The sequence below is a fragment of the Copidosoma floridanum genome, unplaced genomic scaffold (genome assembly GCF_036245765.1).
Source record: "Copidosoma floridanum isolate Cflo_tuat_1 unplaced genomic scaffold, Cflo_Japanese_pri ptg000026l, whole genome shotgun sequence".
Classification (NCBI taxonomy): Eukaryota; Metazoa; Arthropoda; class Insecta; order Hymenoptera; family Encyrtidae; genus Copidosoma; species Copidosoma floridanum.
Window position 1 is genome coordinate 12,187,608 of NW_028321903.1, and position 141,718 is coordinate 12,329,325.

General features: G+C 37.8%; 1 protein-coding gene across 1 annotated transcript; it reads right to left on the bottom strand.

Annotated features, from left to right (window-relative positions):
- Positions 1-44,077: 44,077 nt before the first annotated feature.
- Positions 44,078-121,671, bottom strand: conv (insulin like growth factor binding protein acid labile subunit convoluted). Its single transcript, XM_014362832.2, has 11 exons — positions 121,422-121,671; positions 120,760-121,047; positions 120,445-120,682; positions 120,058-120,304; positions 119,726-119,980; positions 119,264-119,580; positions 118,812-119,109; positions 45,482-45,962; positions 45,157-45,420; positions 44,695-44,923; positions 44,078-44,420 (listed from the first exon to the last, which is right to left on the bottom strand). Exons 1-11 carry the CDS (start codon positions 121,669-121,671, stop codon positions 44,078-44,080), a joined length of 3,210 nt encoding a protein of 1,069 aa, XP_014218318.2.
- Between the last annotated feature and the right edge of the window lie 20,047 nt (positions 121,672-141,718).

A 141,718-nucleotide genomic window follows, 5' to 3' on the forward strand; every position in this document is an offset into this window, starting at 1 on the left:
GGTACATTAAGGCTTTGAGTAGCCGAGCACTCGAGTGGTATAAATCGTAGTGAAGGTCGCACAAGATGTCCAGATGCGGTTTTTAATTTGGCCACTCGCACAACACCATCATGACCTGGAATTAACTCGACTACACGTCCCATGGGCCAGTCTATGCGTTTGTGTATATCGTTTCCGATCAATACCACGTCTCCTACCTTGACAGTGATATGCGAGTGGCAAGGCCTGTTGTGTCTTTCCAATTGCCCGAGATATTCTGATCTGAACCATTGACGAAGCTCAAGTTTCAGTCGTTGTAGATATTTAAGTCGTTTATTCAAAGACATTTGCCCCAACTTATCCAAGTCAGGGACTCCATCTTCGCGTATTACTTTTAGAAACATTTCTGGGGTGAGGGCTATTAAATTTTCTTTTTCTTTGCTCAGCTGTACTATAGGTTTTGCGTTGATGGCAGCTTCGCATTCGCAAAGAATGGTACGCATTTCTTCTTCATTTAGCGACGCCTTTCCTAATGTTCTTTTTAACAGATTTTTGAGTAAGCTCACCATTCTCTCCCACCATCCGCCCCACCATGCCACGGAAGGAAGGATGAAATGCCATTGAATTTTCTTCGTTGCACAGAATCCATGAACCTTAGCTCTTGCAGTAGGAGTTTAGGCTGTAACATGGATGGACACGCCCAACCCATAGGATCAAAAACCCTGTGGGTAGCCGACAAGATCTTTCTTTTAGTATACGGTTGATCCGAAACTTCTATGGAATCAACCGCCAGGAAAAGCGTATCCTCTACTCGATCCCACATAATGACAAGCACCGAGCTCGTCTCGGGCTCACTCAGTTGACCTGTAAAATCCCAGCCTCTGAGTCTTAAACCAGCTTGATCCATGACTTCCACCTCATGTTTTTGAAAACACAGTGCATCCTCTCTTGTAGGCACGCTGGTGACGCAGTTATCCACGTAGAAGGATCTCTTGAGTCTGGTAACGTCTTTTTCCATTAACGGTGAGCAATGAGATTTCAGCGCTGAATCAATATGATATTCTATGATGGCCGCAAACACGAAAGGACTACTATTCATACCAAAAACAACCCGGCAATGTCGTTGGACCATCATCAGATCAGCTTAATTTTCATCCCACCATAGAAAACCGGAAAAACTCACGGTCGTCGGGTGCGATGCTGATCTGCAGAAAAGCCTTCTTGATATCCGCCACGGCACCTATCTCATTTCCTCTAAACCTGAGAAATATGCTGGGGATGAGCTCTATGAGGTTAGGACCTGTCTCCAGACACTGGTTCCAGGATGGCCCGTTCCCACTACTCGCCGACGCATCGAACACTGGCCTTAAGGGCGTTGTACTGTTATCTTTGATAGCATGCCGGTGAGGTAAAGAATAGCCTTCGGCTTTATTCAGTGGTGCCTTCTCGACGATGCCAAACCAGCGCCAGTTGTTCAAAACCTGTTCATAATCCTTGAATCGTCACTCTGCGTGTAGACGCTTACTCAACCCAGAAAGACGCTTCTCAGTAGCGAGACGGTTACTACTCAACTTTGGGTGGTTATCTTTCTACAACAAATTAACCTCGTAGCGTCCTTTGTCATTTATCTTAATAGTATCTACAAAACGTTTTTTGATTTCAACTAGACAGGTCTTCGTCTTACCACTGCGTCCCATCAACGTCCAGCCAAGCTTTGTTTTAATAGCAGTAGGTCCCTGGGGTATTTGAAGTATTTTGCCAGTTAGTAATCAACGTCGACACAGTTTCACAACCACTGCCATTCATATCCGTAAGGCAGATTCCTTTTCTTTCTATCGATTGGAGCGGTTCCGTACTCTCGCCACCAAACAGTAAATGCACCATCATTTGTTGCGACACAGCTTTTAACCAAAGCTTCTCTGCAACACTTCCGAGCAAATAACTCTGATATGACCCCGAGTCTAATAAGGCTCTAATGATGCACTCACCCTTCGGTCCTCTGACTTGGACGCGTAGAGTCTGTAAATATACTTCCGGATTACTCGACGCGTTGCTGCAATTTAGAGTTAGGTTTTCCGTCTTCTTGTTTACATCATCGACTTTACTATCAGCTGCGTTTGTTACTCTTCTGCACATAAGTAAAACGTGTTTACCATCACATCAAGGGCATTTTCCTTTGTATTTACCACTTGACGCTGTGACCAATTTTAAGACAAGCAAAACAGGCTTTTTTTCTTTTACAATTTCCTGTTGAGCACACAGTGTCATCCTCTTTGCGTTGCCACAGTTGGTGCTCTCATGGTTATCTTGACAAAAAATGCACGTCACAATAGTGCCTTCGTTCGCGTTGATTAGACCAGCCACGCTAGGAACGCCACCAACAGGAGTTACATTAACTTTATTCTCTTTACCTGTTTTATCAATAGATGGTTGCTCATTTGCCAAACCGAAGCCCTTTGCCATCGAGATTCGTTCCTCGTTTTAAACTTCTTCTTCGAGAAATTTCATTAAGCTATCGAGACGACTTAGACTGTTAATACCAGCGCTTCCTTTTCTTTGCTACGCACGAAGGACCTCTTCGGGCAATAAGGATTCCACCAACGGAAAAAGCATTGCCACGCACATGTCTTTTTTAACACCAAGAGACTCAAGCGCACGTAGCTGTGTCTCGAGTTTATCGTGTATACTGGTCAATGTTTCTTTAGCTTTACCCAAAACCAACCTTAGTAATTCGCGCATATACACTTCCACTAACAAATCATCACGCCCGAATCGACTTTTCAGACTGTCGATGGCTTTGTCGTAGTTTTCCGTGGAAGGGGGGGGGTAGCTGTTTACGAGTTCGCCAGCTCTCGAACCGTCTACCATTGCCTGCATGAGGTACTGGAACTTTTTCTCTTTGGTGAGAGCAGCGTCCTCGTGTATTCCTTTAAACACACTCCGAAACTGCAGCCACTCCTTGGGATCACCATTAAACTTTTTTAAATCGATCTTGGGCAACCTTGTCTTTTTGTCTCTTCCGATCATTGAATTCCCAGAAGGCGGTGGCAGCGGCGGGTTCGGAGGATAGAGCATCTTGACTCTCACTCGCATAGCCTCCATTTTGCTTTTGTAGTCGTCCGCTGTTTCTATCTCTCTTTTTAATTCTTCTTCCGTTACTTGATCTTTATCCACCATAGCATCAAGTATCGTTTTGTTTAATACTTCTAATTCCTTGGCCTTTTCTTCCAACATTCTCATGTTGGCTCGAAAATTCAATTCGTCTGGCTCCTGGTTACTTACTTCAACATTGAGTCCGTTGAGAAGTTTGGTGAATGTGGTACGTTGGCTCGTATGGGTCTTCTTTGATTTTTCCATTATGGCTGTCTTTGTCTTTTCACTTTTCTCAATCAACGGCCTTTTCCCAGCACACGACAATCACACAAAAGTCCTGTCACGGTCGCCAGTATATCGCGTGCAAAGGATGGGACACACAAAAGCGTTGAAATAAAAACAAAGAATTTATATTTGTAGAAATAAAGAAGACAAAAAACTTTAATTGTTAAGAGCCAAGTACATGCGTTCGCCGAAGTGGGCGAACGCATACTTGCGAGCATAAGCTTTCGGACAAGTATGTCACAATTTACGTTACATGAGGGCGCTACAATCTCAAACTTAAAATCGCGGTTTATTTTAAAGTTATAATTACAAATCAAATCAATCCAACAAAAAATACGTTAAATAAGAAAAATAAAAGAATATAATCTTCCACACAATCAAAACGTACGATTTTAACCAGTAGTATACGTAAACTTGTAAAAAAAATGTTTGTAAAATTTTATTTGATTGTAGAAACTCTTCATGTACGAGAAGTAAATTGCAAGTTATTGTTTGATTCCAAGAACAGCTAATAATACAATAAATAATGACAAGTACTAAGGGCTATGCTGTTCAAATTGACTTTATTTGAAAAACGACGTTTCGACTACTCCAAGGCAGTCCTTATCAAGTCAAATATTAAACAATAAACGCAGAGTGTCGTCAATGTAAAATGTTTATCCTGGCCTAACATGGGACGCAATGTTAAAATTTACGAATATGAGTAATATGTGCAAAGTATTAGGATCATTTTATATAAACTGCAACGGTCCACTTTTGTTGAGGGTGGCTCATGGGGTAAAGTGCTAAAGCACGAAGTAATGTAATAAGCTCTCTCCATGTTTCTCCGGTGGCAGGCACGATGAACACTCCTGGACCCTTTCCAGTTAAACTTTGAGCCGCCCCTTAAGAAAGAACTCCTTGAGACTCACTTCTCGAGCCCTTTGCTTCGAGCTCTCTCAAGTGAGTCCCCTCTTCCGGTCAACCACTGGAAGCCGCCGTAGCTGATGCGTGCCCATCGCCATACCAAAGCCTCACACATTTTTCAAACCAACTCGTCCCCAACGCTCTCGTGCACACACATACACATAATGCACCCCTTATACGTGTACTCTTAAAACATACATACATATATGAAAAAAATTACAGGTATAATTACTAGTAGTAGTGGTAGAACTGTTGACCAACATTGACACGGTTATGTTTATCAAGCGCTAAATTCGTGGTAGTATAATCCAATGTTTCAATCGGTATGCCAAGGCCAATAATCCATATTTGAAAGAAAGTTATGAAGCCGATCAAAGTGAGAAATATTTGATGTATCATAATGTTAATAATTTGTATGACTAAATTATGACTAAACCATTGCCTTGTGCAGGATTTTAAATGGATTCAAAATATTAGTCCAGTTGGTATTTTGAACGTAGCAGATGATGCAAAAATAGGTTACATACTTGAAGTGAATCTTGACTATCCTATCCTAAGACTGTTCACGACACCCATAAGGATTAACCTTTCTGTGCCAAGCACATCGCACCTCCACCGTCTAAGCAAAAAAAATTGATGACTACACTATACGATAAACAACGATATGTGTTTTCAAATAAAAAAAGTTCAGAGAGTTTTATAGTTCAATCAAAGTCCATGGTTAAAGGGATATATAGACTTTAACATCAAAAAGCGTAAAATGCAAAAAATGACTTTAAGAAGATGTTGTATAAGTTACTTAATAATGCTGTATATAAAAAAAACGATGAAGAATGAGCGTATACGTATCGATGTTAAACTTATTAATAGATGGAAAAGGCGTTACGGTGCTGAGAGTTGTATCGCTCGACCAAATTTTCACAGCTGTGACATATTTGATGAGCAGTTGGTGGCTATACAATTATACCGTACTAAAATCTGCATCAAGAAGCCAATATATGCTGGATTAGGTATCTTGGACTTTTATAATACACTCGCATATCGATTTCATTATAATTTCATGAAAAGTCAAATGGCAGATCAATGCAAACTTTCATATACAGACATTGGCAGTCTTCTATATAAAATAACAAATGATAATATTTACGATGAGATGGCTGAAAATATTACAGAACTCGACACATGGGACTATCCTATCAATAATGATTTTGAAATTCCTCGTAGTAATAAAAAAATTGTTGGCCTTATCAAGGATGAGTGCAATGGAAAAGTCATGTTGAAATTCGTAGAATTAAGGAGAAAAATGTATACTGTGAAGATTCAAAACTAAAAGCCGTTAAAGAAAGCCAAGACTATCAAGAGCTCAGTAGTTAAGACCATGATAAACTTTGATGATTACATCAAGTGCTTATGCGAAAATACTAGTGCCACTTAAGAGAAAAAAACTATTTGACCACATCATCATCAGATCTTTAGCGAAAAACAAACAAAAATTGCGCTAAGTGCGCATGATGACAAACGCTATTTTTAATCTGGTTTTACAGATGGAGTCGTTACAGCATAGTTAGGAGAGGATTAGTAAACCAAGGTAAAGAGCTAGAAGGGGCAAGCCAATCTAATCGAAAACAAAGAAGTAGGGGTCAAAACATTAAATCAAAATAAAGAAACTGGAAGGCTAGCTAATGGCTTGCTCCATATAAGGAAGTGTCACAGTCAGCAGAGCTCATTATAATCTCAGCCAGAGCTTCAAATATGACTGGACTAAAAAGACAATAGGAACCTATAACGTCATCAGTAGCCGTTTCTCACAGCGTTATACCGAGTAAAAATCCTCGAGTTTACACAGGTTAGCATGTTTTTTATTTTTTCTTCAATGAAAAAGTTGACAAGCTAAAAGAATAATTATTTATGAAGAAATTTACAGATGGATCTAGTAGAACTCGAAAAAAGAACTCCATTCCTGGCAGTATATTGAGAGGAGAATTTTTAGAGCCTTTTTTTCTTCCTCTCATTGCTTGCTTCGCTGTAGTAGTGGGTTCGAAATTACTTGAACTTTGATTTTGTATATCACTGGCCGTATTAGAATGTGCAAAAAATGTTTTTGTTTGTCGAAGAATTTTTCAAATAGGTTTTAAATGTAACACACGGGATTGTTATATTTTATTATTACTAGACTCACTGTCAGAGCTCAAACTGTTAGAGTAACTACTGCTTCTGTTACTGCTGGATGTTGAAATTTTTCTGACTTTTTTACGCCTTCCTTATCAATCTATATCATCTTTTACGGTATTTTTTTCATAAGAATCTGCAGGGTTGTGCTATTAAGCGTCAGCATTTAAATTCAAACGTCCAGATTTGTACTTATAAGTGTAGCTGTACCTGCTGAGTTTTGCTCTCTATCGATTACGGTGACTCATGGGGTCGTATATCGATTCGATCCCTGTCATAGTTTCATGGTATCCGTAAACTGTAAATTTTCGTCCGTATAAATAGTGTCGAAAACGTTGTATGGCGACTATTACTTCTAAACACTCTTTTTCAGTAGTGGAGTAGTTTTTTTTTCGCATTTATTAAAAGTGGGAGACATGTAGGCTACAGGATGATTTTTCCCTGGTTTTCCTTAATTTAAAACAGCACTGAGAGCTAAGTTGGATGCGTTGGAAGTTGATATAAATGGTTTGTCGAAATCGACACATGTGTTACGTCTGAACTTCTATAAGTGAAAAGCAAACCCGTAGATTCGTTCTACAAACCAATAAATTTGATTTTTGATCGTCAGGAACCAGCCGTCGGCCCAAAGGCCTTGTTTGCTTTTACTTATGGTATAGTTTTCTTTGAAATCGTTGACTCGGTGTTGTGGTGTTGGGTTTCACCGAGCAATATGTATGGTGTGGTGTACGCTAAGCTGGCGTTGATTTACTGTTAGAGTTTATGTCTTATGTCATACGGTAGTACCGTATCTTATTTGTCTTTTTATCTCACGTCCTTGTAAAGGTCTTTGCTTGTAGTATCTATTTTATTTTTCCTCGATGTTTAATTCATTCTTTAAGGTAAGAATTACGTGTCAATCAATTAGAATTACAAAATCTTAAAATGTTTCATATAATTTAGCAATTAAAATGTTTAAAAAAAAAGAAAATTAGTTTAATTAACAACCAAGTTATGTGTAATCTGTTGATTTAATAAATCTAGAAAAGCCAGAAATAGTTAATTTAACAAATAGTATGAATAATAAAGTTTAAGATTCGCATTTACAATGTTTTACAATTTACAGTTTTCTTATCTTTACTTACTTTTGTTTGTTGGTAAGCTGCTGCTTGCGCGTACGCACTCGCAAGATCTTACAAGGTTAACCGCAACGAAGTTCTTAATCCTACACGAGAGCACTCGTGGCGATGACGATAATGAGGCTTCTGCTTTTAACGTTGGAACCCAAGTCGACGGTTCTTTCTTTCTTGTTCCTCCTTTATTCACTTTCTAGGTGAGTTTACAGTGGCCTGGTTTGCTTGAGCTTTTCTCACACAGCTTAGTCACCAAACTAATTCTGACATTTTCTTGAAATGCACGCTTTTAACACGTAGCTTAATCACCGAATGAAGTCTTACATCCACTTAAAAGACGCAACAGAACTCACTCTCCAACCTTTGTAGTAACTTTGGAGCACTTGATGAAAGAGAAAAGGTGAATATTTCTGTGTGCGAGGAGTTTTTATACTCTTGCATTCAAGGATGACATGTTAAGTTGTAGATCCGAATGACCAATCAAAGCGTAACCTAATTGCCCTTGACTGACACAAATACAGTCGTGGTACAACAATTCCGTAGTAATTGATGGTTGAAACTGCTGATTGCTCGGATTTCACATTAAATACAAGTTGCTGTCATTATTGTGTACGATATTTCTTGTGTACATCCACAGTAAGAAATGTGGAAGTTGTTGACTCATCACATTATTTGGTGTACTCGTGCGAATTGATTTTGTAAGATGAGCGTTTTATAAGATTGTTTGAGGTTGCACGCGTAGTTCTAATTTAGTGGTGGTAGCTTGTTTCGCTGAGCCTTTGCTTTTTTATAATTTAAAAACGAAACTCTGTGTTTCGAAGTAATAAATATTAAGTATGTCATATGGGATGTCACACATGCAAGTACTGAGGCCTTACACAGGGCTGATTTTAATCTTTTAAAGCTTTCTGTTTTAGTCTTAGTCAAATCGAATTTTCAATTTTTCCATAATAATAGGGTTAAAGGCTCTGCATTTTTAGCATAATATTTAATAAATTGTCTGTAATATCCTGTGAGTCCTAAGAATTCTCGAATTTTCGTACAATGTGTTGGTGTTAGGAAGTTTTTAACTGATTCAAGTTTCTTGGGATCAGGTTTTACTCTATAACCACCTATTTTCTGTCCCAAATATGTTACTTCAGGAGTTAAAAATTCGCATTTATCTAGCTGTAATTTGAAACCAGCATCTGATAGTTTGGTGAATATTTTTTTTACTTTTATTTTGTGTTCTTTTAAAGTTTTGGCACATATCATAATATCATCCTAAAATATAAATAGTTCTGTGCCTTGCAATCGCAATAATACAGAATCCATGAGTCTTCGGAATGTATCTGGTGCATTGCATAATCTAAGCGGCATACTGGTATACTCGTAATGTCCGTACGCAGAACTCAAAGCTGTCCTATGGCGATTTTCTAAAAATACTTTAATTTGATCAAATAATTTAGCAGGTCAAGCACTAAAAAAAATTTTGACCCGCCAATTTGCTCTAATATCTTCGTAATAAGTAAGCATTAGGGATAGTTTCAGCGTTTAACTTTCTGTAATCTATTACGAGAAGATGTCTCTTTTCTTTGTTGGATTCTGGCTTTTTGGGAACAATCCACAGCGGATTATTGTACGGGCTAGAAGAATAGCTAATGGCTACTTCTTGTAATAATTTATCGATCTGATTTTTAACTTCCTGGTGTAGAGCAGGAGGGTATCTATATTGTTTAGTTGTTGGTATGTTATTTCTTACATACGACGTACGTGGAGTGGCATCACCATTGATGTAAAATAGATGTGAATACTCTTTAACTATTCAGTAAAGTTGTTTACAGATTATCTTATCATGGTGATGCTGGCAAAGTTTTTCTGTAATACATTTAATTCTCTATTGTTATGTTGGGAATATCATCACTCAAATCTGAGTCAAGAAATTTCTCTGAATCATCTAGATCAAAAGGTACGAGATTTTTTGGAGGGATCTCGATTTCTACTGGCTCTTCTCTAGTGTTTACAGCCATCGTGAAACAGCGGCCTTTATTGAATGTTACTGCTGTTTTGCCTATAAATGTACCAGGAGCAGTTTTTGTCAAGCGCAAGTATGCTTGCCCGTGGCTGTTAGCTTGTGTCACAGGAATCTCTAAGGAAACTCTTATTTGACTGGTATTTTGTATACATAACTTTGACCAAGGGTTACTCCTATAGGTCTAAAATATTGCGAAGTTGGAAGAGATTCCAAGTTTTTTTCATTTCTGTTGATATTATCTATAATTTTGTGAAACATATTTTCATTACTCATACATTCTGCCGTTGTATCAAGCAATTCAAGTCTACGTTCTTCGTTACTTATTGTTACAATTCTTCCTAAAAATGGAATGGGACGTATAGGTCTTCTTTTAAGTATTAAGGCTCTCACATCATAACAAAGTCTGACCTGTTTTTCGGCTAAAAATAAATTTCCTCACTGAAGGGTGTTTCTTGTGCTAAGACGTAAGAAACGGGTTCTTATTAAGTATGTTTAACGTTACTGTTCCTAATGTTTTGATATTTTGAGAAGTTAATCCAATAAGAGCAATTTTTGTATCAGTATTTATTATAACATTTGGTAGTAATGAAGATATTTTAATAGCATTGACGCCCGCTCCTGTATTTATGACAAAAATGTATTCACTAACATTTAATTGTGAAATTTCAAGTCTTACTGTCAGTGCATTGCCAATGTTTCTTGTGACGGACACTCGGGCAATTGTACAAATTGATTCGTCAGTAGACGCTGATTCAGGTCTTTGCTCACCCCTGCGTCTGGGCGACGCGCGACGCTCACCGTTCCCGTTTAAAGAATGGCCTGGTTTATGAGAACTGGGTCTAAAATTTTGCTGATTATTAAAAGAGTTCGACCTTGAGCGAAAGCATGTGTTGTTTCGCGATTCACGTGGTATCAGAATGTTTTTACAAGTGTAGGGGTAATTTCCTATTTGAGAAGAAGACGAGTTACCAAATGCACACTGCAGTAAGCTTGTGTAGAAGGGGCAATTCAAATGGGCTAATAATTGGTTTTGGTATTGCGTTGGTTGTGTGGGGCCAAAATTTCAATGATTTTTCCACGAATCGTTCAAAGGCTGGTAAAATTGCGTTTCTACGACAAATCATCATCTTATTTAAAAGAATCATAAATATTGGAAATAGTATTTTTAAATAATGATCATTACACTATGTATCAAATAAACTAATTAAAAAAAAGGTATGTACCCTTATGATATGCGTCTTCTTTTGAAAAACTTAAGGAACGCAAACTTCCATCAAAAGAAAGCTTCTATAGCAGCTTACTCAAAGCCTATATCAGTGATGAAGAATATGAACATGCTATTAATATTTGGAATACTTTCAACATACAACCGCCTGGGCAGTATTCCGACTTATACTTAAAGACAGATGTATTGCTACTAGTTGAAATATTTGAAAATTTTTGAAATAATCTTCTTGAGGCACACCAACTAGATCCAGCTCATTATTACACAAAGCCTGGCCTAACATGGGACGCAATGTTAAAATTTACGAATATGAGTAATATGTGCAAAGTATTAGGATCATTTTATATAAACTGCAACGGTCCACTTTTGTTGAGGGTGGCTCATGGGGTAAAGTGCTAAAGCACGAAGTAATGTAATAAGCTCTCTCCATGTTTCTCCGGTGGCAGGCACGATGAACACTCCTGGACCCTTTCCAGTTAAACTTTGAGCCGCCCCTTAAGAAAGAACTCCTTGAGACTCACTTCTCGAGCCCTTTGCTTGAGCCGCTGCTCAAAGGTTACTTAAGCGCCAAGCTCAAGAAAAATGAAGTTCACCTTTTCCTAACGCATCCACGACTACTTTAGACTCTGATGATACAGAAATTCTAGATACATCGGAAGATGAAGAGAATCAGCAACCACCGATACTCCAAAGAGATAAATCTCTACTTTCTAGTCTCTTGAACACTAAACCAGATTAATCATCCATTACAACCACAACAGATAGTGAGTCACAACAAGAAGCTATTAGTAGAGCCAGTGACTTAAAAGAAATATTTAACTCTTTAGCACAACTGTCTACTTCTACGACTTCTACAAATGAAAAAATCAAAACTGCACCTTGAAAATCAGTGAAATTTAAGTATAACACTGACTCATTAAGTAAATCAGGAAATAAAACAGTTGCTGAAATAAAGCAAAATCTAAAGCGGCAATCTACCGCTCGCAGATCAATGCATAAAGATGTTTTGGAAAGCAGTTTGGATGAAAATAATGATAAACAATATCTTTTAACTAATAGTTTGCAAAATACAAATTTCGCAGTATGTTTCGGTGAATGTGCTTATTTATCAAACGAAATGAGACAACAAAAATTATTAGAATGCTACAACAGTCTCTTCGGTGGACACAGAGGCATAAATAAAACTTATAGGAGAATACGAGAATTGTAGAACAGGAAAGGTATAAGAAAAGATATTGAAAATTTTGTACGAAAATGCGAAATTTTCCAAGAACAGAAACTGACACAAATAAAAACAAAAGAACCTATGATAATAACTTATACTCCAGCTAAAGTTTTCTAAAAAAACAGCCATCGTTACTGTAGGACCATAAGCAGCAACAACATTTGGTAATTAACATATATTAACTATACAATGTTAATTTTTAAAATACTGTGTAGCAGTAGATATACCCGACATCCGAGCTATCACAGTCACAGACGCTCTGGCAAGACACTCCGCAGCGTTGTACGAAGTGCCACAAATAGTACTCAGCGATAATGGAAAAAGTTTTTGAAGTAATATATTAACAAATTTAGCCCAAATTTTCGGTTTTAACCTTAAGACCACTACACCTTACTATCCTCAATCTAACGGTTCACTAGAACATAGTCATACCATGCTTGCAAGCTTTTTAAGAACAAAAGCTACAACTAAACAAGATTGGAACAAAGTTTTAACATTTGCTAAACATAAATACAATACATTACTGTATATAGCTATAGCATTTACACCGTATAAATTAGCATATGTCAGTAAAGCACGTCCACAAAATCCATATCCAACCAAAAATCAAATACAGTTTTATAATACTTATCTTATTGATTTGATCCGTTGTTTAAGAGACATGCATTAAAAAACTTATGATGAGCTCATCGAATGTAAACATAAAAGTCAACAAAATTATGATAAGCATGCTAGACATCAAAATTTAGAAGGTGGTATGAAAGTTAACGCAACAAAAGAACCTTGGAGAGGAAAATTAGATGAATGTTACGACTAAATTTTTTAAATTACCAACATAAATATTTATAATAACCACTTAACACTTAAAGCAGAGAATGGAAAAATGATTATCGAACAGTTAGATAAAGTAAAGCACTGTTAGGAATAAGGCTTTCCCAACCAGACTTACTCCAATTTAAGTACGCATAAAACGAAAATAAAAATTTCTTTCTTTCAACACTTGCAATTTAATAAATAATGACAAGTACTAAGGGCTATGCTATTCAAATTGACTTTATTTGAAAAACGACGTTTTGACTACTCTAAGGCAGTCCTTATCAAGTCAAATATTAAACAATAATCGCAGAGTGTCGTCAATGTAAAATGTTTATTCTGAATAAACATTTTACATTGACGACACTCTGCGATTATTGTTTAATATTTGACTTGATAAGGACTGCCTTGGAGTAGTCGAAACGTCGTTTTTCAAATAAAGTCAATTTGAACAGCATAGCCCTTAGTACTTGTCATTATTTATTGTATTATTAGCTGTTCTTGGAATCAAACAATAACTTGCAATTTACTTCTCGTACATGAAGAGTTTCTACAATCAAATAAAATTTTACAAACATTTTTTTTACAAGTTTACGTATACTACTGGTTAAAATCGTACGTTTTGATTGTGTGGAAGATTATGTTCTTTTATTTTTCTTATTTAACGTATTTTTTGTTGGATTGATTTGATTTGTAATTATAACTTTAAAATAAACCGCGATTTTAAGTTTAAGATTGTAGCGCCCTCATGTAACGTAAATTGTGACATACTTGTCCGAAAGCTTATGCTCGCAAGTATGCGTTCGCCCACTTCGGCGAACGCATGTACTTGGCTCTTAACAATTAAAGTTTTTTGTCTTCTTTATTTCTACAAATATAAATTCTTTGTTTTTATTTCAACGCTTTTGTGTGTCCCATCCTTTGCACGCGATATACTGGCGACCGTGACAGGACTTTTGTGTGATTGTCGTGTGCTGGGAAAAGGCCGTTGATTGAGAAAAGTGAAAAGACAAAGACAGCCATAATGGAAAAATCAAAGAAGACCCATACGAGCCAACGTACCACATTCACCAAACTTCTCAACGGACTCAATGTTGAAGTAAGTAACCAGGAGCCAGACGAATTGAATTTTCGAGCCAACATGAGAATGTTGGAAGAAAAGGCCAAGGAATTAGAAGTATTAAACAAAACGATACTTGATGCTATGGTGGATAAAGATCAAGTAACGGAAGAAGAATTAAAAAGAGAGATAGAAACAGCGGACGACTACAAAAGCAAAATGGAGGCTATGCGAGTGAGAGTCAAGATGCTCTATCCTCCGAACCCGCCGCTGCCACCGCCTTCTGGGAATTCAATGATCGGAAGAGACAAAAAGACAAGGTTGCCCAAGATCGATTTAAAAAAGTTTAATGGTGATCCCAAGGAGTGGCTGCAGTTTCGGAGTGTGTTTAAAGGAATACACGAGGACGCTGCTCTCACCAAAGAGAAAAGTTCCAGTACCTCATGCAGGCAATGGTAGACGGTTCGAGAGCTGGCGAACTCGTAAACAGCTACCCCCCCCCCCTTCCACGGAAAACTACGACAAAGCCATCGACAGTCTGAAAAGTCGATTCGGGCGTGATGATTTGTTAGTGGAAGTGTATATGCGCGAATTACTAAGGTTGGTTTTGGGTAAAGCTAAAGAAACATTGACCAGTATACACGATAAACTCGAGACACAGCTACGTGCGCTTGAGTCTCTTGGTGTTAAAAAAGACATGTGCGCGGCAATGCTTTTTCCGTTGGTGGAATCCTTATTGCCCGAAGAGGTCCTTCGTGCGTAGCAAAGAAAAGGAAGCGCTGGTATTAACAGTCTAAGTCGTCTCGATAGCTTAATGAAATTTCTCGAAGAAGAAGTTCAATACGAGGAAGATGATGACGACTTACTAGATGATGCCTCACCAAATTCTATTATGATTTTCGATGGTATAGTTTGTAAAAAACAAGATAATGTTAGGGCTTTTTTCTGTATGGAAAGATATAAACATGTAAACTGTTTTTATCTTTGTCAGTCATATGTTCAAGTACCAAAACATCATGTGAGAGACAACGTAAATTTTTGAGCTTTATTTCGGTACGAGGAAGTTAACTTGAGACATGTGTATAATGATCATGTAAATTTAAATATGTCACATACTGAATTCAAAGAGTTGTGTTCTAGTTATTGGAATGATGACCGGTATGGATTTTTTGTTATAAACAAGGATGTACGGATAAATAACAGTTTATATAAAAAAGGTTTTGATGAATTTGCTTTAAATATAGGGATTTAGGGATTGACACATAGAAAAAATTTGTAGTCCGACGAAAGATTTTGATAATTTTGCTATAAATACATTTCACACATAGCAAAAAATTTGTAGTCTAACGAAAGATACTTTAGCATCAACATGCATGAAGGAGAAAGAGACGTACTTATTTAATTTGTTAAGGTAAGGGAAGCCGTAAAAAAAAAGTATCGACAGTTAACGTTTAGGAAGAATGAAGTTAAAAAAGTACTGAGTGAAACGTTCAAAGTCATAACAGATCCTTTAATGGAAATCGTTACCATAACAAAGTAAAATTAAAGAAATTTACCTGTAATCATTGAATACTTAAATAATGATAACCATAAGGATGTTCTAAAAGAAGAAGCTATAGAACCACCCAACGATGATTCTTTTTCTTTTTTTTTTGTTTTTTTTTTTGTTTGAAGGACAGAGGAGGAGAAAATCTTCATAGACACTCTGGCTACTCCGGCGGTAGTGTCGGATTCACCCGGTGTGCCTACTGACTAAAAACTAACCTCCCCGCATGGGACAGGCCTGTTAGGACCACTCTCCTAGAAGTCTAAAGGGCATAAGAGGAGAGAAAAAAGGAAAATAACGGAGAATTTCAGAGGCCAACTTGCTCTGGAAAAGGTGAGAGGAGGGGCACTTACGCATCTGGGTGAAGCTCGACCCAACGATGATAATAACATGCTGTTTTAGTCTGCTGTCAGTGAAAGTGATGACAGTACGAATGAATAGACTGATAGAATAAATAAAAAAATTCAATATATGACTAAGAATGTTCAAATCGATGAAAAAGGTATCTTTTGGTATCTCGATGGTACAAAGTCAGATTCATTTTTACCATATAAGTGACTTTAAGTTATTCTTTAGATAAATTAAAGGATAACCATTTTTAAATGCTTCTTACATTCATCTTATGCGTACTTCATCACTAACTTTGAATTTTGGTTTTGGTTTGCCGCTAAGTTCGAAATTTTTTTTTTTAATTTTGTCACGACTTGAATTTCGTTTTCAACAGTAACATCTTTCGGTTTCGTACCAAATTTTCGATGTTTTCTATTATTATATGATTTAATCCACGTTTGTAAAACATGAAACTACTTGTGATGGCCCTGTAAGCTAAATTTTTTTCACATCAGGTCTTTTAAATTACGATTGAATCGTTCTTATATAGATGCTGTGAGATTGCTGTAAGTTAAGTATAAGTTTATTCTATATTTTTGAATTAAATGTTGAATTTTTAAATTGTAGTATTCCTTGCCATGGTCAGTTTGCAAGTTTACTGGCACCCTTCCATCCTTTAATATAGACTGCATCGCTGCTGCCACTATTCCACCTTTTTTTATTAATTGGTAGAGCCCATACATACTTGGAAAAAAATATCTATAATAGTAAGTATGTACCTATTACCATTGTTTTTACTAGCGTAAGGTTGCATCTCAACAAGGTCTGCTTGCCAAGTCTCATCTTAACTACGCACGTCAAATTTTCGACGAGAATAATTATTATGTTTTTTTGTAAATTGTACAAAAAAATTTTGATACTATCTATTCCTTTTTCAATAATTTTAATTGTTTTAGTTAAGTAAGCATGATTTACAGCATCTTGGGGTTGCTTTGGTGCTGCAAAATGGCACAATCTTCTATCATGTAAGTCGTTCCGTCCATCTGCAGTAAGTTTGTATTCAACACCAGGTGGACCTCGACTATCGCCTTTACTTCTACATAACTTACATCTAAATATATTAACACTCATTGTGATACTGAAACAAATGTCTGCTCACGTTAATATATATACTCTGTCTCTAGTAGCTCTTCAATAGTTAATATTATTTCATTGTCATGACGTGGATTTCCCGCTGATTTTTTAGCGGTGAGTAATCGTGAGCGATCCACAAGTTCGTTGGGATTTTTCCAGTGTACGTAATCTACATGCTGCATTTTTCAAGCGATTATGTACTGTGCTAATAATAATCCTCCTGTTTAACTTAAATCATTCCTGAACATTTAAGCAATAGTTTGATTAAATTTATGACTATAACGTTGCCTAATAGGTTCAGTTTTATCCAATTCTCTTCTACAAACACTCGATGTTTTTAAAATCAAGTAATATTTTTGCAAATCGTCCTAATTGTAAGAGGTGTATCCAGGTATTTTTTTACTTGTAGCTTCATCAATCCGTCAATTATTGGAAATCTTGATTTGTCTATTATAATTTTATTGTGAGCAAAATGTATTGGTGAATTGCTGAGTTTGTATGTTCTATTTTCTTTTCGTACCCCATACATCAAATCCAATAACTTTTTCGATTATTATCAAGCATTTTTGATTGTAATTTCCTATATAAGTTTTCATCGATTTGAACATTCTGAGTCATATATTGAATTGTTTTATTTATTCTATCAGTCTATTCATTCGCACTGTCATCACTTTCACTGACAGCAGACTAAAACAGCATGTTATTATCATCGTTGGGTCGAGCTTCACCCAGATGCGTAAGTGCCCCTCCTCTCACCTTTTCCAGAGCAAGTTGGCCTCTGAAATTCTCCGTTATTTTCCTTTTTTCTCTCCTCTTATGCCCTTTAGACTTCTAGGAGAGTGATCCTAACAGGCCTGTCCCATGCGGGGAGGTTAGTTTTTAGTCAGTAGACACACCGGGTGAATCCGACACTACCACCGGAGTAGCCAGAGTGTCTATGAAGATTTTCTCCTCCTCTGTCCTTCAAACAAAAAAAAAAAAAAAAAAAAAGAAAAAGAATCATCGTTGGGTGGTTCTATAGCTTCTTCTTTTAGAACATCCTTATGTTTATCGTTATTTAAGTATTCAACGATTACAGGTGAATTTCTTTGATTTTTCTTTGTTATGGTAACGATTTCCTTTGAAGGATCTGTTATAACTTTAAACGTTTCACTCAGTACTTTTTTAACTTCATCCTTCCTAAACTTTAACTGTCGATACTTTTTTTTACGGCTTCCCTTACTTTAACAAATTAAATAAGTACGTCTCTTTCTCCGTCATGCATGTTGATGCTTAAGTATCTTTCGTTGGACTACAAATTTTTTGCTATGTGTGAAATGTATTTATAGCAAAATTATCAAAATCTTTCGTCGGACTACAAATTTTTTCTATGTGTAAATCCCTAAATCCCTTTATTTAAAGCAAATTCATCAAAACCTTTTTTATATAAACTGTTATTTATCTGTACATCCTTGTTTATAACAACAAATCCATACCGGTCATCATTCCAATAACTAGAGCACAACTCTTTGAATTCAGTATGTGACATATTTAAATTTACATGATCATTATACACATGTCTCAAGTTAACTTCCTCGTACCGAAATAAAGCTCAAAAATTTACGTTGTCTCTCACATGATGTTTTGGTACTTGAACATATGACTGACAAAGATAAAAACAGTTTACATATTTATATCTTTCCATACAGAAAAAAGCCCTTACATTATCTTGTTTTTTACAAACAATACCATCGAAAATCATAATAGAATTTGGTGAGGCATCATCTAGTGAGACTACTGGTTTATATTCACTGAATGGTAAGTACTGCACACCATATATAGGTTCTGATAGCTCTTTTAAAAATTTAAACTTTGGTTGATTTAGTGACTTTAAATATACGTATAAATTTAAAAATTTCAGTTTGTTAGGACGAGCTATCAATGCTTATAAACTATTGATCTTACCACAATTAGATGGACTGCAAAATACAGCTCGAATATCATCTGGAAGGAACTCACCATGTCGATTTACCCGCTTTTCTTGTTTTACAATAGAATCAAAATTTTGAACTTGTAATGTTATGGACTGTTCTCTAAATTTTATGTTGGGGTTGATAGTATATTTAAAACCATTTGGTCAAAGTCTCAAAAAAAAAAAAAAAAAAATGTCTAAAAAAGAAGAATAACCTTAATGAACTTTAACAAATGTAGATTTAATAATTTTTCTAAGATTTTAGAAATTTTTTTTTGTTCCATGGTATTGTGGAACTGCTATAGTAAATCTTGAATATTAGAATAGGCCTGGAAATCATTGGGTGGCATATCAAAAATATAGCCAGAATGTTGTTTATTATGACAATTTTGGAGATTTGTAACCACCTTTTAATTTAATGTTATATTGGGGTGTTAATAAAGTTCAGTAGAACCACAAACAATGTAAAAAATTAAACTCTTACAACTATGGTCATGTGTGATTAAAGATTTTTTTTCAAAAAATAAATAAGCACTTAAAACAATAAAAAAGCTCAGTTTTACATTGACGGTCATGGAAGAAACACTAACACTTAGTTTGTCTGGTACTTCTTCTACCCTAGAGGTAAGATATTTTCACCTATTGAATTATCACCAAAACACAAATATGTTTTTGGCTTAGTAGAACACCTAACAGGTTTAATTTAATTCCTAATATTGACGTAAATAACAAAAAATTCTACGCAGGTGATCATGTGATAGTTATTCCAGCTGGCAGTTATGAAATTCAAGATATTGTGTCATTTTTAGTCGATGTGTTACAACCAAAAGATGTAAGTATCAGTATCAAGCCAAATAATAATACGCTCCATAATGTAATTAGGTGTGATTTCAGACCAAAAGATTCTATAGGGCTATTACTGAGTTTTACTGAAAAAGTACTGCAAGATAACTTGACTTATGATTCTGACTTACCTGTATCCATTCTCAAGATTAATGAATTACGAGTTAAGTCTAGTATCACTAGTGGAGCTTATATAAATGGAAAAAAAGCTTATACAATTCATGAATTTTTTTCTGCAGTAACACCAGGATTAAAAATTATTGAAGTTCTATCACAAGTAATCTACTTACCTGTCTTTGGAAAAGTTATAGATCACTTAGAACTACACGTAGTTGATTAACATAGTAATTTAATCAATTTTCGTGGAAAAGTCATAACAATAAAATTACTTATTAAACCTTTATCATAATGGGTATCATCTATAATCAGAAAAAAAATGTAAACAGGTTAACACGTAATTCTGCGCTCAGCCAGCGGCAAGATTTTAAATCGTCAAGACTTTAGAAAGGACAATGAAAGCGTAAAAAATTGACAAATCAAAACATACAGTTACTTAAAAGTCTTGGCTTGAAAATAAAAGGTGTGAACGAACGTTCAAATTTGTTATCTTAAAGATGGATGACATTCTAAACATTCAATCTCTTATGTTTGATAGGTCTATCGCGCACTATGAAATTCATGCTCATTAACCATATGCATCATGAACATATAATTATAGTGATGGAATTCGTATATCAATTCAATGTCAAGACCTATGCCTGCTACCATACCGTATTTCTTTACATATTCACGGAAGATTAGTCAAAGCAGACGGCAATACAACGGTTGCAAATACTAAATTAGTGAATAATGCTATTTTTTATTTATTTGAAGAAATAAGACATGAGATAAACGCTACAGAGATAGATAAGTGTAAAAACGTAGGTTCGATAACTCTTATTAAAAACTGGCTGACGCTCGATCCTAATCAAGACGTATCAACTGAAAATGCTGGGTAGCTTGGTCCTTCAAATAAACTAAATCTAATGAATAATAGCTACTTTGATCTCTTGATTCCTCTCAAAATAATTTTTGGTTTTGCTGAAAACTATCGTAAACTATTTGTTAATGTAAAGCATGAACTTATACTCTCAAGATCTAGAAACGATTTAAATTCAGTTGTACAAATTGGAATTTCTGCTGCAGAACCTCATTGAGTGGGAACTTGGGAAGACTTCAAGATATCAGTATTAAAACTAGAATAGCTCATGCTCTACGTTGTAATGCCAGATACGCATAAAATTCTTCTACCTAATTATTAGCAGAAAAATAAATTAAATTAGTATACATAAGCTATTGAACTTAGGAATTTTATGAATATCCACTTTTAAATACTACATCAAAACATATTTAGACGGTCAAGACGTTCAATCAGTTGGAAAAGCCGTGCTATGTAATATTAGCCTTTGTTCAGATGTATGAGAAAGAGAGAGAGAGAGCTGTAAGAGTAGAGAGTAAATTTGTTATTTGAGTAGTAGGTATGCTCTCTCCATGTAAGTCTGTGTGTTGTTAGGTATTAACTAGACAAGGATAGCTCGCTTTTCCTTATGCGTGGGGAAAAATTTCTTGAGGTAGTCGATAGTGCGAGGCGTATTCGAGTCCAGTTTTTCGTTCTGTTCGGCCCGGAGCAAGCGACTGGGAAGCCACGGAGTCAACTCTTCTTCAAACTTGGAGATTCGAGAGAGCGACAAGACTACAACTTATCAATTGCCGTGGACTTCATCAGCAACGAGCAGCCTTTTGGAGGCACCAACAAAACACATCGTTTTTTTTCTTCGTCAAATCGAGGCCTTCGCCTCACCTCAACATCTGCAAGCGAGATTAGTCACACAGTGCAGGTATTTTGTAAATTTACTAAGAAGAGATAATAGGTGTGTGTTTTGATAGCGGCCAGGCAACTACATTATTCGAGGCCTTTCGAAAGGTAAAACAAATAAAGTCAATTTCGTTTTATAAGTTAAGAAAATTATTCTTGTTGTTTATTTTGTTTTCCTTTCCTTTACTATAAACCATGGAAAAATTTGTGGCAGTTGCTCCGCGTATGAAAGTCAATAATTCGATTGACTTGAAGCGTCAACAGCCTTTCAGACGAATCGTAAAAATCAGAGAGGTGTAAATGCTAGAAAAGATCGTGCATCTTTGTTAAGCAAATATTAATTTTAACTTGCCGGACCTTTGATTGTCCTTGACTGCTCTAAGCAAAACGAGTCGTTAAAGAATGCTCCTATAGATGTGCGATGAGAATTTGAATCTCACAACAATCTTTCTGATAATACATTAGCTTACTGCTTAATTTTACATAATCGTATCGCACGGTACAGTTCGAAGAGTGGGGATGTCAAGAAACGTATGTAAGGCTATAAAACTAAACGCATCACACTACATACATCATTTATCTGTTAACCACCATGGAGAAAGGTCAGAAAAGTGGGACCTGAGAAAAAGAAGAGAATAAGTGAAGACAAGCAGAGTGGAAAAAATTTGAGAAGAGACACGCTGAAGAATGGAAAGAAAAATAATCCAAGCCAAAATCAAAAGATCATAAATGTTGTAAAATCCTCTAAAGTAAAGAAAAAACAACTTGCTGAAAAAGATATTCATTGATAAACATGTCTCCTAAGCCTACCTTTAGTGAATTTACTACTGATGTTAAATATCAGAAAGTCTTAAGCAAGGATGATAATGACAGAAATAAAAAATCTTTGTTAAAAAATTGATCAGAAAAGTTCTCACTTAACAAATCATCATTTTCTAAATGGAAAAGTTATGAAAGATTTAAACAGTAGCTTAAGATTTTTATATAAAAAAAGGATAAAATAAAATATATGGTAAAAATCCATGACTTAACATCGGCTGGAAATAATTACGTACTTCAAAAATTAGCTATTCTTTCGCTTCATCCAAACCATACTAAAGCACAAATACATCTTTTTGAAGCACCCTTTGCTTGGCGTAAATTATCATAGAAGTACAAAGTTCAAAACTTATATTTTAAACTTAGCTATTATGGACTAGCCTGGGATTCAAAAAATACAAAGTACCTTGAGATTGGAAATATTTGACAAGAAAACCTCAAAGATGCTACTAAAATTTTTGTAAATAGAGGACTAAAATAAAAGTGGGCTTGAAAGATTCGGATTTAAACTCACTAATATGACATATTATCCTTCGTTTGAGCTTCTAACAGGTTACCACTTGTCCTCTTGACAATGGTGCTCACAAATCCATGTGCGCTCTTCATAATGTTAAACGCATAAAAAAGTTCTACTTACTTACAAAATTGGAAGATGATAGCGATAATAATGAGGAGCTATACGTATATCAATTTATGAATAATGTACAATTAATGTATGAATAAGATATAAATAATTTACGAATAATGTAACCTGTACTTTGTAAATATCATTTTTTAATTGTAATTGAAAATAAATATTTTTAGACTAATAAGAACAAAAATTTTCTAAGATGTATTATTTTCCTAAAAAAAAAATTACTCCTTATATAATTTACCAATTCTAAAGAAAATCTATGTACATATGATATCGTCTTTTGGAAATGTAAAAAAATTAATAATTGTACCTAATCAAAAAAAGCGTATAGTTCAAGCCTTTATCTTAATTTTTCTTGTCTGTTATTTAAAAAATAAAAAAAATAGATACATACAGATATCGTACGTAATATATAAATAAGCATGTAGATGGGTGCATATATAACCTTGGAAAGTTAGAAAGGTAACACTTATTCGTCATACCTCACAGATATAAGGGTACGGTTAAGACTTTTATTCAGATATACAAAACAACACTTTCTTTTACAAACTCACCAGAGATAAGGAAGCTGTGCACAACTCCTACCGCTTCGTGAAGAGTCGCGGCTGTCCACGAACGGTCGCCCTTATAAACAGGAGGGGGATGAATTCTGAATTCGGCTTGTGCTCATATCGTCTTAGTTTACCTACAATAGGCATTAAACTGCTGGTGCCTGGAGAGGAACTGGGTGAGATAGTTACTTAACTTTCTATATATTCACTCCATCCACAGCCACAGGTGTGGTATCTACGGCTGCATCCACCTAACCATACCAAACTGATTTCACTCCTGTTGCCACCTCATCAACGTTTTCTCCCACCTGTTGCTATTGCTTTCATCGCTGGAGCCCAAGAACTTTCTTCATCGCTCCAGCACAAGCAACACAACGAGTATTGTTCATGCTATCACTATAGCGGCAGCGGAGGAGATCGTGCAATAAGCGCACGCGATCCTTAAGAATCCAAAGCACTGCACCGAAGTAAGGCGCTGTTGGATGTCTGGTCTTGCAAGTGCGTCCACCTACACTTCCGTGCCGTACATCAGGATCGAGTTGGAGACCAACGCAAGAAGCCGTATTTTGGCTTCCCGTGGACCCCTAACGTTTAGAATTAACCGTGAAAGCACCCCAGAGACTCAAGAAGTTTTCTCGGCTGCTTTTTTGATGTGCTTCCAGAAGGTGAGCTGTGAATCAATTTATACTCCTAGGTAGCGCACCACCAAACTCGCGCAGATTTCGTCACCCACAACATTCAGGTAGAAGTGCTTCCTGAAGCATCTCTGCCTGGTGAGAACGACCATCTCCATCTTTCCTATTGCCAGTTTAAAACCATGACTCTGAAACCCCTCTGACATTATAGTGACCACCCACCGTATTTTGTGCTAGGTCTCCTCTCGGGATCTTGCTATGACGTGCAGTGCCATGTCATCAGCAAAGCCCGTCAACTTGATCCCCGGAGGCATTTCAAGGAGCAAAAGTTCATCATAGACTTGGTTCCAAAGGTCAGGTCCAAGAGCAGATCCCTGCGCGACCCCTGACGTCAGACGCCTCTCTCTTGGTCCATCTTTGTTTCGTATCGGAGTACTCGGTTCTGGAGATAACTGTCCAGGATCTTTTTCAGATAGTCTAGTATATTTCGGCGCTTTAAGGCCATCATTATGTTGGACCATTTGGCCAAGTTAAAAGCATTTTTTATGTCAAGAGTCACCAGGACGTAAACGCTTCTCGTCTTATGAGAGGGTTTCCATGCCTCTCTAACCGACTCAAGAACCTCAGCCACAGCCATGATCGTCGAACGCTCCTTTCGAAATCCGTACTGAATGTCCGAGAGGCTGACTTCTCCTCTTAATTAAGCTCTTATCAGCCTCTCGAGCATTCTACCACAGTCGTCCAACATACCTAAGGGTTAGAATAACGACCGTACCAGGGGGGGGGGTGGTTTTCCCTTGTCCAAAAGAACAAACCTTCGGATCTTTCAATGCTCACTCAGCAGTCCCACGCGTAGGCACGCATTGAACATGTCCAGCAAAACATATGGCTTCTCCATAGCTATGACTTTAAGGACTTCAGATGGCACTCTGTCTGGACCAAGGACCTTTCACCCCAGCGTCTCCGATGCCACCAACCTCAATTCATCGAAAGTGCAGAGAGTCACTTTGTCTGTTCTTGTGTCCTCCTGCCTTCTATCGGGATGCTTTGGAAAGAGGCAGGAGACCACCCTCTCCAAGACGGAAGGTTACATCGGCGGCCTTGGGTCCCAGCCACGAAGTCTTTTTTACGCGATCGGGTAGCTCAGGCCCCACGTATCTTTATCCACCTTAGCGATGAGATCAATCCGGTACCGGTTCCTAATCACCTTGATCGCTCTCACCATGGCCTTTTTCGCTTTCCTGTTTGTAGCCACAACTATCTCGGTGTCTTCGCGAGTTCTGTATCGCTGTGCAAGACGCCGTAGGTGCTGCACCTTTCAGCGCAGGTCAGCAATTTTTTCGGTCCACCAGTAGCACGAACGTCAACTCTTTCTGGCAGACCTTTTGAGCATACACGCCTGGCACAGTTCCTTGACACGTCTCATAGTTTTGCCCACGAGTACCTTAACCTCCACTGGATTTGTTATCTTACTCAAATCAGCAAGAAAGAGCGTGTTTACCATGGCTCCCTGCAGCAAATCTCGATTGAGTTTTGCCACTTTTCACCTGGTAACGCGCCTTCGGATTACTTCTCGTGAGCTTGCATCATGATCCTTGTTTGACAGGAAAATGACGTACTCCTCCGGGACTTGCCAGTCAGACACCCGTGCCACCATTTGAGACGAAACCAGCGTTAAATCGATGATTGTGCCGCGACTACCAGGCCGTCTGAGCGTTGCTGAACCACCAGAGTTCATGACGATCATACCTTGCCTGGTGGCTACCTCTAGCATCGCCCACCCTCTGGAGCCGGCTCTTGGCTTTCCTTTAGCGATGGCCTTGGAGTTGAAGTCACTGGCCAGGACTATGTTGCTACTCTTTCCGCACACACAAACAACGTCTCCAAGTTCGGCAAGCCACCCTCTGAAGACGCCAATCGTTATGTTGAAGGATAAGTAGCAACTTGTGTAGATCACGCATCCACATTTGATCAACACGAATCTCTCTCCACCTCTGGTATCGAAAACAGAGACTCCATTGCTGTGGATTAGGTTGGCTGTACAATCGGTCCTATCACTGTACCAGCCGTGACCTGATGACGTACGGGACGGCTTATTTATAAAGAGCAAGTCCACACTCTTGGCATGTGCAAGCTGGTCCAACAGATTGTGCAGAGATACGGTCCTATCAAGATTTACCTGCAGGATTTATGCCATTTCTTTTTGGGAGCAGTTTTGCTAAAAACAGCGCTCAGCTCTGGACCTTGATCTCATCCTGCATACCCAGCCCAGCCGTATATGATCCCTCTCTTGAGGACACTGTCCGCCGACACAGGTGCCTCAACGTAGGTGATTCTATTTTCTCTGAATGTACTCGCCAGTGACCGCACGACTACATTGGAGGACTCTCTCTCGTCAAAACAGATCTTGAGTGCAGCTTCAATGTCCTGCTTTGTCACCGTATGGTCAACATCCCTTATTTTCCAGTTCATGTGCGAGGTGAGGTCCGACTCTATGGCTCGACTATAGTGCCTTTCAGCTCGACGAGAATGCTTTCTGCTCTCGTCTCCATGATTGATCTCACGTTTGCCTCAAGCCTGGCCACATCACTCCTTTTCATCAGGGCCAGGACTCTAGCATAATTTTTCCCTCCGTGGGTTTTTCCAAAATTGCTTCGGACCTGGCATACCTAGACATTATCGTCGATTTAACTATGAAGGATAAGAAACTGAAGTAGATTGGCGAGACCACCCCTAAATGTTAATATGTATCCAAGGCTTGCGAATGTATAAATGATTTACATTATCATTTGGTCGAAAAAAGTAATTCTGAAGATTTCAAAGGCATTGCTATAAATTGTTTGATCATGGCCCATTGAAGGTATTTTTTAGATCTACTCAAAATTTTATTGTTTAAGACTTATGAAATTTTTTGTATAATGCCGTGCAGAGGTAGAGTGACTTTGAAATCGATGACAATTTTTTTATTAATTGTGCCATTATAAGTGGTGTTAGTGAAAGAGAACGTGTAGCTTTGACTGAGAAGAACGTACGGAAAAAATGAATATTAACCATTAATAATAATGATAATCTTTGTCTACCAAGAGCTCTAGCAGCAGTTTATGCTTATGCCATCCGGGCAAATACGTACAGGTATGCTACATAATTATTGGAATCTTACAACACGCGATTACGGACCCACTCAAAAGGGAGCTGATGAAGAGCTTTTGCAATTAACAAAAATTTGTGTGCCCAATACAGCGTTTGGTCTCCTAGAAGTTTACAAGTTTCAAAAATTTTTTCTTACCCACAAGACAGAAATTGTTGTTCATTCGTTTCAAAATTTCAGCGATATTCATAGGCCCCTATACGATGATCCGCATTTAGCTTTAGAGACTTCAGAATCAATCGTTCCTACGTTACAATAAGTACACTACAAAAATAACTAATAAGTACACTACAAAAACTGAGCATAACGAGCCTATACTGAATAACGAGATGTGACGGGTCCACTAAAAAAGTGTGATTTATGCCACAGATTATTTTTGAACTCAGCTTGTTTTAAAAATTATTAAAAAAAAAGTTTTTTGTAAAACATCTTTCACGTTTGCGAAAAAATAAAAATTTGCCCGTTAAGTTGCAAAACTATGCGAATATCGAACAAGAATCATACACATCAATGCGTTATTTTTTGTTGTTGCAATTTTCAAAAGTATTTACTCGTAAATCATTTATGTTGTATTCAACCGTTAAAACTGAACAGCAAAAAACCTAATTTTCCAACATTATTCTACGATTTTAAAGAAACAGATAATACCCATCGTGGGTGGTGAGGAAAAAGAATTCACGAAGTAAATCTGTATTATTTATAAGTAAAATTATATTATTCACAAAATGATTTTAAATTAGAAAATTTTTTTTACCAATGTAACTGATTACATATGGAATCTCTAATTTACACTTGATGGATTTTCAATGAAATAATGATTTTTCAGATTATCGTATTTACAGAGTAACTTTATTATTAAATAATTATTTTTAAATTCACAACTAATGGTGTATGCAGTAAGTAAGCAAAAATCTTAATACTTTATTCCAATTGTGTTTATTTCATAAATTAAGATTTTTGTATTTGTCCGTAGAACATTCAACATTGTTCAAGATATTTATCCCCACTTTGAACTTCTTAAACCGTCAAATTGTAATCAACAAAGCTTTGATTCTGTTTGTGGGAATATTGTCAACATTCTCGTGTCATATGATATGGGATGAAGTAAAAGGGGAAATGGACAATCATACGATAACTCAAATGGTTATGCTGCTTTCGTTGGTATTCTCAGTCATAAAGTATTAGATCCAACAACTCAAAATATAGATATTTACGTAACAAGTGCGGAAAAGACGATTTCCCGCACGAGTCGTGATTGACGAGTGGCTGGAGTTAACGGGAACAAGTGCCAGTTGAGCACACGAGTGCGAAGCACGAGTATGATCGCTTGGCACGAGTTACCGTCACCAGCCACGAGTGCGAGTCTATCACACGAGTGCGGGAAATGTCCCGCACAAGTTGCATACAAGTTTTTCCGCACACTATGTGGGAAAATCGATTTTCCACACTAATATTAGTGCGGAAAACACCTATTTTCTGCACACTATTGCGAAATAGTAGTTTTCCTACGAGTTTGAAAAGTCTCTGTTTGCGAACCGAGAGGTTTGCGGCCCGAGCCGAGGGCGAGGGACGTAACGAGGTTCGTAAAGGAGACTTTTCGAACGAGTTCCGGAAAACTGCTTTTTCGCCCGAGGAAGTACCGGCCTCCCAAAACTATCCAAGTGCGGAAAAATAATTTTATCGATGTGATAAGGGGCATGAGAAGCATGATCACGATTGTCGAAAAAATTTTGAAGGCAGTGCAAAGGCCATGGAGGTCAGTCCTGGAGCTCATTTAGTATACAAAAGCCAAGTTTTGCGAGAAGTAAATTTATATGTGTGAGTCGTCATTGGCGATGAATATAGTAGCACAACTGTTGCAATTGCTGGACTGTCGTATTATATGATATGGGATGGAGTAAAAGGAGAAATGGACGATCATACAATAGCTTAAATGATTATGCTGCCATCATTGGCCTTCTCCGTCATTAAGTATTAGATCTAACAACTCAAAATAGATAATGTTACCAATGTTATAAGGAACATGAAAAACAAGATCACGATTGTCGGAAAATTTTGAAGGCAGTGCAAAGGCAATAGAGGCCAGTCCTAGAGCCCAACTAGTTAATGAAAGCCAAATTTGGCAAGAAGTAAATTTAAATGTGTGAGTCGTCATTGGTGACGAATATAGTAGCACAATTGCTGCAATTAGAAAAGGAACAAAAAATACAGTTCACAAAGTAGATGATAATAATTATTTAGTCAAAAACTTGAGAAACGAGATTTATGATATTGCTAAATCTTTTAAGGAATTCAATCAATCTGGAGTTTCTAGCACACTTAATACAAAGCTTTTTTTCTTGCTATTTCACGAAGTAAAAATAGCACTGAAAATTGTTTTTGAACACTTAAAAACATTCCCGATCACATGTTTTACAGACACAGAAATTCTGAGAGTTGGTCTAAAAGGGAAAACCAAGATACACTGAAAACGTTCGTTCTCAATGATACTGATTTTTACGATGAACTGTTGAATTTTTTACTAAATATGAGAGAAATAGCGCAAACTTCAGCGTTGCTGCTTTCAGCCAAAGTGACAACAGTTCGAACAGCATCATTACGAGTAAAGCTCCAAAATTGTGTTGTTACATTAAGTTAGGATCAGCTGATTATCGCGTTACCTGTGCTGTTCTTACAAAAAATAAAGGAAACATAGGTTTGTTGGCGGAAAAAAAAAACATTATGTCTAACACCTGGAGTTTTTACGTCAAAATTTTGTATTAATAGCAAAAAATAAAGAAAATATAAGTCCAGGAAAAAAATTTTGAAAACGTATAGATTACAGCTTACTGCAATGAGAAAAATATTCGTGAAATTAAGAAAAAGAAAGAGGGGAAAACACATACCCAAGAATCAGTGAAACAAATTTGAATTTTGATACTGAAATTCAGACTTTTACACGTGAGGTTGCTTACTTTAATTTAGAAACGTCTGGATTTGCCATGTCGTTTACATAAATCGTACTTAATCAATTCCCTTCAACGTTTCAGAAGCTGATAGTTTGTTTGTGATAAGAAATAAATTATGTTGTAAAGGCGTTGAAGTAAATGCGATGAACTTACACGATGCGTTACTATCGTTCTCTGAATTCCTGAGATCTGCTTTGTTGTTGTGCATTTTGGTGACTCATAACTGTTACAGATTCTATTTTTCACGATTAATCAATGCTATTGTAAATACTAATTTGAAAGATGATTATTTAATAGTAATAAAATGTTCAAACTCCGTGCAATTATTTTAAAAAACTTTGCCAGAAAAACGAGGACCAGGAGCTTTGTATCTACTGAATTTAGCTAGAAGTTGCTGGAATTTACCTGACTCTGAATTTGACTCTGCTGAATCAGAATTTCATGAAGTTCTATTTGATGTAAAGACTTTACGAGGCCTGGTAATTGTGGATTCAAATGTAAATTTATTATCTACACATAGTAAATCATGTAATGCTTTCATGCAAAAAGTAAATATAAATAAAATATTATCGTGCGTAAATTTAACATTGTTAAAATTAATAATTTTCTAGAGATTTAATTTGAAAAACTGCCTTAGATGGCTTTGACATAAATCGTTTAAAAAAAATTAATAAGTAAGGTAGTGAAAATAAAATTGTTAAAATATTTTTAGAAAAAAGTGATTGTACCAGTAAGCCTGAAGTTACTAAGGATAAAAAGCTTTAAAAGAAGTCACAGATTTCTTGAAAAGTTTAATATAAATTATCACTTAGGTTCTAAAAAGTCAGTCAACTGTTTTTTATTAATATTTATTTTATAATCATCAATTAAACTCAATATTATTAATATTAACAATAATTTATTGTTTATTTACTATTTTATATGTTCACAAAACATATAAATTGCCTAAAAAACATCACCAAGATAATTTATTCACGAATTCCAAGTCTCAATGCATTCAAACCTTCTCGTACTACATTAAATTACCACGTGCTATTTACAACATTACCGATACGGTGACGTTGCCATCTTGCAACGACTAGTTTATCGTCATGACGAGCTCTTGTTGATTTTGCATGAAAGTTTGCAACTTGAGATTAAAATATCTCTAAAACGGTGAAGCTAGGCCGTCTGAGCTTCCGTTCACTACTTACTTATATTGTTGACTGAAACATTTTTTTTTTTTTTAAACGATTCTTAAAATTGTTACCAAGTTAAGTACAAAACCATGGGTTTCACGACGTTTCTGCAACAACCTTCTTATTAAAGTCCATGTATAAGCAACCAACTTCAATAATTAATTTCTCGGAAGCGGTGAATCTGGGCTGCCTCAGATTGCAACATATTATCATTAATACGAGTACGAATAAATACAAATTTTTTCAAAAACTTTTTAGAATTACGCAATATTCTGAACTCCTTTAAACACATTGACCTATGATCATTATATCCATATATTTCCAAATCAGGTATATTTCCTGTAAGTTATCTAATGTTATACTCTAATGAAGCGGAGTGTAAAAAAATAGTAGGTGACAATAATCATATCTCCCAAGTGAACGGTTTAATTATAAGCAATGTGCTACCATCTAGAAATTTTATATAATCCTGTATTACCAGTTACAATGCACGGTAGGCTTACACGTGAGTATTTGAAGAAGTCAAGGTAGCTGTTTGAGAAGGTTATATCGTTTAAGATAATCATGAAATATATCAGTATCAGGTAATACAGTACAATCGAAGAACGGACAAAGGAGGATTATTTACACATTATATTGACGAATTTTTGAAACAAAAAACACAAGCTTCAGGGTACCCATTTACCTGTACATCTAAGGAGCAAAAGAAGTTCTTCGTGAACGAAATTTGTAGAACTAAGAAATAAATCTCAAAAAAAAGCCTTAATGTTGGTCAACGGGAAAATTTAAGAATACTGAGGTGCTGATGGTCTCAGAAAGATAGATGCAATTACGCACGAGTGCAGAAATCAATGTAAATGGTGTTTAACTTGTCAACGATAATACATTTTATGTTAACTAGAATTGTAAGACTAAGGCCTTGATGTCATTAACGCTTAAAGCTTTTCGAGTATCTACATTTTCTAGGAGAACGTACCCTCTATTACGATGCGCATTCCATTTTTTATATTTCCCAAGAAGGATTCGATTTACCTATTGGCATGACCCTAGGCACCACGCAAACAGGCAAACATAATGTCGCAGGAGAAAGGATATTATAATGGAGAGTAGGGGAAAGGACTGCCACAGATGAGGAGAAAACTTTCTAATAAGGTAATCCTGATCACGCGCAATAGGTGCTTCAACCAAAGAGACGTTACAAGCCGATTGGTAGTGCGAGCCATCCATTAACGATGGCGGTGGTGGTGGAGGTGGTGGCAGCAGAGAAGGACCTCGATTGGTGGTTGAAAGCGACGAAAGAAGCTGATTGGCCGATCGAGGTATCTTTGCTCTAGCCTTTCAAAAGCGCTTACGGTCTTGCAAGCGGCCCACGGAGGCCCCCACCGTGATCAATCAGCTTTTCGACAGAGTTTAGTTTGGCAGAATAGATACGAGATAGCAACACCCGTGGACATGTACACTGAGTGGACCTACTGGTTGTGGCAAGACCGTGTTTGTCAGACGGTTTTTGTGACCCATTGACCGTATGAGCGATACTCGCTTCAAGCGGGTAATTTTTTGTTACGGTGAGTGGCAGTCTGATTACCGTGATTTTGGAAGTAACATTAAGTTTTACCAAAAATTACCACAAAAGATCTATTAGGCGGGTGACCATAGACCAAAACTGGTCATTATTAACGATTTGATGCACGAATGATCCGGTAGTAGCAGTATCGTTGACTTATTTACTAAAGGTAGTCATTACAACAATTTGAGCGTAATCTTTATCACACAAAATATATTTCATCGTGATAAGGGTCAGCGCAATACATTTCTAAGCTTACAATACATTGTCATCTTTAGAAATCAACGAAATCGTGAACAAATATGCTATCTTTTGAGACAAGTATGTCCGGAAAATCATCGGTTCTTTCAAGGACTGTACTGGGACGCTACTTCCTGGATGTTTGTGTACCTTTCCTTGGATCTCAAGCAAACGAAGTTCCTATCGTATTATTGTAATAGCGTCAAAGTCAATTTTTCCGTTTGGTCAAAAACACGTCACCAGTTTATAAGCTTTTTATCATCTTGATACCAAACAACAGAAGGCGCTGTTGTGCAAAACGGATAAGACGCTAATCAAATACATTTGCAAATTTGCGTTGAACAATCTCAAAGTGAACGTTTTGCTTACTGCAGCACTCAAAAAAGAATTGTGTAGACACGCCCACGTTCTCAGAAAGCTTGCAAACACGAAAATTCATCTGTCGTCGAAGAAAAAAGTGGTCTACAATGATGGTCTAAGGTCGGTGCAAACACTGGGTACAGCGATGAGTCGGCTCGATGCAGAAATGAGTAAAATCTTAAATTTACCGTATATCGATGAGCATGAAAATTAAAAGACATACCAACAAATTTTACAACGATATTTACAATCTTAGAAATTGGGCAGTGAAAGAAAATGACATACTGACACGATCATGGAGTATGCTAACGTATCACAAGATAATGATTCCTCTGACGACAACGTCGATAAGGATGAAAAGAAGCGTAAAGAGAAGTCAAGGTAGGTTGCCGAGGTTATCAAAAGCGTACTGAATAAGTTTTGTCAAAAAGCTAAAGTTATCGTACGACAATTAACACGCGCTACTGGTAACTTTGAGTAGAGCATTAAACATGCCGTCATCATAGATGGCGTTCGCATACTACAGTGAAACATTGTCAATCTGGTGAACGATACCGATAAAGTATTTCAACGTCCGATAGCCCTAAAAAGAATTAGTAAGCTTCTTAAAGAATTCTTTCTTGACTTAAGTTTTCAGCAAACGTGATTGCTTCTTTACCTTAGGGTGATCTTCTTTGGCCTATTGTTGTAGCACTACACTGATCGGAAGAAAAACTACAACGTTTGAAGCTTTGGAGCTAGTTGTAGAGCTTTTTCCCAACTTTTTCTGGTATGACGTCAAAGACGTTGGTGTCTAAAGCACCTTTTTTTTTGCAGACTCAGTTGTTTTGGTGATCTAAGGCAGTGAAATTAGTTCGTGATACTTGCCCGTTGGTTTAAGATTATTTTTCTTTTATAGCTGTTAGGTTCTTTTATCGCAGATCTTGGAGAGGATCAATGATTTCTGGTTGAATGCTTAGAGTCGAGAGGTTAATATAGGGTCGTCGGTTACCGGGGTTCCTAGTTTTGTAACGAAAAACTCCGCTCGTGACGTCTGCCACTTAATGACTGACTGGGTTTAATAGTGGCTGGCTTAACATTGTCTTTTAGTCAACATTAGAGGAAGTGTTGGACGCATTTACATTAGGGCCCCGTATCAACGAAAACATAGTTGTATTGGATCATTCCTTGCTAAAGTACTTCGACGAGTTTTACCACTTATTAAACAAGGTATGGGATATAAAGTGGATGACTCGACGAGCTATTTCATTTGCTATTACTTCGTAGAACTGTTAGTTAAGTCGTGGTTGGCATAAAAGTAGAAAGAAAAAAATTAAGAAAACGCGCAAGCAAGAATAAGTAAAAAAAGAAAGCAACAAAAAAAAAAGTTATAAGGGACAGAGAACTGCAAGAGATATTTTTAAAAGTTGAAACAAGAAAATTTTTATTTAGTTACTAGTCCAAGCGCTTAAATTCTAAGCTATGAGAACAAAGTTCTTATGTTGCGTACTGGGGGGGCTGGAATTTTAAAAACGACAGATTGTATAAAACGAAAGTCGTTTACCAGAAGTCTCTTCCTCCTAAGTTTCCCCCCTTACCTCGCCGCCCTCACTATCAGTCCCGTACACACTTCCTCTCACCCTATGTCTTCCTACTGTGCTGTACTATCCTCCTCCACACCTCCACCCACTATTCCCCTTCACACTCTCAAGCGATTAATTTTTGAACAAATTTTAATTTTTTTTTTCCCACGGTAATTTTTGACTTTAAATTTTTTTTTCTACAATTCTAAAAAAAAAAAAAAAAAAACACTTTCCAGCAAAGAGATTTTAACCCTCGACCTCCTGCTTACAAGTGAAGTACCTTATCCACTCTGCTACGAGCACTGCTGACTATGAAATTTCAGTTTCTTGTACCCAAAGATTGACTCATCAGATTTTTCTGGTAATTGTGCTGATGTTAATGATTCTAAGTCTACCGATGATGGAGGGTTCACTCATTAAACTCACACTCTACGCTCTAAAGGTCTTGGAGTTTTGCTAGCTATTGCTAGAGTTTACGTCATTGAACCTCCTGGTGTTAGACTGTTAGCTAGAGCTCTGATCGAACAAGCTTTGCAGGTTTCGATAATCCCTTGTTCGTTGTGTGACTTATTAAACCTTAAAAAGAAAGAAAGTAACTTAAAGCTCAATGAGACTGATTGAATTTCCGTTGATTCTCTTAAAAGTAAGGTACACTTCAAAATGCAATCTCGATTAGACTATTCGATTGAGTTTCAGGTAAATGCTTTAGTCCTCAATAAAGTTTCTTTCTACCAACCACCATTAATTGAGGTCGATTGCAATTTTCGCCATTTAATTGACTTGGACCTAGCTAATCCTTAATTCACAAGGTCGGACAAAACTGACCTACTGTTAGAAGCTAACACTCATGCAATTATTTTAAAAAACGGTGTTCGTAAGGGTCGAGTCAATGATCCCATCGCCATCGCTACTTCTCTGAGATGGCTCGTATCTGGCTCTGTAGCGAAACATTTTACTAATTTGACTATTAGCTCGCATCATTGTACATTGGATGTTGACCTTAATCATTAAGTACGAGGATTTTGGAAAACGGAGGAAGTACTTTACCCCAAGTCTACTCTTTTGTCTGAAGAAGAAAGCTGCGAACAATTATATCAAAAAACAGCTAATAGATTAGAAAATGGACATTACGTTGTAGGTTAACCATTTAAAGAGGACCCTACTGTTCATCTTCAATCTCAGATTGATTCTCATTATCAAGTGGTCTCGATTCAAAATTCGTTAGACAATCGATTTGCCAAGAATTTTTCTCTAAAAGGCGCTAACATCAAGTGGAAGAGTATGAAGAGTTGGGTTACAAGGTAGTCAGTCCATCTCCAATTGGTTGGTATCTCCCTCATCACGGAGTCCTCAAGACATCTAGCTCGACCACCAAACTTAGTACTGTCTTTAATGGTTCCTCCCGGACGTGAAGGTATCTTTCTTAATGACCTCCTTCATGTCGGTCCCAACCTTCTTCCCAATTTATTTGACTTAATATTAAGATGGTGTTGTTACCAATTTGCTTTCGTAACCGATGTTGAAAAGATCTTTAGGCAGGTGCTTGTCCGTGAGATCGATCGTTGCTTTCAACTCATTGTTTGGAGATCTGATTCGCGGGCTCAATTGAAAAGCTTCCAACTTAATACTATAACGTATGGTCTCGCTTGCTCTCCGTACCTGGCTTACCGAACTATTAAGCAGTTAGCTAGTGACTGCGCTTCCAAATTCCCATTGGCTTCTGTAGTGTTGAACGATGAAGTCTACATGGATGATATTCTTTCGGGAGTGCATGATGTGGTCTCCATGACAAAAAAGGTGAATGAGCTTATCGTTGCCACTGACATTGGCAAGTTCCCTCTTCGGAAATGGGCGTCTAATGAGCCATTTGTATTATATGGCTTGCCCCCACATCTGCTCAGCTCAATCCTCAACAATTCTCTAACTTTGAATCGTCGGTATCTGTATTAGAATTTTCTTGGTACCCTAAAGAAGATGTTCTTCGTTACATGATCAATGCTCCTTTAATTATTTAGGCCTGGACCAAACGCTCCTTACTATTAACTACTACAAAATCGTTTGATCCACTTAAGTGGCTAGCTTCTACAATTATTTATGCTTAAATCATCATGCAAGACTTTTGGCTAGCGCAGATAGACTGGAACGCAGAAGTTCCTCGTGACATTTTAAGACACTGAGTCTATTGGATTAGAAAAATTGATTCGATAAAGTCTATCTCTATCCCACGTTAGAACTTTTCTCCTCCCAAGTTCATTTTAGAGTTTCGTTTTAAAGTTTATCGTCTTATGCTTTATCGATCATCGTCAAAGAACACAACAGTTTTTAATCCCCACCCTTCTCGATTGCTAACTCGTAGTCTTCTTGAGACCAAAAGCCTCGTTTCAAGTTCTGATAAGTTGGAAAATGCTGAGTTTTTTCTTATTCAGTATCATTAAATGTTTTATTTTAAAACAGAAAATGAGATCCTTGAGAATACTCTGGACCTAACAAACCGAAAAAGCGATACTGTCGTCACTCTACCTCGAAAAAGTCCTCCCCTTATACTCAAACCGGTATTAATTGATTCATTACCTCGAGTAGGGGGTGTATTGAGTCGATCGTGTCTTACTGACCTTAGCAAGCATTCCATCATCTTGCAACCGGATGTTCACTTTCTTAACCTTATAATACGAGAATATTATCTTCTTACTCTTCATAAAGGTACGCAACTCACTCTCTCTCTACATTGAGACAGAAATTGTAGATGCTTGAGGTAGGCAATCTGTTCGTTCTATCGTTTCTCGCTGTTTTACATGCGGAGGTTTTTCCTGGCAGAGAGGGTTGAGTCCACGTTGTTAAACTTCGCTTAGCCCTTGCGACTCTTAAGCGGCCAGTGACTAAACTTATTCTCTTGCGTGCGAATGATGAATGATTTGTAAAAGAGAAGGCGGTCTCTTATCGTAGTATGTAAGGCTTTTTTTTAAGAGTTTGGTGGATTCGCGTTTAATTTAATTAATTATGAAGCTAGCGATCTGTTGTTATTTATTTTACTTTATATTTCTTAGAGCTTTTATTGGAATGGTTCAAATTTCTGATTATTGTTTGATCGATTTCTGTTAGTTTAAATCAAAGACTTTAGTTTTTGTTGTTGCTCCCCCTTCGGCTTAGCAAAGTCAGGGAGAATGTTGGATGTTCAAGTACATTCGCGATCGTAAGCTTATGTAAAGATGTCAACTGACTACTGCTCGCGAGTAAGAGAGAATAAGATGATATGTGTGAGCTTGTATGAATGTATGTGCGCGCGTGCATGTAAGACTTCTAGGCTTTCGCGCTCCGAGAGCCAGTTCATGTCTGCTCGCTAAGCTATTCGCATCGCTATGAGTTGCTTTAGTTTCCTTTTGATGATTTTTTATAAATTCTAAGCGTTTCATATTTTTTTTTTTTGAAGTGTAAAGAAGAGTTAATTAATATTAAATTAATTAGTTTTTATTACACTTGGTGTTCAGTGTATTGATAAAGTGAGGGACGACTTGGTCATTGTAACAAACTTCCTTATCTTTCCTCTCTCCCTCGCTACTTATCTAGTCATTAAAACTTAAATCGTACAGTCCATTAACTAACGTCTATCTTTAACAACATTCCAGAAAAAGGTTGAAATATGCATGAATCGCAAATCGATTTTTATAGACCTGATATTGTAAAGCAAATAGTAAGAGATAAAAATGATATAGATTTAAAGAGTATAATTGAAAAAGTCGTGTCTAATGATAAGACGAAGTGTGAATATTTTACAAAAGAATATGCATGCGACATTACATGCAATATTGCGTCATTTTATAAAATTGCACTTGTATAGGCCTTAAACTCAAAAATAAATTATCAAACGTACTTACCGTTGTTGTTTCTTACCTAGAATTAACACCTCATTTACATTAATGACATTTATTTTGATATCATGAGAAAACAAGATTGAAAAATTTTGGACTCTTTCTATTGGTGAAAACTATTATTATAAACCATAAAAAGCATTCTTATACTGAGGGAAAGAAAAATTTTAACCTTTCTAATAATTAAAAAATGGGGAAGCCCTCTCTTCACGCATAAAAACGAAAGGAGAAGCCAACCATGGCGGATTATGTTCTCCGCCCCACACGCCTCTTCGTTGCTTTTTATAAAAAGCTTCTGTTTTTACTGGATTTGTTTAAAATATGGTCCTAATCGTTTTATTTTAGAGTCATTTGTAGGTCTTTTACGATTTAGTTCGTAAGCTTTATTTGTTTTTTTGAGTTGAGTAAAATAACTATTTAAATTATATGGATGATTTTAATTAATTCTTCATTTTTAATTCTTATATTAAAACAATTTAAAACAGTTATTCTTTCAGATATAATTTATTCAGATCACTTTAACAAGATTTAAATGTTAATTATGTTACTGATGATTAACTTACATCTATTACTGATTGCTGTCACTGCTGCTTCAGAGTTTCCTAATGCTTTTTGTAGTAATTTTCAGTGGTTCCTTAAACGATACAAATTAGTTCGTGGCTGATAAGATGTTGTGGTTTCTGCATTTTCTGCTATCACCAGAACTACTTTCGGCGGGCCTCCTTCGTTTTACCTCGCTCCTTAGCGTAGTTCGATACTATTGATGCTCTCGAATTGCACCCGAGTTGCCTCAGACAACACGTTATGCCTTACGCGTATAAGGTACTCGCAAGTCGCGGGAGTCAAGAGTAAAATAAAACCTTAGAGGACAGGAGATAGACGTAAAAAGAGCGATTTACCAATAAGCGATGTTTTTGCAGACTGCGTTGACAGCAAAACAGTAAGCTTGCACGATGATGTTACATGTAATGATTATATATATTAGAAAATAACAATACAACAGTACCAATTTCATTTTTCTGACACGTGCGATTGAGTTTTTTGGATCAGTGATGATGAAAGCTCATATCAGCAATAAAAGAACGCCAAATATAAGTTTAGGTGTGACAGTAAGTTTACATATTTTGCAATTAACTCTTTTGGGGATTTCACAATAAATTTCGAGTACAATGAAATAATGTGTAATTTACAATTCTTCAATTGGTATACATTGTAAGAAATGAACAATCAATGCGTCAGTAAACTATTCATTTATACCCACAATACGATTTATGCATCCATACACGTTACGTATAATTTTAATACATAAATGCATTTTCACAGCGAGGCTGGCCGTATTGTATGTCAGCATATTATGTAACAGTCCTATCTAGGTAGTAGAGGTTTGTTGTGACGAGCCAAAGTGCTGCAACAACTACTGCCATCTTCAAAGGAGGAAAGTTTTTTTATCTGGCTATGGTTATAAAATAAGATATATTATTGGAAAAAATATGGAACTCGCTGATGATTCATCAAAACTTTGTTTGAACAGTTTAATTGATATAAATCTGAATCTTTATTTGAACTTAAGTTTAATCTTGAAAACAATCAAGTTTTAAAGTGAAACTTTTTACGTCAGGCCGTGAACAGCCACATGAGGGAGAATGCATTACGAAAAATCGTAGCCACCCACCCTATGGCCCAAACCCTCTCTTCAATCTCCTCTCTTATATACTTCGTTTAATTCCATCTCTCTTTTTTGCAGCGCATGCCACTGTCCTGACTACTGCTATGTATCTCTTTCTTTCAAATGTACGCCACTTGCTTTCTTTTCTTCACGCTGATACTGTACTTATATATGTTTACATATATTATAGGTATCTTTGTGTGTTTTTACGCTACGACTAAACAGTAAGCCGATGCGCTTGCTGAAGCTGAGGTATAAGTATGAAGAAAAGAAAAAAGAAGAGAAGAACAACAGCTGCACCTATACTCTATACTATAGGCAAAGTATAAGTATGTATTTTGTATACACGTATACATGTTGCACGTCCAGGTCATTTTATTTATGTTTATACGTATATATGTAAGTAAAAAACGTGCGTAAAGTATTAAATATGTATAATACGACAATCTTACCTTTGAAAACAAGAAAATAGCTATATATCTATTGTTTTTCTTAATCTCAATTAGTTAGAGTAGATCACTTTACTTTTATGGTCGACAAAACTAAAAAAATCTTATTGGTCGGATACAAAGATTTAAACAAGAATTTATAGTACATATACGATCTCATATCAAATACACAAATAGTAATTTTAAATAAAAGGAATTTTTGTCCTGCGTAACTAGACAAAAGTACCTTTTTTGGGGTAGTATAGGGAACACTTATGTTTTGTTCTGCATGACATGACCAACAATTCGTACAAATATTAATACATATATCATAGCAAACATGGAAATACTCAGAATTCGTAAATCACACGTAACATAAGTGTATGTATTATCTGTTTCTCTATTCCTTTGACATCGTGAGCGGGAGGTGTGCCAAATTTTTGCCCCGTTGTCTAAGTCTGCAGCTTGGACACCAGATCAAAAATGAGGCAGATACACCGAGCTGTTCCGGATCGGGTTATTGCTACGGGAGATATCTCGAGGTTCTCCTGATCCACATGACAATTGTCATGGAAAAATGCAGAGCAGTTGTTAGGGCCCTCCCTCCTTTTAATCCCATCCCAATTTCTTTCCAATATCAAGTGCTAAGTGCCCTAAGTAGTGCCTCTACAAGAGAGCCGGACGTAAAAATACTATAACATAAAAAAAAAGTATATGTATTGTATGCACGTGCGTGCTTGAATACGTAATAATAATACAAATTAGGCTTAATCAAATTTTCTCAGTTTCTGTTATACCAAGTTTAATAATACTTAAGTTGGAAGTTTCACTTCTACCAGGGGTCCCGAGACCCACACCTGATTTTTATCTGTAAATGATTCACAATCTACATGTAATGGCTATGCAATGCCTAAAATTGTTTGCAAATATGTTTAAATTAGTGGGCTACACGTAGTTAGTGGTGAATTTAAGATTCTTATTAACATAGCCTCAGAATTGTTGTTAAAAAATAATTCTATTTTATGAAGTCATCGATTAATTGTACCAAAATCTTAGCATAATACTTTATCAATCAAATGACATTATGGTTATATGAGTATAGTCAAAATTATAATGCTGGCACGATCCTACGTGTATTAGCCCATGATATATACATACATGAAAAACGTTACTAAAAGATGTTAATCATGCTAACAACATGGTTATATCCCACTAAAGGCTAAACTGAATGTCTGGAAATGGCCAGATTCCTTCAATTTACGAAGTCATGCCAATTTTTAAGGACTGATTCAGAACTCTGCGTACTTGATTATTATTTACGTTCACTCTGAGTTGGTGGATATAGAACAAATGCATGGCATTACGGAAAAATCTACAGTTTTAGCGTTTAAAAATTTTTTTTTAGCATCGGACCCACTTATGTTAATAGTTACTGATAAGGTCTGGCTTCTATTTTAAGTGAATTTTTATAGAAGAATGATATTAGTTATTACTTAGTCACCCCATATCATTCGGTGATCAATGGCACAGCAGACAACCTCATTAATACATGCAAAAATAAATTTAAATTATTTTATTAGACAGTGGCAAAAAGTAATAATCAAAGTCACATATCTTTTTAATTACAGATTAACTTTGAAAGAGAATTATTTTCCGTAGAACTCCAAATTGACAGGAAATTTGTAAAGGGCTTTGATTTATTAAGATTTAATGCAGGATTTTTTATATTGAGCAGACAAAGGGCTCAGAAAATATATTTTTACGGAAATAGAAATAGAAGTTACAGTTTTGAAACAAATAATTATGGTATAGCAAAAAATGCATAATCAGAAGGTGAGAGTTGAAATTTTTGATAAGCCAAATTTAGTTACTTATGTGCGGAAAACAGAGGATAACTTGCTGTGGGCTACGTCCAGTAAAAATTTTAAATCAAAGTAGTACTTTTAAGCCAGTTGTTGAAAAGTCAGTTGTGACTTATTGTTTTATAATTATCTGTTAAAAAAAGTTAGATGTGCATAAAAATAATCTACGGTGATGTAAATATCTTTGTAAACAATTTTAAAGTCAATCTATTTTAAAAGTATTCTGATACTACACATGATTCATTTATCTTTAAAACAATAACGATATCTGCTATTCATGAATGTCAAGCCAGTATGGGCTATTTTTTTCTGAGATGGTTTATAAATAGTTTTGTACCTTATTTTTTCATATTGAATTGAATATAAGCAATCACAAATCATTGAAAAATTATTGTACAACAACAAAAAATTGAATCGTTCAAAATTTCAAACAATTTTCAATCGTTCTTAGGTCCAACATGTATGTTTAACCAATATTTTTGATAAATACTAAGTTTTCCTTTTTTTCATAAAACTTATAAGAAAAAAGACCTAGATATATTCATATGACATTTTATTGACTAGAAGGTAACGTGTATGCTTCCTTAAAAATAACAAAAACTTAAAAGTTTGAAACTATACTAGATTGTATTCATTCGGAAATATGGGTTTAAGAAAATCAACATGAGCAGAAATAGAAGGCTCGATAGATGAAAAAAGAAGAAATAAGGTGCCACACCGTTAGAAAACTAATTTTATTTCTATACCTTTACTCATAAGTGATCGTTTAACTGTCATTCAAACACATATGTACATGAAAAATAACTTGATCATTACCAAACAATATCATATCAGCGCACCAGATGGCGTTAATATCATGCTTATCCATGCTTACGTACAAAATATTAATCTTTTTTTTACGGAAAAACAACAGACCCTCAGCACTACTTTTACATTCAACACAACAAATATAAGACTTTTGCGAATTATCCTTCTCATGGAAGTTGTGATAGTAGGTATAAAATTAGTTACAATGAATCACTGTTAAATAAAGTCCTAACAAGACAAAACACTGAAGATTTAAGCTTTTTCTGCCACTATAAAGACACAAAAAAAACGACAGGAGTAAGAAACACAAGCAAAATATTGACGGTTGACTGTGTGGTGGCTTCACTGAAGGTTTGCTTATCTAAAATCTTGCACTGCGAGCTTTGAAAGGTCTTAACATTTCCCATAGAGTCTCGTGCCAAGAGGCATAGCTCGTACTTTATATTGGGATCTGGAAGCGGTCTTATCTTGAATGAACGCTCTTTATAAACGATATTTTTTTCCAAAATGTTTTTACTGCTACCTGGCTCTCGTACAATTAAATAAAAATCACCTGTATCCCCACGACTTGTTACGTACCACGATACTGTCCACACCTCATCATCACTATTGCTAAAAAAATATCAACATTAAGTACAAGACGGTAGTAAATATGAACTTATCTATTAAATACACACTTGACTGCATAAGTTTACGATGATAACAACGTATCAAACATTTAAAGCAAGTATTAATTCATATAAATAAATAAAAATGTACAAAGTCTGATGTAATAAATTTTCAAACAAATAGTCAATAGGAGAAAATAAGTACAAAAGTCAATAAATAACCAAGAGACATCGAAACTGATCTTTCTAATCTAGATTTCATAAAAAGTTCAGCTTACTATTCTATATCTCGGTATTTGACATCAGGAGAGATATCATATTTTGGATTCTTCATAATATCTTTATTAGGACAACTCATTAGCAGCTCTGAAACATCCTGTAAAAGCAAATCAGCAACGTAGTTGGGATTCGCACATTTTACACTTGTCCAATGCATAGGAATCTCGGTAAATGTATCAAGCCACCTCCGCAGAGGTCGTACGTAGCAGTCACAGTGCAATGGATTACCTGTAAAAGAGATTTAACTGTGATTCTGAAAAATATTACTGCTATTGTTAATTTTACATGCTTTCATAGACTAAACAAAAATTTAGTATTATTTTTGAAACAAGGACTGTCACTCTTACTAGAGCTATTTAGAAATTTTATTTTCACCACTCGCTTTAAAATGTCCAGTAAAGCAAAATTTTCAACAACACAGAAAATAAACTAGTTATTTAACTATTTTTTGGTTAAAATACCAGCATATTTAAGTATGGTTCCATTGTTCAAAACTTCAATGAGAATGTCATCAAAGTTATGAAAGTTGTTATACTCTAAATCTAATAGTCTCAAGTTTGGCATTGCTACAATTTTTTTCCAAGGAAGGTGATTAAAACGATTGTGACTTAGAACCAGATTTGTTAAATTTGGTGGTAGTGAGAAGAAGTCTTGCTCAGATAGATCTGTCAACTCATTGTGGGATAAATCTAAAGTTACCACTTCCGTCAAGTTTCCAATAACATCTGAAATTTTAGTTATTTGAATTCTTTTTCAATATTTATCATAATTGAATGATTGACTTACATTTTCTTATTTCATTAATGTTGTTGTCACTAAGATTCAAATAAGTTGATTTCCTTGTTCCTAAAGTAAAGTCAAAACTAAGTGCCTGTATTCCGTTCTGAGACAGATCTATTTCTCTTATTCTGTATGGAACCCATGGATTATGAGGAAATGTCTTACTAGTAACATGAACAATCTTGTTATGACTGAGATTAATTTTTTCAAGTGATAAGCAGTCATCAAGTAGCCCATGTGTTTTATTATCAAGCTTTTGTAATTTATTATACGAAAGATCTAAATTTTGTAAGGAAACTAAACCTCGAAAAGCACCGTTTGGTATGTGCTTGATTTGATTAGAAGTTAATTTTAAGGTCAATAGTTGTAGAAGTCCTTCAAATGCCCGCTCACTTATAACATGAATTTGATTATGGGCAAGATTGAGCTCGAATACAATTGGAAGCTTACCAAAAGCTGCCTTACTTAAAGATGTCAAATTGTTATCCTGAAAAATGTTATCTTTTATTAAATAACTATAAATAATTAACTATTTAAAAAGTAGTAGAAAGAAAATTTATCTTTTAAAAAATTTTTTTTCTTGTTTCGAAAGACTAAAATCATAACTCTATAAAAAATAACTTATTTGTGCCTAATCTTCTGTCCAATTTTTTTTTTTATGAGTATTAAAAAAAATGTAGTTAAGTATCATACAAAAGTACAGGATTCAAAAACTTTTCCTTTTCATATCCATCATGATATCCTATAGTATGGCGATGCCAACGATCCTACAGCAATATACACTTATACCACAGATCACACTTCCGCAACTCTACAACGTTGATAAATTTGATAATTATTTATGACTAAAATATAGCTGAGCTTCACATTATTAGAGTAAATGCAATTTTTGATACAGGAAGAAATGGAAGACTCTTACCCCCGAAATTAGGGAGACGGAGACAAAGTACGATTTTTGGTAAGCAAACAACTAAAAGGAAAGTTAAAAAAAATAAATAAATAAACAAATAAATTATTTCCTTATAATGTTGCTGTTTATTATGGTTTTAGTTTTTTTGCTGAATAGAGTTTAAATCCTTACAATTTAGCTGATTTGACTGATTGCATGTACTTTTCATTTCATATTGTATGATAAATTAGTTACAGTGATGAGTAATAATAATGGAGCTATTGCTTCATCAAAATAAACATTTATTTAGTTGGATTAAATAAAAATAAGTCTGTTTAGTGTAGCTTTTTGCAATAAAAAATAATTTGGAGGCAAATCTAAAAGCTAATCTACATAAATTAATCGATCAATACACTCTAAGGTTTGGGGCATAGTACTCTTGAATAATCTGTTACTGTTAACTTGCTTACGATATAATGATTTTTACAATGCAAAAAAAAGTATAAAATACTGACTAAGTTGTGGCGTTCCTGTAAGTCCTTATCTAATTTTAATAAGTGTCTTTTAAGGGTCTATGATACTTAACAGACTCAATCTCCGAAATTAACAAAAACCAGAAAAGGAAGTTATACATTCTTCAAAGCAATACTTTTATTCAGAATCGATCCTAAAAACAAAATTGAAGTGTTTCACCGGTAGCAGATAGTTTATTCTCATCTATGAAAGAAGAATGAAGAAAATGGGAGGTGAGCAGTTAAACTATTTTATACTTAATCATAAATTGTAATTGTTTGTGTATCCGATATGTAGTCCAAATGATTTACATAGCAAATAATAAATAAGTTAACTTCTCACAGAACAATTACTTGTGGCAAGAAATCTAACTATATTATAACTTTGTACGATGATTAAACAAATTTTGAGACAAAAAAAGCTGGTCATAAGTAGCCCAACTATTTTTTTAGGTATGAATAATATTTTAGTTGATCCTTAAGTGACATAGAGATACTTGAATAGAGGATGCGATGCCTGTATTAAAGGCCATACTTTATCGTGGCATAAAAAGTGAGAAAGAATACTGCCGAAAATCTCCCTATTGCTGTCTTTCTTAAATCGGTTTAAACTGTAGAATTTTATAGTTAGGAAATGATAGTAATAAGTGTTCTCTTTTACTCCTCGTATTAGGCAGCCTGGTTGGTAATGTCCTCTATTCTAATGGTCTATTTCCTGAAATATTTTGCAACTGTAAAACTTCTGGCATAAAAGAAAAAACTCAATTATTTGCAGGGTTTCCCCAAGCGTACGAAAAAAATAGTTTTGGAACCTTTGCTTATTTAACAATTTATAAAAATTAACAACTTTTTTCAGTTTTCTGCTCATATCTCCGCTTCTATTGCTACTAGATACATTTTATGATAGTCATCATTTTACCATGAAATTTTCTACTAATAAAATTCTGTATTAAATCCATTTTATATTTTTTATAACGTTTTGATTCCAAAAAATTACTGAAAAAATTTAGTTACGTAAAGTAAAATCTCCTTAACAAATTTTGGTGCCACGCAAAAAAATGTGTAGCTCTTCAGTAACTTTACACAAACTATTTTGCAGATAAGCAAAATACTACATAGTTTTTTTAGATCAATTTTTAAAGTGAATCTTTAAGGTCTGATTCTGAAAGGTACAAAATAATATACATGTAATTTGATTTTGATAATCACATTGGAGTAAGTCCAATGTATAATTATCACGAAAAATTTTTTTTTCAATTTCTCACTATTATTCAAATAGTTAGGTTAAATTCTGGCATAAATTTGGCTAGATTTTCCTGGACTACCCATTGTCAGTACATAAAAGTCTGTAAATGACCTAAATTCGACCGTGTGTTAATAAACTATACCATGGTCACCAAACTTCCGATTGTTATAAATCTATTTTTATCTTGAAGTTAACATCTTGAGGTAAAATTGAAGCTCAGGTGAGTTGAAAATAATGCCACAACGGCTGAGTTCATGTGGTCGAAAATCTCAAAACAACGCGTTTTTTAAAATTTAAGGAATTTTTTACTGAAAGTCTGTGGGGCTTAGGTATATATATTTCAATTAAATTTTTGTTTAACTATGAGACTGTGCCCCCTGCTCGCTCCGCGTGCCAAAACTCATAATTTTATCAAACACTCATTTTCTACATTTTTAAAGAAAAATACAATAATTATATATTTGTCGTAATACGTAATATTGTAATAATCTTTATCAACTTACAAATTTGAACAACTTTTTACTGATTTTTCAAAAACTCATTTTCAAATGTACCCACGCTTGATCAGTCTCAGCCACTCACACAACGAATGAACAGGTTTCATCACATGACCCATCATTATTTTGAGATAGAAAATGTGCCAAAGAATCTGAATGAATGTTTTGTTTATCAAAATTGTGAGATGTTTCTATTTGCTTATACAATTTGTTAATAACAATTATTTACAGAAAAATAAGGACAAACGCAATGGTTTTTAGGAATCAGGAGGTCAAAATACATCGAGTAATAAAAAAAATTCCATGGATTTGAATCTTTCACGGGCACTTATCAATAAAACCTAACTAATACTTGTTACGTCAGACATTCACCACCTACATTGATTATTTTGCTATTTGATTTAATTCATATTTACAACTATTTATCTATTTTGTTATTCAATTTTAAAATACAATCAAACAAAAATACTTTCCTGAATTTCGTATTATATCAAAAGTAGAAAAAAATTTATTTTCGTGCTATATATTATTCATATCCTCCCTTCAAACTTATAATTGTATCAACAATTTCTCGATTTTAGATACCGTAAAAAGTACTGCAAGATCTTAAAAGTATTATTATAAAATTTCAATTAATTAAAATATTGGCTTTTTCAACTATATTTACTAAAACTTATTATTAAATTCACCTGCTTTCTATGAAAGTCGTCTTATTACAGAATCAATAAGAAAGTGTTAATCACGTGACAGCCAAGCTATTATGACAGGAAGAGTATCATTGTATACTACGAAAAAATGCAAATATATCGGTCGTTTTTTATATTTCTTTTTTTCTAACTAACGGCATTTTATTCGTCGTAAAGTACAAAATTAAAAAAAAAAAAATTATCTCAGCTTATTCTTATTTATATTAAAAGATAATCCATTTAATAATATTGATATCACCTAGTTAATATTATTCAACAGGAAAAAAAAAAAAAATTATGTGTGAAATTTTTTACTTATTTACTGATTTAAAAAAATATGTAATAATTCTATTAACACAAAATATCTAAATGTTATTTGATATAGATTTGTCTTTCCTGTACAACGACTTATTCACTCTGTGCACAAACGGCAAAAGCTGGAACTTTGACACCTAATTCGCATTTAAAATACGTGTATTAGTGGACACTAGCTCCAAATACATAGGTTCGACACTAGTGTTGACTAACATATGTAGTTTAAATGTTTTTTTTTTTTTTTTTTTTTTTTTTTTTTTGATGGAGCGGGGAGGGGAAAATCTTCATAGACACCCCAGCTAATCTGGTGGTAGTGTCGGATTCACCCGGTGTGCCTACCGACTAAAAACTAACCTCCCCGCATGGGACAGGTCCGTGAGGACCACTCCCCTAGAAGACAAAAGGGCATAAGAGGAGAAAGAAAAAGGAAAATAACGGAGAATTTCGGAGGCCGACTCGCTCTCAAAGAGATGAGAGGAGGGGGCACTTACGCATCTGGGCGAAGCTCGATCGGTAGTTTAAATGGAAATTGGGTGTCGAAACTTCAATTTTTGCCGGTTGTGCATGGAGCAAATTACAGTCATCAAAAAATACGTACGTAACTCAATGCCTCTCTTGAGGACACCTACAATCGTTTTTTATTATCTATCTTGCTTCCTTTTTAATCATGGCGTATTTCTTATTTAATATTTGTAGCTTACGTGACCGTATGAACATGGAAAATTATTTGTGCATTATTTTAATTCTTTATTAAACATAACATATTTTTTTCAAAAATTTCTTCCTTTATTTTATGAAAATACAACGAAAGCATTCAAAATTTAAGTTTATATTCTTACACAATTCAAGATTTTTTTTGGGTGCCACGATGTTTTTTTTCACTTTTGAAAACCTACAAAAAATCTTGCTTCTTTTTCAAGATATAAATAGGTTTATATTGTATAACACTGGCATCGACATTGTCTCTGATACTGTCACTGTCACTGTCACTGTTGGTTATTACTCATACTTAACATGAAATTTCATTTAATAATATAGTTTTTGCAATAACGTTAAAACCGTGTTTCAGAAAAACGTGCAAAGCGCGATGCCACGCTAAGCGCTATTGTTACTTTTCAAGCGTGTAACAGCACAGACGTTTCACGCGTTGAGAAATAATACCAACTATACTTAAAGAGTGTGGAAGCCCATTTACAAGAGCTCCAACGCTGCTTGCAAGGTGACGCACAGTGAGATGAGACTATCACAAAGTAGACAAGAGTCTGGATTAAATCTAATCTTACAGATACGTAGAGGTTTTTGAGCTTAATTAAATTAATCCTGATATGATTTTCTCAGAGATACAATGCTAACTTTTTCAAAAAAGATTGATGATGTGACGTGTATGATTATGAAGGAAAAGTAGAAGTGATATTTTGTTACTTTAGAAAAAAATTTTTGTATCTAATCGCATATGTATGTGTGAGAGACGGGTGAGTGTCATTGGAATTGTCTCGTCACTGTGTGAGTGTGTACCGTACAAGCTGATCAATCCGTTCACCGCTACTCTGCGTTCGCTTTTTACACGTGTTAAGGACGTTTATTACAGTTAGAGGAGAAATTTCAATAGAGCAGTGAGGGGGCAGTGATCACGTGGCAGCGCCGGCAAATATTTTAAATGCATTTTTATATCTATGTATAGGTGCCTGACACTTTTTATTTAATTGCAAAAATAACTTGTCGATCCGTCTGAAAATTTATTATAATACTAGTATTATCGTATTGCGTCATCCAAAGCAAATTAGAAAAATTCTTCAGACCATTTTCTTATAAATTCCATTTTGATGTGACTCCTTCATAAGGTTACACGTTAAATTAAGTTTTTTCAACATTCAATATCTAAAAACGGTGTTGTAAAACGGTCCTAAGTTTTACATGTGACTTTCTAACATTATTACGAGGATCTTGTTGTAATTTCAGTAAGATCGTACAGAAAACACTATGTGTGATAAACGTCCTTTAAGTGAAGAAGGTTGAAAACCAATTATAACTTTTCTACCGAGCAAGCTACTCTATATTTCTGTTATTATATAACTAGTAAATCTAGTTCTGTTAATTGTCTTATAAACGGGGAAAAATCAGCAATCGACCGGAAAAACTAATGCGCCTGCAATTTTTTTTGCACCATCTTGTTTAACACGTGCTACTGTATGGGGAAGTACAGTTTTCCAAGCGGGAATGTGATCAGAAATTGTTGAAACGAATTTTTTTTAACAATTTATTGAAATGTACCAATCATATCATACGTGAATCTTAAAAAAGTAGTTTTACATCGTAAAACAAGCAATGGCTCGCTCTTCTTGCGCTTAAGGCTCCGTTCACGTCTGCCAACTAAACGGCCAATATCGTTAATTTTGTAATAATGAAGAGGCCATTAAGCCACATATTAATTTTTCATTGTATTTCTTATATTTTTTTTATCTACACTTCTAGTTTTTTTTATTTTTTATTTCAGATTAATACAAGAATGAATAATACTTATTTAAAATCAACTGTTATACGTGTTGCTTAAATTGATGACTTTTATTTCCTTAAGTCAATTCTTGAAAGCGAGATTTTTAAAATACACTCCTGTTTCTATCCAATCCAAAGATTTGAGTGCACCAGTGTCAATTTTATACATGTGGCAAATATTGTAGTTGACGTAATAAGAGAGATAAAAGTCGTCATCTCTGATTCGTAGAATTAAAGATTATTGGTACATGGTGGGTACTGTCACGTGTAGTGACGTCTACCCACTGTCGGTAACAAATACCATATGGTGTTTGTCACCTAGCGACCACACCCATAAATCGATATCAACGCACGCTCGGTCGATCGCATGCTCACCAGCTATTCCCATTCCCTAACTCCACCCCCGCCAAATTTAACATCTGGCTTACGCCTGCAGCTGCACCTTTTTTTCCAAGAATATGTTAATCAAATTTACCTCCATTCCTTGACCCACCACCGGTCCTACCCTTGATTATCGATCCAATTTAGGGCTTAAATAGAACCGCACCCTGCTAGCTCGCACTCTTTTCCTGGAGAAACTGCTGGCCAACAAGGAAGTAGCCGATATTGACTAAAGCGAGTTGTATTATTAAGCGTTCATCTAATTATTTAAATTGTTGTTATAATATTTGTGAATCAAGAAATCAAGTTTTGCTAACTATTCAATTGAGCTTTTCATTTTTTATAATATATTACCGGCTTAATTAACACGCAATATACTTCACCGGCTAATCCAGGAGAGCTGTCAGCTGCGAATCGTCTATTATTCACAAAAGTACTGGTGAATTACTTTTAATACTTTAACTACTTTGAAAACGCTGCTGAACACAAACGCATTTGCCGCTTGCGTCCTGCAAGCTGCATTCAAATACTCGCGCACTAAAGTTAAGTCGAAGAGCCATGACGTAACAGTACCTACGTCAGTTCATAGATGGTAGTACTTGTCTCTAAGTTTTACACATTAACTTGTTTTTAACACTCCAGTTTAAGGTACGCTCTCTTGTCAAAATCTATGTACTGGCGTAAGCTTCAATTAATAGAGTTTAATTCCTTGAATTCAATAGTGTCCTTGTTTCTACGCCAAGCCTGCTGAGATTTTGAAAAATTTTTACTTTAAGTTTTAATTTTCAATCTAATCTCTCATTAAAAAGCATTAAGAAAAAGAGTCACACATACATTTTCTGCAGAAAAGTCAAATTTCTGAGCAGACATGTTATGATGTACTTGTAGAAAAATTGCTCTTCCATCTAATGCTACTCTACGAAGTGCAGATATAACAAGGTATTTTCTCTAGATATTTACAAAAAAAGAAAGTAAGCTTTTGTCTCAGACGGTTGGAAGATGTTATGCAGCCACCATTTTCTTATCACTGATACGGACAAGTTTTTGGAAAATACATATTTTAAAATAAAACAATTACTCATATTATGTTTCACGTCATTAAATTATTCTGAGTTTTCAAGCTACAAAAGATAAATACATAGAAATACGAACAGATTAGAAATGATTGAACAATAATAGCAATTTATTACCAATGCAATTGATTCTTTTTTTGTTGGTCCAAAAGTGTTTTCTTACTAATACATGAAACAAAGTCACTAAAACTGTTGTGACCACTAACCGCATAAACTATTGAGCCGATTTTGCTGAAATTTTGCATGATGATTCTTGATGATTCCAAGATGGTTTTCGCATAGTTTTGTTCTTAAAAATTGAATAACAATAGCGATAAATAAGCTCAAAGTATTGAAAAAATACAATAGCTTTTTACGTTAGTTCAGTAGCATCCACTTGGTAGCATAGACATAAAATTGAAGCTACCTGCAAAAGAATTAAATAAGTGTGGTTATAATAGGCCCGAGCGTCTCAGCGATTTCCACAGTCGTCCACCGGCAGTACATCAAGATCAGAGTTGTTAGTCGTACAGCTGGGCATCCTGGCTACAAACGACACTCTTTTTAAATGGAAAGTAACCTACTTCTAACTCTATTTTGAGCCACCAATAAAAAAAATGTTCGTAATGATAACCTCTCCTGCAGAATTTGCTTTATGCAGCTATTTTAAACAACGCCACCTGCAGAGAAAAAGATGTCGATGCTAACTAAGAAGAGTTCACAGTATCAGATAGACAACGAAAAATTAAGTAAAAGTGTTTATTTCAACAATAATAAATATTTAACAACTAAAATAAGTTTTTTTAGTCCCAAGTAGCGTATTAATAGCAAATAATACTTTTTCTTTTCAATTTCATAAAAAAAAAAGTAAATTTCTATTCTGAAATGGCTATAATGCTTAAGTGAGCATAATAAATATCACTATTTAATCTGCTGATTTAAAAGTCCTTCCCGAAATAAATTAATATTTAAGAAAAATCGCAACACTTACTAACAAAGTACAACCATGAAAGGAGAAAAAAACTTTTTTTATTTAGGTACTACTAAATAGGTATTTTATGGCTTGACAGTATACTTAACATCTAAAAAAATTACGTCAGTTGTTAAATATACATTACCATAGAAATAAACGCTTGTAACAGATCATTTTTCATAAGTTCTGTGTAATCTTGTAAGTTAGCATCGACAACTTTTCCCCTGCAGATGGTGTTGTTTCAAATTGCTGCACTAAGCGAATACCACGAGACGTATTAAGCCAGAGCACACCCTCCTCTAACACTTCAGAGTTTTGTGGCCATTCGTCAGAGAATCGTTCACTACATTTGCCAGCCAGGCAAGACAGCCCTGATAAGTACGGGTAGTCACAACGGCCTCCTTCTTAGTGGTCATCCTGACGGCATACCCGCCGGTAAGGTATTAGGTTTGTTCAGAAGCCAAAATCCGGCGATCCATGGCTGCCAGCGCTAACCCAAGTTTAACTCAAGAACGAGCGTTCTTTGGGTGAACGCGGGCGACCCACGTTGAGAACCAGCTGATCCACTGAGGATCCTGATTGGCTGGAGTCTCTCCGTCTACTCTGTCATCTGTGATGTTGTGGTGTGTCCTGTCTGCTCTTTACCATATTACACAAGCGTGTACATCTATTTATATCAGCTGGTTCTTAACGTGGGTCGCCCGCATTCACCCAAAAAACGCTCGTTCTTGAGTCAAACTTGGGTTAGCGTGGGCAGCCGTGAATCGCCGTGGGTCTCCGGATTTTGGCTGTTGAACAAACCTATTCTCCAGGCCCACTTTCCTGACTAACGATAAGCGATTGTGTTGTGCACTGATATGCGTGTCTCATCGGCATTCCACTTGCTTACGTGTAAACAGCTATAACTTCGATGCAGTAGGGGAAACGAGGGTGGTAAACGTGGGGGAGAGCCACGCAAGATACTTTTCTTATACACTGAGAAAGATTTGGTGCTGCAGTTGTCCCTCCCCCTACAGCAGCTATACCAAATCACTATTAGTCTGCTGTCTCTGACTACTAAGATAGCAGGTATCCCAGTCGGAACAGCGTACGTACGAGCCCAAGTATAGTAGCGTTACCTATAGTGTGGTTCAACGCATGTATCATAGGTTAGGTGCATCGCATATACAGGTCTTGTGCAGCTCTCGTCTCAACTGGTATTGCTGATGTACTAAACTTCCGAACTAGCACTGTACTACCGGTGGTACTCTGAGGGCGCCAAGTCTTTCTCAGTGTACTAATTTGTCACGCAGGCGCGTTGTCTTTACCAACACCATACCTAGCAAGCCGTATCGAGGAGAGATATTTCTTGTAGCTAAGAGACTCTCGATACTGACCGTACATTTCGGGAGAGCTTGTGATACGTCAAAATACCGTGTCACAAGGTGTATATATGTGTACTTGTCTACTTGGCTACACTCGACTGTATTCGAGTTTCAGCAATGTGACCGTCAAACTATATATGTATAGACAAGAAAGCTACCTTAAAACTATCCAATTTACTCTTTTATTTATCAGTTATTACCGCAATTCTTTCTTACTTTTATATTGTATAACCTCCAACCTACAGTACTTATTGTAAAATAAATACTTGTCCCCAAAATGAAGTATTCTAAAGCACCACGGCATGAAAGGTGGAGGGAGTGTCTTAGAAAAAATAGACAGCAGTAGATGGTCTAATGGAACAATATCATTTAATTTCTTTGTGTATAACGACATGGCCATTGGCAAGAAGATTACTTCGTGGCTATCAATTGCTAGAACTTAGTACCATTTTTTTCTTTCATTCTCTTTTTATTTTTTTTTAGATTTTCTCCCTTATTCTACTTTTTCCCTGTTTTCCAGCCGAGGTATTGGCCTAGATTGGACACGGGAAGGTATATGAGCCTAAAGCAATAACATGTAAGCCACAGATAACAAAAACGTGGTTGAGCTATCAAGACAAATTTTACTTTTTCACATAATTAAATACCTTACTTCCCTTCAATATTAAAAATGCAGTTTTCCCTTCGTTTTCTTTTTTTTTTTTTTTTTAGTGCTTCAAAATTTTACAAATTCGCTTGCTTATAATAAAAACAACACTTTATTTTTCCAGCCACATAATATACATTCACAAACATATTCAAATAACTAAAATAAAGTTCGGTATCTGAATAATTTTTAAAAAATCGAGGTAATACGTCATTACTTTTCATGCATGCAGATTATTTGAAGAAAATGTAACTTTTGTAATCGTTTTATTAAAGCCAGTAAGTAATGAATGGAATCACTTTGTATTTTGATGTAACGTATGTACTCCACAGGGTAGTTAAACTTCTTCTATATATATATATATATATATATAATACATTCTAAATTACACGTACAACACCGTGCTACTACATGACATCACTGCACAAGGTGAAACTAATGCCGACCAGTAGCTGAGTTTCACAAGAAAACATGCCACTACACAAAAACACATACAAAATACTAAAATACACTATCGTTCTTTAAAATCAGTTAATTTTTGGTGTAGATCCACCACCGGAAATAGTACAAGCAACAATTGGTTTAAAACCCCGAAGTGGACGTAGAACTTAAACGGAGGGAATTGTGACACAGTAGTTTAACATGCATCAAGCAGAGCTTCGAGGTGGTACTAACGCCGAATGCTATGACCCTGCACCTTTTCCATGCCTGGATGATCCAAAGATCTCATCAGGACTAGTATCAATGATGTCTTCTCTCATATCAGCTCGATTAGTGTTTTAGCATGTTCGGTAGTATTGAAAACAGCGCTGCCAGACCACCTCGGTAACGTTTCGCCCCCTATCGGCAGTAAATCGTACAGAGGCGCCAATGAAAATTCGAAAAAACGCCTAAAAATTGCCAGTATGAAATCGCATAGGATTCGATTTTTTTTTTTTAAATTCGATCGAGCAAAAAGTAATGACCATTAAACTCTACAAATTTATTAAATATATACTAACATGACATATTTTATAGAACTTACATATAAAATTTATCTAAGAAATATAAAAAGAGAGGTAGGATGTGAATGATAAAAAAATTTATTTAAATTATAATGAGATCACATTACGTACTACACTATATTAAAAAGTACTGTTACAAGTATTTCATATTGTGTGATATTCATATGACTATCGAAATACATGGACAATCGAGTTCATTTAACAACAATGTCTGATATTCTATCTCCTCTATTTGCTCTTCCAGAGCATTCTCTTTTTCGTTCTTGTATTTATCTGGGTACATCTCTCTTGAATTAAAATCAATGATCATATTTTTAGTTGGAACGAAAGAATTGCAGCACATTTTTAAGGAATAAAAATGCACTTTTATCCTGAGTAATGAGTCTAGCAATTCTAAACGCATTGAGTTACGAAACTTGGTCCGGATACTGTTCATGATCGAAAATTCACGCTCGACAACTGCGTTACTGGATGGCAAGCTTAACAACGTTAGTGCAAACAGCGCTAATTCACGAAAAATAAATTGGCCTCCAGCATTTTTGTAAATATATAGTTCTGGCCAAAATTTGCGGGAATCACTAACTTTCTCTTTGTCCATTACGTCTAGCCAATTAACACCCAACATTTTATCGTACTGAGCCTCCAATAGGCGCAATTGGCTCCTTTCTGCGACGATGTCCAGAAAAGGAAGATCTAAAAAATCTAATCGGGCTGTTGGACTCAAACAAATAGACGGGGAAAGTGACTTCAGTTTTTGAAAATACTTTACGTTATTAGGTTAACGCTTTGATAACTCAATACAGAGCTTTTTACAATAATTAAAAGCTCTATCTTCAATTTCTGTCTTTATATCGGTTGTTACCTGATCCTTGATATCCATCAGCGCCAATTTGTATTCGATACCAAAATCCGACTGATCTGGACGTCGAAAAGCTTCCTCGTTCGCTAAAACTTTTGCGAGTTTCTCACAATCGTTCGTTAAAAATTCCGTTTTCAGAATTTTTTTTGCGACGAAAAAAATCAAGTTAGCTAAATCGTCATAAGCAGATGCGGCTTCCACTGATTCTTTTTGAAACGCCAAATTGACTTGGTTAATTTCGTTCAGAATCGGGGTAACGATCTTTAAGTATAATAAAGTAGCATTGTTGTTTAGATATCTACTCAAGTCTCGCGCTTTTTCGCATTTTTTTGACTTATCTTTTATAGTTGCTACCATGTTAAAATGCGTTTTTAGTTCAAAATAGTTTTTTTCGATAACATTAACAGCTTTTGACCGAGCAAGCCATCTAGTATCTGGAAGACCTACGAAAGAGAGCATTTTTTTCTCATCATCACATCCTGCATTCAGAGTATTCCACAGCATTTCATATTCCTCACACCTCAGAGGACTGCACGAAAACCAACTGTAAACCTCTTTGATGACAAATTCTACTGATGCCGGGAATTCATCTGCTGCTGCAGATGCTGCTGAATGTAAGGCATGACATACGCACTTGACTAACTGAAGCTTCGGGCTATCTTCTTTTATCAACGTATAAAGCGAATGCCGTATGCCATACGAATTCGAGCCTCCATCTGTACCCAAACCAAAGCAATTGCTTATGGGTAATTTTATGTCTGCTAAATACTCTTTTACGAGAGTATACAGAGAAACAGCATCAGCTTTGAATACTTTAAGAAGTCTCAAGTGGTCTGTGATGACTCAATTTTCTCTCCTGCTAAAATATTTTATGCACAAGCAGAGAAATTTATTTTTAAACCTAGTTGACTCGTCTACAATTAAGCAATAAGGCATTTCTCCGACGTCCTCGATTAATTTGCGCAGAAAATTTGGCGCAATTACTCGTTTTAATAAGATGCTGCACTTGGTTCGATGCAATTTGAGATTCTGTATGCCAAAGCTTTTCAAGAGATCACATAAATAATCCATGCTCGTAATACTGCTGTGGCAACCTATATAAACTGCAAGTTTTAAATCGCGAATTTTGTTATCATCCGGAGACAGCACGTTACACATCTTTGTTAAGCTCTTAGTCTGTTGGACGGCTTTCATGTTTTTGATATGTACCTCGGTGAAAGCGTGATAAATTAAATCAGTCTTGTGAGCGCATTTATTCTTGTGGCAAACTGTGCAACGTGCTTGTTTTTTCGGATCGTAACTTCTTTTAAGCCAACCTAGAAACATTAGTAATATTCGTAGAGAAAAGATATAATAAGGAAGTTTAAGTAATACGAACTAAATGGATGGTGTTATTGATTGGACTAAATGCATGTTACTGACATCATGAATAAATGGGATAACAACAAAAATTTACAAAAATGTGAAGACACGAACTAAAAATTCACGTAAAAACAAGAATTTCTGCTTACCGTTACCCCACCCCTGCATCTCCCACTCAGGGTTATACTCGTAGATCCTGCTGTCTTCATTGTCATTTAATTTCAATTTTTTTGCATTTAGCTCTGACATTTTTGTTTTTCCACTAGTTTAAAACCAAACGTTCGGAATTTTGCGGCCAAAAGTACCGGTCTTACTATTTCTGTACACAGCTGCGTTTCTATTTAGCCTACAAGAGATGAAAGAGATCACTTCAAACATTCGAATGTCAATGAGAAAAAAAACAATGGCTCGAGTCACCTTCTCTTCGTGAGCTAAAGAGAGACAAAAACGAAACGCAACAGTGCCCTGCGCTGCACTAGCGCGGGAGACTGGTAATATCGACGGAGTCCGCCATGCTGTCTATGTAGACAGCTGTATTATCCACAAACACAAGCCGTGAAATTTAAAATGTGAAATCGCCATATTTCGCTATAGATTCATTTAAAAATCGCCAGAAAAATCGCAACTCGCCAAACTTGAAATTTTGCCGCCAGAGAGGGTTGAAAACCGCACAATTGGCGAGAAATCGCCGCGTCTGGCAGCGCTGATTGAAAATCGATCGACGAGCAATTGCGCCCTTACCCACTTTGCTCCCGACAAGAGCCACGCCACTTCAGATAATTAATGTAGAGTTTATCGCCATATTACAAATGAAGCGAGATGTATTGCCGTCACCCACATAGTTTGCTCGATTGAGTTAGTATGAATGTTAAATAAGTTTAAATTTAATAAAAAACTTTTACTGATAAATTAAAAATAATTTTTATGATACAATATAATTAGAGGATGTGAGCTAGTGTGTTGGTTATACAAACTTTATTTTGCAAAATTATTATACATTGACCTCTTTCCATCCAAATTGCGCCATGTATATTTTTTACAGAAACGTCGCGCCCATTTTTAGAGTAAAAATCGCTGGAGTGCGAAAAACTTTGTCAGTTAAAAATTATAAAGCAGTGAAAAAAGTTATCCACTTTGGCCAGAAGTCGAACCGGGGCCTCCTTCTTGCCGGGAAGGTGCGTTAACCAACTTCGCCACCGAAGCCTCGGCAGACACCCTTCTCCACTGCTCTGCTTATGTGTGTCCTTAGGTTCGACTCCTGGCCGAAGCGGATAACTTTTTTCACTGCTTTGTAATTTTTAATTGACAAAGTTTTTCGCACTCCAGCGATTTTCACTCTAAAAATGGGCGCGACGTTTCTGCAAAAAGTATGGCGCAATTTGGATGGAAAAAGGTCAATGTATAATAATTTGACATAATACTTACCCATTGAGTAATAACATCAATATCAAACTTCATTTTGCTGTCATCAATACCTTTCATGTACATACGTAATTCAAGACATACCCTTTTTTTCACCACGTACATTTCTGATCTATATAAATAATTCTAGAAACTTGTAATTGATGAGAAAAGCTACGTTTTTGATTATTATGATATTCCTGGGAGAATAGATAATAAGGGATTGATGCCTCGATGCCTTGTTGATGCTAGGACATGGTAGCCTTTAAGCGCAGTGGAAGCTGTAAAATTGTAAGGGCTGCGACGAGGTCACCAGCTCACGATGATCTCGTTACCGAGCGTAAATGGAGTTACTCGTGCAGCAATTTTATTGAGCCGTAAATCATAAATTTTCACAGGGCTAGTTTCCAGAGCCCATTGACCTTGGTTAAATAGACAACAATGCAACACTTAAATTTGTATTGAACAGTAAAGATTTATTTAAAGAGTCAACCAAAACTAAATATTTACAAGAGTAGTTCAAGGTTATCACTTGCGAAGAAATACGCGGAGCGATGACAATGTATAACTCGCAATAATTAAATTGAATTTGAATCGTGAAGAAAATTATAACGACGGCTTACCAAATGAGGCGTCGTGCGAAAGAGCGAGAAGTGTTGACGAAAGGTGTTGAGGAATAGCCCCCTTTGTAGCTAAACCATAACAATGTAGTTTGACGGAAGAAGCCCAAGACGGCGTCTCGTTGGTGGTCGAGACGAAGAAAAGCAAACCGTTGACTCCGAGGAGAAAGCCGTTGTGCTCAGCGCAGGTACAGTGTCCGCTCACTTCGACTCTCCGCTCGGAAGTGAAAAGCGCTCGGCGTCTCGAATGCGCCCAAGCACCAGAAAGTAGAAGGAGAAGAGGGAGGGCCACACTCACTATTAAGTTTGTAGATATTGAAAATGACTTTATAGTAGTGGGCTCCCTCTGCTCCCTCTAACGTGTTTATAGTGTGTTCGTTATCCGTCTCTCTCGCATGACAAGTTCGCTTCCGATACGTGTCACTTGCAAGTGACCATAACCGCTGCCCTTGACGCAATATAGCGTCAAAGTAAAGCAAAAAAATTAACTGATAATAAAAAGGTTAGATTACAAAAAAAAAAAGAAATCCTATTTTCGAAATAAAATTAGCCCTAAGCTGATTGTCGCATTTGAATTAGCGATATATGTAAAGCTTAAAATGAAGAAAAAAAAAGAATTAATAAGCAAAATAAACAATTAAATTGGAACTCATGACCTTAATGTGATTTTATCAAAAAGAAAAAAAAATACAAAAGGCTAACTCGTGGAGGCTAACCCGGTATAAACTTTAGCCAGAAAATTGACAATTGATTAGCATTTAAAGTCTTAAAGGCACTGACATAATTAAATTGACACGCAATTTTCACAGTCTTAGTTTTGATTAATTAAACATGTATGATGAGCGTAGTAAGTCTGAAGTTCATCGTCAGTTGGACGTTTAACTAGCTTATTAATGGGACGTTTGAACGTTGATTTTACAGTCTTGACTGTAACTACTCTTACTAGTCCATCGTTTCCAGGGTGAGTTTTAACAATGACTCCCAAAGGCCATCGTCCTGGAGGCGCCAGCTCGTCCTTCAGTAGAACCACGTCACCACACTGAAGGTTTGGTTGTTGTTTAAGCCACTTGTTGGAATGTTGGAGCTGGTGCAGGACTTTCTTTCTCCAGCGAGACCAGAAGGAATGTTGCATAAGGTTGAGTTGCTTCCAGCGGCTTACGTAAGAGACTTGCTCATCATTTTCATTGTAGGGTTCTGGAAAAAGTAAAATTGGTGACCCAACACGAAAATGGGCTGGAGTGAGTGGTGTAAGTCGATTCGGGTCCTCTCGCATCGTGCAAAGAGGTCGTGAATTGAGGCAGGCCTCAATTTTTGCAATTAATGTAGAGAGTTCCTCAAATGTTAGAGTTGTTTCACCCAGGACTCTCTTGAAATGATGTTTGAAACTTTTGACGCCTGATTCTCAAAGCCCGCCATGATGCGGAGCTCGAGGTGGTATGAACTGCCAGCTTACTACCTTCTGCACGAGATGATCGTTTACCTCACGGGTAAAGTCAGATGACTGGTAAAAGAGTCGGTTAAGCTCCTGAGCAGCTCCAACGAACGTAGTTGCGTTGTCTGACAGTAGCTGTAAACATGTGCCTCGTCTTGCGCAAAAACGTGCGAAGGCTGCTAAAAAGGAATTCGAAGTCAGGTCAGAGACTACTTCTAAGTGAATTGCACGAGTAGCAGTGCAAATAAATAAGGCCACGTAGCCCTTCGAAGCCGTGATTCCTCGTCCCTTTGATAGTCTGACTGGTATCGGACCAGCATAATCCAGTCCTATTACGTGGAAGGATCGCGAAGGTGTCAGTCGAGCAGCTGGTAATTGACCCATTTTTTGTTGAGCAACACGGTTGGAGTATCTCGTACAGGTGATACAGTGTTGATAATCTCCTGAGATGGCACGCTGTACTCCTGTGATCCAACACGCATGCAGAACTGAGCTCATGAGTTGAGGTCCTCCATGCAACGTGAGGGTATGAGTCTCTTCGACGAGGCGTTTAGTCAGAACACAATTTCCAGCTAGGATGACTTGGTGTTTTTCTTCATTTGAAAGGTCTGCGTGATGAAGTCGTCCTCCAACTCGAAGAAGTCCTTGATTACAAATAAACGGGGTGAGACGCCGCAGGGGGCTCCTCTTACGTAGATCGTCTCTACGGCTTAACAGAATAATCTCCTCCATGAAGTGAGATCGCTGCACTGCTCTTAAGCAAAATAGTTTGGCCTTTCGAATCTCCTCTACTGACGAGGCGCCAAGTTTTCGTCGTTCTTTTGGTAGCTTGGCGTTGAATTGCCAACGAGCTATGTAGCCCAATACTCGTGAAATTAAGAGAAACGAGGACTTTCTTTGGAACAGAGGGAAGCAGGCGTGTGATGATGCGTTCGAGCCTTCTTTAATCAGCGCGTCCTCTGTCAAGTAAGCTTGAACCGCGTCTGTTTTCTGTTTGATTGCTGGCCAATTCGACGGTGAATCAACTATCCAAGATGGTCCGTGCCACCACAATGTATATGTGGCCAGTTGATTTGGATCAAGTCCTCTTGTAGCGCAGTCAGCTGGGTTGTGAGCTGACCGAATGTGTCTCCATTTTACATCTGGGAACATCGTGAGAATTTTGCTCGTTCTGTTGGCAACGAACGTAGGCCATTGTGATGGGTGTTTGCCTAGCCATTCAATGACTATCTGAGAGTCGGTCCAAAAGAATACTGCTGCAGGCTGATGTGTCAGCGATTTTAATATATGTTTAGCCCATTTTGCAAGCATCAAGGATCCACAAAGTTCCAAGCGAGGAACTGTCAGTTTTTTTATGGGCACTACTTTAGTCTTGGCCATAAGTAGCGTGGATTTTCCTCCTGGAGCGACAGCAAAGATGGCGGTAGCATAGGCGCGATCAGAGGCATCTGAGAAGCCGTGTAGGTGCCACACCTGATGTTGAAAGATGTTGGACCAGCGTGGTATAGACAACGCTGTCAAGTTGTGCAGTTGTTCTCGAAAGGCCATCCATCTTCGTGAGAGTGCATCGTCAAGCACCGAGTCCCATTCGAGTTGGTGCAACCAAAGCTCTTGCAGCATGGCTTTGGCTTGGATGATGACTGGAGCTATCCAATCTAGAGGGTCAAATAAGCGAACTATTTCAGATAAAATTTCTCTTTTCGTAATCACCGACGGTGAGGGTCTATCTTCAATAGAAAATAAAAAGGAATCTGTCTCATGATTCCATTTGACTCCCAGCGTGGAGACGACGTCATTAAGCTTGACACCAATGAGGGGTTTTGAGTGAGGTTGATTTCCAGGGATGATGACAGGTTCGTTGGATGCCCATTTATCCAACTTCATACCAGCAGTGAGGAGAAGAGAGATCAGCTGGTCTCTCTTTTGTATGGCACCATCCACAGTGTCATCTCCAGCGAAGCAGTCATCAACATAAAAACATCGTTGCAGGATTGAGGCTGCATTGGGATGCGTGCTCCAGTGACAGCTGCTTTATGACACGCAGAGCCAGATAAGGAGCCAAAGCCGTGCCATAGGTCACTGTAGTAGCTCGATACTCTTGAATGGATTTTGATGAGTCAGTACGCCACAGGCTACGCTGCCAATCTCGATCATCGGGATGCACTAGGATTTGACGAAATATTTGGGTTACATCGCAGGTGAAGACATATCTGAAAAATCTCCAATTAGTGATCACAATTGAAATATCAGACTGTAACTTCAGTCCTGTCAGAAGCCAGTCATTTAAAGAGCTCCCTGAAGCGTCTTTCTGAGAGGCGTTGAAGACTACTCTGATCTTCTTGCTCCCTGGACGATAAACGGAGTGGTGTGGCAAGTAGTAGCTGTCGTGCGACCACTCAGCTCTTGGTACGATTTTCAAATGCTTGAGCCTTGAATACTCTAGCATGAATTCTTTGTAAGCTTGGGCAAGGGCTTCGTCTTGTTGCAGGCGGCGCTCAGAAGGTAGCAAACAAGATCGTGCAATAATTTTTGTGTTCGAGAACGTTGGTTTCGAAGTTACAGGCAACCTAACAACAAATCGACCTGTGGAGTCTCGAGCATGAGTATTGAGGAAGAACTCTTCACAACGTTTTTCATCTGGAGTTAACATCTCTTGATTAGGGATGTCCTCGATCTCCCAGAAGCGCTGAAGAGTCTTCGATAACGAAGATTGAGTGTATGTGTGAAACACCTGAATCTGCGAATGAGATTTCCGTGGCTGAGCTAAAACTTTGCCTGTTAGTAGCCAACCAAAAACTGACTGTTGAGCTATTGGAGCTCTAACAGAACCTTTCTTGGTACCTGCTTTTAGAATAAGAGGGTAAATGTCCGCTCCCAGAACACAGTCAACTTTATCAAGTTTATGAAACTGAGGGTCAGCAAGTTCAAGGTCCTTATGATGAGACCAGCTGCCCAGTGGAACCTGCTTCTTGGGTAGTAGACGAGTGAGGTCGTCCAGTACTAATGCCAGTAAGTTGGCACGAAATTGTTTTTCTCTAGCTGATGTTAATACTAATTGAACGGAACCTTAAGATTTAGAAGTTTCAGTTCCCCCCATGCCGATGACTGAACCAAGCGACCTTTTAATCTTAAGCGCAAGCTGCTGAACGGTACGGTTGGAAACAAAAGAGCTTTCCGATGCAGGATCAATTAAAGCACGCACTGTAATAGTATTACCGTGTGCGTCTGACAAACAAATCCGCGCCGTGGCCAAGAAAACAACAGGATCAACTTGATTGATAATAGGCGGGGATGTGTTGGCAGTAGCGAATCGTCTGACTGAGCGTTTAGATGCTCTAGGTTCGATTCAATTGGGTTTTTGAATGCTTTAGTAGGTTGCTTGTTGCTAACTGTCTTCTTATCTGACGATTTGGTGTTTACGTTATCAGAATGTAACAGAGTGTGATGAAGACCATCACAAGTTTTGCAACGTTTTGAAGATGGACACTTATCTGCAAAGTGAGAAGGTAGCAGACAGTTTAGGCACAGCTTTTGAGCTATGGAGTGTCCATTTTTGTTAATTGGGCAATTCTCTAAACTTCGTGCAAATAAAAATGTTGTGTGGCTCGGTGCAGTAAATGCAAGGATGTTTGGGATTGCTAGAGGGAGAATTTCTAGCTTGAGTAGCATGAGCCGAAACGCGCTTGTTCGTATTTGGGTTTAAACGAGAATCGTGATTTGATCGAGAATCTGATTTTTCGGAAGCAGCCCTTAACTGCTCTAAGGGTTGAATTCTACGCTCTAGAAACGTTATGAGATCCTTATGTAACGAGAATCCTTGAATAACTTCCTGTAAGATCTTCCAGTTCTCACGCGAGCTTGCATCTAACTTCCGCACGATACAGTGAATGAACCATGAACTCCACTGGTCTACTGGACAACCCAAATCGCGAAGAGCACGAACAGCCTCCTCTGATTTATCTACAAGATCGTTTAAATCATGAACATTGCGAGCTCAAACAACTGGAAGTTGGATGAGTTTTTCCAAATTATTAAATAAACGCAGACGTGTATTATCATAATGGCGTATTAGCTTGTCCCAGGCAACCCCGAAATTAGAAGCAGTAATTTGAAGGCCACGAAGACCTTGGGAAGCTGGTCCTTGTACCAAATTTAACAAATGTTGAAGTTTGTCTACCTCAGAAATATTTGCTTTATCTTTGATCATTGACGAGAAGATCTGTTTAAAGGACTCCCATTCCTCATTTGCACCAGAAAACACCGGGAACTTCAACGAGGGTAGTGAAGCTGTGGTGGCAACTATGGAATTGGGAGATGGAGTGGGATTGGTCCGTTCTTTTGTAGAAAGATGATCAATGTGTTCGGAAATACGAGCTTTAGCATGAATATACAGATCTTCTACTTGCAAATAGACTTCGTCCTTAAAATAGGACTTATCTGGGTTTTCCTCTTGGAAGGGAACAAGAAATTCATGACGCTCTACAAATTCTCCCCAATAATTTTCTAAAAGCTCTAAGCGTGATTTGAAATGTTGTAGAGTTTGACGTTCAGGACCAACCTTATCTGTACTATTGGCATAAAAGTTTTGAATATGCGGGAAAGCTTTAACTTGAGTACTATACGCTATTTTAAAGTTAGCCATTTTACAACTCGAAGAATGGAATACGACTTAATAACACGGCGCGTGAGTGAGAGCGAGAAAATAGATATTCTTGTACCTGTCACTACTGCGCACTCCCTTCACTCCTCCCCCCGGTCGCTCGACGCGTATGCTGCTGATGACGTAGGCCGCCACTGATCAATAGAGACAGGAAGGCGATGAAAGGAGAAAATGGCTGCACCAACAGCGCAGGAACGGCGTCGTCGAACGATGACGCAACGATGCCAAGATGGCCGACGGAGAGCCTCGGAGTTTTGCACCACGTGAAAATTACGAGCTCTGCTACCAAATTATGATGCCTCGATGCCTTGTTGATGCTAGGGAATGGTAGCCTTTGTGCACAGTGGAAGCTGTAAAATTGTAAGGGCTGTGACGAGGTCACCAGCTCACGTTGATCTCGTTACCGAGCGTAAATGGAGTTACTCGTGCAGCAATTATATTGAGCCGTAAACCATAAATTTTCACAGGGCTAGTTTCCAGAGCCCGTCGACCTTGGTTAAATAGACAACAATGCAACACTTGAATTTGTATTGAACAAAAAAGATTTATTTAAAGAGTCAACCAAAACTAAATATTTACAAGAGTAGTTCAACCTTCTCAGCATTATTTATCTGTATTGTGTACGCAACATTTGCTTACTTAAGATTATATGAAGTAACAGAAACAGTACCAAGCCAAAAACTTATTCTAGCTAAATAAGGTACCAATTTTTGGAAAAAAATAGTTCCAATGTATTTGTTTAGTTTAATGTGAATTTATGCTAAAAATGTGCTGTAAACTTTATCATTTCTCTTACTCAAAATTGCTGGGGTATTTTAATGACTGTTATTTATTTAAATTTACTTGCTTATCTTTCATACATTATGTTTCTTGGATTAAAACAATACTCTAGAGACTGCGATACATTTATAAATTTATACATTTATACTTCGAAGGAGATTCATCCTTTATAATCTATTTAACGCTTGTAATCTGCAGAGACAAAATGTACTCTTATCTTATTTAATATTACTTAAAACTAAATCTTCTCGAACATTCGCATGAAAAAATACATATATACCGTGCTCTGCGTAGCACAGTTAGTCCAAGCCAGCGCCGCTGCTGAGCTGAACGCATTACTCAATCCGCAAATGTATGTGTACCAATTGCTTATACATTAATGCCACTTTTAATTTAAACTGTCTAATATTTCGTTGATCCTTTTGCAAAATCTGCTTTGGACGTGGTCTGGGCTTAGCTTTTAACGGAAACGGCCCTTCTACGAACGGTATTATTGAAGTACATCTTGCAAATAATTCAGTCTTTAGATACAAATATGACTTTCTGCAAGAAAATACGAGTTCTTATCAAGAAAATCTGCAGTAGGACTTGCAGGATTTCTGCGGTATTCCTACATTATTTTCTGCTAATGTTTCTAAAATCATTTCTGCTCAATTTAAACATACGCGTTTTTTTAGTTTTGTTACTGAAGTACACAAGAAACAAAAAAAATACGGACAAGCTAATAATTTATTCTATTTTAAAATTAAATATAAAAGATACATAAATAAAAATACGGGGGGGGGGGGGTTGAGAGGGATGTGGAAATCAAGAAAAAATTTTCTTTTTTTATTATAAATATATGAAATTGTATACGTTGCTTAGTTTTTATGCTCACTTGGCTTAGAAACGCTATCCTTTGCACGCGGAAAAAATATGCTTAGCTATGCCATTAAAAAATGATGAAAAATAGTTGAATTTATCACTGTTACAGTGAGCAGCACCATAGAAGTGCAAAACAAACAGTAGGAGCACTAATGGCGGACGATAATTGATCTGATGTTCACTAAATAAATCGTTTTGGTTTACTATTTTAGTAAGTTTTTTGTAATGATAGCCAAAGACTTAATAATTGTTTTAACTAATAATAGTTAGTTACAGCAACCGTTTTTTGGTAAGGTCAACTAAAACATGTAGTGGTGCATTGCACAACTAAATTTTGGTGAAATTGAACCATTTTTTTACCATGCAATAGTATTTTTTATTGTACTTCCGTTTCATTTTCATAAAATTCTTCTTATGCTCAATAAAATAAATAATTTTTACTTATTAATACACTGTTATATCGGTAACTAAGCTAAATAATTAGGAAGATAATAATACAATTAGGAAGATAAAAAAATAAATAAATAAAAGTTAGTTAAGTTAATATGCTTTAACTAAAAATATATCTCCACACATTGTAAAAACGGCTTAAAAACTAAAATTAATTATTTTTATTATTATTAGTAAATCATAGGTTTAGCTGTCTGCACGTTCAACTTGACAACACGCGACTAAAAAATTAGATTGTTACAATACATTTTCCATATTTAAGACTTATTTAATGGTAACGTTATTATTGATGGAGACAAGATGTTTGTGCACTGTCTCATGAAAGCGTCTGAAGTAATGTAGTCTTCTAAGAAACGTGACAGTTGTAAGATTACTTATTTGTTACAAAATGTATTAACAAGAGAAAATGTACAAAATCAAATTTTATCTGAAAACAAAACCTCTAGTAAGAATAAATATTAAAACTCTAAATACAAATAAAAAACTTAACTTGAGATTACGCACACAAAAATTAACTAAGCGACAAAAAGAAAGTTGTTGTATGAAACCCTATTGGTGAAATGAAACATCATCTTTGAAAACGGTCTAATAAGAAAACTTAAGTATTTATGGGCAATAAGATGGGAGAAAATGTAGAACATCGGAGACTGGCACTTGTATTTGTGATTAAATGATATTTTGTCGCTATTTTACGGAATAAAAGATTTACAGTGAGGGTCTGGCTATACAAAGCGAATTGCGACGCAGCCAGAGTCAAAGTTGTGCAAATTTATAGAGATGGCGACAGTGGTACGAGCTTTTCCGGGAGATGTGCAACTGGAAATATGCCTGTACCACATGATATGGCGATATATATATGTATATATATATATGTATATGACACCGAGAGGAAAAGTAATACATGCATTACGGGTTCGACCGACGCGATGAAGCGACCTTGACGATGGCACGATCTCTGGTATAACTCGGGTTGGCTTGGCTCTCTGTCTCTTTCTCCACACGCGCTTACTGCTGCCCCGCTCTCGTTTGTAAAGTGTAATAACCGTATATATGTATAATAGCTATATAGAAGAGCATGAAATATAATATATATGATGTATATGTATGGTATTTAATTGCATTTATATAGAACGTATGTGTGTACAATATATGTATATATATATATATATATATATATATATATATAGCATGCACATGTGCATATATATGTATTTTGTAAATAACATATGTGTGTAAACAAAATTTTTAAATTTTACTAACTCTGAGAATCGAATCCACATCCTTCGGATTGGTAGTCAGGGACCTTACTCGTTTTGCTAAGCAGCACGCCAATCAGATTATTGTTCTTATTACATATGGATACCAACCAAGAAACTGAATTAAAAAATTGATCGATAATTGGGTGTTATTTATATTATATATAATTCAGTCCACCAATTTTAAAAGAAATAGTTATAATTATTTTAAAGTGGTCTATTTATGACAAAATTGTGTAAGATTGTGTTTTAAAGTTCGTTTTGCTTATAACCTTTATTGGTTTGATAAACAAAAAATTAAACATACCAGCTTGTAGGGCAAAAAACTTTCTAATAATAAGCACTTTTTATTTTGTTTTGACAAACGCAAAATAATAAGAAAAAAATGAAAAAGTCATTTTGGCAGTCCCCCTGTAAGAGTAAGTGAAATAAAGAGCCAATATGATCGTCTGCCGTCGCACTCGCCGCGCTCTGTTTTTCCTCTCTCTCTCTCTCTCTTTCTCTACCTCTATTGTACTCTTACAGGTAGGCCTTTTTCATTGCTTTTTTTTATATCTTATTGATTGTAGAATGTAATTAATTAATATTAGAATTAGTAACGTTTTTCTATGTTTAAAAAAAAACTATTTCTTTGTGAACAGGATTAGTCTAAAATATCAATATTTAACTATAATGCAAAGTTTTCCCGGTATCTTTCAATTGTGTTAATTTAAACTTTATCTTAACCTGTCTGTAGTAAAGAGCCAACGAAATTCGTGCACGTACGAAACTGCAGCGCTCAGTTAACAGGTATCTAAAAAGAGACAGAGAATGTAATACACCACGAACGTTTCTTAAACTAACCTATGTGTAGGTAGGTAGTATATGTACTCTTCATATACATATACTTTTCACCGTGTATTATTGTTCTTTCTCGTGCTCATTGTATATACGTTTCTGACAATGGTGACGTAGTGCTCTCGATGATGATGCTGCTCTTTTTCTTTCAACTATGACACTGCTATCTGCTGTCGATGACGACTTGGTGTTGTCTCTGTTGTCTGCGATAATGACATAGTGCTCTCTTTGTTCTTGATAATAACTTGGCGCTCTCTCTGTTGCCGGCGATAATGAGGTGTTTTACAATAGCAGGTCTCGTTAATTGGCGGCTTTTACTTTCACCATTTTGCTGCGTAAATATATTTTAAAATGTTAGGAATTTTTAATCATAGGCTTATAACATACACTATTTTTGCTGCTTTTATTATCATCAGAATCAGAATGTCTAACATCCAAAAGTTTTTGGATGAGTTCTACCGTTCGACACAAGATGAAGAAGGAGGTAACCAAAATTAAATGGAAAATAATGATACAGCCATGATGCCATTAGTAAATTATGAGAAATTTCCAAAAAAATACATCACCTTGGATGAGTGGTGGGAATTAGATCAAACAGGTGTAGTAAAATATTATTTTTATTCAAATTTGTTTACATCTTATTTCATTATATTATTCTGCAGATTCACCTTAAAGTTCTTCAAGTTCCTCTTTTAGTTCCTCTTTAAGTTCCACCTCTTCAACTTCTTCTCCATCACGGGTCTTTCCTGATCAATGATTACAAATGAGTATTAGAGGTTGATATTTTATAAATTTTGGTTAGTAATAAAGTAATCAACATCAAATATTTTACCCTTACCTATATATACAATATTACCTCTATTGTAGCTCATCATTTATCACTACCAACATTTTCACCACAGCTACGCATCTCAGAAATGATTCCAACTCCTCCTTTCTTATAAGAAAATTTTAGTTTTACATCATTACAGGGAGGTGATCAGGATACTGAAATAGCTTTTTTTGGTGGAAGAATGGTACTGTGGGATAGAAAAAGAGCACGTGTTAGATGGGCCTGGGAACGACAGCCTACTCTACCCAAACCAGTTCCTACACCAATGAAACATACAAAGAAAAAAATATAAAATAAATAAGTTGTGTTTTATACTGTGCATTATATTTTTACAATTTTGTAATTTTAATGAAGGAGCTTAATGAAAAAAAGTTAAGGGGAAGATAAATGAGTCGTTGTTTTTCACGAGTAACGGCGTTGGTCGGAGCCCTTGCTACTTCTTTTTCTTTAAATAAATATTTAAAAAATTTTTTTCATGTACTACTCACTTCTATGAATAAAAAAAAAAAAATGTTAAATAGAAATGATAGATGGTTACAAAAAGATAATATTAAAGTGGAAATAATAGATGGTATAATGAAATGGTGTTGTAGAGAACTAAGTGTATGTGAATTTATTACAAAATTATTCGAAAGAAAGAGAAGTAGTTAGGGCTTTATCTAACGCCCTCACTCGTGAGAAACAACTTTGTATCATTTTCTCCCCACAACTTCTCTTTCTTTTTCAAAATTATCAATTTATTAAAACTTAATTATAAAATCATTCATAAAAATCAGTGGTATCTTATCCTTCCACTTGAGAAAATGGTAGTAATTGGTTGCTTACAAGCCAGTTTTTCAGAGTGTATGCATTTCTTTTCACACACTGGATTTTTCTTTAGTGAGTGATTTGAACAAAAAATTTTTTTATGGTAGTTTGAACTCTTTATTCAAGGACATTCCATCTAATCCATATTGTTTATTATTCTAAAATATAAAATGTTATGTAAATTAGGTAAACAGCATTATAAATGTATTATACTTACTTATCATACAAAATTTTAAGCCACTTTTTTTTTTCTAACCCTTTTACAAATATTTTCCTAGCGTTTTTCATAGAGCTTTGTAGGGTAAAGATTGCTTTATTACAAGGTATAGAACTGGATGCCCATGGGATCCCATGATAATGCGATTCTAACCATTGAATAGTCCAGCGTTTATTAGGAGACAGCTTTGATCACTTTCAAGGAGCTTGAAATTGGTAAAGTTTAGGTGTAGCTCCTTCTTGAAGTGTCATGATTGCTACCTTCTTTAAGATGACGATATTGGAACACCTTTTGAAGCCTTGCAGATCAACAACGCAGTCCAACTGACTCGGATTGTTGTTTACCGCTAAAGCTGCTCTTAATCCAGGAGACTCTTCAAGTTTGACGATTCGCCAACGAATGACCTCTCTGCAGCTTGCAACCTCCTTATATAGAGATTCTGGGTAAGTCTCACCTCTCTTCTTAACATGTGCATGCCCACATTACTCCTACTCCAGTCATACGAGGATAAAAGGCAGTGCTGAACATCAAAGCAGTCATTCTTCGTTTGGAGTCAGTCGGAAGCACATCACCAGCAGCAGAGACTAGGAGCTTCAATACATTTGCGTACAGGGTCTCCCCAGTTTCTCACTCCATCTAGATAGGGATATAAGGCAGCGTTGGGCTCGGAGCAATCATTCTTCGCTTGGTGTTCGTCATGAGCACATCGACAGCAGCAGAGGCAACGGATTTAATACGCCTGCACAGTGGGTCTTTCCGGTTTCCCACTTCAACGAGAGCAGATATCTATGGCTTGTCCACTCTAGCGAGACCAATATAAGGTGTGAGTGAGCAGAAGAGCAATCATTCTTCGCTTGGTGTTCGTTGGGAGCACATTGACAGCAGCAGAGACAACGAAATTCAATACACCTGCACAGTGGGTCTTTCCAGTTTCTCACTTCTGCGAGAGCAGATACTGCCGCTTCTCCACTCTAGCGAGGCGGATATAAAGTAAGAGCAGTTATTCTTCGCTTGGTGTTCATCGGAAGCACATCAACGAGCACTTTCTACGAATCATTTCAGCTAAATCAAGGATCAAAATACCGTGGCAGACTTACAATACTTCAAACTGACAGTGAAAATGTTGCTGCAGTCATTGGATTATGCAGCTGGTATGGATGTAGATGATTCAGACTTACGTAGATGGCTGCAATTATCTTCAGAGGCGATTGCTACACTAGAAGAGTTGCTAACTACGTCAAAACTAACCAGAGCAAAAAGGCAAGATTTTTATGTAAAACTAGAGGAGAGTTAAAAGCACAATCAGATGTATGAGTAATATCTAGAAATACTGTGCAGTGGAATGATGTTGTGTCAGCTTTTGATAGACGCATAACATCAGGTATTAATACGAATCTTGCATACCTAGATATTGAATCATTTTTAGATAGTGCAAAGTTTTTATTAGAAGAAAATATTATGGTAGCTCTGCAAGAACTCAGTGCATTAAAGGTGAACGCTGAGCTCTCAAGTAAATATGTGCTACATAAAAATGACTCTGAGAGTAGTGAAATTAAATACTTTAGTACTAAAAATGCTCTAATCTATAAATCAATAAATCTTAGTGAGTGGTTTGATTACCATGTGAGTGAGACATTGAAATAACAGATGAAAGAGTTCGAAGAAAGAGGTTCATGCTGGTCATTGCAGCAGATTTACATTTAATGATAAATATTAATGTGAGTTTTTCGGCCGCGAGGGCGCTGGCTGCGCGGTCGTGTCCTGCCGAGTCCTCCCCCCCGCGCCCCGATCGCTCTCTCCGCCAAGGCGCTCGGTGCTGCGCGCTACCATCAATCGTGCTCGAGCCGACCGCCAAGCAAGACGTGTGAGCCGCCACTCGCTCAACAAGAAGAAGAAGAGAGAAGAGGAGAACAAAGGAGACTCGACGCGACGTTAATGTGTTTATTTGCTGCCTCGCAGCCTGTGTACGTTCCACTATAAATAAAGAGTATTTTTCCACAAAACATTGGTCCTTCGAGCCGGATCCCGTTGAAGTGAGGCGACCGGCGACCAGCGGAGACGCAGCAGGACAGGACGACCAGCTTCTTAACGTAATGTAAGTAAAGTGACAGCTTTTCGTGTGGGTAAAGCCGCCGCGGCCGCGAGAGTGCCCGCGGCCTGGAATGAGTTAATTGGGCCGCGGTCGATCCGTGTCGCCATATACGCGTGCCATGTGGGGCATCCGCGTCACCCGTGGTGGTCGGGGTTGCCGTGGGCGGTGAGCGCCCGCGGTCCAGCTCTACAGCCCAGCCGCAATCGAAACTGCGTCGCTGGCGGCGTGCATGAACACGTCGGGACCATGGCCGCCTCGCTTGATCGCGGCGGCGGCCATTGTTGCTACGGTCCACTTAATGACCTTTGTTGTTTGCCTTGGCGGCCATTTTGGTCGCGAGAGACTCGTCCGACCAGGCCAAGGCAGTTACGCCGCGCGCTTGGTTACAGCCAGATCGTCCCTAACCTACAACTTCAATCCCTCTCCCGCTCTTTCTCTACCGCTTTACGTCCGCTCGCCCTCCCCCAACTACTACTCAATTCTGTTTTGCCGACGCCACCAATCGATGGTGGCCCGGAGGCAAAATCCAGAACAAATATACAGCACGTGATCGTGCTTTCAGGTCAGACGACGGCTGGACGAGCCTGTACGGCTCCCAGAGCGCCCTCGCAGACGTTGTCACGCAGTTCGCGCTCGACGTGGACCGGATCGAAGCCTGGAGCCTGGGGCTTGTGGACGTGAGGCTAGAGCTTCTCCAGGGCTACTGGCATGATTTCCAGTCGAACCACGTGAGGTTGCTGGACGGCCCGCCGCCGGAGAAGCGGGGCCTCCTGGATCGATTGTACCCGCGAGTGGAGGCCAGCTACATCACCGCAAGGGCGCGCCTCTACGACGCGAGGCTGTCAATGGCGCCTCTCCCGCCGCCCACCGACGGTAATCCTGCTCCTTCACCGAGCTCAGGGCCTGCTCGTGGCCCTCGCCTGCCCCGGATCAGCATTCCCAACTTCTCCAGCAAGCAAGAGGACTGGGAAAGCTTCCGAGACCTCTTTCGCGCCCTCATCCACGAGGACAGCCATCTCACGAACGTCGAACGGCTCTTCTACTTAAAATCACTCGTCCAGGGGGACGCCAAAACGACGCTCGAGGCCATCCAGATCGCTGACGCGAACTACGAGACCGCTTGGGCCCTGTTGGAGGCACGGTTCGAGCACCGCCGCATTCTCGTACACGACCACATCACGGCGCTTCGCAACATTAAACCGTTGCGAGAGGAGTCGGCTCGAGGTTTGCAGGGTCTGTTGGACACGTTGGGCCGCCATCGAGATCAGCTGCGCACTCTGGGCCGTCCGGTGGGGGAATGGGACGACTGGTTCGTTTCCTGTGCACTGACGGGGATGGACTCCTCGACGCGGCGCGCATGGGAGGACGAGCTTGAGCGACTCGAGGTCGCAAATTCGGACGCCGGGCGCACCCTGGCAACCTTCGACACCCTGGCCGGCTTCCTGCGTCGGCGATGCCGGGCTCTGAGCTCCGTGGAGGCCTCCCATCCTGCACGCCAGTCCGCCGTGCCCGGTGCGCGTCTGGCGGTCCCTGCCTCGGCCGGCCGTACCTATCGTACTCTTGCGACGGGTGGCACGGTTTCGGCCTGCCCGGCTTGCCAGGGGTCTCACTACCTGGGCCACTGCGCACAGTTTCACGGTCTTGAGCCGCGCGCTCGGAGAGATCTGGTTTACCAGGCGAGACTGTGCTTCAACTGTCTTCGGTCCGGCCATGCTGTAAAGGCTTGTCCCTCACGCTCGGTCTGTCAGCACTGCCGCGAGCCACACCACAGTTCTCTGCATGACAGCAGCCGGCGCCGCGGGTCAGAGCCCGCTGTTGAACCCACGCCACCGAAGCTTCCGAAAGCGGATCCAGCGGCCGTGCCCACTGCCGGTCTGCCATCCGATGAGGCGTCGCGGTCCTGACTGGCAGTGTTGCCGACCGCGTTTGTCCGCCTGAGCGGGCCTCTTGGCCGGACTGTGACGGTCCGGGCCCTCCTGGATTCGTGCTCCGAGGTCACCATTGCTTCCGCCAGCCTCGCTCGTCAACTCAACGCTCCGATGGAACTCGCCGAGTTCAACATTTCGGGCGTCGGCGGCGACCCGGGCGTCCGCTCGAGGGCTCGTGCTCGACTTTGGCTTCACCTCAGGGAGAGCGAGCCGCCGACCACACTGATGGCTCTCTGCCTCCCGCGGCTCGGGATTGTTTCCCCACGCGCGCCCCTGTACCCCGCTGTCGCTCGGCGCTGGCTCAACCTCGAGCCGCTGGCGGACTCCAAATTCGACACGCCACACGTGATCGACCTCCTCCTCGGTGTGGACGTCTACCATCGCTTGCTGGAGCCTGGCCAGATTCAGCGTGACGACCTCGTAGCTCAGGCCACTGTCTTTGGTTGGGTCTTTATTGGGCAGGCCGCCGGCCTAGAGATGCCGCACGCCTCACCGAACGTCTGTCTGACATCTCAAGCCGACTCGCCTCCTCCTTGGCATCTTGAGCTGACATCCCTGCTGCAGCGCTTCTGGGAACTCGAGGATGTTCCACAGGCCCACCGGCAGGCCCCCGACGACGTCGAATGTGAACGCAGCTTCGCTGACCATGGCCGGGCTGAGGACGGGCACTACGTCGTGCGCCTGCCTCTAAAGCAAGGGGGCTTGCTGCTCCTTGGTGATAGTTGTCAGAGCGCCCTGGCCTCGTTGACTGCGCTGCAGCGCCAGCTACAGAGAGCCCCCGAGATGGCCGTCGAATACACCAAGTTTATGGCCGATTATCTCGCTTTGGGTCACATGAGGCCTCTCACTAGCGCTCAGTTGGCCGGGTCGTCCCATCCCGCTCATTACATCCAGCATCATGGCATATGGCAGCATAGTGACCAGGGCCGAAAGCTGCGCGTTGTCTTTAACGCTTCACATCCAACCTCGAGCGGCTGCAGTCTAAACGATGTCCTCCACGCCGGGCCCCGACTTCAAACGGCCTTACCTCACGTGTTACTGCGCTGGCGCCGACATCGTATCGCCTTCTGCAGCGACGTTCAAATGATGTTCCGCCAGATCTGGATCGATGACCGAGACGTCGACTTGCAGCGGATCGTTTGGAGCGCGGACCCTCGAGAGCCGCCCACGCACTACCAGTTGCTCACTGTCACATACGGCGCGTCGTGCTCTCCGTATCTTTCCCTACGCACCATCCAGCAGCTGTGCGAGGACGAGGGCTCCCGTTGGCCCGATGCGGTGCCCGTTGTTATGCGCGACCGCTACGTCGATGACATTCTCTCTGGAGCCGATAGTCTCGACACTGCGCGACACCTCCGTGACCAGTTGATCGGCCTCATGCAAGCTGGCGGTTTTCCGCTCCGGAAGTGGGTCGCGAGCACACCAGAGCTGCTCGAGGATCTTCCGCCCGATGTTTGCTTGCGCCACGCCTGGGATCAGCTCGGTGCTGAGGGCCTTGTTAGCGAGCTGGGCGTTGGTTGGGATCCCCCATTCGATCGCCTTCGCCTGACTCCGGTCGTCGTGCAACGCCAGACTACGAAGAGGACCATGCTTGCGGCGCTTGCAAGCGTCTTCGACCCATGTGGTTGGCTTGCGCCAATCACTTTGAACGCGAAATTGCTGCTGCAGGATCTTTGGCAGGCTCACCTCGACTGGGACGAAACAGTACCATCGTCCATGGTCCGGCGCTGGATGAACTTTGTGGCTGAGCTCCAAGTCATCTCCGGCTTCTCTCTTCCCCGATGGATCGGTGTCTCGCCAGCGTCCGACCTTCATCTGCACGTGTTCGCTGACGCCAGCCGGCGGGCGATGGCCGCCGTAGTGTACTCGCGGTTGGAGCGCCCGGGCGAGCCGGCTTCCTGCTACATCCTTTTGGCTCGCTCAAAGCTTGCCCCCATCCGCTCACTCAGGCCAGTCTCCGAGCCTGTCGCACGGATGACGATTCCTCGCCTTGAGCTCAGAGCCGCTCTACTCGGTGCAAAGCTGCTCCGATCAACCGCGGATGAGCTGGATGTCCCCGATGATCGCTGCCACGCCTGGAGCGACTCTCAGATTGTTCTGCAGTGGCTCCGTTCCTCCCAGCCGACCAATAATGTGCTCGTCGACAACTACGTGGCCCAGCTTCAAGAAATATTTTCTCCGAGCATCTGGCGGCACGTCCCGACGGCGTCAAATCCGGTGGATCTGGCCACTCGGAGCGCCGACATGTCAGGTCTCCGCCATCAGCCTTTGTGGTGGCACGGGCCCTCCTGGCTGGTTCGTGACATCAGGTTATGGCCCCCGGAGCCTGTATCCCGACCAGCGCCGGCTCTCATCAGTTGCTGCACCGTTCAACCGTCCAGCTTTGACCTGCTTGAGCAATTCTCCAGTCTCCACGTCCTAACGCAATTGCTCGTTCGTGTGCGGCGGTGGATTCGGCGACGTCTCCATCGCGAGCCCGTTCTCCCCGTGCTCTTGCCACCAACGCCGACCGAGCTCCACGCCGCTTTCCTGGCTTGTGTCCGTCTGAGTCAAGCTCCAGCATTCGAGGCGGAGGTTATTCGACTGCAAAGGGGTGAGCAGTTACCAAAAACAAGCCCGCTCACGGCCCTCTCTCCATTCTTGGATGCCGATGGGATCTTGCGCGTCGGCGGGCGGCTCGCACATTCGTCGCTGACCTATGAGGAGAAGCATCCGCCAATTGTCCCCGGTTCCTCTCCTCTGGCTCGACTCATCATCGCCCGGGCGCACTCCAGAGCCCTCCACGGTGGCTTCCGGCTTACTAGCGCATATGTACACCGGCAGGCATGGATTATCGGTGGCAGGACACGAATCAAGGCCCACCTGCGCCGTTGCATCGTCTGCGCCCGGCTGCAAGCGCGGGCATCCACCCAGCTTATGGCCCCTCTACCAGCCTCCCGGGTCACTCCTTGTCGAGCCTTCGGTCGCACTGGGGTTGATTACGCGGGCCCTTTCCACGTGCTTGCTTCGCGCGGACGAGGCGTCCGGACCACCAAGGGATATATTGCGGTCTTTGTGTGCTTGACGACGAAGGCGTTGCACCTCGAGCTCGTTGGCGATCTCTCAACGGCCTCTTTTCTCGGCGCTCTCACCCGTTTCTCCGGTCGCCGTGGACGCCCGGCCGAGCTGTGGAGTGATAACGCCACTTGCTTCCGACGGGCCGACCTCGAGCTGCGCGAAGCTCTTTAGGACGCGGAGATTGACTGGGCGCTTGTTGCTGGAACGCTCGCCAATCAAGGTGTTTCGTGGCAGTTCATCCCGCCTGGGGCGCCTCATTTTGGTGGTCTTTGGGAGTCGGGTGTCAAGTCGGTCAAGGGCCACCTTCGACGCGTCATGGGCTCTCGGCACCTGACCTACGAGAAGTTTTCGACTGTTCTCATTGGCATCGAGATGGTCTTGAACAGTAGACCGCTCACTCCTCTCTCCAACGACTTGGGAGACCTTGATGTCCTCACTCCGGGCCATTTCCTCATCGGCGCCCCTCTTGATGCCGTCATCCAGGCTGGGCCCCCATCGGAAAGGCTGGACACTCTCGCTCATTGGGACCTCGTCAGGGCGATTCGAGCTCAGTTTTAGTCTCGCTGGAGTCGAGAGTACCTGAACACACTCCAGCAGCGACCGAAGTGGCGTACCCCTCGCCGGAACTTCGCCGTGGGCGACACCGTGGTTCTTCTCGACTCAACTCTACTTCGGACGGATGGGCGCTGGCCTCTTGGCCGCATCACCGACGTTCATCCAGGACCCGATGGTCTCGTCCGTGCGGCCACTCTGAAAACAGCCACCGGGGAGTACCTGCGGCCCATCGCCAAGCTTGCATTGCTTCCGGTCCCAGATCTCGCTGAGACGCCGCCGTCGGCGACTGTTTCATCTGATGCCCAGACTCCTTCGGCGGGCGGCGTTTGATTGTCGCTCCGGGAGCAAGGCGGGCGGTATGTGAGTTTTTCGGCCGCGAGGGCGCTGGCTGCGCGGTCGTGTCCTGCCGAGTCCTCCCCCCCGCGCCCCGATCGCTCTCTCCGCCAAGGCGCTCGGTGCTGCGCGCTACCATCAATCGTGCTCGAGCCGACCGCCAAGCAAGACGTGTGAGCCGCCACTCGCTCAACAAGAAGAAGAAGAGAGAAGAGGAGAACAAAGGAGACTCGACGCGACGTTAATGTGTTTATTTGCTGCCTCGCAGCCTGTGTACGTTCCACTATAAATAAAGAGTATTTTTCCACAAAACAATTAATAAGTTCAAAACGATAAAAGAAGGTTCGTACGTTAAATTACCACATGATATTCAGAATAAGAGAGCTTGTTTTAATGTAAAGAACAATGATAATAAGTGTTTTATGTAGGCATTAGTGTCTGCTATTCATCCAGCAGAAGTGCACAGCGAACGTATCAATCAGTACGTTTAGTCTTAAAATCAACTTAACTTTAGTGGCATAAGGTTTCCAGCATCAGTGAAAGATATTGTAAGATTTAAAAAACAAAATCCTTCATCCGTGAACCTATACACCCTCCAAAAAGTTGGAAATAATTACGACGTTGCTCCATGCCATATAACTTTGGTAAAGAAAGATAAGCATGCTAATTTGTTACTAGCTCAAAATTACTATACTGATGAAAATGAGGAAAAGATAAAAGAATATGATGAAACTGGTAGTGAAATAAGTGTCTCAGAACTTGAGATCCACTATGTGCGGATTAAAAATTTATCACGTTTAGTTAGAAGTTAATTATCAAGTCATAAATGTAGGTGTTTCATGTGTAAGAGATGTTTGAATTTCTCTTAAACTAAACATAAACTTCAAAAACACTAAATCTACTGTGCAATGGTTAATAAGCATAAAGTAAAACAACTTTAAGTGCCTTTCAAAACCAGTTTAAAATGATGATCGCAAATTTCAAAAACACCAAGCTTACAGGATTAAATATTATATTCAGTAAAGTTTTGATGGTACACGCTTAATTTATTATAGTAACTGATAAGAGGAAGATATTAATAAAGCTAAAACTCCATCAGAGTAGTTTGTAGATAACCTTAAAGCTCTCGCAGATAAACTAGACCAAATGTATAAGGAACCCAATCCAATGAATCTTACATATGGAAAAATGTTAAACATCGCATTGGCAAAATTATGTCATATTTGTGAAAAAATCTTTAGATAAAAAAGTGAGAGATCATTGCTATTTAACGGAAAAATTTAGAAGAGCCGCTCATGAAGGATGTTACATTAACTACAAACTGAACCACAAAGATGCACAAGACCACAAGCTTCGAAACATGAATCAATCTTGCATAAAATATATAGAGCATTAAATTCAATCAAAGTGCTTGGTTAAAGCCCTATGTTGATTTGAATACTGAGAAAAGAAAGATCGCTAAAAATGAGTTTGAGAAACTCTTTTTCAAGTTATTAATAAGCGCGGTTTACGGAAAGACAATGGAAAACGAACGAAAAAGAGTCAACGTGAAGCTTGTTAATAAATGGCATGGGCGCTACAGTGTAGAGACCCTTATTGCTAAACCAAACTTTCACAGTCGTACAATATTCTCTGAAAATCTTGTGGCCACACTATTTGCACAAATAAATATCACAACAAGAAAGCTTATCTACGTTGGATTTAGTGTACTCGACATATCGAAAACACTAATATAAGACTTCCATTATTTATACACGAAGCAGCGTGTTGCGAGTACGTGAAAGTTATTGTACATCGACACGGATAGTTTAGTTTATGAAATTCAAGATAAAGACATTTATAAAGTAATAAGTAAATATATCGATGAGCTTGATACATCAGATTATGCATACAATAATAGTTTCAATTTACCTTAAAGAAACAAGAAAGAGATTGGGCTAATAAAGGATGAGTGTTGTGGTAAAATTATGCTCGAATTTGTTGGTCTTCGTAGTAAAATGTATTGTATTCGTGTGCAAGACGATGAATTTATTACAGAAGCAAAAGACGTGAAAACATCTGTTGTCAAGACAAAAATAGTTGGATGAGTTGGAGAGCACATTAAGTCCTCTTCCAAGTAAGAGACAGAAGCTAGTCCTACATAAGGAGGTATACCAGCCTGTGGAAGTCGTTCTAACGTCAAACGAGCCAGAAAGCATATCGAGTCCTCATCGAAGCAATATACAAAGATTTTAACTCTTCTCATATATCCAGAGATTTAGCTTGACTTTGAGGTGAGTAGTTACTTTTACTTAATATACTGTAAGCTAAAGCGTATAATGATTAAATTTTCAATTGCTTCAAATTAAGTTCATCTTGACGAAATAGAGCTAAAAGATTAACGTTATCTCTGACAAGGTGCTTCGGTACTTCATCATATGACTGACAAAGATAAAAGCAATCTATATTTTTATGTCTTCCCATGCAGTAGAAAGCTTACTAAAAGGAAAGTATTGCACGCTATCTATAGGCTCTAAAAGCTCTTTTTAGAATTTATACTTCGGTTGGTTAAGCGACTTTGAATACAGACAAATATTTTCAACTCTTTGTCCATTAGGATGTATAATTAGTGCTAATAAACTGTTTGTATTACCACAATTAGATGAACCGCAGAAAACAGCTCGAATACTGTTAGGTAGAAGTGACCATGTCGACCGGAGCGCTTTTCCTGTTTTACAACAGCATCGAAGTCAGAAATATACAATTTTACGGGTTGCTCTTTAAATTTTGTGTCTACACTGTACAACCGTTAGATTACGACTGACGTCTATTCCATGAAAATACTACTTATATACTCTCGTGATTGCACATTTTCAGATCTGCTGACTGTAAATATGATGATTTCCTCCTCTCGAGCTCAGTCGTGATCCAACTCTCGTAGAGTGATGATCATACATAAGAGAGGACGTGGTCTCCTGAATAAGATTATAAACACGTTACCCACTGACCTTCACACACCAGGCTATCAGTACTGCGGACCAGGTACTAAACTTGTGAAACGTCTTGCCAGAGGTGATCCAAGTATAAAGCCACTAAACGAAGCGTGCAAAGAGAACGATATAGCTTATTCTCAGAATCGAGAAAATATCGAAGGTAGAAACTCAGCAGATAGAGTCTTAGCCGAGAAAGCTTGGCAAAGAGTTGAGGCCGGAGATTTAGGTATTGGAAAAAAAGCAGCGGTTCTAGCTAGTGCGAGTACTATGAGGCTTAAAAGTAAATTGGGTATGGGTATGAAAAGTAAGAAGAGACCCTGCACTTCCTTGCGTACACTCATTAAAGCTGCATCACGTAAAATAAATACCAAGAGCAAATATGCACACAAGGTTTAAACTTCAGTTTTAAAGGGGGCACGTAGTGCAATTGAGAAAGTAGGTGGTGAGAAAAGTGTGAAAATACTACGTATCTTACCTCTTCCTGCTCCAACTGGCAGTGTACTACCGGCTCCAACCGGCGGTGTAATATTGAAAAGTGTAAATGCTAGGAAAGCTGTTTAACGGCATCTGCAAGAAAGCCATAGACACAATAAAACTATGGAGGCTTTTTCACATGAAAAAGGTCTCAAACTTCGACCATATAAAACTGAATTAGATGTCCACTTGAAGCCATATTCTGAAACTGGTTAAAAAAAAAAAAATGAAATAAAAATTTCTGATCGAGCTTTAACCAACATTGATTTACTTAAATATTTAAAACAACAAAAAATTCTCAATTTTTGTGGGGTATTTATGTGACACAATTTACCTTTAAATATGCCACGATATCGTGAAACTGCTATTATAAATCTTGACGATAAGGATGGACCTGGAACTGATTGGGTAGCGTATCGAAAATATGGTGATACTGTTACATACTTTAACAGCTTTGGTGATCTACAGCCACCTTTAGATTTAATGCTGTACTTGGGAGTTGACAAGGTAAAGTATAACTATCAAAAATATCAAGTCATTAATTTTTTTCACCGTGGTCATTGGTGCTTGCTATTTTTATCGAGGAGATTTTCAAAAAGTATATAAGGGAGTGTCATAATCAGAAATCATTCATTCGTTTTTCAGCAGTCATGGAAAAAGCATTCACACTTAGTCTGTCTGATACTTCTTCTGTATTAGAAGCGCAGTATTTATCACCTATCGAATTATTCCCAAAACAACGCTACTATTTTAGCTTGGTAGAACTCCTTACATTTAATAAGATTTCAAACAGTGACGAAGGTAATAATAAATTTTACGTAGGTGATTAAGGGCTCGTTTTTCCAACAGGTAACTACAAAATTCGAAATATTAAGTCATTTTGAGTGGACGTATTGCAGCCGAACGATATAACTACTGATATTAAACCCAACAATAACACACTTCGTAGTGTAATTATTTGTAGCCATACGATTGATTTCAGAACAAATGATTTTATAGGCCATTTCTTGGGTTTTACTGAACGTACTTTAGAAGATGACGTCACCTGTAACTCAGACTTACCTGTGGCTATTCTCAAAGTAAACGCATTACGAGTTGAGTGCAATATCACTACTCGAGCCTATATAAATGGAAAAAAGTTTCCTGTAATTCACGAATTTTTCTTAGCCATCTCGCCAGGATACAAAATTATCAAAGTTTCTTCACAAATAATTTATCCCCTGATCGTTGGTCACACTATTGATCGCATACAATCATGCATAGTTGACCAGGATGGAGAATTAGTCGATTTACGTGGAGAAGTCATAACGATAAGAATGCACATAAAATCCTTACAATCATGAGAATCGTGTACAATCATGAAAGTTATATAAGAAGCTCGACATGCACTTTCACGCCCAGTCAACAATGAGCATCCAAACCATCAACACATCAACGGAGAAGACAGCTGAAACGTCAACAGCTAATGTATCAAAGCATTTAATTTTTAAGAAGTCTAAGATTAAAAATACAAGGCCCTGGAGGAAACTGACTTGTAAATTCTTATTTCGTTGCATAAAACATGGAAGAGATTCTAAGCATTCAGTCACTTGTTACCTTTGATGAGTCCATTGCATACTGTGAGATCCATTCTCATTAACCATATGAATCTGCAACTTACAATAATAGTGATGAAATTCGTATATCGATTCAACATCAAGACCTGTATCTGCTACCATTACGCAGTTCCCTTCACATTCATGGAAGGTTAGTAAAATCAGATGGTAATATAGCAACAGCAGGTACTTAATTGGCAAACAACGCTATCTACCATTTATTCGAAGAAATCAGATATGAGATAAATGCCATAGAGAAAGATAAATGTAAGAATGTGGGTCTGACGACCCTTATGGAAAATTGGCTCACACTTAGTCCTGATCAAAATCTAATAACTGAAAATACTAGTTGGTTTGGAATTTCGGATAAAACAACTTGAACTAATTTGAATGGCTACTTTGGTGTCATAATTCCTCTGAATATGATATTAGGTTTCGCTGAAGACTATCGCAAGATTGTTGTTAACGTGAAACATGAACTCATACTCACGATTTCAAGAACTGATTTAAATGCAGTCATTTCATTGCAGATGAGGGCTAATGGTGACGCTAACGCAGAACAAGTCTGGGAAGAGTTCAAGAAATATTGAAACTCGAATGGCATATGCCCTATGTAGTGATGTCAGATTCTCATAAAGTTCGACTTGGAAAAACCACGCAATGTAATATTAGCTTTCCAGACGAACCGAAGAAATCAAAGAGGAGTTACCGCTAGTATGTTTGATTATTTGCAACATAAGCACTATAAAACTCTACTTAAATTCGCAATATTATCCTTACGGTGATCTCAATCTCGATAAAGCAAAAAATCAGTTTGCACTGTTGTATGATATGTATGTTAATTTTCAGAATTTATATTATGGTAAAGATCATGCTCCGCTGTTAATCAACCTTCAATTCCTATCTCATATACCTCTTATCATCATTGATTGCTCCATGTAAAATGAGTCACTGAAAAATGCTTCAGTTGATGTACGTTTGGAATCTGAATCTCAAGATAATTTTTCCGCCAACACATTAGCTTATTGCTTTATTCTGCACGATTGCATTGTTCAATACAATCCAATGAGCGGAGATGTCATTACCTCATGTAAAGTAGTGGCAGGGGTAAAACTATAAAAGCTCGTGACTAGCTCTCTTAACATCATTCGTCTTTTAACCGTCATGGAGAAAGGTCACAGCAGCTGGAGCAGAAAAGAAGAAGAGAATAAGCGAAGACAAGAAGAGTGGGAAAAATTTGAGAAGAGACGCGAGGAGAGGGAATCGGCTCAGAAAAAATCTGAAGACAAATCTAAATATAAAAAAAAAATTGTGGTATTTTTTAAAAAGCTATTCATACATCACACAAACCGACCATCATGGGACAAGGTTAGAGTGCAAAAAAGAAAGAACACGATAGAAAATACAAAGAGTGTAAAAAGTTCATCGACAGGTATGTGAAGTGGACTGAGCAGAAGCAGAAAAAAGAATCAGAAAAAAATAATGAAAAATAGTGATCCATTAGGCAGGGGAACATCAAGTATCAAAAAGGTTCTAAGTACTTGAGACTAATGGATTACATAGTTGATATGCAAGGTTTTAAACAGCCTGTTGACGATTTATTTCTTAAGGAGTTAGCTATACTACCACTTTATTCTGATAGTGAACCTATAGTATTCTTCATCAAAGAGCCATTTCCATGGCAACGGCTCTCAGACAAATACAGAAGAGAAAATTTGTGGTCGGAACGCTGTTTCCATGGTATACCGTGGGAGACGGAAAATTTTCCGTACAATACTATAGGAACAATTCTTCGAGAACACCTACATAATGCTAGAAAAGTGCATGTATTTGGCTCATTGAGGAAATAATGGTTGAAAAGATTCCAATTCATTGTTCATAGTATTACTGATGTGGGCTATTCTCAAACTGATAAAATAAAATTAGCCACTGTATGCCCGTATCATAATGGGGCGTACAAAGACAACTGTGCGCATCATAACTTTAGACTGTACAAAAAGTTTCTCCTAGATTTACCTGAGACCATGGAATGGATATTAATAATATTTATGAAACTTAGATACTTTACTTTTATTTTTTAAAATATTATGTTTTAGAAAAAATTTTTAACATAGTTTTAATTTTCTTATTAATTCTTTCCCATTTTCTTATATGCATAATTTTTTTCAATCAATGTTTGAATTCTCTCGCTAAATTGATCATGTGATTAGCTTATAGCCAACATTATTAGTGGCTATAAAAATTTAAAGTGGCTAGGAAATTTAAAACCACGAAAAATGACTGCTCCGATGCTCAGAACTGCCTTTTATCCTCGTATGACTTAAATGGGAGTGATGTGCGCATGCTCGTGCAAGTGATAAAGATGAGGATTACCAGAACATCTATATAAGAAGATTGCAAGCTGCAGGGAGCTCATTATTCAACGAGTCGTCAAACTGGAAGGGTCTTCTGAAGAAAGAGCAGCGTGGGAGCAACAGTACAAAACGCACTTACTTAATGGCAGCACAAAGACAGTGGGCTACGATGAGAAGTTGAACACTCGAGAGCAGCAGCAGAACTGCCGTGTGACAACAGCACTTACGTGCTGTTTGCTGCTACTGCGCAGTAATGTGCGCAAAAAAGAGTGGAGGTATTAGAGTACCCGGTGAGAGGTAGTAGAGATCCCCACTGTTCAGTAACGTGAGCAGTAAAGCAATAGAGGTAGTAGGGTAAAGGCACCCAGCGCAGTAGCATTGCAGCCACCAGACCGTAAACTCTTATGAGGATTCTAGGACAATGGGGATTCTAGGACAGTGGAGATTGTGGGGCAACGAGGATTCTAGGACAATAAGGATTCTAGGATAGTGGGAAAAATCATCCACGAAGTTGTCCTAGAATCCTCATTTTCCTAGAATCTCCACTATCCTAGAATTCCCATTGTCCTTGAGTCCCCATAGTTTACCTACTTAGAAGCTATCGAGTATTAATTTAACCATGTTATAATACAACAATTGTATGGCATACTTATTACATGATACGTTTCTTGTGCTTGGTTTACTATTTCATTAGTACACAAATCTAACAAGTGCACGCGTGCATCACTGCAGTATCGCCAGACAAACTTATAATTTGTGCAACTGCTCGTGATTCTGATGTCCATTATATAATAATTAGAGTCTGCAGTCTGTTAATCTAATATTAATTATTTATTTTATAAAAATGTACGAGGTTGTTGTTTCATTTTTCAAAATACTTACTACTTGAACATTTAAACTATGAAAGCGTTTGTCATTCATGTACGCTGCTTTGTGGTCTAATGGTGTGTAAATACGTGGCAAAATGCAATCTAAAACACACGAGATGTTGAAGATATATATAGATATATTAATCATTAATAATAATTGGGTATTTACTTTAAGATCCAATCCCACCTTTAGTTTTATATTAAAATAAGTATTTACTAATAAATTTTAGACAAATAATGATTTTTTAATAATTCCGAGATGGCTTTTGCATAGTATTTTTGTCAAAAAAAAAAAACACTTATAGCGATAAATAAGCTCAAAAATTTGCTAAAGTATGCTAGCCTATCACTTATGATTAGAAGGATTCGCTAGGTGGCGTTGGGATGAAATTGAAGCCACCCGCAATCAAAGATAGTAAAGAGTGTTTATAAGACGTCCCATTAAGTTGTCAATTATTGTAGTCGTTTAACGACAGTACACCAAGAATAGGGTTGTTAGTCATGCAGCTGGGCATCCCGGCTACCAATGACACTCTTCTTTCATGAGCAATCGAAATAAAACAGTTTTTACCCCAGATCGCCAAGATAATCGAGTGCCGCGGAAAAATAGACATTCGGAACGACAACCACTCTGGGGGAATACCAGAAGATGTGTTAAGCCAGAGCACATCGTGCTCACACACTTAAGTTTTGTGGCTGTTCAACCATCCAGCTTAGAGCTAACAGATAATTTTCTACTGGAAATGCAAGCCAGAAAATACAGCCCTGAAGAGTATGGGCAGCCACACCAGCCTCCTTCTAAGTGATCGTTCCAACAGCATACCTACAGAGAAGGTATTTGGATTAGCCCCATAGCACTAGTGCCACTGCCCTAGGTTAATTTCTATAAAAAGGTGAGTTTCAAAAACGGCGAGAGAAGGCTCATGACTGGCAGGGCCACCAGCTTTTCTATCCTTACACGTTGTAGCGTGATTCCGAAGTTTCAAGAGAAGGCTCTCAAGCGCCGATATAATTTTCCAGGTCTATTTTCCCGACTAACGATAGGTGGTTGGTTATCCGGGAAACGGCCTAAAGATGAGATATTCTTTGGTCAGCGGTGTACCTCTTTTCAGTACGGTCTCCGTATATAGAGACTTCCAAGATAAGAGTCAAGCTACCCGCAGCTGGCTCTCCATCATCAAGAATAATAATAAGAAATAACTGGAAATTTCACAAGTGACCATTTTGAGGGCCATCATAAGTATTAACTTTCCCTACTTAATCATAGTCTCATCGATTCTTTTAAGGGCAACCTCTAAGTTTAAACAACCTTGCCAACACATATATGTTTACTATCATTTTCAGAAACGATTGATCGACTAAAAGACTATTTACAGTCGGCCACTATTAAACCAAGTCAATCATTTACTGGCAGACGTCACGAGCGGAGTTGTTTGTCGCAAGGCTAAGAATCCCGGCGACCGCCAACCGTACATTACTCTCTCGATTTTAAGCATTTAACCAGGAATCACCGATCTTCTTCAAGGTCTGCGCTGGGAAAATCTAACAGCTATGAAGAAAAAATAAACTTGAGCCAACAGAACAGTCTCCAACGTGCAAGCATCATGAACCAACCTTTCCACCTTAGATCACCAAAACAACTAAGTCTTTAAAAAAAAAAGGTGCTTTAGACACCAACGTCTTCAGCGTAATACCTGGAGCCATTGGGAAAGAGCTCTACAACTAGCTCCAAAGCTTCAAACGTGTAACGAGGTAAAACTGCGATCTGCTGTTTTACTCGAACGTCGCGCCTTTTCTGACGGTCCACCACCTATCGAGTCTTTCGGAGACTAACGGCTGCGGGCGATATGGAGAATCGTCCTGTTATTTCTTCTTTTTTTTATGTGATGCCCCCCCCCCGGCCAATGGACGACGAGGTAGCAGCAGCACGGACAGCACGACGACAAGGAGCGACTCTCAACGAGTGAGCGCTTGAGCCCTGCCAGCATGCTTTTAGGCCGTTCGACCGATACGACTGCGAGAGAAGATGCGTGGACTTTGCGGCGCAGCAGCGTACCCTACGTATGCGAGATGCGCAGGAGCAGTCAGTCGGGATTTGCCTATTGAGCCAGCGTGAGCTTGTGGTTGACGGTTTTTCTCGGGCGTTTTTTTTTTCAGTGTGTTCTTGGAGAGTTTGTGGAGAGTTTTCTGGGTGTAGAGGAGGTGGAGAGAGTGAGTCCGTGGAGAAGAGGTAGAGGACGAGAGAGAGTAGGGAGGAGTTTGGAGAGACGTAGATAGGAAGCTGGGTGAAGAAAGAGAGAGAGATTCGACGACGATGAGGCGAGCAGTGGGTCCACCAGCCAGCGGCCTCCAGGGAGTCAGGAAAGCAGAGGACGAGAGCGCGCCAAGAGCAGAGTCTAGCTGCCGCCTGTTTAAGGTCACCGAACGTCCTCGGCCACGCACCGGACCACGTCGCCCCCCCCCCAGGACTACCAAAGGTCGACGAGGAAAGTAGCGTGCCTTGGTATTTTCGTGCGCGCGGGCTGGCCGGACTCAAGTGTGAAGGAGAGAGTGAGAGTGTGTGTGTGAATGTAGTAGTGAACAAAAGGCGCGACCATAGGACGAAAAGAGGGCATGAGGCCGGTAGAGGACGAGTAGAGAGAGTGTGGGTGGGCTGTGACCGTGTAGAAGGGTAGTGCACGTGAGAGAGATAGAGAGAGCGAGAACGCGTGAGGACGAGTAGGACGGCGTGTATGTGTGCATGTGTATGTAGAGGAGGTTGAGGGTACGAGGACACGAGAGAGGAAGAGAGAGAGATAGGGCGGAAGCGAGGTAGAGGGTAAAGACGCGAGAGAGAGAGAAAGACGAGAGAGCGTGTGCGTGCCATGACCAGGTAGAAGGATCGTGCACGTGGAGAGAGAGAGAGAGAGAGAGGGGACGAGTGCGGACGGGCTGAGTGTAAAGATGAGAGAGAGAGAGGGTGTGTGCAGAAAAGCGGGAGAGAGAGAGACGAAGCGAGAGAGGACAGGAGGTAAAATAAGGACGAGACAGTGGATTGAGCGCAAGCTCGCTGCACCCGCGTGCGGCGCGGACAGCTGTAGCACAGCCCCCTTTGTATGCGTTCCGAGATAAGAGTGTTTTCAATACATAAGAGTGAAGTTATATTTAACGTTTACGCATTATTCTTCGTCCCTTAGAAAAGGACGAATTTCCTCCCCCATTCCCCCCCCCCTTTGTTGCTGCGTGAAAGCCCCCCCCCCTTTTTGATTAGAATTCCAGGGACAAGAGGACGAGTGAGCAGAGCAGATAGAGAGAGGATAGCAAGAAAGTGAAGTAAGAGAACTCGTGGTAACCAGCTTCCCTGCACCTTTGACCCGGACCCCTTTCCCCCTTTGTATTTTACAGGTCCCGGAAGCTGCAATGTTACAAACGTTGTAGTTTTCCTATTGATCATTGTTGTGCTACAATAACAGGCCAGAAAAGACCACCTTAAGGTTAAGAGGCAATCACGTTTGCTGGAAACTTCAGTCAAGAAAGAGTTTACTTAAGAAGCTCACTGATCCTTTTCAGGATCATTGGACGTCAAACCACCTTGCCAACAAATATATTACAATTCAATAAATTTAAAAAATAGCCTTTAAGGCTCCCAAAAGTCTTAAGTATGCCAAAAGTCGCAAGAATTAAATTGAATTGAATTGAATTTTTTATTTAAAGAGGCTAAGGACTCAGCGAGACATACTCGAGTTCCTGTATAGCCTAAGCAAAGTACAAAAGGTTACAATGCAAGAAGTCGAATTGGAAGAAAAACTTGAGATGCATCTAATGAATACAATTTTAGGCGTCAAGAAAATGATGCGGAAAATTCATCGAGATGAAAGCAGCATTAAAATTGATAAATAAAGAATTTAGGTAGTGCGAGATTAGCTTTTCCCTACAACTGTTATAGTAATCTCTTAAATCTGTTTGATTTTTAACTTGGTAAAATATGAATTTGTATTTTTGTAACGATAAAAAATAGAGAGATTAAGATCAAGGACTTTTTTCCCATGGTAATAAAATTGTAAAATAAGAGAAAAATTGTATTTTTAATTACGTATTTTTTGTGATTTTGAAATCTTTGCAGCCTTAAAAAATAGCTCTGTTTATAGAATATACGGGAGAAACTTCAAATCGACGGCCTTTTAGAATCAACGATTATTTTCTGGCTTAAGGAATGCACGGTACTTTATAGCGTAATTGTATTTTTTAAACTTCTTACAGCTTTTTACTTGACCAAATAAACTGTATGAATTCTGAACAAATCTTTTAATAAAAAGATTTTTGTTCTGAGAAGTGTCAGAAATAGATGTCAAATTTTTCACTGAAAACGTTCTACATCAAATATTAACACATTACGGTGTTTCATTTAGTGAGTCTTAGGTAGAACTGAGATAGAGGGGCTGCTAGTATCTTATACATAACATCATGTGAATGTGTTCATGTGTATGTGCTGCATATACAATATAATATCTCCTCATAAATATGTGTACATTTCTATACAGCTATACGTACGGGTAATACTACAAAATTAAGCTACATATACACGACAGTATAGTTATAGTTACCGTATATGCATGTATGTACATTTACAATTAACACCGGGTTTATTTGCATACATCCTTCGATATTATAAATTTAAATGTGTATATTATATATAACATAATGTAAATATGTTCGTATGTATGTGCTACATACACAATACATTTATAATATCTCTTTATAAATATATGAACATTCCTATACAGCTATATGTACGGGTAATACACTTCCTAAAATGAAGCTACATATACATACCAATATAGTTATAGTTACCGTATATGCATACATATAGATATACAAGTATCACCGGGTGTATTTATATATATCTTTCTATATTATATAGTTAACTGTTTGGGGAATTCCATATAACCTCCCATTACCCCCCAACCCCTCAAAGACCCCCCACAGCACCCTCCACTGTCCCTCTACAGCCCCCTACCACTAACTAAAGTAAAATTCATCTTAATTATACGTTATTTTAACCCAGTAAATTTCAGGTCAAGCTTTCAAACTGTCTCCAACCACCCCTTTACTGCCCCCCTACTACCCTTTCACTGTCCCTTCACACAATTTTTCTGTTGTTTTCTGATTCTACTTTTACAATACGAATAATTTCTTTTAAGCAACGATGTGAATTTTTTATCAAGACTGTCACCTGCCTAGTCTAAATCAACAAAGCAATCTACTATATCTGCATTATTATTTTTTTCATACATAAGGTTAAAATCTCTTATTAGGTACACGTATTTCCAAATCCTTATCACATACTTAAAATGTGCTTCGTTATAACAATTTTGAAATCGACTCAATTAATTAACGCTATAACCTATATCAGATCTCGTGCCTGAACTAATATACAAAAATTCGCCAATTAAATTTCTATACTTCGAATCATTTCTAATTACTATTGCTTGTTCTAGCGTTTAATTTATTATCTTTGGTGTATCATATAATTAAGCATTTTCTAGTTTGTACTTACTTGCCAAAGTACTTGTTTCACTCAAGAGCATTAAATTTTTCTTTACATTAAAATTTATATTAATTCCCAAATAATTCTTAACTTTTCCCAAATCCTTAATGCAAAATCTTTTAGACAGTTTTCCCTTAATCACATCAACAGTTTTTTGACTTTTACAACATGTTAATAGATCATCAGGAAACAAAATAATGTAAGCTTTATCTTTTTCATTGCTCAAAGAATGTAAACAATTGTCTACTTTTCTATTTTTAAATCCTAATTTTTTTATCAATTCATTGAAACATTCAAACGAAGCTCTAGAACTTTCTCTCAAACTATGCAATGCTTTTTGCAATTAACATTCTTATTAGAATTATTGTCCAAACCTTGCATACATAGTTATCATCATGTCTTTCTGGATGTTTGACATTTATTTTCGGTCCACTGTTAATGTTATTCTCTTTTTGATTTTGACATTCATTTACTCTTTCAGTAATATCATTGACATTTTCATATTCCGTGTCTTTAAATTCGTCGCTTGACTCAGATTTGTCATCTACAATTTTATTTTCATTTTTTGATTCATCATCATCATTATCCTTTATCCAACACAATATTCATCATTTCCAATGACATCTACATGTTTTGCTACGATAACTCTATTATTAATAAAAATTCGATATCCTACATTTTCATAACCTACAAGAATTCCTAAATCTGCTTTTCCATCCCATTTCGACCACCTTCTTTGTTCAGACACATGTACAAATACCCTACCTCCACACACTTTTAAATTTTAAACATTAGGTTTCAGACCAAAGAACAACTTAAAAGGAGTTTTTAAATCAGCAGTGTTTGCAAGTGTCCTATTCTTTAAATATGCCGCCGCGCATACAACTTCTGGCCAAAATCTACTATTCATTGTAGCTTTCGATAACAAACATCTAGCAATGTCTATAATGCTCCTAATATATCTTTTAGCAGTACCATTTAATTCGTGCACACACGGTGGACATGCATCTAGACTTATTCCTTTTTCTTTTACTAGATCAAAAATTCTTTCATTCATATATTCTTTACCATTATCATACCTTAATTTTTTTATTCTTTTGCCAGAAATTTTTTCAACTTTATTCATATATAACGCAAAACAATCATATACTTGATCTTTTGATTTAATTGGATATACTCTCGCTATTTTTCTATGGTTGTCAATAAAAGTTAAAAAATATTTTTTCCTATTTAATCCAGTAGTATTATAAGGCCCACATAGATCAGTATGTACTATTTCTAACATTTCCTTGACCTTTTGTCTATTAATTTCAAATGGTAAATTGTGAATTTTATTTTCCATACAAATAGCGCATTTTATATAGTCACTCTCAATTTCTTTTGGCAGACCTTCCGTTAGTTCATTTTTACATAAAACATTTAAATATTTTAAATTTACATGCCCCAAAATACGATGCCATTTTTTCTTTAAAATAATTTTATCATTATTTTCGGTACTCATAATATACGGTAATCTTATGTTCTTTCACTTTGCATTCTGTACACAATTTATCTGTTTGATACGCCATAGCTAAAAGCGCACCCTCATTGTTATAAGTTTTTGCCGTATTATTTTGAGCAATAACTTTATTTCTATCTGTAACTTTCGAGAAACTTTAAAAAAAATTTTTGCATTTCTTTCATATAGTACACATAAGACATTTCAATTCTCACTTATTTATCGTACACTTTCAAATAACTCGAAATTTTTCCTATTTTAGTCGTTTTTAAACTTCTACCATCTCCTATATTTACGTTAACCGAATTTTTTAATTCAATGAAATTTACAAAAGCATAATCTCGATTTACCACATAATCAGCACAACCACTATTTAAGAGCCAGTCAATACGTTTACCTTGCGTTTCGTTGTGCATCGTAGTAGACTCGACGATCTTCGCAGAGAAAACACTAAATGAGCTATTGTGCTTGCTGTGCCTTGCTGCCACACTTCTTGTTACGACGCGTAACCTCTGCCTCGTTGTCCGCTTGAGCCTCTGCCTCTGCCTTTGCCTCTTGATGCTCCTTGTTGCGTGTTGTTTCCCCGAAATTGTTGGCGTCCACCCCTCTGTGCTCGGCCTCCATAGCCAGTCTCGTTTACATTCGGGCAATCTTTCTTGAAATGTCCAATTTCACCACAGCTGTAACAGGTTTTTTTTTGTTTTCTTTCTTGTATCTCATGACCTTTTGATTTCGACACGAAAACATTCGATTTTACGCTTACACTAGCACTTTCACTTGTATTTTCAATTTCCAACATTTTTATTTTATCGATCACATAAATAACTGTTTGATCCTCCGGTTTTAGCGTGTCTATTAAATCGTCAATAAAACTATACGATACTGGTAATGTTCTTATTAAATAATTCAACTTTTTTTTTTCATTCACTGTAGCACGAACTGATTTCAACTCGTTCACTGATTTTTCAAATTCACTTATAAAGACTAATGATTCTTAAAAATCCTTTAACCTGATTTTCTCCAGCTTATTCCAATATATTATCTGCAAAGCTGTTGATTCCTTTAAATACATGGTATCAAACTTTTTCACAATCTTGAATGCCATGTCCAAATCACCGAAAAATTCCAGCTGCTTATTTGAAATAGCACTGTAAATATAATTCATGGCCTTCAAGTCGTTCTTGTCCATCAATACGTTCACTCTTTCTATCACCGTTGCACATTTCTTTAACCTTAAAAACATCATTATTCTTTTCTTCCAATGTGCATAATTTTGGCCATCAAATACAGGTATCGAAGTTTCCACCACTTTGGAATTGCTCATTTCCTCTCTTGAATCTTCTAGATTTTTCGATTCTTCTGTCTCCTTGAAAATATACTCTTTCAGCACCAGTATGTCTTTGATCACATTAACCAAAATTTTTTCAAACTTCTCTGCTTGCATGCATGACCGCATGCTTCAACGGACAGACGAGATCTGCCTTGCACCTGCGTTCAAGCGCCAAGCGTCCGCAAATATCTTACAACTGTAGTTGGCTAGAGATGGCGCCACGAGTCCATTTCTCATACGTATACATATATATTTGTTGGTATGAATGTAAAATATACTCAACAGGACGTGTTAATGAGAAGCTTGTCTTCATCCATAGTGGCTGCTCGAATATCAGAGGCTCTGGTCTGTGTGTTCAATCTTGCCACCATAGTCGTGGCTCTTAGGAGTTCGTTCATCTCCTCTCTATCCCACACTATTTGTAGCGGATGTACGACGTCAATTCCATCTTCGTTTGCTTTTGAAAATTCCTTGCAGGCTTTTGCTATCATGAGGTGGCAAGCCTCTATACGTCGTGCTATGACTGCGTTGACATCCTCCACCAACTTGAAGTCCTTGGGGACGTATTTCCCTGCGAGCCACTGATCAAGGCGATGAGCTCTAATTGCTTTGCTGCCAGTTGTCAACAGCTTGAGATTTAAAAAAAATTGATGCCCAGGCCCTATTTTATTACTGACCTGTAAAATTCTGTTAGTATATCCTCTTGAGAGCTAGTCAGTGTTGCCATGGTCCTTTAAGGTGCTTAATTCACGCTACACAGTTTATTGGCAGTTAGTGCACTGTGCCAAAGTACAGAGATTAGCTTGTGGGAGAGAGCTGACAGGTAGAGGAAGTTTGCACCAAGACATTAGCTGGACGCAACTTTTCTGGCTATATTCAGGTCTTAAGGCTTTTAATTAAATTTATAATTTAATATACAGTTTTTTCGTAAAAGCTATTGGCTGTAGGGATATTAATTCTCTTACTTCTCTTTTTTCGTGTGTATGTACGAGTGTGGTAGAATGTTAAATACAGTTATGCATATTATATCATGTACCTTGCACACGTACACTACTGCCTCTGTGCTCATCGCACTACGAACCGCGAGAAGCCAACAACCGTGTATATATGTATACTGGTGTATTTACTCTGTATATGATGTATGAGCTGTAGATCAGCGCTTGTTGCCTCTGAAAATCCAATTTTACAGGCTAGGTTTGTTGGCTATTGAAAATAACATTTCGTCTCGAAATATTATTTTCTCTCTTGTTCGCACTCGTACACGAATAATTTTGAGTCGTTGCTGACTTTCAGCACTCAAAAATTTCGAGTGCTGGAATTTTGCAACAACTCAAAATTGTCACGTAAACAAAGCTGCTACTTTGTTTACACACGCGATCTACTCAAGTCTGCCGGTGTCTCTCGCGTATGCCATACGCGTTCTACGTGTTATATACGCGATGTATTTTGTTTGGCTGTAGCTACTGCTACAGCTTCTACTTTACTATTACTGAATACACAGTTGTAGTATATATTAAATTTCGTCTATCTTGTAGACGACGTCGCGCGATACCTAGCCATGGCTTTTTTGTCGGGCGCCAATGTTACGGGGTGCAACCGAGGCGAAATAACGAAGCGGAAACTTCGACCTTGACCGAGCCTGTGATGCTTGTATACTTGTGACAACACTCCCTGTAAAATGTATATACGTGGGTCTCGCCTTTCGAGACACCACTGGGACTAGGTATCACGACTATAGGTGTCGTCGCTTCTCGTGACGACTTTAACACAACACAAGGGAAAGTGGAACTTAATTAAAAATAGTACTCGCGAGTAGTATTTTAAAGCAAAAGGTACATTCAACAATATATATAAAATAAATACAAGAGATACTCGCGGATGTAGGGGTGTGTGGGTGCGTGATTGCATGTCGAGCGTAAATGCTCGACGTGTCCGTGGCACAAAATCGCGACATGGGCAGACCTGCGCGGGCTACTTGAGAGCCGCTGCCCTTTACAACAAAACTACCTGTTGACATGTACTCACAGGCGGTACGAATAAACGCTGGTACCTCTGGTTGTCGAGGGGTTGTTGAAGACCGATGAAGTCAAGTCAGCAGGCGTCTCTGCTGACGAAGTCTGATAGTCGTTCTAGGTCGCTTTTCGCCTCGTCGACCTGGTGTCGCTCAGTACCTGGATATCTCCTGTGTCGGTTCACCCGCCCTGGTAGTACCTGCTCTTGCAGCCAGATCGGAAGCAAACACCAGCACTGAGCACTGCACCAGGATGCCGTGTCAAGGCAATCCCCAAAGACAACGGGATCAACAAAAGAAACGCTTCTCACGTAACTAAAACAATCGCTTCACGAAATATCTCTCACGTGTACTTTTTTGTATCGTAAAATTAGGTACCCTTTAAGTGCCTTACATTGCTACACAATCAATGCCGTAATATTGTAATATTTGTTATTTCATGATCAAGTAGCTAGTAAGCGCCCTAGGTTATCTGGTGATAGGCGCTTATGTTGTAAGTTTTTATTTAATCAATTAATAAATTGGTCAGTAAGTGCACGGGGTCCACTGGTGACAAGCACTAAGTTCATTTATAAATATAGTGGCCTGTTAGAGCCCCGGGTCATCTGGTGATAGGCACTTGGGCTGTTAATTTCTATTTAATTCGTTAATAAACTGGCCAGTAAGTGCCCTAAGTCATCTGGTGATAGGCGCTTCGTAATTTATAAGCAAAGTGGCCAGTAAGCGCCCCGGGTCATCTGGGGATAGGTGATTAGTTTATTTATAAACAACGTGGCCAGTTAGTGCCCCAAGTTATATGGTGATAGGTGCTTAGTTTATTAACAAACATAGTGGCTGCTTAGCGCCTTGGATCATCTGGGGATAAGCGCTTGGGCTTTTCATATTTATTTAGTTAATCAATAAACTGGCCAGTAAGCGCCTCGGGTCATTTTATGATAGGCGCCTAAATTATTAATAAACAAAGTGTTGAGTAAGCGCCCTGGATTATCTAGGGATAGGCGTTTGGACTGTCAATTTTTATTTAATAAACTGGCCAGTAAGCAGCCGGGTTATTATGTGATAGGCGCTTGTGTTGTTGATTTTTATTTTATCAATGAATTAACTGGCCAGTAAGCACCTCGGGTCATGTGGAGATATGCGCTGTAGTTATATGTTGTATTTTTATTAGTAAATCAATTGTGTATGAATAAATTCGTTGAATAGGCTTCATGCTTGTGGGGGCAGGAGATGTGGGAAAGGGAGAAATTCGGGAGTGGGGCATTGTCGCGATTAGGTCGACAGCCGCGAATTTTCTAGTTCGTTAAGACACTTTTTCCCTGGACTCGGCAGCGTTATCATCTTGTCTTGCTCTCTCTTTCTATATCTCTAGCTTTGTCAAGCGTTACGATTCGAAGCGGACATTGCGGTGAGTTGGAGTTTCGTCGCTACTTCTCTTCTTAAAAACGGTATCGTTCCACTAAGTTTTTTCTAAGTCACACTATCAGATTCGATAAGCTTCCATCTTTGCTTATTCGATAACCTGTACAAGAGGCTAACAATTAGACTGCGTCTTGTCGACAATTGAAGGAACATGCCTGTTAGTGCGATGGCGAAAATTCTCAACGCACGACAGCATTTTGTAATTTTGTATAATAACGACTATATTACACATATATTGTAATTAGTATTATTATTTATGAGCAAGACTTTTTTTGGTATTTAGAAAAATGATGAGTCCAGCACATTCTGTTGTTAAGAGATTTTTTTTAAATAAATCAATCTCGCATTGTTTGGTAATTAGATGTGAATCATTTCTCTTTCCTCGATATAAATTGAACTCATCGGTCAATGAGCTATCGTTGTCTCATTACACAAGGCAGTGGTCCTTGGTTAATTGAACCGTTTGGAGAAAGGGTTGAAGGTGGCATGTTTTCGCTGGCATTGCGATTTGTGGCTCCTTAACTCAACATTTTGGTAGCAGAGCGTGGTTTTGTCTTGTGTGATTAGTAGGCATTTGTTTTCTCGAAATTTCGAGCCACACGATGCTCATTGTTTTGGTGTTTTAGTGTTTAGTTAAGTTGCTGATATCGAGGAATTTTTGAGAAACAACTTTACGTCGGCCTTGATTTCAGTAAGCGGCCGTTGCTTTGTTCGACTCTTTGCAATTCAAGCATCGAGGACCCTCTCTTTCGTCACGCTCATCACTTGCTGTTGCTGAGGTGGGTTATCGGCTCATTGCTTTGTGCGAGTGTTCGTAGGCCAAGCCGAGAGGACACCCATCTTCTCGCTATACTCTTGCCCCTGCTACTGCTTTTGCTGCACTGCCAAAGTCCACTGAATAAGGGTAAGCCCATACTCGGTCTGATTGTCTTTTTCACTCGCTCGCATGAGCTCAAGTACGAGAATAGAGTATTTACGTTATTAATTCGTTCTTGTCGCAAATTCTTGTTCGTTTCACCTAACAAAAATGACATCAACGTTAAATAGCAATTTAGAATTGGGAAAATACATTGCAAATTTTATGAATAATACAAAGCAAAAGAAGTCTGTCAAAGATAGAAATATTTCAAAAGTCGATTTCAATTGCTTGAGGATTATTAGAGTTAGTTTCATAGTAATCATATTGAATTGCTTCCAAAAAGAGAAGAGCTTAAGGATAGAGAGTATTTTGTTAAAGACGGATATAGTGTAGCGGAGGAGGCTTATTTGGATGCAAAATCGGATTTGCTCGATGAAATTTCTCGGTTTGAACCAAGACGGAATGTTGCGGAATTTAATATAAATTCGTCAAACCTGTACAATGCAACTAATTTTGTACCTTCCGAACTCATCAAAATACCAACCTTATCTTTGCCGACATTTTCGGGAAAACAGCAGAATTGGGAATCGTTCAAGCAAAGATTTCAGGTCATCCTGGCGGGCCAGCCATCGTCATTGGATGTATCAAAACTACAACACCTTCTCAACGCGGTTCAGGGCGATGCAGCTCTGTGACTTAAGGATCTGGCTGTGATCGATAGCAATTTTAAGGTAGCTTAGGATCGTTTGATGCGTTGTTATGATAATCGAAAATTACGCCTGTCGATCGGTTTGGAATATTTGATGAATTTGCCATCAGTGAAAACGCGAAAAGCTAAAGAACTTTCCAAGCTAGTTGACAGAGCCAAAGAAATTGTACAGTTGCTTAAGGATCTCGAGTATCCAATAGAAAATTCTAATCACTTTGTTGTTCATTGTATAGTAAGAAAGCTTGATGTTCATACCAGAGAAGTGTGGAATATTTCGCAGGAATCCAAGGAAAATTTCCCATTGTACTCGGAATTGACATCGTTCCTGGAGAGCCGTATTCAGTCTCTTGAGCAGACGCACTCACAGATTGTTGATTCCGTTTTGCACGGAATCAAGGGGGGAGGTATAAGTGATGGTAAAGCCCGTAATAGCGTCAAAACATTTTCGGCTAACGTCGTATGTGCTGATGCCGAAAGCGAAGCTCGACAGTCTTCTTGTTCGTGTTGTAAAGCTGCTCATGTTATATATACGTGTGATAAATTTTTGAATATGTCTCCCGAGCAGCGTTATTCTTTTTGTAGATCTCAAAATTTGTGTCTTAACTGTTTAAGTCGAAATCATAGAGTTAAGGATTGTGCTTCAACAAAAAATTGTTTTATTTGTAAGAAGAAGTACCATACTAAACTACACATGAACGGGACTGCTAGCGGTAATAATCTAAAGGATAACAAGGATAAAGTTGGTTCCGCGTTTCTCGTCAACCAGCCCGTCAACCCTGTCAATGCGTGCAGTGCCGTTGTGTCAAAAACATCTTCTGTAGGTGGTGCTGTGCTATTAGCTACTGTGGAGATAGTCGTATCGAGCAAGTCAGGAGCTTCTATTACAGTTCGTGCCTTGATAGACCCGGCCGCTGAGGTTTCGTTTATTTCTGAGAGAGTTGCTTCGCTTTTTTCGCTCCCAAGAGAAATGATTAGGGCAGTGGTAACGGGCACTGGCGGAAAAATAAGTGCTAACGCTCAAAGCAGAGTATGTATTATCATAAAATCGATAGTTCAAAAGGAATTTTCTCTGCCTGCTGTTGCTTTAGTATTAAGCGAAGTTACTAGATTTTTGCCGTCTAGGAGCGTAGCCTGCGCTGTGATGCCACATCTTAAAGGCCTGACTCTTGCAGATTCGAGATTTATGGAGTCAAGACGCGTTGATGTTATTATTGGCGCGGACATTTATCCAGAAATAATAGGTGAAAGGGTAATACACGGTCCGATGTTCTCTCCGGTCGCTCAGAGTACCGTGTTTGGTTTCGTTCTTACCGGATCTATTCCGATTGATAGATCCGTTAGTAGCGCGTCCGTGAGCGCGTTTCATACATGCATTGATCCTTCGCTTTACGAAACACTCACTAGATTTTAGGAGACAAAGGAGGTGCCATGCAAGAATTGCATGACTAAAGATGAGCGTTTCTGTGAAGATTACTATGTGGAAACGGTTACTCGTGACGCGAGCAGTCGTTTTGTCGTTAGATTGCCTTTCTCGGAGCGGTGAGATTTAGAAGATTCGAAAAATATTGCTAAGAGTTGTCTTATACGATCCGAAAAGTGACGAAAAAAGGATGCTCGATTAAATGTTGCGTACGTGTCCTTTATGTCGGAATACAGAGATTTCGGTCACATGAGGCTCGCTTCATTAGTGGAACAGCGAAACGCAAAAAATTATTTGCCGCATCACGCTGTGTTTCGGAATAATAGCTCAAAGAAAATTAGAGTAGCATTTAACACCGCTCAAAAATGCAAATCGGGGCTTTCGTTGAATGACTTGTTGCTGCCCGGTCCTCGCCTTCAAATCGATATCACGGCTGTTCTCTCTCGTTGGCGTTTCAGTCGCTTTGTTTTCGTAGCCGATATCGTTCGTATGTTTAGACAGATTCTCGTGCATGACGATGATGCTGACTGGCAGCACATCCTGTGGAGACCGGACAGTAAACAGTCAATTCAGGACTACAAGTTGGTCACTCTTGCGTTCGGCACCGCGTCTGCTCCATTCTTGGCGATTCGCACACTGCATCGTCTGGCCGAGGAGGGAAAAGCTGAGTTTCCTTTGGTTTCGTTGATTCTTCTCGAACAGGTATATGTAGATGATATTTTTTCTGGGGCAGATGCGTTAGGAGCAGCGGTGCAAAGGCGCGACGAGCTCATATTATTATTAAGGTCGGCTCAAATGCAGCTAGGAAAGTGGGCGGCTAATTCGCCGGAGTTGGTACCTAGTGGACCATCAAAACTTGAAGGTGATCTTGCGTTACAAATTGACGAGGTTATTTCAGCTCTTGGATAAAAATGGCATCCATCTACCGACACTTTTCGATTTTCTGTATCCCTTACAAAAAACTCGTCATACGTTACAAAAAGAATGGTGCTATCCAAGCTTGCTCGTTTATTCGATCCGTTTAGTTGGCTGGCCCCTGTTACAATAGTTCTGAAAATTATCATGCAGGAAATTTGGTAAGCGGGTCTCGACTGGGATCAGACCTTGCCCTCTGAGATAGCGGGTCGTTGGCTATCATTTCGATTGTCTCTGAGTGGATTAGATGAATTGCGTATTCCTCGTTGGACGAGAATTCTTGAGCATGGTACTTGGCATTTGTGTGGTTTTGCAGATGCTTTGAAGCGTGCGTATGCCGCGGTGGTCTATGCGGTTTCAACTGAGGGTTTATCCACCATTCTGAGGTCCAAGTCCAAGGTCGCTCCTATTAAAGTGCAGAGTCTTCCTAGGTTGGAGTTGTGTGGGGCGCAATTGTTCGTTCGTCTGTCTAGGCACCTAGTTGAATCGTTGTCGTCGTCCCCACCATCATCTATAAGCTTTTGGTCAGACTCTAGAGTTGTCTTGGATTGGCTCAAGGGGCATCCAGCGAAGTGGCCTACTTTTGTTGCAAACAGAGTGAGTGAAATTCAGTCACTATTTCCGAGGGCTACTTGGCGTCATGTGCGTTTGGCAGAGAATCTGGCTGATTTGGCTATTCAAGGAGTTCGCGTGGATCAGTTTGTTGGGTCACAGTTATGGTGGTATGGTCCTGGTTGGATGAAGGATGGGGACCCGTCGTAGAATACATCGATCGAGCCCGTTTCTGTCTCCGAGCCTTCTTAGGCGTTCGTTACGTAGGGAACTGTTGACAATGAGAGCCAGTCTTATTCTGAAGTGATGATGTTTCGTCTTGAGAGTCACTCAGGATATTTAAAGATAATAAAAATTCTTGCAATTTGCTGCAAATGGTATTATAAGATTAAAAAGCTTTCGAATGAAGTGCCAGCCTTGGAGTGGGCTGCGGCTTGTTTTGCTTGTTTCAGGTTAGTGCAGTCTCGACACTATGCTGAGGAAATTCACTGCTTGAGAGCGGGACGTCCGTTGCCCAAGAAGTCACCATTATTTCGGCTGCTTCCGTTCTTGTGTGTGTTCACGCCAATCGTGAACTTTTAATTTTCTCTCTTCATTTTCTAATTTTCTTTAGGACAATACGTTAAATGCAATAGTTATATTTTCTGGAATTGTAATAGCTTTATCTTTGCTTTATCATCTAAAAGTAACACTTATCAATTTTATTACTTTCACTTTACATTTATACATACTTTAATTTCAGAACTTACATTTTCTTATCTTATCTCTTTTTCTACTCTGACTCATATAACGACTACACTGTATATTTGTATAGTTAACTTTAGTTATTCTCTCCGCAATTATTGAAATAAATTAGATACGTCTCAACAAGCAAAGAGCCAACATCAATTGCGCTTTGAGCTCCACTAACCGCTATTGTAAATACATACGCTATTAAATAAACGCTATTTAAACTACTACCACTCAACAGTTTATTGATCCTCAGTAATTCCCGAACGATCGATATTAAGATCCCCACGTTCGTCAAGCACTTTTTGCTTGAACGTAACAGTGTGAAAGAGGTTTGCTGCGAGTTGGCGGTCGTTTGCAGAATGCCCTGATCAGTTTCAGCGAGAAGCATCCTGTCATTTTGCCTGGCCGTGACGTCATTATTCGTCGTATGGTGGAGCACGCTCATTCGGTAACTTTGCATGGAGGGGTGCAGGTAATGAACAGCTATCTTAGTCGTTTCTGCTGGATTATGAATGGAGCGCGTTTACTTCGAGGTGTATGCAAGAATTGTGTTGCCTGTGTTCGCTATGCTGGCAATGTACTGACGCAACAAAAGGCTCCTCTGCCTGCCTTTCGTTTGAATGAGTGTCGCCCATTTTCTTGCACTGGGATTGATTTTGCGGGCCCTTTTGCTCTCAAACCGTCAAAGGGACGAGGAGTAATGACGGTTCCAGGTTACATCGCAATATTTGTGTGTATGGTGATTAAGGCTGTGCACATCGAAGTTGTTTCCAACTTGACAACTGGATCGTTCTTGGCTGCATATAGCAGATTCGTTTCTCGCCAAGGAGTCTGCTTGAATATTTATTCTGATGGGCACTTTTTGGTTGGCGCGGCTCAACTATCGTATCCTGAGCCGTTTGAGGATATCAATTTTAATATCTCTCTGTCTGATCGCTGGCAATTGATAACGAGAATGCGTAACTCTTTTTGGTTCAGGTGGAGGAGCGAGGTCCTACAGCACCTTCAGCAGCGCAACAAATGGTTAAAGAACAAGCCACACTCGAATGAGGGTGACGTGGTTCTCATCAAGGACGAGTTAGCGCCTCCAGGACGATGGCCATTGGGAGTTGTTACTGCTGTTCACCCAGGTGCAGATCATCTTGTCCGGGTGGCTACAGTAAGGACAGCGAGGTCGGAGTTTAAACGTCCTGTTGCAAAGATCGTTCGACTACCGGTCGACTCCGATGCATTGCAAGCACATAAAGAACATCTAGAAAGTCATAATGCTACTATATAAATGTTTTGACTTGATTTATTGTTATCTGTCTTAATTATTATTCGGTAATAATTCAAGGTGGGTGGCTAATAACAAAAATATTTTATGCGAGTTTCAATGAAAAAAGTTTGATGCATTTTGTGCGAATTATTCTTGTATTATTGATGCGATTGTAACTCGACTGCAATAGATAGGCTCTTGATCTTTATTTATTGAAAATTTTTTAATTGTTATTTGTTCTTGCTGTTTAATTCATGCTCTATTTTCATTCATTAATTGTTATCGTTTTTTTTTTTTTTTTTTTTATTGTTGCCTTGGCGCATCAAGACGGGTGGCATGTACGAATAAATTCGTTGAATAGACTTCATGCTTGTGGGGGCGGGAGATGTGGGAAAGGGAGGAATTCAGGAGTGGGGCATTGTCGCGATTAGGTCGACAGCCGCGAATTTTCTAGTTCGTTAAGACACTTTTTCCCTGGACTCGGCTGCGTTATCATCTTGTCTTGCTCTCTCTTTCTATATCTCTAGCTTTGTCAAGCGTTACGATTCGAAGCGGACATTGCGGTGAGTTGGAGTTTCGTCGCTACTTCTCTTCTTAAAAACGGTATCGTTCCACTAAGTTTTTTCTAAGTCACACTATCAGATTCGATAAGCTTTCATCTTCGCTTATTCGATAACCTGTACAAGTGGCTAACAATTAGACTGCGTCTTGTCGACAATTGAAGGAACATGCCTGTTAGTGCGACGGCGAAAATTCCCAACGCACGACAGCATTTTGTAATTTTGTATAATAACGACTATATTACACATATATTGTAATTAGTATTATTATTTATGAGCAAGAATTTTTTTTATAGTTAAAAAAATGATGAGTCGAGCACATTCTGTTGTTAAGAGATTATTTTAAATAAATCAATCTCGCATTGTTTGGCAATTAGATGTGAATCATTTCTCTTTCCTCGATATAAATTGAACTCATCGGTCAATGAGCTATCGTTGTCTCATTACACAAGGCAGTGGTCCTCGGTTAATTAAACCGTTTGGAGAAAGGGTTTAAGGTGGCATGCTTTCGCTGGCATTGCGATTTGCGGCTCCTTAACTCAACAAATTGGATATTAAGCTCTCTGAGTTATTTGATTATTTTTCTGATGTTATTTATGTTCTGCAAGTTATTTGGATTTTTATTTAAAAGGTTTTGCAACCTCATAAGTATGATTTATTTATACATTAAAAATCTGAACATATATTTTTAATATTGTTAGATTTTATTTGTTTCGAGTACAGGGATTTTTTGCTTAACATGTTTTTAGTACAGAGTTATTAGGTTTAATAGCTTAAGATTTAGTTAGTTAATCTAAGTTCATTTGTATTTGCCGCTTGGCACGCATTAACTCTAACCTCAGGGCGTCAGTATCGACAGCCATACTACGACAGTCACGTCTTTGGTTTTCTGCTGCAGACGAAAGCATTGGTATGGAGGCCAGCTCAGCGAGCTATACGCCAGCCAGCAGCAGCAGCACTATACTGTATATGTATAGGTATAATTCACAGTGGCTAAAGATAGGAGAGAGAGACCATGGAGTCATATCGCAAAGTTATGTTATTTCTTATAAAGTCACTCCACAAGCGGAAAAGCAAATGGCCGCAAATAGGGCAGTGGATGCTGTAGAAGAAAATAACGCTGCCATGAGAATAACCGTTGAAGAGCTGTTTTTTCATGAAAAAAAAAAAAAAATATTTCTCATAACTAATAGCAAACGGCACCTAGAATAATAGTTGTATTCAATTGGGGAATTGGGCGATCCATTTCTAAATATAAAACAAAGTCTTTTTTTTAAAGATTTTATCCACGCAATGTACAAGAATATGTAATAGTACCTTTAAAAAATATTTTCTATTTAATAGGACGCATATTATTTGTGAGATCGTGGTCACGAACCTCATGCTGTAGTTCGTAGGTGTACCTTAGAGAATTCAAACTTGTATGCTGAAATAAGATAATTTCAAAAGTACCAGTTTATAATTAAATGAGGGATAAAAACGTTTCCTTTTCATTAACAAATTCTCACTACATCTTTCTTGTTTAAAGTTTTTCGTAACTAAAAAGACTCTTTTTTTGTACAGTAACCAAGACTACCTATTTTCTAGGCTAGCAATTTTTTTATTTTCATCTTAGTTTAATCAAGCGTACCTTCCTTTACTACAAAAATTAAAATGTCCCGATCGAGTTCATCACCCTGTACCTTTGTTGCTTCGCCTATATAAGCGCTGGCTTGTTGCATAATTTATTGTCAGTCGATAGTCTGACAGGTGACAAGTAAGTCAATACACTTACGAATTCTCGCGTACCTGTGGTAATAATTTATATAATAAATTTATTGTATTTTTGTTTGTGAGCCTACGAAATTGCTTATTGTATTTTTAATTTTTAATTTTGTAGCCTGATGAAGCTGACATGTATTGTCAGAGAAACGTTGCGCATTATTAAATCAACGTTAGAAAATTAAAATACACATTACTTATATTTATTTATTTCTCACATCTCTTTCCCAACGGATCACTGATCATATTAAATTTCCAAAGAAAAATAGTGTCATTACATTCTAGATTAGATAAAAAATGCCACCACCAGAATATGCAACGAAGACGAAGATATACCTATTTTTCACTTCGTACGAGTAAAACGTACTAATAGGAAAATTTATGTCCTAATGAAGAAACCTCTTAATACTAAATACCTGACGGAGTTTTTGGAATATTGCTACGATACACAAGACATTTATTTTTCCCACAAGCCTCAAGACAGGAAAAACATTGTGCCTGTTCATACCAAACGTGGTATGGAAGATAAAGCTGAAGCAATGTGGAAGATAGTTATGCATTGCATGACAACCCAACACAAAATGCCGAACACCAGTGCCAACACAACTACGACCACAGCTGTAACGAATATGCGACTAGTTGTAGACATTTTAAGCAGCATGACCAGAAAATCACCACCAAGGCTGATGATCAAGGTACTGTTCGTAATTACGACCGACAAATCATGGAGTTCGGTACGCCAATTACAGCTAACGAACACGCAACCAAGAACAAGGCATAACAATACATTTGCCATATAAAAATCGTGTGTATGAATGCAATTTACAATTACATAGGACATATGTACAATCCAAATTGACATGGAAATGAGATGTTATATTTAAAATGAAAATGTCAGCCTCGTCAAATATGACTGGCACCACGAACTGTGTTTAGAACAGGGCACAACACCAATTTCGAACGTTCACACAAACTATATATATGTTAGTAATTTAGTTTATAACCTTGATTTGCATAACGCTTTGAGATTAAAATCGATTAAGGTTAAACCATAAGATTATGTTAAATAACTATACTTATACATTTGCCGAGGGTGGTGATAGTTTTCTGAAGTGGAGGTTGTTAGGTGACGATTTGCTCGAAGAACTTCATTTTTTCCTAAAAATAATATTTTAAGACTGTTAAAAGAGTCATCCTTAATAAAAGTCGTCACCTAACTGAACTGACTATCTGCTTCGTGGGTCTCGGAAGTGTCAACACTGAGAAAGAAGTGGGAGAGCAGAACTCTTTCAAAGGAGCTCTGCTTTACCAAACAGTAGGGCTACTTTTCTCGGCTCGATTGGGGCAGCTGCTGTCCCACAGCGAGAGACTAGAGCCCCCCTTGCGGTGTATACACAATCTCACTTGGCGAGACTGCAACTGACTCCTATGTGGCTATTTCACTGACGGTGCGATTTTTTCCACCCAGTGGGACGCCACAGCTCCCACTTATGCAAGATACAAGCGATCCTTCAAGTGTGGAATACCTGTTGTACCGTAAGTGATGCTACATACGCCCTACAACTATGAGAGCATAACCTCACCATCGCTGGTACATCACCGCTCCCACTTCTTTCTCAGTGAAGTAAAAACTAAAGTGAGCCACTAAGCCTAAACTTGCAAAGTCAGCAATCACTAGCTCTATAGCATGTAAGACAAAAAAGTTTTGACTAAAACTTCCCACAAGGTGCATTTCTTCGCATGGCGTTTTAGTCAGTAGCCTGCCACCGCTCATCGTGTGCGGTCCTAAATTATCAATTCAATCCCAAAATGCAATTAGCAAATCTTAATATTTCAGTCTAAGCTGTTATAGTTCATTATAATACTAAATGAAAAAATTAATATTACAAACAGTGCAGAATACCTCATTATTTATACCAAATAAAAATTAATAATATCAAAAAAAGTTGTGCTAAAAGATCGTATAGAATTGAGACTACTGAAAAAAAGGTACGTTGACACATATATTTTATAAAGCCTAACACTTTCCTTTTTCTTCGATGTACAAATAAATAGTTGGACTGTCTGCTAGTCCCATGGCCCGTCAGGGAGTGTGAGACCAAAACCCACAAAGATCCAGTTTTTACTAGATGCTAAATTTTAATAATTATAAACAATTATTTAACAAGATTTATTAACAATTTTAGTAAAATATGTGAGAAAATAAGCCGTCTTCACCATTAAGGACGTTACCTAGGATATATATGTCTTTAGCAGTTATTCTTAAAATTTTTATTCGACCTAGTATAGCCTAATATTGGCCTAGTATGACCAGTGTAACAATGCTTATCATTATTCACGTATTATTCGTTTTCTAGTATTATAAAGTGTACTTAATAAATGCGCTAAAGCTCAGAATACTCTAATTTATTTTGTTTTTAAATATTTATGTTATAGTTCACATTAACAGGGCAACGTTTCATCATTTTGAGTGTTAATGAATGATAATTGAAGTGCTGTCAATGTAGATACTGTTTTAAATAATTAAAACTGTATTTGTTTAATACAGTCGTGAATTGTTGTTTTTTTTTCAATTAATGGCTGTTTTTTTTATTTTAAAAAAGTTCTAAAAACTATTACAAAAATTATTTTGTATACTTTATCTATATTTACGTATATACAATTACTACATATATATGTAGATAAGCGGGGAGACCTAGGTAGGGCTGACCTTTTTTTCGGTAACATGACGCTATTTAACGTAATGCATTTGCCATATTTCGACCAATGTAGGCTATAAAGCTAGGGTGCCAGCGTAGGATATATCTGTTTGGGATTATTCAGTACCTTAAGGGAGTTGGATCGCTCTTGCGGGGGGGGGTGAGTAAAGGAGAGCTGTCCTATGCTAATCGTCTACTAGTACCAACTCTAAAATAACATACTTACAAAACTCTTTATCACGTACTTTAAGATAATGGAAGATTAAAAATACTTTATAATCATTAAATAACAACAGTTATACTTTAATAAATAGTTATTTTACATTTTACGCTCATTGTTTGTCAATTACGAAATGCTTATTGACCGTAAACATTCTAGCAACACTGTACAGCACATTTTTTATGTCGAAGTTCGTTGTAATGATTGATACATGTATGAGTAAAACGTGTGTAGCAGTATATTGTAGCAGTAGACACTTGATAGAAGATTCGTTGTGTTTACGTGAGAATACTTTTGACATAAATGAATTTGTTCGAACAGAAAATATATCAATATAAAGATAAAAATTTGTCACTCAAAGTTTTTTATCAAAGATATAAGTAACAGGAGTTTTGCTAAAATCTGCAAAAATCTCAACGAGATGAAAAAAACGAAAAAAAGAAGTCGTATCCTCAAAGTTTACGGAGGGTCGATGTATGTTTGACATTCATTGTTTGGGATCCAGCCTTTTTGTTTCTTTTAAAAATACGTATTGTCTTTATCTTGCAATGAAAGCAAAAGACAATGTAGGCTTGCAAGTTTGTTTAGCATAAGGTGTCACAGTTGCCTGCAACTGCATATCGTTTCAACAAGTAATTGCCCTAACCCAAGTTAAGACGTCAGAAAAGACGTTATTAGAGACGTCTCAAACCCCGCATGGGTGCATAAGTCCTTTATGAAGTATTTAAAGACGTTTTATAGTCTTTATAGACGTCTTTGCAGGGATCGTTTTTGGTGAGGTTTTTTTTTGCACATAAACGTCTCTAGATATGTCCTTAGTTTCGTCTTCAGAGACATCTTTAATTACGTCTCTAGATACGTCTTGAATAACGTCTTTAAATACATCACCAAAGACGTATCTGAGATATCTTTGGTGACATCATTAATGAAGTCCTTAGAGACATCTTTAGTGACGTCTTAACTTGGGATAGGATGCAGTAACAGCTGGTTCGACGATAATTTCCCAGAAAAATTTATGATGTTGATGCCCCATCCATATCAGGTAAACAAATAGTAGTTATTCATGAAAAATTGTATACCAAATGAAGATTTAATATTCATTCAACCTTGTATATATGCACACTAAAATTTTTTACTTGAAAAATCATTGAATGGAAAATGGAAATGCAATACTGTTAAGATATACGTTAACGTTAACAGCAATAATTAAGAATATAGTATCCCTGTCTACTATAATATAATTGATTCCATCCTATATCTCCTTTTATAACACATAACTATTAATTTACAAAAAATTCAGTACTTTATTGTCACATAAAAGTAGTAGTATCCTGTACCGTAATCAGTATCTTTATATATTGAAACTATTACTGGATAATTATTTGATCAATGTGTACACAACTGAACGTGCTATTTTTTAATTAACAATCGTCGTTGCTCACACTTTTATTTATCTTAATCAACAACTTTTTAATCTATCGCCAGTGATTTTTTTATTACTATTCTAATCTTTTACAGTAAAAAAGTAAAAATTGTTTATAGATACGACTATTTGTGTGTGTTCTATTGTATTCAAAATGAGATTGCTTCTTTTTCAGACCTCCAAACCTGAGTCAAAAATTTTCAGTCCCACAGATTGGTGAAACAAATGCATCCCAAAATTTCCAAATAAGTGATGATTCCTTGGTGCCACTTGTCATGTCATTTGACACTGTGTGAAAATAAAGGAAAACTGGAGATCATACAATAGCCTCAATGGCTTTGCTGTTATTGGATAGAATAATCGCAAGTATCGTTTGTGTAATATGGAATATGATGCCTGTGATCGTGATTGTTGACTAAACTTTTATGGCAGCGCCAAGACTATAGAAGCAGACTTAGCAAAGTAGCTTATGAATGGCAGTGAAATTTTGATATCATGTAATACAAACGTTGGGGTGATGATAGGTAATGACAATAGCTTGGCTATTGCAGCTGTTCGACAATCTATTAATCAATCTGTGATTAAGCTGTCAGACGTTTATCACATTACAGCAGGAATCACCAGTAAGCTGTACACTCTTCCAAAAAAGCATAAGAAATGAAATGCTGTTGCTATTAAATACTTATCTCGATCCTTCTTCTACGCTGTGTCACGAAATTCAAGCGATAGTGAAAACGTGGCCAGTGCCATTCAACAAATTCCTCTACATGTATTCAACGATCACAGTACGTGTTAAGAATGGTGTGGATTTGTTTCCGATCAAGATAATTACAAAAACTCTATTGTTGCTGATGAATTTCAAGGTCCAAACTTATTTAAAAATCTTAAAATATTGTTTGAATCGTTAGCTAGTAGTTCTCAAAAATTCAGTCATGGATCGTCTAGTCAGGCAAACAAAAGCGTAAATGCTTTTAAAGCTGCTGATTGCACAAAAGCCAAATATTCTTCAACCACGTGATGGTTTGCAAGTTTTAGAGAATCCTCTTCCCAGCCCAACACACTAGAGAGAGGGGAGACAATATCCCTTTTTCCTCCTATTTCTTTTAACTAATGTTATTGCAATGATAGTGCTAGTTGTTAATAAAAAAACGAGCACACTTAATTAATAAAAAAAAAGAGATGGCAGTGAAATAACTGGTGATAATAGTGATAACAATAATAGCTCTAGCGGTAGCGGTGATAATAAAAAAAAATAATAGCAAATATAATAACAATAGTTCCAGTAGTTGTAGTAGTTATAATAAAAATAGTGGCAATAGTAATCGTACAAGTGACGATGATAATAATAATAATAATAATAATAATAATAATAATAAAAATAATGATAATAATAATAATAATGATAATAAAAATAATAATTATAATAATAATAGTAATAATAACAATAATAAAAATAGTAATTATAATAATAATCATAGTAATAATGATAAACATAATAGTAATAGTAACAACATTAGTATTGATGATAGTAATTTCGTGAGCCTTGTTCATTTATCTAAGTGTAAATCTTATCAGTAATTATTTTTATGTTGTTTATTTATGTTTATGAATAATCATGTTTTCAACTTACTGTTAATATTATTGAGAGGGAGAGGAAAAGGGAAAAGAGAGGCTGTTCAGTTGTACACGGTGTTGGTGGCATGGAGTTGCTTGTTCCAATGCAGAGTAAGGAGGGCACGAATGGCTGATGAGGTGTGTGGCTTTGTTTTTATTTGACTAAAAACAATATTTGGTGTTTGTCATACCTTGGAATTTTTTTATAAGTTGATGTGTTTGCAGCGTTTGGGTTTTCACGGAAATTTTTATCTACAGCAATAAAGGTGCACTGCATGCGGGCGTGACTTCTTTGAAACAGTTTCTTCTCGAACGTGATAAAAAACATCAAATCCCTTTCCCTTTTGGTGCTGTTTGTGCAGATGGATAGAAATAGTGGAGAGTGAGGAGGGTGCAAAAGAGTGGGGTAAACATATATTAAATATAGCATAAGAATACCTGCAAAAAATTTCCGATCTCTTAACTGTACCCTTTTTTATATGTTTAATTCTCAAACATTGTAAGTTAAAATGTAGCGTTGTGGAAAATTACATAGAATTGCATTCATACAGTCTGTAGAAATCTCGTTATTCTCGTTTGTATTACTTTCAAACAAACTTTTTAATTTTCAAATACATCCACAAGTAGTTTTTTTTAATAATACAAGACCAAAAGTCAAGTATGCGTAAAAGCGTGTATGCAAGTACATCCATATGAAAAAATAATTGCCAGAGCTGCTGCATTTATTTTCGCTCTTCTCACCTCTCTGAACTTTTCTCCCACTTACTACACAGAAAAAAATTTGGTACTTAAACAGCCTAGGTGATTAGACTGTTTAAGTTCAACCACATCTTTGAGGTATAACAGTCCTGAGCTCGACTTTATACAGGCAGAAGATTGCACTGTATGCGTTCAATACAGCATTGAACGGCAACGCGTCAATTGTTGGCACCACCTAACTCTGACGGTAGGCTCTCTACAGTTCAGTGGTAGCATTGAACGTTCAGAAGCCAAAGAGGGGGAGCGCACGAGCTCGAGTCATGGGACCATTTTGGCACATTGGAAGGGCTTGAGCAGATTGAATGCTCAAAGTATACCTATATATACGAAGAAGCCAAGCCCTTCCAATGTGCCAAAATGGTCCCATGACTTGAGCTCGTGTGCTCCCCCTCTTTGGCTTCTGAATGTTCAATGCTACCACTGAACTGTAGAGAGCCTAACGATTGACGCGTCGCCGTTTAATGCTGTATTGAAAGTATACAGTACAATCTTCTGCCTGTATGAAGTGGAGCTTAGGACTGTTATACCTCAAAAATGTGGTTGAACTCAAACAGTCCAATCACCTAGGCTGTGAAAGTACCAAATTTTTTTCTGTGTATGTGATAAATGTCCTTAAGTCAAAAAATTACCCTAATCACCTTTATGAATGAAAAAGTTGTAAATGAATAAATCACGATAAATACCGGTTATTGTTTATACGCAGTTAACTTTTTTTTTAATTTTCGAAAATTCTAAAAAAATGAAAAAATTGTATTAACAACTATTTAGTGATCGTCATAGTTATATGATATTGATAAGTAAATCGATATTGAATAGTCCATCCTTAAGCTGCTCTGCGAAAATGTACTAATTTCTGAGTTTTTGAAAAGAATATTTAACTAAAAAAATTAGATTATCAAATAATTTATTTATTTATGTAATATACAATCAAACCAAATAAGTTCATAAAAATAAACAAAAATTTGTATTAAAAATAAGTTATGTACTGAACCATAACAAGGAGTAATCGAATATTTTTTATGGCTCTTGGTTGAGAGAGAAAGAAAGACAAAGAGCGAGAGAGAGAGAGAGAGTGCGTACGCGTGCCTGCTACTATATTACGCTATACTATACTCTCGCTTTCGAGAGAACATGCGGTGGTGGGGACGAACAGGAACGTAGAGGGCAAGATAAAATGTGACACTTCTCAGTATTTTTGTCAAGCAAGAGCCCTATGTAAGAAGCTATGCTTTAAAAAAAGTTTCTTAAATCGAGTTTCTAAGAACAATGACCCTTTTATGTTAATAATATATCACACAAAATGAAGTATATTCTTAGAATACAAAGTAAACATCTTGTTTTAAAAATTATCAGCTATTTAGGTTATATAGTAAATTTTATTGTAATAAGCCCGAGGAAAAGCATACCTGAAGATAAACGTACTGCAAGCTGGAAAGCATACCTAAAGCTTCTGCGGGAGGATTACTTATATTATTAGCTTGGAGGTTTAAAGTTCTGAGAGTACGTAAGTTTTCGAAGCTGCCGTAAACAAGATTGTTTCCAAGTCGGTTTTTAGATAAATCAAGAGAACGCAACGCATTCATGGATGGCCAAACATCGATACTTGGAATCTCTTCTAAAAGATTTTCAGAAAAGTCCAGATAATCCAATGATATGGGAATCAGAAAAATCTTCTTTAACTCGTTGTGCTTTACGGACAATGTTCTAAAATAAATAATTTATTAGTTTTATTAAGATATTTGTTCATGTCTCCTCAAATGTTACTTGGTGTTTATTGTATTAAACAATTTAATGAAGGTTCCCTAACATTATACTTGAACTTTCGAGTATACTTAATAATTGCCGTTAGGAAAACTACCTGCAACTGGCTAATCTTGTAAAACTTCCTTTAGATACGTCATTTAGTTTATTATAACTTAAATTCAGATCCAATAATGTTGGCAAAGGACCAAACGTTGAAGGATTTATTTTTTCTATATAATTATGTGATAAATTCAGGTGACGTAAGTTAAATAAAGTTTGAAAGATGGCATTATAGATATCTGAAAAATTGTTGTGAGATAAATCAATAGTGTGAAGTTCATAAAGTTTTGGAAATGTTTGTCGTGGAATTGATCGAATAACGTTGTAAGAAACATTCAAGACTTTTAAGCCAGTCATATTATACAAAGGTATCTAAAAAATAGAGTAATAAGTCTTATTAAAATCATCGTACATATAACATAACACAATATTACTTCTATATTAAATCTATTGCATATTTGTTTTGAACTCTTGATGAAACTCATACATAGCTGTTTTAAACAAATAATGGAATCACCTGGTTGAGTGAAGTTAAAAAGTTAAAACTTAATTGTAGTGTGGTAGCGTAGGAGGCACTGTCAAATGCTGTTTGGGATATATCTTCGATTCTGTTATGACTAAGATCTAATATGACAATGTTGGCACAGTTTTCGAAAGCACTACTCTCAATTTTAGTAATTACATTGTGAGAAAGATTAACTACAGCTGAGAACAATCCTTTAAAGGCTTCTTTCTCTACGATAGTCACTTGATTTTCAGATACATCTATGTGCTAAATAATAAAAGATCAGCATTATTTTTAAATAATAGGCAAGTGTTGTATTTTCAAATAGGTTTAAAACAGCTTACTTCTGCATATTGTAGTTGGTAGAACATTTGATAATCAACCTTCTTAATCATATTTTTAGACACATCAATGAAGCCAATTCTTGTCATCGTTCCAAAAGTTCCTCGGCTAACCTCACTAATACGATTGTTACTCATGTATAGTCTTCTCAGAAGGCGCATTCCTCGAAAAGTATTGGAATCTAATTTTTGAATCTTATTGTTGTTTAGATTGAGTTCTTTTATCAATGAATTTCTTGCAAAAGTGCCTCTATTAACGTAAATAGGCTTTTTAAATTGTATTATTTATTGATATAATTTTACGCTTAATAAATTATGAATTTTTTTTTCTTCCAGTAATATTAATCAATAAGACATTATTAATGATTATTGTAAAATAAAGAGAATTGCCTTTTTAGTTCGGTAATTCTGTTATTCGAAATATTGCAGGATCCCAGCTTTGTAAGATCGCCAAAATATGATGCATCTAGTTTATCTATCAAATTGTAAGATAAATCCAAAGTTTCCACGTCTCTTAAACCCTTAAATTGGTTCCGCTGTAAGTCTTTAATTTGATTTCCGTGCAAGTCAAGAATTTTCAGTTTCTTCAGCGGTCCAAGGGTTTCTATAGGTAACAAATTTAGTTTGCCTGTAAGAAAAATAATACTTTTCAAAATGATTGTTTGTGATATGACAGAACATTTAAAATATAAGAATATATTTCACCATTGCTAAAATCAAATCGCTCAACTTTCAAGGCAGCAAGACTATCTGCGAAAATATCACTAGGTAGCTCTTCTATTCTGTGCCCTCTAATACTCAAAGTTGTAAGATTGCCTAAGATACTGAAAGCTTTTTTTGGAAACTTTTCTAGTGAACTTTGGATTAGGTACAGTTCTTGTAATGTTCTATTCACGCCAAGAAAGCTATGCTCCTCAATCAGTTTTAATGGAGTTTGAATGAATTTCAAAACTCGAACGTTTAGTTGGTAAAGTGCTGGTCCATAAAATCGTACTTTGAAGTAAAGTAGATATGCAAAAATTATAATAATGACGATCAGGATTATAACTATTTAGAACAAAATTTTTTTTCAAATACAGTCAAATATGTATTTGTATTGATTGTGTAACCATTATTACTAATAATCCTATCAATTTATGTAATGTGATAGATACTAGAGTTTCATCAATGACATTTAAAATGATTTACTTTATGTATCGTTGATTGATCTAAAAGATATAGTGGTAAACATTTTTTTTAACTGAAACTCATTTAATTTAAAAAAATTTGAAACACTTAAAGGGCTAAAAACTGAAAAACATTCCGAGTGAAACTAAAACTTTTACGTAAATTATTGTACAAATAAAATAAATATTTTGTTTTCAAACCTATATTGCATTTATAAATAGTCAGCTCTTCAATCAGAACTCTCTCATTTCCAAGACTGACAAAAGCCAGACTCAAACTGGCTAAATTTGCATTATCACATTTTATGTAGACACCTTGATCACTGCCATGAACACAAACGCATGGATGAATAACTGCTTTAATCTTTGAGCATGTAAATTTTGGCCCAGGTGGGATGTAGCCCGCGAAAGCTGAGATGATGAATCCAAAGAATAATGTTAGGGATAACATCACTCTGAAAGATAAACATAAATGTATTTGCATTTATTTTAAAGACTTTGAGTGATTACATATTTAATTCAAAATAATTCCATCAAATAAAAAACACATGCTTCTGTTGTTCATTTGGTATGCTTTTGTTGCGTTCTTAAAAACGGAGTAAGATACTACTCGTTCTACTTTCATGACGTTAAATTATATAACCAGTGGACAGTAGGTGCTTGGGTACCCAAATAAGAAGTTATAGTTTTATAAAATTATGTGGCAGATAATATAGTTGTAAATATAAATATACATCTTCTATGAAACGATATTATGTACAAAGGCGGTGCAATAAACATTTAATAACTGAACAACTATAAACAACATATTATGGCACAATATAATACGAACAATCTGTAGGCTGGCCAGTACAAGACTGTGCGCTTTTATCGAATCTTATGATGATTTAAAAACAACTTTTTACCGCCTACGCTGATTACATTTTGAAAATTACGCTCACGCAGTATTTCTTCTCCATATTTAATACTTAAAATATAATTATATCTCAAAAATTAGGAAAAACCATCCAATACTACAGCTTTTTTAAATAGCATAGTGATACATGCCAGTGAATCTCCCTTCAGAACGTTCATCACTCATAGATTTTTTTAACAGATATTATTCAAGCATTAAAGTGTACAAGAAATAGCATAAGTTTCACTTAAAGAACATTAATACGAAGTGTTATGATGATTTACCTTTACATTAACATTGCAGATCGTTCAAGTGTACTCTTTTTTACATGTTTAATTCCAAAAATTTGGAATTTAACATGTAACCTTATGGGAAAATCCCTTAAAATTATCTGTATGAACCTTCCAATTTTTGTTTGTAGGAAAGTTTACTTTTTATTTAACGATAACAATTTTCTTGGGTAAATTTTTCACCGTTTAATTATTATTCCAAACAGTTAGCTTTAAATCAAACAAATTAATTAAGTTGTTTTTATGACTTGCTTCATAAACTAGTCATTGTAAAATATTCTAAAAAAAGCATCTAAAGTAAAGTTAATTGAGCTTGTTGAAACGCAAATATTTCTTATAGGCTTTGATAGCCGTTGTCACGATATTCTTACTTGTATGAAAAAAGAGGTCACTTCAATTGTTGTTTAACATTATTTATGTAAAATGGCCTTTATCAGCATTAAATTAACTAATAATTAATTATTATTTAACTAGTGGCCCCCCGTCTCAGCTTCGCCCGAGACTCACTAGATGGAGCACCGTAGTGTGTTGACATGTAATGTGAAAGGTTTTCAGTTAGAAATGTTACATATATTCCTAACACTTCTCAGAGCAAAAATCTTCTTATTAAAAACATGTTTGTTCAGAATTCATACTGTTTATTTGGTCAAACAATAAGCTGTAAGAATTAAAAAAAAAATAACTATGCTAAAAAGTACCTTGTGCCATAAAATAATCGTTGGCCATAAGGGGCCGTTCATTTACAGTTCCTCCCGTATTTTAATTAATTTAAATTTTACGAAAAGGGCTAATTTTTAGAGCTGTAAGATCTAAGACCCCCAAAAAATAGATACTCAAAAATTTGTCCTTCTCTTATCTCAAAACTTTATTACCAGAGCAACAAAGTGCTGGAGCTGAATCTCTACATTTTTTATCGCTAAAAAAATACAAATACATTTTCTATTTATTTAAAAAACTGAAAGACTTAAGAGATTACTATGAGAGTGCAACGAAAAGCTGATCTCTCACGAAATGGATTCTTCATTTGTTGATTTTGACGCTGCTGTTCCCATCTCGATAAATTTTCTGCGTCAATTTCTTGACGCCTGATAGTGTTCATTAGATACATTTAAAGTTTTTCTTTTAATTTACCCTCTTGCGACTTTTGGCATGCTTAAGACTTTTGTGACCCCTAAATTTCTGTCAACTTTGTTAAGTTCTAATATATTAGTTGGCAAGGTAGTTCAACATCTGATAGCCCTAAAAAACGGTGATCTTCTTAAGTAAACTCTTTCTTGACTGAAATTATGAGCAATTATGACTACTGGATACCTTGGGGTGATTTTCTCTGGCCTGCTGTTGAAGCATCAGACTTAGGTCAAGTCCGAAGCTTTGGAATTAGTTGTAGAGATCTTTCCCAACGTCTTCTGGTATAACGTCGAAGACGTTGGTGTCTAAAGCACCTTTTTTTGCACTCAGTTGTGTTGGTGATCTAAGGTGGGGAGATTGGTTCGTGATGTTTGCCCGTTGGAGACTGTCCCGTTGGCTCAAGTTTTTTTTTCCCTTCATAACTGATAGGTTCGCCCAACGCAGACTTTCGAGAAGATCGGTAATTCCTGGTTGAATGTTTAGAGTCAAGAGGGTAAGGGCCGCACAGTGGGCAAAAACGTGTTTTTTTTTTGAATCAATAAAATAGCGGCTGCTGTATTGAACCGATCAAGATGATTTTTTTTGGAGCATCAAGGTAAGATTGAGTAGAATAACAGAAAATTGGTCCAAATAAAAAAAAATACTTACGTGGGTGGAAACCACCCCTAAAGTCACCCTCCAGCACTGGTAATCGACTAAATTATTGTCTAGCATGCCAGCAGATTATTATTTTTTTCTGAAAATTGGTGTACTTATGTTTTTCTAGTCGCTGAATTGGAATTGGACATAAAAATTTTAAAATTCAAAATGGCGGATCCAATATGGCAGCTGAAAAAATGAAAAATTGCTGAAAGTCCATGAGTATACGTACATGGGAATTTTTTGGGGTCGTTTATAATTTAAAAAAATCCACCACTACCTTGGTATACAAAGTGTCTCTTTCCAAAAATGCACACAGTGTAGTACTATGTATTAGTTTATGAGGTAACTCCTCGATAAATCGCTCATTTTTAAGAACAAACACAAGCGAATAAAGGTTTTTATGTTATAAAAACTTTGAGATGAAATGTCTTACAATTTTTGACGGTTGGAGAGGTAAACAATAATATCTTTAAAATCAGCAAGTCCTCAACAATTTTTAAAATATCACAGGTACCCATTATGCTGTTCTCGCTGAAGCCCCGTTTTACATACTATTCAAGATTTTTTCAGTATATTTTATGCATTTAGTATTTGACAGTATCTTAATACGCAATATGTAAAATCGGAAAAAACATTGTGAATAAATACCCTAATTACCAATTTGTTGTTTCGAATTTACTGTTTAGATATAATTTTAATAAAAAACATAAACATATTATTCTTAATAAATGTCACACTTTCGTACTCAAAAGATCCTGTGAGTTTTCCTGCAAGATCTTTTTGTACAAGTACTGTAGTGTAAAGTTCGTTTGAATAAAAAATGTTTGAATAAAAAATGTTTACAATGTTTATTTATTTATTTATTTATTTACTTTTTTTTTTTTTTTTGAGCCACATGATGGCTCTGTCGGTGGCGTGTCTGCCTACAGATCTTGATGGCTGGGGTTCAAATCCCACTCTGGACAAATATTTCATCAATGAATGAGGTTTTTTTCTGGATGGGATTTATACTTCAATAAACCTATCGATCTATCTACCGTTTCCCCCTACTGTTATTAAACCCCAACGTATGGCTAAATACACTTTATAGTGTCAAAATAGCCATGTCTGAGCCCTTAAGGGGCGATGATGAATATAAAAAAAAAAAACAATGTTTATTTTAACTTGTAATAAATAATGCTCAACTTATGTGAAAATTTAGTTTTGCAATAAGATTATACTACCTTTAAAATCAAAATACTATTTATTAATTTAATTGAAAGTGCTAGTTTCCTCTTATTAGATTCTACAATATTTACTCAATACGTTTTTAATTAATAAATAATCAAAACGAATACTTATTAAAAATCAGTAGGACTTGATCTGAAATCTATTCATAATAATCATTTTTTACTGTAGACTTTATAATACTTCCCAAATTAGAAAAAAAAATTTCGTATTTAGTAACCATACATCTAAACTGACACCACGCTAGTAGTAATTAATCCAGCTAAATGATCTTATACCTGAGACCGTATAGTTTACGTAGTCTACAGTATTGGTCGGGTGAAGTTTTTAGTGCGTGCCTGTTATTAAGGGTTTTTCGTGTAATAATATTCATCATTATTGCTTTCTGCTACGTTTAACAAATCAATGGCAGGCATAACAATAAAATAATAGTTTGATATCAGCCAAAAATAAAACTGCCTATGTGCTTGTTATAATTATCACACATGCATACTTTTTGATCACTCCTTAAGAAATAAAATATGTTGTAAAGGAGGTTTATTTAAAAACATGCCTAGGAATCCACGATGTAAAAGAAAGAGCACTAAGGTGTCACCAGGTGCTGGCCGTCCTAAAAAATTGAAAAGACCACATAGCAGGAAAGGCGGCAGAAAGAGAGTGGAAACTGAAAAAGCGTGTCAACGTGTTTTATATAATAGAGCACACGACATACTTGAAAGTGCTGATAACAATGTTGCACTATTGGAGCTAGCTCTGACATTATGTAAAAAAAAAATTAATCAACAAAATCCAGATGACGTTATTAATGAAGCGCAAGTCCAAATCAAACACACCAACGAGTCTGGCTTAGCATATTACTTGGAATCTGATTTTAGTAAAAGAACATACGTAGCTCATGTGAAAGACGCGCTATCGAGAAATGTTAACATTTACCCATCCTCCACTTCCCTGCAAAAAGCTATGGCTGATTGCAAACCTAGTAATTATTCTGTGTCTGAAGTGGAAGCTGAAGTATCTCTGCAATGTTTACTAAACAAATCTGCAGAGCGACTTTGTGAGACCGTATGTATACAATGGAACCGAGATCATCTACGCAATCTGAAACTTACTGTTACTGGTGGGTTCGACAGTTCTGCTGATCATGTTAATGCGCATCAAAAATGTGAGCAGTCTGAAAACGAAATGCAAAATAGTGAGCTGTCATTGACGGTGACAAATATTCTGATTATCGAATTGCACTGCAGATCAAATGGTAAAACATTCAAAGTATATTTTGTTATAAAATTTAACTTTGTTTTACCGTCATTATTTCGTTTTTTTGGTCGTTATCTTGATTAAAGGTTGTTTAGCACATACTTTTAACGCTAATGTGCATGTTTGAAACAAAATTTTTTATCAAGTCTTCTAACTACTTGACTATAACAGTGTTAATAAATCATAAAGGTATAGTTTTGTAAAACCCAGACTAAATTTTGTTTAAACAAAACGCTCAAATATTTATAACAATATAGCCATTTGAAGAAAATCTACTTTGCCCTTGATAACTTTTTTAATGTTATCCGATTTTGATCCAAAACCTCTTATTCTGTTGAGAAATCAATTATCTGCAATCGTATCTTTTTTTGATTGTGAAGTATTGATTGTTTATGTGAAAAAATAATTGTTTATGATGATTTTTGTAACAAGTGATTTTTTTAAAATAAATAATCATTCTTTGGTTTTGTGATAGTTTTCATGAAAATTGTAGAGGTTAACGTAATTTTTTCATAAAAATGTTACTTCGATAAGCATAAGTAAAAACTCTTGGGTTTGTATAAGTGCCCAAACGTTAAATCTGCCATATCTGAAGATTTACTGTGAAAAATTCCTGGAAAGTTATATTATTGATTTATTAAAAAAAGGATTTAGTAGAAAAGTAGTGATGCAACTTAAAAGTTAATATTCAAATGAAACCTATGGAGGGTTTGTGTTGGTAAATAATTACATTATTTTCCCGTCAATAAACGTTATTATACTAGAAATTTCAGTGAAGTGCTAATTTATTTAATTTAACTTTTTAAATAAATTTAGTTTTTGGTATTATTGAGTTCAAGTGCTTTTGTGTATATTATTGTACTATTTGTTTGAGTGTAAAAAAAAGTGTTTAAAGTTATTTTAATTATTAAAATACCTTTCTATAAAATTTGATCTGGCTAAATCCCACTGGTCAAAGTGTTAGATTTTGTCGACCACTTCGAATACTCGTGGAAAAAGAAACGAAAGAAACAATACTGCAAGAATATGAAAGATTGAATAAAGAAATTCGCTGTCTGAAAGCGCACACATTTACAATGTCGAACAATAAAGTAGTTACCGTTGGCTTTTGTGTGACAATAACAATGCTAGACGGCAAGTGCGTCAATGCAATAGTTGGAAACAAAGCTACCTGCCGATGTCCAATGTGCCTATGCACTACTCACGAATTTAGTAAAATAGAAAGCGATTTCACACCAATAGACTCGTCCTTATTTTGTGGACTCGGCTTACTACATTGTGAAATCAAGGCTTTCGAGCTGCTACTTCATACGTCTTACAAAAAAAAGATGAAACCACCAGAATGGGAGATAACAAAAAATAACAAAGGTAATACAGTTACGTGTATTATTTTATTCAAATTTGTTGAGAGAGTGTTTATGAGTCAATAGTTTTCTCAGCCGAACAATAATACGATTCCATTTTCTGCGTTATAAAATACAATTATATTTTCTGAAAAAAAACTTAAAACTGAGTGGCCTTGCAACGCATACTTAATACTTTATAAATAATAATGAATACAGTAAATAGTGGACATTAATTAATAAAACAAAAAAAAAGTAAATATTGTTATTAGAAAATTGGAGAATTTGCAGTAACTTCGTGATAACGTTGGATTTTGTAATTTCAGTTGTTTATGAACAACATAAGAAAATTGTTTAGCAGAAGATTTTTAAAGCATTTTCTGTACGGGTGAATCAGGTACTTTAGGGTCACGGGACCACAAATACGGGCAATCTTGCTCGTAAATGCTTCAGTGATCCTGAGAAGTTTGCAAACACTTTAGATATAAACCTTGAACTTGTAGTTAAAATATCAACTGTTCTGACATTATTCAAGTCGAAAAAAAACTCAATTTGGAAGATCTGGAGAAGTACTGCAGACACATATACAAAATATATTACCGAAAATTTCCATGGGCCAGGATAAGTCCAACCGTACACAAACTGCTGGAACACGGTTGCCAGATCACTGCAAAATTTCCTCTACCTATGTCCTTCTACGTAGAAGATGCTCAAGAATCATGGCATCGATATCATCGAAGAAATCTGATTATGCATTCTCGACAAGTTAGCAGAAAAGCTCGACTGCAGGATACATTCGATAGAGCGCAATTTGCATGAGTGATCCGATGATATCGATGATAAATCTTCAGAAGCGCATAGAAGCAAAGGAAAGACTTGAGTTGACAACGGAGGCAAAAAAATATATAATGCAAACGTAAGTTTGTTATACGAACATATATTTTTTTAGCTTGGATTCCAAAATATTGTAGTTTTAGTGATTTAAAGAATGTAGAACTTATGCAAAATTTTATATAGTCCAATACTACAATGTGCATATACGCGTGAACAATTGAGCATTCTAAGAGTATGAATTCTGTGACAGAACATGTATACTTTTTGAAATATTGTTAAAAGTTATTTTTAATTAATTGTAATAAAAGTGAACTGAAATAATTTCGGAAATCCCCTAAATTCTCGCTAAAGCCCTGATCTTACGAATTACAAATGTTTGTTTAGTCAGTTATGATTAACATTAGCCAATAATTTATTACGAAATATTAATGTGCCAATCTTATTCATTTTCAATGTTAGTCTCGATAATTTTATTGTTTTATATAAGTAAGCCATATGTGTAATTTTTGAACTAATGTACTATGTAGTATTTGAACATATATTTAGATCATACGATAATTAATAATTACAAGAAACCTATGAATGGACACAAAAAAGTACGAAAAACTCTTGTGTAGAATACTGTTGGTAAATCAACATGCAATAATTCGAGTTACTTTTCTTTTAGTATGTTTTTTCTTAACCGTACTCAATTTTACATGTGTAGTATATTTCTTATTTATTTATAACTCTATCATGTTATTAAATATTACAATAAGAAATATCTTTAAGTCTTATTCTGCCAAGATTTATTTTAAATAGCAGTAGATTAACATTAAAATTTATTTAATCAACTTTATTTTACACATAATATTAAAACATAATATTAATATAATGTTATAGAGAAAAAATGATAACTACTATTAGATGGGCGACGAGTTAGAGAATATTGAAGATAAAAGTGAAGAGGAATAAGTACGTACGAAAGCTGATGAGACCAAATGAAATCATCATACGTAATAAATAAAAAAAATTTATAGACTCATTTATAATGCGAATTCATGTTGTGATTTGTAGGTATACTTCTGTAATTTAAGGTTGACACACTCGTACTTAAAACAAAAAGCTTCATTTGAGAATTATAAATTAATAACGTGTACTCTTTCTTGACATTGTAGTTCACTAGTATGCTAAGTATTAATTAGAAAATTTATTTAGTTACAACTAGCATAAACAGTATCCTTTCCTACAGTGAACAAATTCTTATTGTTTCAATCTAAAAGATCTTGGATCCGTCATTTTGAATGATTCATATTCAGCACCCCAAAAAACCTCCATGTACGTATACTCATAGACTTTCAGCAATTTTTCATTTTTTCGGCCACCATATTGTATCCGCCATTTTGAATTCTACATTTTTGTTAAAAGATTCGTAATCAGCACCCCAACAAACCTCCATGTACGTATTTTCATAGACTTTTACCAATTTTTCATTTCTTCGGCCACCATATTGGATCCGCCATTTTGAATTTTAAAATTTTTATGTCAAATTCCAATTCAGCGACTAGAAAAACATAAGTGTACCAATTTTCAGAAAAAAATAATAATCTAATGGCATGCTAGACAATAATTTAGTCGATTACCAGTGGTGGAGGGTGACCTTAGGGGTGGTTTCCACCCCCGTAAGTATTTGTTTTTTTATTTGGACCAACTTTCTGTTATTCTACTCAATCTTACCTTGATGCTCCAAAAAAAATCATCTTGATCGGTTCAATACAGCAGCCGCTATTTTATTGATTCAAAAAAAAACACGTTTTTGCCCACTGTGGGCCGTCGGTCATTAAAGTTCCCAGCCTTGCTACGAACAACTCTGCTCGTGAAGTCTGCCAATGAATAACTGACTTTTTTTAATAGTGGCTGTCTTTAGTTGACATAATCTTTTAGTCGATGAATTGTTTTCGGAAATGGTAGTAAAAACGTATTTGTTGACAAGGTAGTTTAAACTTAGATGGCCCTTAAAACAACCGATGAGATTGATGATTAAGTAGGAAACGTAAAAACTTGTAACGGGCCTAAAAAGGGCCAGTGGTGAAACTTTCAGCTATTTCTTGTTATTATTCCTGATAATAAAGAACTGGCTGTGGGTAGCTTGACTCTTACCGTTGAAGTCTCTATGTACGGAGACAGTGATGGAGGAAGGTACGCCGCTAATTAAAGAGTATCTCGTCTTGGGGTCGTTCTTCGGATAACTAACCACTTATCGTTAGTCGGGAAATGTGAGTATTCCGTTGGGAACACGACCACTGAGAAGGTAGTAGTTGTGGCTGCCTGTGCCCTTCAGGGATGTCTTCCTTACATTTGTAGCCAAAAATTCTCAGATGGCACCAGGCGGGATGGTGGAATGGCCACATAACTCTGAAATGTTTAAGCAGGTTGTGCTCTGGCTACATACATCTCCTGATATTCAGCTGGAGACGTTATCGGTTATAATAATTATTCATTGGTGGCACTTGTCAATCCTGAAGATTCAGGGTGGATGTAAGCCTCGGTCACTTGCCGATTAGAGAAGAGTGTCGTCGGTTACCAGGATACCCAGCTGCACGACTGTCATCTACCTGCTCGATGCAGCTCGATAAACTGCTGGCAGACGAATACAGTAATTACCGAGACTCTGCGGCCTATTACAGCCACACTTATTTAATTATGTTGCAGGTAGCCTCGATTTTATGTCGGCGCCACCTAGCAGATCCTACTGAACTGAAGTTATACTTGATGCTTGTAGTTGATGCACTTGGTAGTCATTTAGATGTTTGGGCTTCCTTTTTAGCCGTTGGAATCTGCGTGCGTTGACAGCAGGTTTGTCGTCGGACGAAGTCTGCTTATCTAGAAGTTGATCGATCCTAGCGGCATCTATTGGTGTAGGCAGTGGCTCTGCGGGCTCAATCTCTCGCTCGGTAATGTCGTATGGGATAAGCACTTGCGATTTCCTTGGGGGAAATTACTCCTCGTAGAAGGTAATGTCTCGTGCTGAAAATAACACTTTTATTTACAGATTCCAGAATTTGTAATCGCTTTAATGGGGTGTATAACCAACAAGAATCTATTTAGATGCTCTGGAATGCATTTTGCCTCTTAAATGTCTCGAGATGAGGGCAAGTGTTTGGCATCCAAAGGTGCACAAATGGGTTAAGTCGGGCTTTTGTCCGTGCCAGATTTCTTTAGGTGTCTTTCTGCCCAATCGTCGATTCTGTTGCAGGTTGTAAGTGATGGATGCCTCGTGCTTGATTTCGTGTTTGTGTAAAATGTCGTCTACCTCCACGTTAACTCATTGTTTGTCCGGAGTTGCTTGATACACTTTTCGTACTGCGTATCCATGAGCTTGAGAAAATGTTTGAGTGACTCGATAACTTGATCCTTGCTCTTTTGAGAAAACACAATTACCTTCCTACTGTGGTTGTCGAGAAGCATCATAAAATATTTTGACCCTCCGTTGGAACATTGTCTACATATAATCTCACACAACACACGCTACTATATCCATACAGTGTACAAAACGCTTCAGCTTCCAAGAATTATTTACCATGCTTCCGTTTTGTTTTGCCGTTTTTTGTTGTAAAGTGACTTTTTATTAAACTCTAAGTGCACGTGGCTTCTATAGCCAACAAATATTATTTGTTTTTTGCGTACCTCTCTTTTAATTTTTTTTTTCTTATTCTTTTTTGTTGTTTTAAAAGCTTTTATTGCGTTTTCTCACACTAAAAAGCTTTGAAAATTAACCGTTATTTTCATCTTGTACTTTAAATTGCTGTTCATATTTATTTTAGTAACTTGCGCTTTTGCTCTTTTCTAGTAAAGTCTGTAAAAACTAAATCTCTTGCGCAATTTATCTCACAGTAATAGTTTTAGCAGCGCCTAAAATAGATAAATTCCTATAAGTTTTAGTTTTAACACTTTGACATGGCCATACCTGGTGATAATATTGCTCATCTCAAAGTGGCACTATTGGCCGCAGAGGCAGAAATAAGTGCTCTTAACGTTTTTTCACAGGCAGCAGCCTCAAATGCCTCAGCTGCATCAGGGCATCAAGTAGCAGCTTACCATGTTCCTAAAATTTCAACGGTTAATCAAGTAAATCATCACGGTTGGTTTGCACATGTGGAGATCGCACTGCGAAATGTACAAATTACTAATTTAATAGCACAAGCTGACTTTGTTGCTGAAAAACTTGAGGGCGATACAATCTTATGCATTCTTGAACTACTAAACCAAATATCCAGATCAGCTAACCTCTACGAGTTAGTAAAAAAGTTTATTTTAGAAGTGTTTGATGGTTCGTCAGAGCGCCTCTGAAAACTCTTGCGTAACCAGGTCTTGTTAGAAGGTAAATCTTTCTTAATTCTAAATTAGATGCGTGCTCTGCAGACCAGTAGTGGCGATGAGATCCTCCGAATCGTTTTTTAAAACAACTTTTCCCTTCATGTTATGCAGCCCTCTCTATATACAGAGTTGAAGACCTCTCTGAGTTGGCCGATGCTGCAGACCGCTTCTATGTTTGCCAACCCTTCGAATATTTCTCACGTCTGGTTTGTTCATTCGCAGACACCTCCTGTTGATCCTCGTATCTCGGCTATTCAGTCTAAGGTTTATTTAGTCAAAGCCCAAATCTCGTCCATGGGCATTCGGGACGCTTGAGCAACTTTCGTTCAACGTGGACGACTTAATGAAAACTCTAGGTAAAACAGTGGGTAATAATCTACCCCACTCAATCTGTCATCGTTCTTATTCACGCAGCTGAAACAATAGTAACCATAACTAAAATACGGGTAAAAATTTCAAAAACAACAACAATCAACTTTGTTTTCTGCATGCAAAATTTGGTAACAAAGCCTACTGCTGCAGAGGCAACTGCTCATAGACTTTCTCATCACTGAATCCTCCAGAAAACTAACTTCTTTCCTTCAAGCGAAAGCTTCGAGTGCGGAAAGCAAATTTAAACCTTCCACATTCGCAACTTGCAGCCCAGCCTGATTTTTTTAGTTAACACTGGAGCTAAAATTTCTTTACTCCCTAATAAAACTTTGAGGCCAACTAATTTCAAACTCTTTGTCATAAGGACATTTGATAAGAAAAATCTGACTCTAAATCTTCGCCTTAAACGCCCCACATCTCACGACAAAGAATCATAGATCCTCATTCAAACACTCTCTCTATTGGCTCTCTTATATGCGTCAACTCACCTGCCATCAGCCTCTTTAAATCAGAATCTAATTTTTGTAAAATTTTCAACAACTTCCCTGAAGTTACGGGTGAAAAGCCCCCCATTCCGATAACTGCTAAGGATGTCTTCCATCATGTAGGAACCAATGGTCCTCCTGTTACGGAGCGCATGAAATGCTTTGATCACAAAAAATATAAGGCAGCCCAAGATGAGTTCAAACAATTGGTCAATCAGGGTACTTGCAGATACTCCGAGAGCCCCTGAGCCAGCCCGATTCAGTTGGTTCGGAAAAAAAGATGGCTCTTGGAGAGTCTGTGGTGATTACCGTCATCTTAACGAGTGTACTGTCTTAGATAAATTTTCTATTATTTATTTACACGACTATGACGTAAGACTACTTGGCAAAAAAGTTTTCTCTAAAATATACCTCTATCGTGCCTATTACCAAATTCTAGTCGCTCCGACTAATATTGTTAAGACCATAGTTAATACGCCCTTCGAGCTTTTTAAATATGTCTTCATGCTTTTTGTCCATTAAAATGCTTCCCAGTTTCTCAAACTTTATATAACTCGAGCTAGTAGTAACTTGGACTTCGTCTTCGTCTACTTTGACGACATTCTCGTCTTTTCCTCCACTTCTAAGGAACATGAAAGTCATCTTTGTACTGGACTTGACCGCCTGAAGCATTTTGGTCTCACACTCAATGTCCTAAAATGCGAGTATAGACAAACTGAAATTGTTTTTCTTGGCCACCTCATCGATCAATATGGCTTTAGGCGTTGTCCTGCAAATGTCAAAGCCGTTGCAAATTTTTCCAAACCTGAGACAGTAGCTCAGCTTTGCAGATTTCTGGAACTAGCAAGCTTCTACAGGTTCAGCCTTCCTTATGCTGCCACAGAACAGTCTCTTCTGTATGCCCACATTCGTGGCACCAAAAAAAATGACCAGACTCGGATCTCTTGGTCTCCTCGAGCCGAACAGGCCTTTGAGAAGACCAAAACCAATCTCAGCAATGCTGCAATCTTAATTCATCTGACAGTAGATGCTCCAAGGCGTGTCTGACACTTCTGAATTTGTTATGGGCACCGCTCTTGAACAGTTTCTCGACAGCTCCTGGCAGCCAGTAGCCTTTTTCTCTAAAAAGTTGTCAAATGCTCAGCTGAACTATGCTATGTATGACAAGGAACTTACAGTAATTTTTGAGTCAATCAAACACTTTAAGTATTTTTTGAAAGGCAGAAACTTCAAAATTATCACCAATTACAAGCCTTTGATAGTTTCCTAGTTTCCTTTAATCAAAAAGCAGACAAGGCTTCCCCTTATCAGCGACGACAACTGTACTTCATCTCTTAATTCATGACTTCCATCCAACACCTCTCTGGCACTCCCAATGTCGTGGCAAACACCCTTTCTCGCATTGATATGATTTGACTTCCCACTGACCTCGAAATGTCAGAGCTTGCTCAGCATCAGCAAACTAACCTAGAGCTCGAATCGATTGTCAAATCGTCCAACTGCTCACTGAATCTCACGAGTGTCGAACTTGATGTCACAACAAGACCAGCCTTTTCTAAAATCTCACTGGTAAAATTCTAAGACCATTCATCCCTTAATCATTGCCTACACGAATTTTTGACATAGCTCACTCCTTGTCGCATCCTGGATTCAAAGTTACTAAACAGTTGATACGTCAAAAATACGTGTGGCCAAATATGCACCGTGACATTAAATCTTGGTACCAGAGTTGCCTAGACTGTCAGCAATATAAAATCTCTCGCAACGTCGAAAATGAACCTAGCCATTTCGTTGCGCCTGATGACAGGTCCCAATATGCTCATACGAATACAGTTAGAGCTCCTGATTTGAGTCCTCTCTCTTCAAGGCATATCTCTCGTTTATCGGTTGTCAGAGGAAACAAACCGTGACTTATTACCCTGCTGTCAACGGCCTGGTAGAAAGCTGGCACCGCATTTTCAAAGCTGCCGTGATAAGTCACAATAGCCTCAACTGAGTTAAGCTTCTACCTTTCGTTCTCTTAGGTCCAAATTATTCCAAGAACAGGAACGGTAATAGAATATTGCAACGAACAAAGTGATCTCTGAAACGGTGGGATTAAATTTTCAGTGAATAATAGATGATTCACAATAGCCGATAAAAAGGCATCGTCTGATTATCAGACAAACTTAAAGCATTAGATCTAAACAAAGCCGTTGAAATAAGGTTATGAGAATTACATGATAACACGTGCACGCATGTATGTTATTACAAAGTTTGGATAAAATTGACGTCATTGTAATTATACTGCAACAACATTGAATGATAACTAGATTTTTAAAATTATTAATTTTTTTAAATCAAGCTTACGGCGACAATCAATGCTGAATTCTGTGGAAAAACGCTAATAAGCGTAAGAATTACCAAAGATTAAAACCATCTTATCAGAATTAACCAAAACATTTTTTGAAAACAATACAAAATTATTCATGAAACCCTGAAACTAACGTCAAAATCAATAGCACCATTACATTTTACTTGTAATTGTACGCACTATAATGAGTGTAATTGAACATAAAACTGTCACTTTGTATGTGCGTGTGTATGTACGTGCGCGTAGGTAGGTGTGTGAGTATTTCACATATATATTGTGACGGAGAGACCTTCAAGCCATTTTTGGTAGGCCAGGACAGGTAAGGAAAGAAGGAAAAGAGAAAAAAAGGGTGTAGGGCATAGGTCAGCTAGGAAAGGAGGAGAAGGAGGGAAATGAGAGAAAAACGACGAGATAAGTTAGTTAAGTTTGGTCCTTCTAACGTGCAAAAAGCGATTTTTGTACGTGAAGCGACTTTCAAAGTTTTTGTTGTTGTTATGTGTGGCTGCGTTGTTTTTTTGTCGTTCCGGTGTTTGGGGTGACGTCCCAGCATAGACCCTTGGAGCTGGTTGGGTTTCTGTTCCTGCTGAAAGAATAGGCGATGCTGAATACAAGGTCATGAAGGCCAACGGCAACGACTTCGGGCGTCAAACGCTGCCGGTACGAACGCCTGCTGGCCCCAGCCTACCTGCTCCACGACTCCTGAATGATCTTGACTGCAAGAGTGGTCGTAAAGAATCAGCACCGATGACCGTGAGTACTGCTCTCTCTCTCACTACCAACAATCACGCTCAACGTGCGATCACACACGCACAAACACACTCACACACACACACGTGCGCACCTACAACCGCGAGTACTTTTTCTATTTTATTATTTTTCGTTGAATATAATTTCTTTTATTTTAAAATACTGCTCAAGAGTGTTTATTCATAGTGTGCCCAATTTCTCTTATGTCTTGTTTGTAAAACAGTCACAATAAACGACGACAACACAGGTTGCCGTGATACTTGATCTTGGCGGTGTCTCGACAGACGAGGTTGAGGTTGGGCATTCCGCCTCGTAAATCTGTATCGACAGCACCCCATAACATTGGTGCCCGATACAAAAAATCCACGGCTAGGTATCGCGTGATGTCGTGTATAACTTAGACGACGTTTAAAATTATTATATATATGTATAGTAGTAATAGTAAGGTAGGAGCTGTAATAAATCGACAGCAAAGTGTAATAGATCACACATATATAGGCATATACACTGGCAGATTCGAGTAGGTTGCGCGTGCAAACAAAGCAACGGCTTTTGTTACATGAAAATTTTCAACCGATGCTGACAATCGGATTTTCACAGCCAACACTCGCTGATTTGTAGCGCATACGGCACATACTGAGTGTAGACACCAGTATCCATATATACACGGCTTTTGGCTCCTCACAGCTTGTAGTGCGACGAACACATACCTAGTAGTATACAGGTGCAAGGTACACTATACATAATTGTATACCATACTGCACCGTACATAATACACAGACAGAGAGAGAGAGAGTTGAGGAAATTGATATCCTTACAGGTGATAAGTTTAAATCGAAGCTATATTTAATCAGATACTTAACTAGAAGCCATATGACATACAAATATACAGGAAACTGCATCTAGCTAACACCTCGGCGGTATTCTCCCTATCTGTCAGCTCTCTTACCTAAAATTATCTAAAATAATTTTAGTGCTGCGGGCAGGGGCGCTGGAACAGTTCCAGCCCGAGTGGGTAGTCGGCTGACTAAAAAAGAAAAATGGTATTTACTTTCAATTAAAGTTGTTTGTTTATAAAAAACCGAAGCCTCCAACCTTCGTATGGCCATTACGAACCAGGACGAGGTGTTAAATACACCTTCGTCAACAATAGACTTAGAAGAGACTAGAAGGGCTCTATCGGCGCAGATTCTTGAACAAGAGAATAGACTACTGCGCGATAAATTATTAAAAGCCAACGAGGATATCGTAAGTTTGACCCGATTAAGCTTGGCTTTCAAAGGAAAAAAGGATCACTCTCAAGCAAAAAACGTGACATTTTAAGATTGGTAAGAAGGTTAAAGCGACAACGTACCAGCGAGAAAGCGCGAAATAATGTTTAGCGAGAAAACGTTTGCGAATCTTCTAAAATTGCAAATGATTACACCCCAGAACTACCGAAAAGATGAAGGCGTAGCGTCAATGCCCTCACATATTCCAACGCCATCACCACACACGTCGATCGGATCCTTATGGCCATATCCACCAATCAGCTGGGTGCAAGTGATATCCTCAGTTTGCATGATAACAAGGTACCCTCAGATAAGTAGGTGTTTAATTGTGCCACCTGTTCGTACAACACAGACGCAAGCGTTAACGACGTGGCCACACACGTATACGATGAGTTCGACAACAAGTCCAACTTACTTCCACGTTCGGCTGCACCAGTTAACCCCACACGTCTAGCCTGATCAAGGGGGAGTCTCCCACCTCTAGTAGACTTCCCAACGCAAAACTGCGCGCCTGACTTCCTGTCGCGATTGTATGAGAATGACGATAGTTGCGCCATAGCAGCGCTAGTGTGGTAAACTCCTGCTGGAGATCCTTGGTACCAAGAGATGGTACAAAAGGTACGGGACTACCCACGGGAACACCCGCGCTGAAAAATCATCAGGGGAGACCTATACGTGTATCGCCCCAACTTCACGGTTAACGAGACTCTCGGTGATACCGAAGCCTGGAAGCTGGTAGTACCTAAAAGCCAGCACGATCAAGTTCTTCAGAAGTGTCATGACACGCCATCTGCCAGCCATCTTGGCTGTGGAAAGACATTCGCGCATATGTCCTGGTTGTACAACTGGCTAGAGTACTACCAGGATGTTGCCTGGTATGTGCGGAGCCGCTTGGTCTGCCAACAAACCAAGAAAGACTAGAGGCTACCTTCAAGACTTATACGGCGTACGGTCATCACCGCTTAATGGCAGGTAGTGGCATCTGACATGATGGGCCCCCTACCGAAGACAACGCATGGCCACGAATACATCCTCGTGATCGAGGATTATTTACTTACTAGGTGAGCTGAAAGTGAATGGCTACGGCAAGCCAAAGAAAGTCTGTTGTGACTTGACGCGCTGAGAGAACGCGTCACGTGTCAACATGGCACTCCAGAAGTGTTGCTGACGGATAACGGCATTGAGTTTCAAAACAAAGAGATCGACGAGTTCTTGGAGAGTCTAGGTATATGGCACACGCTTACGCTACCGTCCATCTGGAGGCAAATCCGGTCGAACGCCTAAGCCGCACAATCAAGACCATGATTCGAACTTTCATCGAAGCCAATCATAGGTCATGGGATGAAAAGCTGCCCGAGCATGTGTTCGCCTACAACACGGAGAGGCATACTTTCACAGTTTCTTCCCCCATGATGCTTAACAGTGGTAAGGAACCTGACGTCTCGGTTACATTGCGCCGACAGGTCGATTCGACGGCCCAGCAATGCCTAGAGGAAGAGGCATTAGAGAGCTGGAAGCAACGCATGAAGCGTTTGCTGATGCTGCACATGGAAGCAGCCCAGCGAAACGAGAAGGCACAGACCAATGCCACGTGGCATTACAATGCCAAGCTTTGTGACGTGGTTTACGCCCCCGGTGACCAAGTATGGTGGGAGACACGACAACGCAGTCTGTGGCGGTGAAATTGGCTTCAAGGTATGTAGGCCTCTTCACAGGCCCCTTCACCTTTACGAGGACACTGGGATCCAACACGTACGATTTGAAATCTGAAGAAGGCACACGTTCAGGCCCTATTCACTATGAGAATAGCAAGTGGTGCCCTCAGCTCGTGGCCAGTGTTTGTACCAGAGGGGAACGCCAGTGGCATCAAATCCACGTCGTTTATAGATTTTTTTGAATATCTTAGGAATTAGGCATTTTGTGGTAAGACACGAAGCGTAAAAGTTATGGGAAATTCAATTACAAGTAAGTATCTTTTCATCCCATGTAAATCAAAGCAGGCGTTTTCGTATTATATTGTTGATTGAATGAATAGCCTGCGAGAGTATGATGTATATATCGTATATAGTTTATCCAAACGGTCTGTCTACTCGGTGTTTTGCTCTCAATGTAGCTATATATGTATGGTTAAGCAGATACAACACACACTTCTAGCTGGATTTACTTCAATAGGATCAGATAGGTAGCATCGAAGTAAAATCGAGTGACCTACAATAAAAGTAAGTGGGTCTGGTTACAATATCCCAAAGCAAACTGCCAAATACCACAGTCGTTTACCGTTAGTGCATCAAATATAGCGTTGTGAGTACTGCAGCTGTGTATCTCGGCTACCAACGATACTCTCCTCCAATGGACAAACGACGGCCTCCAATAAGAGGCATTTCAAACACCAATTTCTCCAGCGTAGTACCAGGAGACGTCTAGCCAGAGCACAATCTGCTTTAACAAAATGGGGTTTTATAGTCGTTTCTCCAACAAACCTGGTGCTACTAGAGCCGATTCAGCTACAATAGCAAGCCACTAGAAACAATCCTGAGAAATTTGGGCAGCCACATTGGCTGGAATTTTTATTAGCCTCCTCCTCAGTGGTTTACTCCAACAGCATACCCGTGGAGGAGGTATTCTCCACGTCCACTTTGCCAAGCAGTGGTGAGTTACCACCACTCGGTTGGTTATTCGGGAAACAACCTAAAGACAAGATATTATTTAGCTAGCAGCGTACCTCACTCCAGCATAAACTCCGTACGCACAGACTCTGAGGGTAAGAGTCAACTAACCGCAGTCAGCTCTCCATATTCAAATAGTCCCGGCTCTAGAGAGTTTCCCGTAGCCTTTTGAGGTCTATGGCTTCACCAAGGTTTTTTTATGCAGTTTTATCTCCAGAATTAGAATTACAAGGGTAGAACCTTAAATAATCACGCAAAAAAATGTTATCAACATTTTTTATAAATAAATTTTAAAATTACTGATTTTGTTATAAAAAAAATTGTTTTCTTGTTCTTTGACAAGTTTTAAACAAAAAACCAATTAGAACGCATACACCTAAGCCCCAAAGTTTTCGAGTAAACAATTTCTGAAGTTTTGAAAAATGTATTTATTCAAGTTTTTAGAGCCTTAGTTAAGTATGAAAATGAAACATTTTAACAAAACATATTGCATCACCATTAACTATTGACTCTCCTTTACAACCTCCAAAAGAGATAATTCCAATGAAATAAGTAACACCATTTTTTTTTGCAGTTAACATTTTGAGCGTTTCAACGCGCACATACGTATTAGAGTATACAGCGTATCGTAAGCA

Excerpts from the sequence above, each read along its gene's own strand:
- conv (XM_014362832.2), bottom strand. The coding sequence starts at position 121,671 with ATGTTATCCCTAACATTATTCTTTGGATTCATCATCTCAGCTTTCGCG. Across the intron at positions 121,048-121,421 it reads TATTTATAAATGCAATATAG|TACGATTTTATGGACCAGCA; the intron begins GTTTGAAAACAA and ends TTTACTTCAAAG. Across the intron at positions 120,305-120,444 it reads AGAATTACCGAACTAAAAAG|AGGCACTTTTGCAAGAAATT; the intron begins GCAATTCTCTTT and ends TTACGTTAATAG.